The sequence below is a fragment of the Ranitomeya imitator genome, chromosome 4 (genome assembly GCF_032444005.1).
Source record: "Ranitomeya imitator isolate aRanImi1 chromosome 4, aRanImi1.pri, whole genome shotgun sequence".
In the NCBI taxonomy this organism is placed as follows: domain Eukaryota; kingdom Metazoa; phylum Chordata; class Amphibia; order Anura; family Dendrobatidae; genus Ranitomeya; species Ranitomeya imitator.
In genome coordinates, this window is record NC_091285.1 from 582,001,405 (window position 1) to 582,145,583 (window position 144,179).

General features: G+C 44.5%; 3 protein-coding genes across 7 annotated transcripts; 2 read left to right on the forward strand and 1 right to left on the reverse strand.

Annotated features, from left to right (window-relative positions):
* The first annotated feature begins 15,716 nt into the window (after positions 1 to 15,716).
* GLCE (glucuronic acid epimerase) lies at positions 15,717 to 114,059 on the forward strand. Of its 5 annotated transcripts, none has more exons than XM_069766430.1 (4): positions 15,717 to 15,839; positions 98,310 to 98,881; positions 100,412 to 100,654; positions 106,566 to 114,059. In XM_069766430.1, the coding sequence occupies exons 2-4, from the start codon at positions 98,323 to 98,325 to the stop codon at positions 107,588 to 107,590; spliced, it is 1,827 nt and encodes a 608-aa protein (XP_069622531.1). In that variant the 5' UTR covers positions 15,717 to 15,839; positions 98,310 to 98,322; the 3' UTR covers positions 107,591 to 114,059. The 5 variants fall into 5 exon arrangements, with proteins under 5 accessions (XP_069622531.1, XP_069622532.1, XP_069622530.1 ...); XM_069766431.1 differs by lacking the exon at positions 15,717 to 15,839 and adding an exon at positions 63,268 to 63,290; XM_069766429.1 differs by lacking the exon at positions 15,717 to 15,839 and adding an exon at positions 63,382 to 63,561.
* LOC138673811 (claspin-like) lies at positions 87,039 to 90,503 on the forward strand. Its single transcript, XM_069761850.1, has 4 exons — positions 87,039 to 87,095; positions 87,299 to 87,395; positions 87,473 to 87,795; positions 90,472 to 90,503. The coding sequence occupies exons 2-4, from the start codon at positions 87,337 to 87,339 to the stop codon at positions 90,501 to 90,503; spliced, it is 414 nt and encodes a 137-aa protein (XP_069617951.1). The 5' UTR covers positions 87,039 to 87,095; positions 87,299 to 87,336.
* Positions 111,805 to 112,404, reverse strand: LOC138674604 (octapeptide-repeat protein T2-like). The gene has a single exon (XM_069762421.1). The coding sequence runs from the start codon at positions 112,402 to 112,404 to the stop codon at positions 111,805 to 111,807; it is 600 nt and encodes a 199-aa protein (XP_069618522.1).
* Positions 114,060 to 144,179: the final 30,120 nt, after the last annotated feature.

The following is a 144,179-nucleotide window of genomic DNA, read 5'->3' on the forward strand; positions in this document are numbered from 1 at the left end:
TTTTTTCATAAATAAACGCAGGTAATATCAAAGAAATTTTACCACTATCATGAAGTACAATATGTCACGAGAAAACAGTGTCAGAATCAGTGGGATCCGTTGAAGTGTTCCAGAGTTATAACCTCAGTGACAGTGGTCAGAATTGTAAAAATTGGCCTGGTCATTAACGTGCAAACCACCCTTGGGGGTAAGGGAGTTAATGGTTAGTAGGGGGATGAAATACTTATTTCTCACTGCAAAATGCAAATAGATGTATATAATTTGTACAATTTGATTTTCTGGATTTTATTTTTGATATTCTATTTCTCAATGTTAAAATTAACCTACCCTTAAAATTATAGACTGTTCATGTTTTTGTCAGTGGGCAAACTTAGAAAATCAGCAAGGGATCAAATACTTATTTCCTTCACTATATGTATACACAGAGAACACAAACTTGCCTTGCGCAGGTGTGTACTACGGAGGACAGAGAATGAACTTCAATCCAATATTGCGGCCAGCATGCAGCCAGCGGGTAAGGAAAGGGTGAATCAAACACCTGAAAACTCCTTCCATATGACCGAAAACCGGTCCCACCAAATTCAGGTGACAGGTTCCCTTTAACAATACCCCATAGATTATCTATGGGGTTAAGGTCAGGTGAGTTGGCTGACCAATCAAGCACAGTGATACTGTTGTATGCAAACCAGGTACTGGTACTTTTGGCAGTGTGGACAGGTGTCAAGTCCTGCTGGAGAATTAAATTTCCATCTCCAAAAAGCTTGCCGGCAGAGGAAAGCATGAAGTGCTCTAAATTGTCCTGCGCTGACTTTGGTTTTAATAAAACACAGTGGACCTACACCAGCAGATGACATGGCTCCCCAAACCATCACTGTGGAAACTTCACACTAGACCTCAAGCAGCTTGGATTGTGGCATCTCCCCTCTTCATCCAGACTCTGGGACCTTGATTTCCAAATGAAATACAAAATTTACTTTCACCTGGAAACAACACCTTGGACAACTGAGCAGCAGTCCAGTTCTTTTTCTATTTGGCCCAGGTAAGACTCTTCTGGCGTTGTCTATTGGTTATGAAAGGCTTGGACATGCGACACTTGTAGCCCATGTCCTGGATACCTCTGTGTGTGGTGGCTGTTGCAGCAATGACCCCAGCAGCAGTCCACTCCTTGTGAATCTCACCTAAATTTTTGAATGGCCTTTTCTTAACAATCCTTTCAAGGCTGCGGTTATCCCGGTTGCTTGTGCACCTTTTTCTACCACACTTTTTTCTTCCACTCAACTTGCCATTAATATGCTTGGATACAGCACTCTAAACAGCCAGCTTCTTTAGCAATGACCTTTTGTGACTTACCCTCCTTGTGGAGTGTGTCAATGATTGCCTTATGGACATCTGTCAAGTCAGTAGTCTTCCCCATGATTGTGGAGCTTATAAAACAGACTAAGGTACCTTTTTTAAATGTTTAGAAAGTCTTTGCAGGTGTTTTTTGCTAATTATTCTAATTTACTGAGATAATGACTTTTGGGTTTTCATTGTCTGTAAGCCATAATCATCAACATTAACAGAAATAAATAAATAACACTTGAAATAGATCACTCTGTTTGTAATGACTCTATATGAGTTTCACTTTTTGTATTGAAGAACTGAAATAAATTAAATTTTTGATGATATTCTAATTTAGTGAGAAGCATTTCTACATATGTGTGTGCTCTCTATACATGTATGTGTACAGTATCTCTGAAAAGTGAATACACCTCTTACATTTTTGTACATTTTTTATTATATCTTTTGATGGGACAACACTGAAGATATGACACTTTAATACAATGTAAAGTAGTCAGTGTGCAGCTTGTATAACAGTTGTGGCAAAGTCACTGGCAATGTGCTGGAGGGGAGATACATTTCACTGAGGCTATTAGCTTCAGTGATCTGAAACCCAGAAGTTTTCTACAGCTCACTATGTGTTGAGAGTGGTTATTCTGCCATTTTAAGGGCTGGGTTTTTGTGGACAATCATAGAGCGTGTGGGAGGTTGTCCACCTTATTTCCCCTCAGGGTGTAGTTTGTGGTTTATACAGTTAGCCTTCTGAGCCAGTGTTCAGTGTGTCTGGGGATGCTAACTCCAGAGAGGTGTTTGTGCTAACCTGAATTGTATGTTTTGTTTAACCGTGAGCGGGTGGATCACCGCTACCACAAGGACTGTGCTTTGTGCCACCCCTTTGTTTTGTTTTCCTGTTTTCACCCAAAGGGCTGTTTAGTTTTACTTCACCATGATTTATGCCGCATATATATTAAACCAGTGAAGATTTTAAAGAGACGGTGCTCCTGTGTCTACCTCTGTGTAAAGCTGAGTGAGCCAATGTACCACACAATGGAAATTTGGTGTGTCCTCTAAATAACTCAACACACAGCCATTCATGTCTAAACCGCTGGCAACAAAAGTGAGTACACCCCTAAGTGAAAGTGACCAAATTATGCCCAAAGTGCCAATATTTTGAGTGGCCACAATTATTTTAAAGCACTGTCTTAACTCTCCTGAGCATTGAAGTCAATATCGTGTCACAGGTTGCCACTGGAATCCTCTTCCACTCCTCCATGATGACATCCCGGAGCTGGTGGATGTTAGAGATCTTGTGCTCCTCCACCTTCCGTTTGAGGATGCCCTACAGATACTCAATAGGGTTGGAGACATTCTTGGCCAGTTCAGCACCTTAATCCTCAGTTTCTTTAGCAAGGCAATGGTGATCTTGAAGGATGTTAAATATTAATTAATTGAATTATTCTTATTCTGTACTGAGCACATTGCTTCTTGCTGACATTACAAACAGCTACAGTGGGGCAAAAAAGTATTTAGTCAGTCAGCAATAGTGCAAGTTCCACCACTTAAAAAGATGAGAGGCGTCTGTAATTTACATCATAGGTAGACCTCAACTATGGGAGACAAACTGAGAAAAAAAAATCCAGAAAATCACATTGTCTGTTTTTTTAACATTTTATTTGCATATTATGGTGGAAAATAAGTATTTGGTCAGAAGCAAAATTTCATCTTAATACTTTGTAATATATCCTTTGTTGGCAATGACAGAGGTCAAACGTTTTCTGTAAGTCTTCACAAGGTTGCCACACACTGTTGTTGGTATGTTGGCCCATTCCTCCATGCAGATCTCCTCTAGAGCAGTGATGTTTTTGGCTTTTCGCTTGGCAACACGGACTTTCAACTCCCTCCAAAGGTTTTCTATAGGGTTGAGATCTGGAGACTGGCTAGGCCACTCCAGGACCTTGAAATGCTTCTTACGAAGCCACTCCTTCGTTGCCCTGGCGGTGTGCTTTGGATCATTGTCATGTTGAAAGACCCAGCCACGTTTCATCTTCAATGCCCTTGCTGATGGAAGGAGGTTTGCACTCAAAATCTCACGATACATGGCCCCATTCATTCTTTCATGTACCCGGATCAGTCGTCCTGGCCCCTTTGCAGAGAAACAGCCCCAAAGCATGATGTTTCCACCACCATGCTTTACAGTAGGTATGGTGTTTGATGGATTCAACTCAGTATTCTTTTACCTCCAAACACGACAAGTTGTGTTTCTACCAAACAGTTCCAGTTTGGTTTCATCAGACCATAGGACATTCTCCCGAAACTCCTCTGGATCATCCAAATGCTCTCTAGCAAACTTCAGACGGGCCCGGACATGTACTGGCTTAAGCAGTGGGACACGTCTGGCACTGCAGGATCTGAGTCCATGGTGGCGTAGTGTGTTACTTATGGTAGGCCTTGTTACATTGGTCCCAGCTCTCTGCAGTTCATTCACTAGGTCCCCCCGCGTGGTTCTGGGATTTTTGCTCACCGTTCTTGTGATCATTCTGACCCCACGGGGTGGGATTTTGCGTGGAGCCCCAGATCGAGGGAGATTATCAGTGGTCTTGTATGTCTTCTATTTTCTAATTATTGCTCCCACTGTTGATTTCTTCACTCCAAGCTGGTTGGCTATTGCAGATTCAGTCTTCCCAGCCTGGTGCAGGGCTACAATTTTGTTTCTGGTGTCCTTTGACAGCTCTTTGGTCTTCACCATAGTGGAGTTTGGAGTCAGACTGTTTGAGGGTGTGCACAGGTGTCTTTTTATACTGATAACAAGTTTAAACAGGTGCCATTACTACAGGTAATGAGTGTAGGAAAGAGGAGACTCTTAAAGAAGACGTTACAGGTCTGTGAGAGCCAGAAATCTTGATTGTTTGTTTCTGACCAAATACTTATTTTCCACCATAATATGCAAATAAAATGTTAAAAAAACAGACAATGTGATTTTCTGGATTTTTTTTTCTCAGTTTGTCTCCCATAGTTGAGGTCTGCCTATGATGTAAATTACAGACGCCTCTCATCTTTTTAAGTGGTGGAACTTGCACTATTGCTGACTGACTAAATACTTTTTTGCCCCACTGTATTTCTGTGTATGTAGCTCAGAGTATAAGTCAATGCCATATACAGTGAACGCGTGGTCTGTGGGACATATAAATAACGTCTTTTAGGAGGGTGGGGGGCTTTTGTCACGTGGGGGCTGCCACCTCCTGCCTTCACCAACATTCTCCATGGACATCAGACAAGGAAGCAACAGCTGGTAGCCATGATGACTTCAACGTTCACACAGACAGACGGTTTTACCATTCAGGACCTTGGGAAAGATGAGTAACAAGACAAGCACTGATATTTACACATGGACAATCTGTTCGTAACTATTTCATCTATTTTTATGTTTTGCTGCAATTTGGTTTTCTTGTGGACAATTCAATAAACCACTATATTTTTCATGAGAATATCATGACATTTTTCTTTAAGAGTAAGCACCTGGTGAATAGTCCTGATTAAATAAATGTGCGAAATAAGCATATTTAACAAAGGTGTGTTTCGGGATGTTATCATGGGATACTGCCCGGAGGCCAAGTTTCTGAAGGGAGGGGATCGTGCTCTGCTTCAGTATGTCACAGTACATATTGGCATTCATGGTTCCCTCAATGAACTATAGCTCCCCACAGCCAGCAGCACTCATGCAGCCCCAAACCGTGACATCCCACCACCATGCTTAACCCCTTTACCCCAGTGGCGTAGGAAGGGGGATGCGGGGGGGGCGGGCCGCCCCGGGCGGCACAATGCAGGGGGCGGCACAATGCGGGGGGTGGGCCGGCGCTGGCTGAAGAAGAAGATGAGAGAGAGAGCGCTATCTGCGCTATACCATTTGCTGGTGGGGCGGCGGCGGCCATCTTACGGAGGCCGCGCGTGCGCAGATGATGGTAGTGCTTCCAGGGGCTTCAGGAAAATGGCCGCGGGATGCAGCTGGAGATCGCGGCGGCCATTTTCTTGAAGCCGTGTGCCCGTGTGTTCGCATCTTATTATTACCCGCCGGCCCTAACTTTCACTTTAACTTTCACTTTCACATCTCCTGAGGCGGCTGCCACTGCAGCGATTCCAGGAAGGCTAACGCTGGGGATCTCTGACTGGCTGCACAGCAACAGCAGCTACAGTAACAGATCACATCACATCGGATTCGAATCGGATCAGAAGATTCATTCAGTCAGATCATCAGAGGCAGACTCGCTGCGCTGGGGTCCTGGGGATCTCTGCATGCACAGCAGCAGCAGGCAGCTACAGATCACATCAGATTCGGATCAGATTCATTCAGAGCAGCAGACTCTCAGGCATGCTGCGCAGCTGCAGTCCCTAACAGGTATTTTTAAGCACAGTTTTTATGTGGAATTTAATATTGGTTTGTGACTTTAGAGAGGGCCAGGCATCTAGGGTTTATGTACTACTTCCTTATGGTACTGTCTAAATGTATATTGTATGTTGTGACCAGTGCAACACTAAGGCTACTTTCACACTAGCGTCGGATTCGGCCCGTCGCATTGCATCGGGCCGAGATTCCGACGCTAGCGTTTGATGCGCCGCACAACGGGTGCAGCGGATGCATTTCTCCGACGCATCCGCTGCCCCATTGTGAGGTGCGGGGAGGTGGGGGCGGAGAGTTCTGGCCACGCATGAACAGTCTGAAAAAGCGGTCCGTCGGCAGCAAAAAACCTTACATTTAACGTTTTTTGCTCCCGGCGGTCCGCCACAACACGGCACAACCGTCGCACGACGGTTGCGACGTGTGTCAATACCGTACGTCGCAATGCGTCGCTAATGTTACTCTATGGGGCAAAACCGCATCCTGCAAACAACTTTGCAGGATGCGTTTTTTCCCCTAAACGACGCATTGCGACGTATTAAAAAAAACGCCAGTGTGAAAGTAGCCTTAGGCTGGCTACTTTCACACTGGCGTCGGAATCTCCCCGTCGCAATGCGTCGGGGAGAGATTCCGACGCTAGCGTTTAGCGCTTTGCACAACGGAGGCAGCGGATGCATGTCTCCGGCGCATCCGCTGCCCCATTGTAAGGTGCGGGGAGGTGGGGGCGGAGTTCCGTCCGCGCATGGGGGGGGGGGGGGCGCCAAACTCGGGAACAGCCCCGGGCGGCAAAAGCTCTAGCTACGCCACTGCTTTACCCCCAAGGATGGTTTACACCTTAATGACCGGGCCAATTTTTACAATTCTGACCACTGTCCCTTTATGAGGTTATAACTCTGGAACGCTTCAACGGATCCCAGTGATTCTGACATTGTTTTCTCGTGACATATTGTACTTCATGACAATGGTAAAAATTCTTTGATAGTACCTGCGTTTATTTGTGAAAAAAACGGAACTTTGAAGAAAATTTTGCAATTTTCCAACTTTGATTTTATTATGCCCTTAAATCACATAGATATGTCACACAAAATACTTAAGAAGTAACATTTCCCACATGTCTACTTTACATCAGCACAATTTTGGAACCAACAGTTTTTTGTTAGGAAGTTATAAGGGTTAAAAGTTGACCAGCAATTTCTCATTTTTACAACACCATTTTTTTTTTAGGGACCACATCACATTTGAAGTCATTTTGACGGGTCGATATGACTGAAAATACCCAAGTGTGACACCATTCTAACAACTGCACCCCTCAAGGTGCTCAAAACTACATTCAAGAAGTTTATTAACCCTTCAGGTGTTTCACAGGAATTTTTGGAATGTTTAAAAAAAAAATCAATATTTAACTTTTTTTCACAAAAAATTTACTTCAGCTCCAATTTGTATTATTTTACCAAGGGTAACAGGATAACTTGGACCCCAAAAGTTGTACAATTTGTCCTGAGTACGCCGATACCCCATATGTGGGGGTTAACCACAGTTTGGGCGCATGGCAGAGCTCGGAAGGGAAAGAGCGCCGTTTGACTTTTCAATGTAAAATTGTCTGGAATTGAGATCGGATGCCATGTCGCGTTTGGAGAGCCCCTGATGTGCCTAAACATTGAAACCCCCCACAAGTGACACCATTTTGGAAAGATGACCCCCTAAGGAACTTATCTAGATGTGTTGTGAGAACGTTGAACCCCCAAGTGTTTCACTACAGTTTATAATGCAGAGCCGTGAAAATAAAAAATATTTTTTCCCAAAAAATGATTTCTTAGCCCCCAAATTTTTATTTTCCCAAGGGTAACTAGAGAAATTGGACCCCAAAAGTTAGTTGTGCAATTTTTCCTGAGTACGCGGATACCCCATATGTTGGGGTAAACCACTGTTTGGGCACACGGGAGAGCTCGGAAGGGAAGGAGCACTGTATTACTTTTTCAACGCAGAATTGGTTGGAATTGAGATCGGACGCCATGTCACGTTTGGAGAGCCCCTGATGTGCCTAAACAGTGGAAGCCCCCAATTCTAACTGAAACCCTAATCCAAACACACCCCTAACCCCAACCCTAACCACACCCCTAACCCGAACACACCCCTAACCCTAATCCCAACCATACCCCAACCCCAGCACACCCCTGACACACCCTTAACCCTAACCCCAACCGTAAATGTAATCCAAACCCTAACCCTAACTGTAGCCCTAACCCTAATGGGAAAATGGAAATAAATACATTTTTTTTATTTTATTATTTTTCCCTAACTAAAGGGGGTGATGAAATGGGGGTTTAATTTGCTATTTATAGCAGGGTTTTTTTTAGCGGAATTTTATGATTCCCAGCTGTCACACACTAAAACACGCTTTTTATTTCAAAAAATAATTTTTCCGTCTCCACATTTTGAGAGCTATAATTTTTCCATATTTTGGTCCACAGAGTCATGGGAGGTCTTGTTTTTTGTGGGACGAGTTGAAAATTTTTATTGGTATCATTTTCGGGCACGTGACATTTTTTGATCACATTTTATTCCGATTTTTGTGAGGCAAAATGACCAAAAACCAGCTATTAATGAATTTCTTTTGGGGAGCGCGTTTGGTAAAATTGATAAAGTAGTTTTATTCTTCGGGTCAGTACAATTACAGCGGTACCTCATTTATATCATTTTTTTATGTTTTGGCGCTTTTATACGATAAAAACTATTTTTGCATCGTTTTATTCTGAGAACTATAACTTTTTTATTTTTTCACTGATGACGCTGTATAGCAGCTCGTTTTTTGCGGGACAAGATGACGTTTTCAGCGGTACCATTTTTTTTATATCCGTCTTTTTGATCACGTGTTATTCCACTTTTTGTTCGGCGGTATGATAATAAAGCGTTGTATTTTGCCTCTTTTTTTATGGTGTTCACTGAAGGGGTTAACTAGTGGGACAGTTTTATAGGTCGGGTCGATACGGATGCGGTGATACTAAATGTGTACTTTTATTGTTTGTTTTTTTTTTAATTTAGATAAAGAAATGTATTTATTGGAACAATATTTTTTTTTTCTTTTTTACACATGTAAATGTTTTTTTTTTTTTTTTACTTTGTCCCAGGGTGGGACATCATGTTATAGTGTCAGATCGCTGATCTGACACTTTGCACAGCACTGACAGTGCAGGAGGCTTGCCGGCGCCTGCTCTCAGCAGGCACTTGCAAGCCACCTCCCTGGAGGACACGGAAGAAGCCCCGCAGCCATTTTGGATCTGGTGCCTGCAAGGAGAAGATGCTCGGAACGCCGTGATCACATCGCGTTGTTCCGAGGGTCTCAGGGAAGCACGTGGGGAGCCCCTTCCCTACACAATGCTTCCCTATGCCACCGGAACGCTGCGAACATGTTTGATCACAGTGTTCCGGGGGTTAATGTGCCAGGAGCGGTCCGTGACTGCTCCTGGCACATAGTGGCGGATGTCAGCTGTGATAGTCAGCTGACACCCGGCCGTGCGCCCCCGGGTGAGTGTGGCTGATCGGCGATGATGTACTATCCCGTCAGTGGTCATAGGGGCCCAGACCACCTTGACGGGATAGTACGTCGGATGTCAGAAAGGGGTTAACTGTAGGCACCATGGTGGTGGGATGTCATTTTTGGGGCTATGCAGACCAATGTGATGCAGTGTGTGGGGTATGGTCTGGGCACTGACAGGCTGAATCCTCACCCCTTTAACCTCTACAGCAATGCTGGCAGCACTCATACGTCTTTTTTGAAAAGACAACCTCTGGATCTGAGGCGGAGCACGTGCACTCAACATCTTTGGTCGACCATAGTGAGGCCTGTTCTGAATGGAACCTGTCTTGTTAAAACGCTGTATGGTCTTGGTCACCGTGCTGCAGCTCAGTTTCAAGGTGTTGGTAATCTTCTTACAGCCTAGGCCATCTTTACGTGCAGTGTTCCCCAACTCCGGTCCTCAAGAGCCACCAACAGGTCATGTTTTGAGGATTTCCTTAGTATTGCTCAGGCATACCTCCCAACCGTCTCGGATCCAGTGGGACTGTCCTGATTTTGACAGTCAGCCCCGCGATCCCGGGCGGGACATTAATTGTCCCGCACTGGTTGGGAGGTGTGTATATCACCCGGTCAGCTGAGAGCTCCCTGAGTCCCTGCACCCGGCCCGCACAGCAGCACACCACATAATGGCTGCTCTGTGCGCACAGGACCTGTGATGAGGTCACAGGATGGGAGGAGTCAGGGGGTCACATGATCGGGAGGACCTCCGTGTACAGAACTCTGCTGGTTGCCATGGCGCCGGAGGAGGGTAAGTGTATGTGTGAGGTCAGGAGGTGTTTACACAGTGTGGATGCAGCAGAGCCGTGTGTGTACGAGGTGTATGGATCGGAGCAGTGTGTGAAAGGTGTATGGAGCGGAGTCGTGTGTAAGAGGTGTACGGAGCCGTGTGTACGAGGTGTATGGAGCACAGCCGCGTGTGTACGAGGTGTACGGAGCACAGCCGCGTGTGTACGAGGTGTACGGAGCACAGCCGCGTGTGTACGAGGTGTATGGAGCGGAGCAGTGTGTGAAAGGTGTACGGAGCGGAGTCATGTGTAAGAGGTGTACGGAGCCGTGTGTACGAGGTGTACGGAGCACAGCCGCGTGTGTACGAGGTGTACGGAGCAGAGTCGTGTGTAAGAGGTGTACGGAGCCGTGTGTATGAGGTGTACGAAGCACAGCCGCGTGTGTACGAGGTGTACGGAGCACAGCCGCGTTTGTACGAGGTGTATGGAGCGGAGCAGCATGTGAAAGGTGTACGGAGCGGAGTCGTGTGTAAGAGGTGTGCGGAGCCGTGTGTATGAGGTGTATGGAGCACAGCCGCGTGTGTACGAGGTGTACGGAGCGGAGCAGCGTGTGAAAGGTGTATGGAGCGGAGCCATGTGTGTACGAGGTGTATGGAGCGGAAACACATTTGTACGAGGTGTACAGAGCAGAGCCACGTGTGTACGAGGTGTGCGGAGCAGAGCCATGCGTGTACAAGGTATACGGAGCGGAGCAGCGTGTGCAATGTGTATAGAGCGGAGCCGTGTGTGTACGAGGTGTACGGAGTAGTGCCATGTGTGTACGAGATGTATGGAGAGGAGCCGTATGTGTATGAGGTGTACGCAGCGGAGCCGTGTGTGTGCAAGGTATACGGAGCGGAACAGCGTGTACAATGTGTATGGAGCGGAGCGGTGTGTGTATGAGGTGTATGGAGCGGAGCCGTGTGTGCATGAGGTGTAAGGAGCGGAGCCGTGTATGAGGTGTATGGAGCGGAGCTGAATGTGTATGAGGTGTATGGAGCGGAGCTGAATGTGTACGAGGTGTACGGAGCAGAGCCGTGTGTGTATGAGATGTATGGAGTGGAGCCGTGTGTACGGAGCAGAGCCGTGTGTGCAAAGTGTACGGAGCGCAGCCGCGTGTGTAGGAGTAGCTATGTGTGGCCATTATACATCTCCTCCCTGGTCTCAGTCTACCACCCTACCCGTGCCCTCCGCTAATGACCTCAGGCTAGCATCCTCAATAATCAGAACCTCCCACTCCCGTCTCCAAGACTTTACACGTGCTGCGCCGATTTTTTGGAATGCACTACCTAGGTTAATACGATTAATCCCCAATCCCCACAGTTTTAAGCGTACCCTAAAAACTCATTTGTTCAGACTGGCCTACCGCCTCAATGCATTAACCTAATGATCCCTGTGTGGCCTATTTATAATAAATAAAAAAAAAAAAAAAAGGTTCCTCGCATCATGTTCTCATACACTTTATGCAGTATTAGCCCTCTGTGTCTGTACTGCTACATACTGGTTCATGCAGCTTTACATGAACACCCGATCCTTACACTATAGCTGGTCCGAATAACTAAAGCAATTGTTACCATCCACCTTTCGTGTATCCCCTTTTCCCCATAGTTTGTAAGCTTGCGAGCAGGGCCCTCACTCCTCCTGGTATCTGTTTTTAACTGTATTTCTGTTATGCTGTAATGTCTATTGTCTGTACAAGTCCCCTCTATAACTTGTAAAGCGCTGCGGAATATGTTGGCGCTGTATAAATAAAAATTATTATTATTATTATTATTATACGGTACGAAGTATCATGTGTGGCAATTATACAGTATGGAGCATCATGTGCGGTCATTATACAGTATGGAGCATCATGTGCAGTCATTATACAGTATGGAGCATCATGTGTGGCCATTATACAGTATGGAGCATCATATGCGGTCATTATACAGTATAGAGCATCATGTGCAGTCATTATACAGTATGGAGCATCATGTGCGGCTATTATACAGTATGGAGCATCATATGCGGTCATTATACAGTATTGAGCATCATGTGTGGCCATTATACAGTATTGAGCATCATGTTAGGTCGTTATACAGTATGGAGCATCATGTGGGGCCATTATACAGTATGGAGCATCATGTGGGGTCGTTATACAGTATGGAGCACTGTGTGGCCATTATACAGTATGGATCACTGTTTGGCCATATTTTTTTGTTTAGAATTATTCTTTATGAACAGTGTGATCAGCAGTGCTAAATGGGTGCGGTTGGGACGTGGATATGGGTGTGACTAGTGAATGGGTGTGGTCAGAGGCGTGGCCTAAAATGTCCCAGCTTCAAAAGTTGGGAGGTATGGCTCAGGTCATTGATTGGTTGCCTGTCCGGGTTCTGCAGGTATCACCTGTGCAATACTAAGGAAATCCTGAAAACATGACCTGTTGGTCGCTCTTGAGGACCGGACTTGGGGGAACAGTGATTGAGCAACAATTCTTTTTTTGAGATTCTCGGAGAGTTTTTTTTCCAACAGGTGCCATACTGAACTTCAGTGACCAGTTATGAGAAAGTGAGAGAGCAATAACACCAAATTTAACACACCCGCTCCCCATTCACACCTAAGACCTTATAAGGCTGTGTGCACATGTTCCGGATGTTTCGCATTCTTTTGCTATAAAAACACGATAAAACCGCGAAAAAACGCTCACATTAAGCATCCTATTAATAGAATACAATCCGCATTTTTTGTGCACACGCTGCGTTTTTTACCGGAGTGGAAACGCATTTCGGAAAAAAATGCAACATGTTCATTAATTTGCAGAATCGCGGGGATTCCGCACACATAGGAATGCATTGATCTGCTTACTTCCCGCATGGGGCTATGCCCACCATGCAGGAAGTAAGTGGATCATGTGTGGATGGTACCCAGGGTGGAGGAGAGGAGCCTCTCCTCCACGGACTGGGGACCATATCACTGTTAAAAAAATAATTAAAATAAAAAATAGTGATATACTCACCTTCTGCTGGCCCCCGGAGTCCTCCCGCCTCTCAGCAGTGCACATGGCGGCTTCTTTTCCCAGGGATGCTTTGTGTGAAGGACCTGGGATGACGTCACGTGACGTCATCCCAGGTCCTTCGCACACAGCATCCCTTGGAACGGAAGCCGCCGCGTTCACTGCTGAGAATAACAATTTTTTTATAATTTTTAACATTAGATCTTTTTACTATTGATGCTGCATAGGCAGAATCAATAGGAACACGTTGGTCACACTTGTCAAACACTATGTTTGACAAGTGTGACCTACCGGTCAATCAGTTTTCCAAGCGATGCTACAGATCGCTTTGAAAACGCTAGCATTCTGCAAGCTAATTACGCTTGCAAAACGCATGCCAATTCCGCATGCGATATACCCACGGCAGGAGTTGTGGAGTTGCTGCGGCAATTCTGCAACGTGTGCACTTAGCCTAACAGTAATGAGCGACATAACAATGAGGCCGTAATGGAAAATAACGTGGGCACAACTCGCTAGGGTTGGGGGTAGGGTTAGGGTTAGGGGTAGGGTTAGGGGTAGGGTTAGGGTTAGGGTATTTTCAGCCATTTTAGCCCTAAAAAGCTTCCTAGGAAACACACAGTCTCTGCATAGAAAACTGCATAAAAAAAGGATAAAAAAACGCATCAAAAAACGCATCAAAAAAGGACAAAAAAAGGACCAAAAAAAAGGACCTGCGTTTTCTGCCAAGAGCTGCAGTTTTTTAAAAAAACTGTCCTGAAAAAAAAAGGATGGAAATCCTGAACGTGTGAACATACCCTTAGGCCATGTTCACACAGTGCGTTTTTTACCGCGGAACCGCGGCGGTTTTGCCGCTGCGGTTCCGCAGCTGTTTTCCATGCAGGGTACAGTACACTGTACCCTATGGAAAACAGGACACACTGTGCACATGGTCCGGAAATTGTAAAAAAAAAGACGCGCTGAATAGCTCCCGGAAAAAAGAAGGAGCATGTCAATTCTTTTTCCGGAGCCGCAGCGGTTCTGCACCCATAGACCTCCATTGTGAGGTCCAAACCGCAGTAAAACCCGCAGATCAAAAATATATCTGCGGGTTTTACTGCGGTTTGATGTGCAGAACCGCTGCAGCAGGAAGTGCGGGGAGCGGGCGGAAGTGCGTGGGCGGAGTGTGGCTGCCCCCCCCCGTGTTCCGATCCCGCCCCCCCGTGCTCCGATGCCCCCCCCCAGTGCTCCGATGCCCCCCCCCAGTGCTCTGATGCCCCCCCCCGTGCCCTAATCTCCCCCCCTTATACTCACCCGGCGTCCCGGTGTCCGTCCGGCCGTCTTCTCCCTGGGCGCCGCCATCTTGCAAAATGGCGGGCGCATGCGCAGTGCGCCCGCCGAATCTGCCGGCCGGCAGATTCGTTCCAAAGTGCATTTTGATCACTGAGATATAACCTATCTCAGTGATCAAAATAAAAAAATAGTAAATGACACCCCCCCCCCTTTGTCACCCCCATAGGTAGGGACAATAAAAAAAATAAAGAATTTTTTTTTTTTTTTTTTCACTAAGGTTAGAATAGGGGTAGGGGTAGGGTTAGGGGTAGGGTTAGGGTTAGGGGTAGGGTTAGGGGTAGGGTTAGGGGTAGGGTTAGGGTTAGGGGTAGGGTTAGGGGTAGGGTTAGGGGTAGGGTTATGGTTAGGGGTAGGGTTAGGGTTAGGGGTAGGGTTAGGGGTAGGGTTAGGGTATTTTCAGCCATTTTAACCCTAAAAAAATTCCTAGAAAACACACAGACTCTGGCTAGAAAACTGCATCAAAAAAACGCATCAAAAACGCATCAAAAAACGCATCAAAAACGGACCAAAAAAGGACCAAAAAAAGGACCTGCGTTTTCTGCCAAGAGCTGCAGTTTTTTAAAAAACAGTCAGGAAAAAAAAAGGATGGAAATCCTGAACGTGTGAACATACCCTTATACTTTTCCTCTATTTGTTCCACTCCTGGTTTTGGCTTACAAATACTGATGTAAAATACTGACCAAATACTGCTAGTGTGACGGCAGCCTGATAATACTGCTAGTGTGACAGCAGCCTTATGAGGTAAAACACTGACTAAACAGCGGCCATTCCTCAGGTGTTCTTGGGCCGGTCCTCTCCGCAGCGCTCAGTATTTGCAGTGGACATTGTCTAGGGCTCCTCTTCACAGACACACAATGCGCCAGCCATGTTTTACAGACGGCCTCACATTCCCTGCCTTTACCAGGTGAGCAGTAACATTCCATAATGTGAGATTTTAATATTAGGGGGTGAAAAAAATCACAATAGAAATGTTAAGTTAGATTATAAAACCCCGCAGGGAATCCCTATAAGTAGATATGTAATTGTGCAGCACATGAACGCTCCCATTACACAGGACAGAACTTTCTCATTTTCCGCGCCTTTGTTTCAAAACCTCCCGGAGGTAACGTAACATTCTAGAATCTCCACCCAGATTTGCGGGTCAAGCCTCGCTCTGGACTGCGCTCGTATCTCTGGGCGGTGACTACCAGCGTCTACCTTCCAGGGAAGGTGTCATTAGCGCCTTCTGATTTGCTGTTCAAGTAGGTGAGAAACCCACGTGAATGACGATTCTTATCGCTTATTGGCTGAGCGGGATTCACGGCTCCGCATCTGATTGGACGCGCTTCTTACTGTTGCAGGGAGGCGATCCTGTGATTGGTGTATTATTTTCCAAGAGATCAGTACCACTCGATCCAGGAGGAGCTGAGGCCCGGGAGACAGACGCGGATCCGGCGTAGTGAGCAGACGGGTCCTGGAGCGGAGGTTTGTGTTCAGCGAGGCGGATTGTTTGTAGAGCTGTTTACGGTCGGTCACTGATCGCATAGACTGCTGTATACTGTCTGCTTGAGTTCACTGGCTGTGTGTGCAGGAGCCATCGCTCTCCGTGTCCTTATGTGCACCGATCTCTGATTGCACCGATCTGGTGGGGTACCTCTATCGGCCTGCACAGTGTGGCCACCACAGGACACTTTGGGCAACCGGTTTTGGCATATGTGACTTTTGGGTTTGGAAATTAAAGCAAAAAACAAAAAAAAAATCTGTCTTCTGACTGTAGCCAGTGACTTATTAGCCCTGTAATGTGTGCTGTCATCGATCATCCAATGTGCAGTGTGTCCTGTGACTTATTAATACATGGTGCAGGGCTCTGACTGCTCCAGTGCTGCTGTATGGTGGGACCTGAATGCACCAGGTGGGCTGGAACTGTAAAGTAGCCGCTGCCTTACTGGTTCCCAGTTACACTGATTCTGTGGCGTCTCGACAGTAATACCAAATATTACTTGTTTATTGGGGGAAAAATATTATCGTACCCGTAAGGGTAAGTTCACACAGGGCGTTTTTGCTGCTTTTTTTTTTCTGCAGCAAAACCTGATCTTCTTGGCAGGAAAGAAGCTGGGTCAAAAACGCAGGTTTAGTTGCGTTTTTTGTTGCATATTTTTTCCCTCTTTGTTTTTTCAGCAGCAAATAATGATACCTGCCTTTTTTTCAACACCCATTCAAGTCAATGGGTGAAAACCGCTGAAAGAAGTGACGTGCCCTATGTCCAAAAAACGCAGCAAAATCCTGATCACACAAAAAACTAATGTGTGTGCATGAGATTTCTGAAATGTCATAGGCTTTGCTGGTTCTGTAAAAAGCAGCTGAAAAGTAGCATAAAAACCGCCCTGTGTGAACTTACCCTAAAGGTACCTTCACACTCAGCGACGCTGCAGCGATACCGACAACGATGTCGATCGCTGTAGCGTCGCTGGAGAGCTGTCACACAGACCGCTTTCCAGCGACCAACGATGCCGGTAACCAGGGTAAACATCGGGTTACTAAGCGCAGTGCCGCGCTTAGTAACCCGATGTTTACCCTGGTTACCATCGTTAAAGTAAAAAAAAACAACCACTACATACTTACCTACCGCTGTCTGTCCCCGTCGCTCTGCTTCTCTGCACTCCTCCTGCACTGGCTGTGAGCACAGCGGCCGGAAAGCAGAGCGGTGACGTCACCGCTCTGCTTTCCGGCTGACCGACGCTCACAGCCAGTGCAGGAGGAGTGCAGAGAAGCACAGCGACGGGGACAGACAGCGGTAGGTAAGTATGTACTGTTTGTTTTTTTTTACTTTTACGCTGTTAACCAGGGTAAACATCGGGTTACTAAGCGCGGCCCTGCGCTTAGTAACCCGATGTTTACCCTGGTTACCAGTGAAGACATCGCTGGATCGGTGTCACACACGCTGATCCAGCGATGTCTGCAGGGAGATCCAGCGACGAAATAAAGTTCTGGACTTTCCTCAGCGACCAACGATCTCCCAGCAGGGGCCTGATCGTTGGTCGCTGTCACACAGAACGATTTCCTTAACGATATCGTTGCTACGTCACAAAAAGCAACGATATCGTTAACGATAACGTTATGTGTGAAGGTACCTTTAGGCTGTATGCACACATTGCTTTTTTTTGCTGCTTTTTTTCCCCCTCAGTGCAGATTTGTCACAAGACCTGAAGAGTTTCGTGATGCCAGCAAAGTGACTGAGAATCCTGAAGTCTCATGATCACGTCGCGTGTTTGTGACTTGCACATTTAATTCTGCGGCTTGTCAATTTTGTCAGCGTTTTTGCTGCTGATTTTAACTGTAGCAATGAGTGGGGGAAATCTGCACCAAAAATACACGTAAAAAAAGTAGTAAAAGCGCTAGTTTTTGCTGCTATGTTTTTCCTGCCAAAAAAAGCAGAAATTTCTGCACCAAATGCTCAATGTGTGCACACAGCCTCAGTATAAATATCGGGCGGGGGGGGGGGGGAGATTTTGCTGTTCAACCTGAACTGACCAGGGATTTTTTTAAAAACCTTTTGATGCTTGATAATGAATAGTACAGAATAAGGAAATAATCGTTGGGCTAAACAATGGGACCAGCAGCTAGTACACATGGCGTGTCCTCTGCACACGTTATTTGGTGGCCGTGGACTACAGTGCTACAAGAGCACTGAGAGAATTGACGTGCTGCGTCTTGCTAAATATGTTGCAGGGATGAAAATAAGCATCAAAGAAAAAAAAGAAAAAAAAGCAGTGTGTGCATAAGAGTTTAGAAATCTCATTGATTGTTCTGTAAAACATTGTGTAGTGTGTGTCTTAGATCCGCTGAAAAACGCCACGACCTCATGCTGACGACCCCCCCCCTTTTTTTTGTGGAAATTATCAAAGCCAAAAAATGCGCTTCAGTTGCATTGTGGGAACATACCCGTAGACTTTGTAACGATGGCGGCTGTGGGATTCGGGCTCTTAGAGGAGACTTGCGATCCTGAGCGGCTTGGAATCTTGTTTCCGCGCATTTGTCAGAAGTCGTTGAATTGAGCTGCAGGCCGCGGCTCCTGTCATGTCACCTGCGATCCTGCCATGTTGGGACACGCGGCCACGGTGGAATTGGATAGTGATGTTAATCATGGCGGGGACGTGTATCCACAAGAAGACGCCAGAAGTTATTTAAGGAACCGAACTGCTGGAATGAATAAAAATGAGAAAATAATTTGGGCTGTTGGAGGAATCCGGACTCTACTGTGCCAACTCTGCGGCCAGAAATGGAGACAGATGGTTCTCTGTAGCAATGGCGTTCCTATAGGTCAGACTGTTCGTTTATCACAGTGTAAGTGGCATGTCATAACTGAGGTGGGGCTGGGGCACAGTTTGCCATGGCATGACCTTTCCAGCTGGTATCACCACTCCCGTTCCAATTTTTATAGCAGCCATGATGGATATGGGGCATTTTTAGGCTTATACTCGGCAATTTTCCCTATTTGCTTTTTTAGACCAAGCGCACAGCAATATTCCTGCCATAAAAACCACAGAAACCTGAACAGGCCACATCACGAGTCAATAAGGTCCATCAGGGACTGTTAGCTCTTGTCTGACAATGTTTCAAAATCCTAGATACAAACATATACCCATTAATGAATGTGGATAAGGCCACCATCTGTGGTCACAGAAAATGTATAGGGCCCAAAGTAGGAATCCACTCAGTCTCATGTTGAGCAATGAGTTTTTTTATACTCCCACCCCCCTTTAATCACAGTGTGCATTACATGAATACCCTTTATTTTAAGAAATTTGGGATCACTATTGTGAAAAATTCAGAAAGGACGAGGAATTGTCTTCAATTTTTAAATGTCGTCTACTGTCCTGGCCAATGTCCCTGACATGCGCACGCACCCTGACTCTCAGTTCCCTTGAGGTCAGACCTACATACTGTACAGACCAAAAGTTTGGACACACCTTCTCATTTAAAGATTTTTCTGTATTTTCATGGCTATGAAAATAGTACATTCACACTGAAGGCATCAAAACTATGAATTAACACATGTGGAATTATAAACTTAATGGGAAGCGGTCACCCCCCAAAATCGATGGTGAGGTAAGCTCACCGTCATCAGGGGCTTATCTACAGCATTCTGTAATGCTGTAGATAAGCTGCCAATGGCACAGGGGGTGGGAGGGGGTTGGGGACAGGCATATTTTTTTTAAACACCAAAGAAAAAAAAAAAAGAAAGATTTTTCATATCTTCTCTCCAGCGAACGCTGCTGGAGAGAAGAAATGAATGGCGGCTTCAGCACCAGATGCAGGGGACAGCGCTTAACTGTAGCGCTGTCTCCTGCACGGTGCGTGTGGTACCCAGTCGGCACACGGATGCCGCACGTGTGCCACACTGATGTGCCACGTGAGCACACGGACACGGATAATTCCGGTACCGGAATTATCTGGACGTGTGAGACTGGCCTAAGACTGTCCCTTAGGTTTTTAGACTCCCCAGAGAAGGCTCTGTTTTACCGTAATTATCGGCCAATGTTTGGCCAAGGTACAGTGCCGGCAAAAAAAATCTTTACACTTGCGCAGCAAAAAGAAACTTTACATATAAAATCCACATCATAATTTCACTTTTTGAAAGTGCACACAATGGGGGAGATAATAAAAAACTGTCTAATATTAAAGCTGGCTTTGTTGCAAATATCAACCAATCAACGCTCAGTTTTCACTTCTCTGGTAAAGCGAAAGCTGCACTCTGGTTGTTATGTGCAGCTCAGCCAGTTTTGCTATTAGGCAGTCTTTTATTATCTCCCTCAGTTTTTTGTTATCTCCCACAATGGGTCGAAAAAAGCTTAAAATGGAAGAGAAATCCCGTGCCTTGACTCTGCTCGAGAAGGGGGATTCAGTGATTGCTGTAGCTAGAGATCTGGGAGTGTCAAGAGAAGCAATTTATCAACTGAAGCGGTCTCTTGGTAGACCCAGGTCCCAGGCGGTGACAAATTGTCCTAGTTGTGATGTTCTGTAGGAGCATAGGGTACTTGTTTTTTAGTTCAACGGCAGTTATAGAAGGATGTGACATCACTTCACGCTTCAGAAGCTTATCAGTCCTTGGTGAAGTCTTCTTAGGTGCGCCAGAGCCTGACTTCCTCTGCGGTACCATCCCAGGAGGCAATGATGCCGCTGACCGCTTCAGTTGATAATAAAAGACTGCCTAATAGCAAAACTGGCTGAGCTGCACATAACAACCAATCAGAGTGCAGCTTTCGCTTTACCAGAGAAGTGAAAACTGAGCGTTGATTGGTTGATATTTGCAACAAAGCCAGCTTTAATATTAAACAGTTTTTTATTATCTCCCCCATTGTGTACACTTTCAAAAAGTGAAATTATGATGTGGATTTTATATGTAAAGTTTTTTTGCCGGCACTGTACTTCTCATATTGGTCCATTCAGGGTTATATGTTGGAATATGTTGCACCATCCTGATTCTTTTTTCCAATTCTGGTGGTACAGCAGTTCGTTTCGGGAAGTAGACTTTGCTCTCATATCCATTTTTGATGCACTTATGACTGTACCCCTCTGTTAAAACCTACTCCTAGGGTCCTCGACCTGCACCTCAAATTTTTCCTCAGACGAGCAGATCTGCCTCATTCTGAGGAAATGGGGTAAAAGCGCTTAAAAAATGACTCGCTGGGTATATGTTGAGGCTTCTGAACGTCTTTTAAACTCTTCAGGAGTTTTCAGCTGGAAGACGCCTTAATGTTCATTTAAACCGCTAAAGAAAAAAAAGAAAAGCTTAAAAAATAAGACTGTTCAGAAATGGCTCATTTTCGCTGGAGTTTAGTCCAACTGAAGTGTTTCCTTCTTTAAAAAGCAGATGTTTTTGTTCTTCAGAAAATGGCACAGTGTGAACATAACCTAAGGCTACATTCACACAGGCTTCTTTACAAGGATTTTTAAAGGGGCTTTTTTTTCCCTAAAAATCAATCATGTATCCACTTCAATTACTTTTTGAGTAAGGGTTTTACCATTAACAATAGTATTTGAAGCTAACCAAGTAGATTTGGAGTGAAAAGGGGTTATCTCACAAGACAACCATAAATGTCTACTAAATGGGGGTCCTATCTCAGGATCTATATATTTCTGGAATCTTGATCCACTGTTCCGACCCACATGCGACTATCAGTGAGTGGACAGGTGGCGGAGCAGGTACCGATTCTTGCGGAGAGTGTTTGGACAGCCCAACTGTATTTCTGCATAATATAGTCACACACACCCTTCAAAGCCGACTAAATGCTCTCGACAAGAGCCGGCATGTGCTCCGCCACCTTTCCAATATATAAAATATACAGGGGCTTCTCACAGAATTAGAATATCATCAAAAAGTTAATTTATTTCAATTCCTCAATACAAAAAAGTGAAACTCATATATTATATAGTCACTACAAACAGAGGGATCTATTTCAAGTGTTTATTTCTGTCATTATCTCAGTAAATTAGAATACTTTATAACACCAGTGTAACAACTCTGCTGGCATCACGGCATGGCCTCTCATTTCTCACACTAACTTACCCACTGCTCCAGGCCATGATGTGGTTTCTGTCATGCCAGCTCCATGTTCTGTGTCTCTGCTCGGTGCATGCCTCATGGCTATGTGTATAGGGGGCCGGCGCCTGAACTCTCTGGTTCTTATAGGAATCAGGTGCATCTGTCTAATCTGTTCCTGACCAATTACCAAGAGGCCTCCAGTATATAGTGCAGCTCCACCCTGTGGTCTGGGCCTGTGCAATGTGTTAGGCTACTTTCACACTAGCGTCGGAATCTCCCCGTCGCAATGCGTTGGGCCGAGATTCCGACGCTAGCATTTGTTGTGCTGCACAACGGAGGCAGCGGATGCATTTCTCCGGCGCATCTGCTGCCCCATTGTGAGATGTAGAGAGGTGGGGGCGGAGTTCCGGCCACGCATGCGCGGTCGGAAAAAGCGGTCCGTCGGCTGCAAAAAACGTTACATTTAATGTTTTTTGCTCCCGGCGGTCCGCCACAACACGGTGCAACCGTCGCTAATGTCAATACATCGCAATGCGTCGCTAATGTTAATCTATGGGGCGAAAACGCATCCTGTTTGCAGGATGCGTTTTTTCCCCTAAACGACGCATTGCGACGTATTAAAAAAAACGCCAGTGTGAAAGTAGCCTTAGCTCAGTTTGTGTTTTGCTTCTGAGTTTGCCAGGTCTTGCTCTGTGTTACTCCCTCTCTGGAGGCTTTTCTCTGTGCTATTGCCTTGATCTTGTTGTCCGCCCGCCAGGAGGCGGAATATCCTGGTCCCTGTGTCTTTGTCCTTGTGTCTTGTTCCATTGCCTTGTCTGTACTTTGTCTTATCTCGGTCTCCTTGTCTGTGGCTTCCTTCCCTGCTGTGTCTTTCCTTGTGTTCTCAGCCTGCTTCTGCTCCGCACTCTTGCGGCTCTGCCTGCTCTGTAGCTTTGTGGCTTGATCTCTACTCCGCACTCCTGCGGTTCTGCTCCATTCTACTCTGCTCCGCTCCGGTTGCTGCAGTAATCTTTTGCTGCAGCTTCTCTCCGCAATCCTTGCGGTTCCACTCTGCTTAGCTTCAGCAGTATCTATTGCTGCAGCTCCTCTCCGCAATCCTTGCGGTTCCACTCTGCTTAGCTTCAGCAGTATCTCTTGCTGCAGCTCCTCTCCACATTCCTTGTGGCTCCGCTCTGCTTAGCTTTTGTTGCTACGCTATCTCTTGCTGCTCTTCCGCTCCTATCTGCAGTCTTGCACTTCTCTTCCTGTGTGAACAGGTCCCAACCTGTTCCTTCTTGCTCCTTTCCTTCTGACTTGTTACCGTACCTGCATCTCCTGTGTGAACAGGTCCCTACCTGTTCCTTCATATTTCATATCCGTTCCTGCACCTCCAGTGTGGACAGGTCCCTACCTGTGCACCTCCAGTGTGAACAGGCCCCTACCTGTTCCTTCATATACCACATCAACCAGTCCTGTGTTTCCTGCCGTCCTAGCCAGTCCTGTGTTTCCTGCCGTCCTAGCCAGTCCTGTGTTTCCTGCCGTCCTAGCCAGTCCTGTGTTTCCTGCCGTCCTAGCCAGTCCTGTGTTTCCTGCCGTCCTAGCCAGTCCTGTGTTTCCTGCCGTCCTAGCCAGTCCTGTGTTTCCTGCCGTCCTAGCCAGTCCTGTGTTTCCTGCCGTCCTAGCCAGTCCTGTGTTTCCTGCCGTCCTAGCCAGTCCTGTGTTTCCTGCCGTCCTAGCCAGTCCTGTGTTTCCTGCCGTCCTAGCCAGTCCTGTGTTTCCTGCCGTCCTAGCCAGTCCTGTGTTTCCTGCCGTCCTAGCCAGTCCTGTGTTTCCTGCCGTCCTAGCCAGTCCTGTGTTTCCTGCCGTCCTTGCCAGTCCTGTGTTTCCTGCCGTCCTTGCCAGTCCTGTGTTTCCTGCCGTCCTAGCCAGTCCTGTGTTTCCTGCCGTCCTAGCCAGTCCTGTGTTTCCTGCCGTCCTTGCCAGTCCTGTGTTTCCTGCCGTCCTTGCCAGTCCTGTGTTTCCTGCCGTCCTAGCCAGTCCTGTGTTTCCTGCCGTCCTTGCCAGTCCTGTGTTTCCTGCCGTCCTTGCCAGTCCTGTGTTTCCTGCCGTCCTTGCCAGTCCTGTGTTTCCTGCCGTCCTAGCCAGTCCTGTGTTTCCTGCCGTCCTTGCCAGTCCTGTGTTTCCTGCCGTCCTTGCCAGTCCTGTGTTTCCTGCCGTCCTTGCCAGTCCTGTGTTTCCTGCCGTCCTTGCCAGTCCTGTGTTTCCTGCCGTCCTAGCCAGTCCTGTGTTTCCTGCCGTCCTTGCCAGTCCTGTGTTTCCTGCCGTGTCTCTGCCAGCCCTGTGTTTTCTGCCATGCCAGCCTACTCGTCTGAGTTCCAGCCGTGCTCTTCTGCCAGTCCTGCCTGATGCCCGCACCAATCCTGGTGTTCCTGTGTCCCAAGTGGGATCAGCAGCCACAGCCAGACACCACCCTGGAGTAGCACCTGGCAGCTGCCTGCTGCACAAGCCTGACCTCACCATCAGAGGCTCCAGTGAAAACCCCAGGCAGCTGTCATAGTCACGCCCCTTCCAGGGTAGTCTGGTTTGTGGCACAGTGGGGCCACAAACCCCCGAGCTCACGCCCACCAGTCAGGGTGTGAGCGTGACAACCAGCTTGAAAAAATGATTTTAAAATCTGAAATGTTGGCCTACTGAAATGTATGTTTAGTAAATGCACTCAATACTTGGTCAGGGCTCCTTTTGCATCAATTCCTGCATCAATGCGGCGTGGCATGGAAGCGATCAGCCTGTGGCACTGCTGAGGTGTTATGGAAGCCCAGGTTGCTTTGACAGCAGCCTTCAGCTCGTCTGCATTGTTGGGTCTGGTGTCTCTCATCTTCCTCTTGACAATACCCCATAGATTCTCTATGGGGTTAAGGTCAGGCGAGTTTGCTGGCCAATCAAGCACAGTAATACTGTTGTTTGTAAACCAGGTATTGGTACTTTTGGCAGTGTGGACAGGTGCCAATTCTGCTGGAGAATGAAATTTCCATCTCCAAAAAGCTTGTTGGCAGAGGGAAGCATGAAGTGGTCTAAAATTTCCTGGTAGACGGCTGCGCTGACTTTAGTTTTAATAAAACACAGTGGACCTACACCAGCAGATGACATGGCTCCCCAAACCATGACTGATTGTGGAAACGTCACACTAGACTTTAAGCAGCTTGGATTGTGGCCTCTCCACTCTTCCTCCAGACTCTGGGACCTTGATTTTCAAATGAAATACAAAATATACTTTCATCTGAAAACAACACCTTGGACCACTGTGTCCAGTTCTTTTTCTCCTTAGCCCAGTTAAGATGCTTCTGGCGTTGTCTATTAGTATAGTATAGTTATTAAGGTTGAAGGAAGACTATATGTCCATCTAGTTCAACCCATAGCCTAACCTAACATGCCCTAACATGTTGATCCAGAGGAAGGCAAAAAAACCCCATGTGCAAAGAGTAAGCTCCACATTGGGGAAAAAAATTCCTTCCCGACTCCACATACGGCAATCAGACTAGTTCCCTGGATCAACGCCCTATCAAGGAATCTAGTGTATATACCCTGTAACATTATACTTTTCCAGAAAGGTATCCAGTCCCCTCTTAAATTTAAGTAATGAATCACTCATTACAACATCACACGGCAGAGAGTTCCATAGTCTCACTGCTCTTACAGTAAAGAATCTGTGTCTGTTATTATGCTTAAACCTTTTTTCCTCCAACCGCAGAGGATGCCCCCTTGTCCCTGTTTCAGGTCTATGATTAAAAAGATCATCAGAAAGGTCTTTGTACTGTCCCCTCATATATTTATACATTAAAATGAGATCACCCCTTAGTCTTCGTTTTTCCAAACTAAATAGCCCCAAGTGTAATAACCTATCTTGGTATTGCAGACCCCCCAGTCCTCTAATAACCTTGGTCGCTCTTCTCTGCACCCGCTCCAGTTCAGCTATGTCTTTCTTATACACCGGAGACCAGAACTGTGCACAGTATTCTAAGTGTGGTCGAACTAGTGACTTGTATAGAGGTAAAATTATGTTCTCCTCATGAGCATCTATGCCTCTTTTAATGCATCCCATTATTTTATTTGCCTTTGTAGCAGCTGCCTGACACTGGCCACTGAATTTAAGTTTGTCATCCACCCATACACCCAGGTCTTTTTCATTGACGGTTTTTCCCAGAGTTTTAGAATTAAGCACATAATTATACATCTTATTACTTCTACCCAAGTGCATGACCTTACATTTATCCCCATTAAAGCTCATTTGCCATTTATCAGCCCAAGCTTCTAGTTTACATAAATCATCCTGTAATATAAAATTGTCCTCCTCTGTATTGATTACCCTGCAGAGTTTAGTGTCATCTGCAAATATTGAAATTCTACTCTGAATGCCCCCTACAAGGTCATTAATAAATATGTTAAAAAGAAGAGGGCCCAATACTGACCCCTGTGGTACCCCACTGCTAACCGCTACCCAGTCCGAGTGTGCTCCATTAATAACCACCCTTTGTTTCCTATCCCTGAGCCAGCTCTCAACCCACTTGCACATATTTTCCCCTATCTCCATTATTCTCATTTTATGTATCAACCTTTTGTGTGGCACCGTATCAAAAGCTTTTGAAAAGTCCATATACACTACATCCACTGGGTTCCCTTGGTCCAATCCGGAACTTACCTCTTCATAGAAACTGATCAAATTAGTCTGACATGAACGGTCCCTAGTAAACCCGTGCTGATACTGGGTCATGAGGTTATTCCTCTTCAGATACTCCAGTATAGCGTCCCTTAGAATGCCTTCCAGGATTTTACCCACAGTAGAGGTTAAGCTTACTGGCCTATAGTTTCCGAGTTCAGTTTTTGTTCCCTTTTTGAATATTGGCACCACATTTGCTATACGCCAGTCCTGTGGCACAGACCCTGTTATTATGGAGTCTTTAAAGATTAAAAATAATGGTCTATCAATGACTGTACTTAATTCCTGCAGTACTCGAGGGTGTATCCCATCCGGGCCCGGAGATTTGTCAATTTTAGTGATTTTTAGACGCCGCCGCACTTCCTGCTGGGTTAAGCAGGTGACATTTAATTGGGAATTTTTATCACTAGACATTTTGTCTGCCATGGGATTTTCTTGTGTAAATACTGATGAAAAAAAGTCATTTAGCATATTGGCTTTTTCCTCATCCACCATCTCACCCAGACTATTTTTAAGGGGGCCAACACTATCATTTTTTAGTTTCTTACTATTTATGTAGTTAAAGAATATTTTAGGATTATTTTTACTCTCTCTGGCAATGAGTCTCTCTGTCTCAATCTTTGCTGCCTTGATTTGCTTTTTACAGAATTTATTTAATTTTCTGTATTTATTTAATGCCTCCTCACTACCTACTTCCTTTAATTCTCTAAATGCTTTCTTTTTGTCCCTTATTGCGCCCCTTACAGCTCTATTTAGCCATATTGGTTTCCTCCTATTTCTAATATGTTTATTCCCATACGGTATATACTGTGCACAGGTCCTATCCAGGATGCTAATAAACGTCTCCCATTTTCTCTGTGTATTTTTGTGTCTCAGGATATCGTCCCAGTTAATTGCACCAAGATCCTCTCTCATCCGTTGGAAATTTGCCCTCCTGAAGTTTAGTGTCCTTGTAACCCCTCTACTACACATCTTTTTAAAGGATACATGAAAACTTATTATTTTGTGATCGCTATTTCCCAAGTAACCCCCAACCCTTATATTTGATATGCGGTCTGGCCTGTTGGTTAATATTAGGTCTAGCAGTGCCCCCCTTCTTGTTGGGTCCTGAACCAGTTGTGAAAGGTAATTGTCTCTCATAATTGTCAAAAACCGATTACCTTTGCTGGAACTGCAGGTTTCTGTTCCCCAATCTATTTCAGGGTAGTTGAAGTCCCCCATAATAATGACTTCTCCTTGAGTCGCAGCTTCATCTATTTGCTTTACGAGGATATTCTCCATTGCTTCCATTATTTTTGGAGATTTATAACAAACCCCTATCAGTAATTTATTATTTTTTCCCCCTCCCCTTATCTCCACCCACAGGGATTCTACATTTTCATTAAATTCACCTATATTATCGCGCAGGATGGGTTTTAAGGATGATTTTACATATAGACACACCCCTCCCCCTCGCTTATCTGTACGGTCATTTCTGAACAGGCTATAGCCCTGCAAGTTAACAGCCCAGTCATGGCTCTCATCCAGCCACGTTTCAGATATCCCCACCATGTCATAATTATGCTCCAACAACATTAGTTCTAATTCGTCCATTTTGTTGGCGAGGCTTCTGGCATTAGTATACATGCACTTTATGTTCCTCTCTGTACTTCTATTTCTTAAATTATTAACTGTTCTGACCCCACCCCCCATGCCACCGCCACCCCCAACTTCCTTATTTGTGCCCAGGACTCTGTCTGCACTATCTTCCCCTCCTATAAAATGAATACCCTCCCCCCCAATTCCTAGTTTAAACACTCCTCCAACCTTCTAGCCATTCTCTCCCCCAGCACAGCTGCACCCTCCCCATTGAGGTGCAGCCCGTCCCTAGCGTAGAGCCTGTAGCCAACTGAGAAGTCGGCCCAGTTCTGCAGGAACCCAAACCCCTCTTTCCTACACCAATTCTTGAGCCACTTATTAACCTCCCTAATCTCCCGTTGCCTCTCTGGCGTGGCACGTGGTACCGGCAGTATTTCGGAAAATACCACGTTGGAGGTCCTTGCTTTCAGCTTGCAGCCTAATTCCCTGAAATCATCTTTAAGGACCTTCCACCTACCTCTAACTTTGTCATTAGTGCCAATGTGCACCATGACCGCTGGGTCCTCACCAGCCCCTCCCAATAATCTGTCCACCCGATCAGCGATGTGTCGGACTCGAGCGCCAGGTAGGCAGCACACCGTTCGACGATCCCTGTCTTTGTGACAGATTGCCCTATCTGTTCCCCTAATAATTGAGTCGCCCACTACCAGCACCTGTCTGGCCTGCCCTGCTCTCCTATTTCCCTCCTTACTGGAGCAGTCACTCCTCCGGCTTTCAGAGGACATGCCTGGCTGCAGCAGTGCTACCCCTGTACTGGCACCCCCCTCATCTGCCAACTTAGCAAACTTATTGGGGTGTTCCAGATCAGGACTAGCCTCCCTGGCACTCTTCCCTCTACCCCGCTTCCTAACTGTCACCCAGCTTGCTACTTCATTGTCCTGCAGCTCCATCCCACCATTCCCCCCCTCATCTGTCCCATTGAGCGTCTGCTCCGTGAGCAGAAGACTCCTCTCCATGTTGTCTATGGATCTCAGTGTTGCCAGCTGCACATTAAGGCCATGTTCACACAGTGCGTTTTTTACCGCGGAACCGCGGCGGTTTTGCCGCTGCGGTTCCGCGGCTGTTTTCCATGCAGGGTACAGTACACTGTACCCTATGGAAAACAGGACACACTGTGCACATGGTCCGGAAATTGTAAAAAAAAAGACGCGCTGAATAGCTCCCGGAAAAAAGAAGGAGCATGTCAATTCTTTTTCCGGAGCCGCAGCGGTTCTGCACCCATAGACCTCCATTGTGAGGTCCAAACCGCAGTAAAACCCGCAGATCAAAAATATATCTGCGGGTTTTACTGCGGTTTGATGTGCAGAACCGCTGCAGCAGGAAGTGCGGGGAGCGGGCGGAAGTGCGTGGGCGGAGTGTGGCTGCCCCCCCCGTGCTCCGATCCCGCCCCCCCGTGCTCCGATGCCCCCCCCCAGTGCTCCGATGCCCCCCCCCAGTGCTCTGATGCCCCCCCCGTGCCCTAATCTCCCCCCCTTATACTCACCCGGCGTCCCGGTGTCCGTCCGGCCGTCTTCTCCCTGGGCGCCGCCATCTTGCAAAATGGCGGGCGCATGCGCAGTGCGCCCGCCGAATCTGCCGGCCGGCAGATATGGCGGGCGCATGCGCAGTGCGCCCGCCGAATCTGCCGGCCGGCAGATTCGTTCCAAAGTGCATTTTGATCACTGAGATATAACCTATCTCAGTGATCAAAATAAAAAAATAGTAAATGACACCCCCCCCCCTTTGTCACCCCCATAGGTAGGGACAATAAAAAAAATAAAGAATTTTTTTTTTTTTTTTTTTTCACTAAGGTTAGAATAGGGGTAGGGGTAGGGTTAGGGGTAGGGTTAGGGGTAGGGTTAGGGGTAGGGTTAGGGGTAGGGTTAGGGTTAGGGGTAGGGTTAGGGGTAGGGTTAGGGGTAGGGTTAGGGTTAGGGGTAGGGTTAGGGGTAGGGTTAGGGTTAGGGGTAGGGTTAGGGTTAGGGGTAGGGTTAGGGTATTTTCAGCCATTTTAACCCTAAAAAAATTCCTAGAAAACACACAGACTCTGGCTAGAAAACTGCATCAAAAAAACGCATCAAAAAACGCATCAAAAAACGCATCAAAAACGGACCAAAAAAGGACCAAAAAAAGGACCTGCGTTTTCTGCCAAGAGCTGCAGTTTTTTAAAAAACAGTCAGGAAAAAAAAAGGATGGAAATCCTGAACGTGTGAACATACCCTTAGAGTTAGAATCTGGGTTTCCAAATGCACAACGTGCTCACATCTCGCACAGCAGTATGCACCCTCGATCGGCTGCTCAAGGACTGCATACATGTGGCAAGATGTGCACTGGATGGCATTAACAATCGTGGAGCACATTTCCTAATGGGGATTGCACCAGACAGAACAGTTCAATAAAAAAAATAAATAAATACAAAGTATTAATAAAAATCAGACAGCAATTCAGTAATTCCTCCCCTGAAAACTCCCTGACTCCAAAGTCACTGAATCACAAGTCACACTTACCGCCGTCCACACTTACGCTCTGGTCACACTCAGCTCGCTCACACTCGCTCTGCTGAAGATTTATAGAGATTTTTTTTTTTTTTTTCCTAGTTCCCCTCAACAGCAATCAACCTTGCTGTTCAAATGCACTTCCAAAAAGGACTTGAGCCCCAAACAGCTGCCCCTTATAAACCCTTAACTATGAGCCCCCACCCTAAGTTAACCCTTATGAATATAGCTACCCCCAATTCAGCAACTCACACCAATTCACACAGGTATTTGTTAAAGGCTTTCCAAATACCTCTTCACTGAATCACAAGTCACACTTACCGCCGTCCACACTTACGCTCTGGTCACACTCAGCTCGCTCACACTCGCTCTGCTGAAGATTTATAGAGATTTTTTTTTTTTTTTCCTAGTTCCCCTCAACAGCAATCAACCTTGCTGTTCAAATGCACTTCCAAAAAGGACTTGAGCCCCAAACAGCTGCCCCTTATAAACCCTTAACTATGAGCCCCCACCCTAAGTTAACCCTTATGAATATAGCTACCCCCAATTCAGCAACTCACACCAATTCACACAGGTATTTGTTAAAGGCTTTCCAAATACCTCTTCACTGAATCACAAGTCACACTTACCGCCGTCCACACTTACGCTCTGGTCACACTCAGCTCTCTCACACTCGCTCTGCTGAAGATTTATAGAGATTTTTTTTTTTTTTTTTCCTAGTTCCCCTCAACAGCAATCAACCTTGCTGTTCAAATGCACTTCCAAAAAAAAATGGTCATGAGTGGCTTGATCCAAGGAACGCGACACTTGTAGCCCATGTCCTGGATACGTCTGTGTGTGGTGGCTCTTGAAGCAATGACTCCAGCAGCAGTCCACTCCTTGTGAATGTCCCCCCAATTTTTGAATGGCCTTTTCGTAACAATCCTTTCAAGGCTGCGGTTATCCCGGTTGCTTTTGCACCTTTTTCTACCACATTTTTTCCTTCCACTCAACTTTCCATTAATATGTTTGGATACAGCACTCTGAGCAGCCGGCTTCTTTAACAATGACTTTTTGTGGCTTACCCTCCTTGTGGAGTGTGTCAGTGATTGCCTTCTGGACATCTGTCAAGTCAGCAGTCTTCCACATGATTGTGGAGCCTACTGAAACAGACTAAGGGACCTTTTTAATCATTTAGGAAGCCTTTGCAGTTTTATTTTGCTTATTATTCTAATTTACGGAGATTCCCCCCCCCCCCCCCCCCCCCCCGGTTGGGTGTCCTTGGCTGTTAGCCATAATCATCAACATTAACAGAAATAAAAACTTGAAATCGATCACTCTGTAATGACTCTCTGTAAATGAGTTTCACTTTTTGTATTGATGAATTGAAATAAATTAACTTTTTGATGATATTCTAATTTTGTGAGAAGCACCTGTATGTGTTATACATACACATTATTATTTTTTCTGGAACACTGAAGAAGTTAAAAGAAGTGTCATGCTCGGTCTTCTGGGGGCTTCTGTTCGAAAACCTCCTCCACTCTATTCTTCACAGTATAGCGTAAGACGCTGGATGCAAGCAAAAAGACTGGAAGTGTCACTTCAGGACAAGGACCGCCAGTGTTTTCTTGAAGGGCCTTCGCCTGGGAAAACTCATCAGCTTCTCTGTGTGCACATCTGTGACCATGATTCACAGAACTGCTGCCAGTCTCTTCACCTGAATTCGACATCCTTATAGGCGCATATGAGGCTGTTGAGTTCCGGTCCGGAAAGCTCACATGTGAACGCGGCCTAGGGGTGAAGTCACTCATTTTTCTGAATGGGTTTGTTTAGACAGCAACTACGTGGATTTCTGCAAGTTCAATTCAGATGAATTAAGGCCACGTTCACATTATCAGTATTTGGTCAGATTTTTACATCAGTATTTGTAAGCCAAAACCAGGAGTGGATCAATCAGATTAAAAGTATAATAGAAACACGTCACCACTTGTGTATTTATCACCCACTCCTGGTTTTGGCTACAAATACTGATGTAAAATACTAACCAAATACTAAATGTGTGAATGTGGCCTTACTGATGTTTCTGTATCTAATCTGCGTCATGTTAATATAACTAAATGAATGTCGTGATTCTGTTACTTGAGGATTTTGATTCCCCAATATTTGTATTATTTTTATTTTTCCGCTAAGCCGGATATTTGGTTAATGCGTGGCCGTTTTTGGAACTGAGACTTTAAATTCATGTCAAGTTTTATTTTGGTTATCTGGACCTTTCAGTACAGTGAAGGAACAGTCTTGTTCGCTGCCAGTCACCCTGCCCACCATGGTGTGAATGATTTCACATGGTAAATAACGCACTTGGCTGAGGGTGAGGAGCTGGCGCTGCCCTGCTCATGTGGGACAGAAATCCTGTTTACAGGATGGCCGCAGGGTCACTGAATGATGGCAGGAAGATACAAGCAGCGACTTCCCTATAAGTAAAGAAATTATTGCATTTTTAAAGTAAATCCTATATAATATGGCTGCCGTTACAGATTCTGGTTATACTTTTCCCCCGGCTTTCTCTGGCTCCTGATTAATACGTTGTGGTAGATTGGCTCACTCTGCTGCACATGGAGGTAGGCACGGAAACACTGACGATTTAAGAACTTCCTTTGGTATATTATGGACAGCCTAAACCAAGGTATAGTAAAACAAATACTGCCCTCAGGACAAAACAGGAAGACAAAACGGTAGCAGAAAGCACAGTCCTTCTGAGAGCGGAGTTCCTGCCGCTCACCGCTGGAAACACACACGCGGTTCAGGTTTTAGCAAAAACACAAACCACTTCTCTGGAGGGTTCCTCTCCAGACACTGACTGAACACTGCTGCCTTTGGAGGCCAGCTACTTAAGCCTCAAACCATGTGACTCCTCCCCCCATGTGACTGATCACATGACTGACACCACACAGGTCCTGTCAGCACATGGCGGTGCTGGCTCTGCAGGTGGAGATAAGGTGGACATCCTCCCACCCACTCTATGTATGTCCGCATAAAAACCAGCCTATATATATCTTTCTCTATTTTGTGACTTAAAGCCGAATCTCACATTTTGCACAATGTTGTAAGACATGCATCAAGATAACATAAAATCCTCTCCGGGGGGTCCACTGGAGTAGAGTTGCACCTAATTTTTAACCCGCATTTGATAAGTCTGTCTAAAACACATCGGGAAAACTACATTGACCTAAAATTCTAAATTACAAAAGAAAGTTTGAAGAAGGGTACAAATGGTTTTCTAAACTTGCCACAAATAAAAAAAAAAATCACTAAGTGATAGAAATTCACATCAAAATACCTGTGGAAAAGCAATGGTGAATTGGGTCCTATGTCCATGTCATGCTTACAGCCCATGTTTGGTGTATACATAGGGAAAAGCTCTTGGTATATTTGACAAATCTATCCTTAAGGCTCTAGTCACCCATCAAAGGACAAAATACAAAAGATCGTCTATATGCCTTCCCTGTATGGCTATATATACTTTTTTTCTGCATAAGGCCATGTCCCCATATAGCATAACTTTATTGGTGCAGAAAATCTGGTGCTTTTTTAAAGAGAATCTTTCTACAGGCTTTTGCTATGTAATCTGAGGGCTGCAGGAGGTAGGGGCTGAGACAGATTTCAAGGATGTGTTGCTTATTGGTCTGTGTGCTGTTGTTTCCATACAATGAATGTTTTATCACTAGGAGATTATCACTGCACAGACTAGCTTCCTTATACAAAGTCAATCGATCACGCCCCCCTCTTCTGATAAGCAGCTCGCTGTCAATAGACGACGTACATAGACTGGTGTGGGCTGGTTTACCTTTCTGAGTTCTGCTGCAACTAACAGCTCTGTGAACACGGCATAAGGGTGTACAGTAGAATAGCTTCTACCCTGTGACATACATTTCCTTAGTAATGTGCACCTGTGATATAATGCCCGCTGTAAGTAAAATCTTCCTGTTGGAAACACAGAAGCGTGAATGTGCCCAGTGATTTCTTCTAATGAATGGAGAATAAAGCTCCTGTTCTACAAGGAGGTGCTGGAGGTCAGGCGCTGCTTTCATGCCAGCGAGATCCCTCTGAACTCCAGTCTTGTGAACGTGAGTTTGGCGGATTTAGGAGAAAAGGTGACGCTGTGATGTTCCTGTTCCTTTTACACTGCTGTATGTGTGTATAGGGGGGTATGTCAGGGCTGTGTCAGGCGATCCCACGGATGGAGACTGTAATCGTGCATTGTGTGTACTTGGATACTGTATAGATTGAGCAGCGCAGCAGTCACTATAGATCTCGGCATCCCTACAGTTTGACGTTTTGCATTTCTTTCCCAGCTGTTTTTGCTTCTCTGCCTCTGTTGGCCGCTTCTCAAGATTAGGGAGATTGTAATGGCCGCTGGTGATATTGCAAATCATTATCATTTTCAACCATTTCTGCAAATTGCCTAATTATCGTTGCTGATTCCTAAAATCATTGAAATACCTCCTAGGGGAAATGTGTAGGTTATGTTCACATGTTGTGTTTTTTTTTTTTCTGCGTTTATTTTTATTGCAAATTAAAAGCTCCTTTTTACAAAACCAGAAATCTCATGCACACACTTTTCCAGTGTCTGAATTGTACAATTGAAGCCCGTCACTTTTCAGCGGTTTTCAGCAATAGAAAGCACTATCAGTCTTTTCAGCATTCTTGGTGGAAATAACGCATGTACAGCAGGATGAAGATGTGAAACCCATTAATTTTTGTGATTTTTTTTTTTTTTTTTCCCCCTCCCCCTTCCTCTCCCCCTGTTTAAAGTTTACAATAATGTCTTAGGAAGATGCCCCTCACATGAGCATGGCTGTTCGTATTCGTGATATGTATTGATGTAAACTATGTCCTACCAGTGTGTTAAGTAAACAATTCCCGACCATCTCCCCACCCTGATATTTTTACATTTGCAATTGTGCATTTTTTTTTCATGAACTCCTATAACCTTAGTTCACCGCTGACCTTCATCCATGAATCCAGCTCTTTTGTTCAGAATTGTTCATGCTCCCAAGCTAGAAGCAAAGCTGATCTTTCGGATTCTGAATAATGCAACCAAAAAAAGCAACATGTGACCATAGCCTAATGTTTAAAGGGGTTATTCAGGGGTAGTCTTCCACCCGATCTGACATCGGTTGTGAAGAGACTCGGGGAGCAACAGTCCACTACCCAAGTAGTATAATACATAGGTCCAGAGCAATAGTCAGACCCGTGCATAATACTCTGGGTGTCAACAGACGGGTACCTGACCATCCAGTGATTATCAATCCGTGTCCTATGTCCCATGAGGCAGGAGATTGTGCTTGGACTGCTTCTTTAAAAATGATGTTTTTTTTTTTTTTGTTTTTTAATAAGCCACAAACTTCACCCCCAGTTAGGACACTCTCTTGGGGTACTTTACAACATATTGACGCTCCTCTGGGGTGGAAGAAGGGGAAATGTGACATTTCCAAAAAAAAAAGTTCTAAGGCTACGTTCACACGGTGCGGTTTTTGCTGCGGATCCGCAGCGGATTTGCCGCTGCGGATCCGCAGCCGTTTTCCATGTGGGGTACAGTACAATGTAACCCTATGGAAAACGAAACCCGCTGTGCTGACGATCCTGAATTTCCACGGAAAAAACGCGCGGAAACGCTGCGGAAAAAAAGAAGTACCATGTCAATTCTTTCTGCGGATTCCGCAGCGGGTTTCCGACTGCACCAATAGGAAAGTGCAGTTGGAAACCCGCAGAGGAATCCGCAGAAGAAAACGCAGGAAAATCCGCAGTGCAAAATGCAATGATTTTGCACTGCGGATTTTCCAAAAAAAGGACCTGAAAAATCCGCAGGAAATTCAGGATCGTGTGAACATACCCTTAAGGGGTTTTTCACTTCTATGTTTGTTTAATTTTTACTTAAAGTTTAACAGTTGTTTTTATTTGATAAATCCATAGTACACATGAAAATAAGCAATGTTGTAATATATCTTATCAGAGAGATCTGCTTCCATCTCATCCTGAACTGATCAGTCTCAATTCATGGGTAAAATCTGTATTCAGTGAAGGCTCAATTTACAGATTTTATCCATAAACTGAAGGTGGGAGAAGCAGATTTCTGTGATGAGATATATTACAATTATTTTTATTTTCAAATCTATTGGTTTATGAAAAAAAAAAAAATCAACCATTACTCCTGTTATATGCATGTATGTATTTCTAAAAATCATTTTTCCAATTTGGTTTCATTAAATATATTACAGGCTTTTTATTTCACTGCTCACAACTTTTCTTTTTAATCAATAAACATTTATTGCATGCCAAATAACATAGATTACAGCAGAATAATTATTTTACATGTCGTCATACAGTACATATACAGGAATAGCACCTATAAACCATGTATTCAATCAATGACATTCACATAACAACCATATAGTTCTCCCCTTCCCAACCCAGGACTAAAATCCACCCTCTCCCACAGTGTGCATTACAATGTAAGCATGCCTATACTCATATAGGTGTTACTCATAGAATCATAGAATGGTAGAGTGGGAAGGGACATCGTATCCACCCCCTGCTCAATGCAGGATTCACTAAATCATCCCAGACAGATGTCTGTCCAACCTCTGCAGCCTTACACTGAAGGAGAACTCGCCACCTCCCGTGGCAGCCTGTTCCACTCATTGATCACCCTCACTGTCAAAAAGTTTTCTAATATCCAATCTGTGTCTCCTCCCATTCAGTTTCATCCCGTTGCTCTTACACAGTTAGTCAAATACATTATCCTAGACAGGTTGTAATCCATAGTTTACAGGATCAGTAAAATGGAATAAGGCATCTCTATCCAGCTCCTCCGATACCTCAGTTATGCACCTAATCCAGTCTCCCCATACTTTTCCAAATTTACCCTCTCTTGATATAAACCCTTTTCTTCCCCCATAAGTCAGTAGACTCACCAATCTTGGGCATGTCCAAAACATGTGCATCAGTTCCGCATTTTTTTCCCTGCAACTCAGACCAGTCATCCGTCTATAGGCTCATTCTATACAATACCCTGTGGGTCCTTTAAACTCTATGAACTAGAAACAGTTGAGACCTTCTTTGTGTTGTGTTTATTGAAAGCAATCCTGGAGATTCCAGCACCTCTTCCTATTACTCTGTAGAAATTCTACCCACATCCTCCGAACATGGGCCATTGGGTCACCCAAAATCTTTAGCAACAAAGAGTTGTAAACCAGAGAGATGATTTTGCCTATATTACGAAGTCTTGCAGCCCATTAGAAGATAGGAAACCATCTCTGATCTTTTTATGTGTTGTGTGTCTTAGTGCTCATACCAACTTTCATCCAGTCCATGTTAATAAATCTTTTGAGAGAAGCTAAAAAAAAGACTGATAAGAGTTGCAAACTTTCCCATTGGACCGTCATAATGATTATCGTTTAACCCACCTCCTCACCAACCTCAGCACCACACTTATCCCATCCTGAACCCATATCTTCAACCTATCACTAACTTCTGGTTCCTTCCCTTCTGCTTTCAGACTTGTCATAATCACAATTATCCGCAGATGCCATCAATCGACCTGGTCACCATGTCCAGCTCTCGCCCCATATCGCTGCTCCCATTCGCTTCTGAACTTTCCTCCCACCTCTATATCTATCTACCTCACTCTTCAGCAACCTAAAATCTGTCTGCCCCCACCACTTCACTGAAACTGCCCTGACCAACATTACTAACGACTAAAGGTACCTTCACACATAACGATTTTGTTAACGATATCGTTGCAACGTCACGCTTTTTGTGACGTAGCAACGATCCCGCTAACGATCTCGTTATGTGTGACAGCGACCAACGATCAGGCCCCTGCTGGGAGATCATTGGTCGCTGGGGAATGATCAGGACCTTTTTTTGGTCGCTGATCACCCGCTGTCATCGCTGGATCGGCGTGTGTGACGCCGATCCAGCGATGTGTTCACTGGTAACCAGGGTAAATATTGGGTTACTAAGCGCAGGGCCGTGCTTAGTAACCCGATATTTACCCTGGTTACCATTGTAAAAGTAAAAAAAAAAAAAAAAAACGGTACATATATATGACGTCACCGCTGTGCTCTGCTTTACAGCCGGCGCTGACAGTCAGTGCAGGGAAGCTGACGCCGGGGGACGTGACAGACATTGGAATGTGAGTATGTACTGTTTTTTTTTTTTTTTTTCTTTTTCTTGTACAATGGTAACCAGGGTAAATATCGGGTTACTAAGCGCGGCCCTGCACTTAGTAACCCGATGGTTACCCAGGGACTTTGGCATTGTTGGTCGCTGGAGAGAGCTGTCTGTGTGACAGCTCCCCAGCGACGAGACAACGACTTACCAACGATCACGGCCAGGTCGTAGCGCTGGTCGTGATCGTTGGTAAGTTGTTTCGTGTAACTGTACCTTTACAGCCAAAGCTAACAGACAATTCTCTGTACTCCTCCTTCTAGACCTGTCCTCTGCCTTTAACACAGTTGACCACTGCCTCCTACTACAGATCCTCTCTCTTTGGTGTCAAAGACCTCACCCTATCCCACACTACCTCCTCATCATGCCCTCTCTCTGTTGGTCTCCCTCAAGGCTCTGTCCTAGAGATGAGTAGGCATCCTATCTATAGGGACAACTCATAATGTCCTATGGCTTCCAGTACCACCTATATGCTTAGTTAAGAGAGAATAAAATTACCGTAACCCAATCCCGCACCACCACCTTTTTAAAGACGACCCCTTTTTCAAACTGTCCAACCAGCCCTGTCTAGTATTATTCACCAACCCTTAAAATGAAGTACCATCCTTGTAATATGTCAACTAGCTGTGTCCACCAGGACAAGAACTGCTTTTTTTTCTCTTAACTCTCCAGTCTGCTAATAAGTCTTGAGAAGAGTACCCCCCTGCCATTACTCCATGTGTCCTCTCTAGTATTGGTTATCTTTGGGACTGGCTGGAATCCAAAGAACATATTGACCTTGTTTCCCAATTTTTCTTGAAGGTGACATTGTGTAATTTCTGATGCTGTGTGTTTTTTGTAGAGTAAAATTCATCACTATTTCTATACCATGTAGATCAGTGGTGGACAATTAATTTTCACGAGGGGCCACATGAGAGACCGTGACTGTTGTGGGACTGGAAGGTTAAACCAATAGGCAGAAATTAATTCTGTTCAATATTAAGATTAATATAATATTTAAAATCAGTATTAATATAAAGTAATTATATTGCTTAACATTGTATGCTGACATCCTATATGCCGTATGAGCCCACACAGTCTCCCTATATAAAGTCATGGCCTCCCATATATACAACGTGAGCCCTCATGCTGATGGGTGAAGGACGGGGCCGGCGGCCTCTCCTCCACTAATGTATTAACCTCTATCTGCATCCCGAGGATGCGGATAGCGGTCACTGCGGGCGAGGGAGGGCACTGTGCTGTCTGTCACCAGGCTTGACTGGAACGGGCCACACTTTGCCCAGGTCTGATGTAGACTATTGTCCCCTACATATCTGGTGTTTGACCATCACGGGATTGTCTTGCATGTGAATTCTCCATATATAATCACTATGTAAGATTATGCAGATTGCCTCTTCAGAGAGAATGAGGACTTGAGCTCTATAGCGCCACCTGTTGGAAGCAGCGATCCTACAAGTCATAATCAACCCTTTATCAGGTATGTAAGATTAGTGAGAATTTTTCTGCTACGGCATAGTACGTAGTACATAGTTACATAGTTATTAAGGTTGAAGGAAGACCATAAGTCCATCTAGTTCAACCCATAGCCTAACCTAACATGCCCTAACATGTTGATCCAGAGGAAGGCAAAAAAAACCCATGTGGCAAAGAGTAAGCTCCACATTGGGGAAAAAAATTCCTTCCCGACTCCACATACGGCAATCAGACTAGTTCCCTGGATCAACGCCCTATCAAGGAATCTAGTGTATATACCCTGTAACATTATACCACTGCTCTATTTACAGAGGATTGATCAGCATGCTGGCGAGCCATCTATTATGTAAATGGCGAGTCCGGGTAATTGATGGCGGTCTGTATGCTGACTGCTAGAATCGCGTGATTGACAGGACCTCCGTTCCACAAATGATAGGAAATTTGACCTTGTCTCTGTAATCTCTTATGATCACTCGCATCTAATCAGCAATATTAAACGTGGTTATTTTAAATATCATTACCATTTAGACAAAGTTTGACAACTGTCAGGAGGAATTTCCACTGTTTATAGAGGACGTCCAGTTCTATAGACGTTAAATATATCACTAGTTCTTAAAATTTGTTGTCAAGGACTCACTAGGTGAGGTGGATATTTGAAGCCCAAGAACCGGGTGGGCACACGGGCCACAGGCAGAAGGCAGGGGTGTTGTACGCTGGAAACAAGTAGCAGAGTTACAGGAATTCTCAGTCTGACCCGAGAGGTCCATGAGACCGTTGACAGGTAGCAGGCTTACTGGACACTGCAGACAGACATCCCGGAGATCGCAGACAGGTAACAGAGACCAACTGAAAAGTCTAATGAGGTCTTGGAAACTGCAAATAGACATCTAGAAGAGGTAAACTAAGTCTTATTAAGGTACTAGAAGCCACAAGCAGACATGTAACATAAGTCCTGGAAGATGCAGGTGGACACGTAGCAGAGAGAACTCCAGAGTGATTAAAAAGTCTGAATATTATGGAATACAGGAGACGTCCTGGAGATCTAAGACAGTTAGCAATGGTGCTGAAAGCTGTAGACTGGAAACCACAGGCAGCAAGGAGACGTCCTGGAAACAAACTGGTCAGGAACTGTGGTCATACAAACTAAAAGTCTTACGAGAGAGTCTTAATACCAAGATCCATGTGTAGGTGGCCTTCTATAGACCCAGGCAGATGCCCAACATGGAGCACATCATCAGCAGACCGTAGTGAAGGGAGCACAATCAAGATGTGGGACACGGGTGTAAAACTTTTCCTCATTTGGAAGGTTTGGTACAAACTCTTTAAGGTTCATGCATACGTCCATACAAATCTGTCCAATCTCGGACCGCAGTGCATGGACTGGTCGTGGCTCTCTGCTCCCAAGCGTGACAGCCTCATAGAAATACATGAAGCTTTCACGCTCTGATCCGGAGATGTGTGGCCTGTCCATGCATTCCAGTCCAAGATTGGACCAATTTGCACGGACGTCTGAATTAGAACTAGGGCTGTGTTGACATATTGCAGCCACAGAAACTGTAATATGTGAAGACAGCATAAAAAAAAAGACTCTAGACTGGTGTCTTCCTATAGTGGTAGTGCGCCTGAGCTGTGCTACTACGGTATGTAAAATGTCCTCAGAAATAGTCATGATGCTTTAGATATGAAGTGAACCTGAATATATTTACTTTTTACTTTGGCATGATATAAAACATACCTGTTCCTGTTAACTATTCAGAAAGAGGTGTGTGTGTGTGTGTGTGTGTGTGTGTGTGCGTGCGTGCGTGCGCACCTGGGGAATAACACTTTCTGACCATTATCTGACTTGTATCCTGCATTTTTCACCTGTTTTCTCCTATGCAGACGCTTCTAATTTTCAGTTGTCTATGAGCTATTGGGTGGAAACTAGCTGTTATGATGTCTCCCATAAGAAGTACACTAAAACGGCAGCATGGAGGACATTATAATGCAGTACTAAACTATCTATCTGTGAATCCAGCGCTGAAACAAAATACATTTGCTAGAAGCTTCAGCATGATTTGCCTGATCTGTGCTGAATTCACCTCACTCCCTTTTCACTTTGCTTGAAGTAACAGCTGTAACCTGACACTACTGCTGCCAGTCAGTCTTGCTTTGATTGATTGACCAAGACAGTATAGCTATTTTTTTTTTCTTTTAAAGGGAAGCTGTCAGCAGGATTGTGCTGAATAACCTACAGACCGTGTCAGGTCGGTGCAGTTATACTGATTACAATGATACCTTAGTTAATGAAATCCGTCTTGTGGTTGTTGTTAAATCTTTATTTTCAGTTTTGAGTTAATGATAAGCTCGTGCTTCGGGGCGGCCTGTGGGGGTCTTCCTGTGGTTCTCTGATTAAGTATTCATTTGTGTGGTTTAATACAGGTCACTGATCTCTGTGAAGTGTCCCTATTTTACATACTATATATCTTATTGTTTTGAAAAAAGAATAAAAATTACTTTCATCATGCAGGTGGTGCCTGTTCTGTACCCTGATTTTATTTAGTCATAAATGTCTTTAGAAAAAAAAATGTTCTTCCCAAAATGGCGCCGGCCGCACCTGCGCAGTAGCATCTATTGCGTTCTGAATTATGCTACTGCGCAGATGCGCCATTTTGAGGAACTTAAAACACATACTCACAAGAGAAATTGACATGTTTCTATTATCTGAACAACAGATGTAATATGAGAATGTAGAGGAGCCATAGACCCTAAATAACCTCTATAAATAAATGTAAAAACTACAAGGTAGATATAAGTTTTATAAATGTATGCAGTCGCAAGACCCACCCAAAAAATTGAAAAATGTTACGTTTTATTATATACCAAATCAGTCCAAAATACATAATAATGGAACTAATCACTAAGACAAAATATTAAAAACAAGGGTTCCAGGGTGGAAGCTCAAACAAATGGCCACGGGAGAATGGGATTGGGGACAAAAAGATGTGTATGGAAGGGTAGCAAAAGATGATATTAAATATTAGCAATTCAATACAAATGTAAGTGGTATACATGCTGCAAAAGTACCCGAATGTTCATAGTAGGCTGTATGTACACTGTGTGCAGAATTATTAGGCAAGTTGTATTTTGATCACATGACACTTTTTATACATGTTGTCCTACTCCAAGCTGTCCAGGCTTGAGAGCCAACTACCAATTAAGTAAATCAGGTGATGTGCATCTCTGTAATGAGGAGGGGTGTTGTCTAATGACATCAAAACCCTATATAAGGTGTGCGTAATTATTAGGCAACTTCCTTTCCTTTGGCAAAATGAGTCAGAAGAGAGATTTGACGGGCTCTGAAAACTCCAAAATTGTCAGATGTCTTACAGAGGGATTCAGCAGTCTTGAAATTGACAAACTTTTGAAGCGTGATCACCGAACAATCAAGCGTTTTATGGCAAATAGCCAACAGGGTCGCAAGAAGCGTGTTGGACAAAAAAGCGCAAAATAACTGCCCATGAATTGAGGAAAATCAAGCGTGAAGCTGCCAAGATGCCATTTGCCACCAGTTTTGCCATATTTCAGACCTGCAACGTTACTGGAGTAACAAAAAGCACAAGGTGTGCGATACTCGGACTTGGCCAAGGTAAGGAAGGCTGAAAAACGACCACCTTTGAACAAGAAACATAAGATAAAATGTCAAGACTGGGCCAAGAAATATGTTAAGACTGACTGTTCGCAGGTTTTATGGACTGATGAAATGAGAGAGACTCTTGATGGGCCAGATGGATGGGCCAGAGGCTGGATCAGTAAAGGGCAGAGAGCTCCACTCCGACACAGACACCAGCAAGGTGGAGGTGGGGTACTGGTATGGGCTGGTATCATCAAAGATGAACTTGTGGGACCTTTTCGGGTTGAGGATGGAGTGAAGCTGAACTCCCAGACCTACTGCCAGTTTCTGGAAGACAACTTCTTCAAGCAGTGGTACAGGAAGAAAAACATGATTTTCATTCAGGACAATGCTCCATCACATGCCTCCAACTACTCCACAGCGTGGCTGGCCAGTAAAGGTCTCAAAGAAGAAAAAATAATGACATGTCTCCCTTGTTCACCTGATCTGAACCCCATAGAGAACCTGTGGTCCCTCATAAAATGTGAGATCTACAGGGAGGGAAAACAGTACACCTCTCGGAACAGTGTCTGGGAGGCTGTGGTGGCTGCTGCACGCAATGTTCATCGTAATCAGATCAAGCAACTGACAGAATCTATGGATGGAGGCTGCTGAGTGTCATCATAAAGAAAGGTGGCTATATTGGTCACTAATTTTTTTTTTTGTTTTGCATGCCAGAAATGTTTATTTCTAAATTTTGTGCAGTTATATTGGTTTACCTGGTGAAAATAAACAAGTGAGATGGGAATAGATTTGGTTTTTATTAAGCTGCCTAATAATTCTGCATAGTAATAGTTACCTGCACAAACAGATATCCTCCTAAGATAGACAAATCTAAAAAAAAAACCACTCCAACTTCCAAAAATATTAAGCTTTGATATTTGAGTCTTTTGGGTTGATGGGGAACATAGTTGTTGATCAATAATAAAAATAATCCTCTGAAATACAACTTGCCTAATAATTCTGCACACAGTATAGACAGAGGTCATAGGGTACATGAAAACAATAAGTGGTAGCGGTAACCTTTTAATTCTATAAACCTTTTAATCCTATAAAGTAATAAGTACCTAAGAGCAATACAGGTCCTTCTCAAAAAATTAGCATATAGTGTTAAATTTCATTATTTACCATAATGTAATGATTACAATTAAACTTTCATATATTATAGATTCATTATCCACCAACTGAAATTTGTCAGGTCTTTTATTGTTTTAATACTGATGATTTTGGCATACAACTCCTGATAACCCAAAAAACCTGTCTCAATAAATTAGCATATCAAGAAAAGGTTCTCTAAACGACCTATTACCCTAATCTTCTGAATCAACTAATTAACTCTAAACACATGCAAAAGATACCTGAGGCTTTTATAAACTCCCTGCCTGGTTCATTACTCAAAACCCCCATCATGGGTAAGACTAGTGACCTGACAGATGTCAAGAAGGCCATCATTGACACCCTCAAGCAAGAGGGTAAGACCCAGAAAGAAATTTCTCAACAAATAGGCTGTTCCCAGAGTGCTGTATCAAGGCACCTCAATGGTAAGTCTGTTGGAAGGAAACAATGTGGCAGAAAATGCTGTACAACGAGAAGAGGAGACCGGACCCTGAGGAAGATTGTGGAGAAGGACCGATTCCAGACCTTGGGGAACCTGAGGAAGCAGTGGACTGAGTCTGGTGTGGAAACATCCAGAGCCACCGTGCACAGGCGTGTGCAGGAAATGGGCTACAGGTGCCGCATTCCCCAGGTAAAGCCTCTTTTGAACCATAAACAGCGGCAGAGGCGCCTGACCTGGGCTACAGAGAAGCAGCACTGGACTGTTGCTAAGTGGTCCCAAGTACTTTTTTCTGATGAAAGCAAATTTTGCATGTCATTCGGAAATCAAGGTGCCAGAGTCTGGAGGAAGACTGGGGAGAAGGAAATGCCAAAATGCCTGAAGTCCAGTGTCAAGTACCCACAGTCAGTGATGGTGTGGGGTGCCATGTCAGCTGCTGGTGTTGGTCCACTGTGTTTCATCAAGGGCAGGGTCAATGCAGCTAGCTATCAGGAGATTTTGGAGCACTTCATGCTTCCATCGGCTGAAATGCTTTATGGAGATGAAGATTTCATTTTTCAGCACGACCTGGCACCTGCTCACAGTGCCAAAACCACTGGTAAATGGTTTACTGACCATGGTATTACTGTGCTCAATTGGCCTGCCAACTCTCCTGACCTGAACCCCATAGAGAATCTGTGGGATATTGTGAAGAGAAAGTTGAGAGACGCAAGACCCAACACTCTGGATGAGCTTAAGGCCGCTATTGAAGCATCCTGGGCCTCCATAACATCTCAGCAGTGTCACAGGCTGATTGCCTCCATGCCACGCCGCATTGAAGCAGTCATTTCTGCCAAAGGATTCCCGACCAAGTATTGAGTGCATAACTGAACATTATTATTTGTTGGGTTTTTTTTGTTTGTTATTAAAAAACACTTTTATTTGATTGGATGGGTGAAATATGCTAATTTTTTGAGACCGGTTTTTTGGGTTATCAGGAGTTGTATGCCAAAATCATCAGTATTAAAACAATAAAAGACCTGACAAATTTCAGTTGGTGGATAATGAATCTATAATATATGAAAGTTTAATTGTAATCATTACATTATGGTAAATAATGAAATTTAACACTATATGCTAATTTTTTGAGAAGGACCTGTATGCTACATATATCACAGAGTGTAAGTATACTAATAAGTTCAACAGCAATAGCGCTAACACGGTTCCAAACATCCTGGTGTGTACCCTCAACCCCAGCGCACGTTTCTCATAGCCTTCTTCCGGGGATGTTTAGAGACTTGACATTTTGGAGACTTCAAAAATGCACCCTAGATCTGTGTACACTTCATAAAAAAATATGAAAAAACAGAGTGGGCATTACATTTCTATCAATCTCATCCATTTTGCTGGCACTGAGTATTTAGGGAAGTGAAAATACTCAGCGTCAAAATGTTATTGTAGGAACTTAACTCAAAGGTATGTGCAAATGGCTCCATGTAGACGCTGGGAAGAATTTTACCAGGCCAATCCGTTTCAGGAAAATACAGGCAGTTGTTCGTTATTAAATGGGCTGTTAGTTACTACTGACGAATGATCTATTTCTATCGTAAAACCTGTTTGACATTAATAAGGCTGTGTTTGCGTTTAATTACTTCAAAGCAGTTGGATACAGTCCTAGAAGACCTCAGTGTTACTTCTATCTTTTCTAAGCAATTGGAAGCTACCCCAGGGTAGCTCTCTGCACTTCATACTAGTGCACATGTTTTGAATGGGTTTTCACAAAGGATTAGGAAGCTTATATGTACATAAAATGGCAAGACAACAGATTTGGACCTATGGTCACTATGGTATTACAATGGCCTTGTATTAATAGGGTGTAATACTAAATGTGAAATTACCAGCAGCAACCAGAGTAGGGACTCAGTATCTGGATGCCACAGACAGGTCGCACAATCCTAGATTCAGAACCACATTAGTACATTTTTCGGATGTATTGGAAAACTTTCTGGAAGTCCTGTCCATGCACAACGATTACGCCCCTGTGTTGCTTATATAGCACCACACACGGTACGCCAGGCTGCCTTAGGGGCAAAGGTTAAACCTTATTCAATGTAGCCAAAATTAATTCACGTTGGTAATCGTTGCTGATCCCAACATTATGATGTGGGGTGGTATAATGTATGGTATCCGGACCCCCTTGTTTTTATACCAAGTACGAAAAAAAATGTGGTGTTACATCGATTTGATTGTGGAACCTGTGGTACGGCCATTTCTCTAATGCAGAGGTCCCCAACTCCAGTCCTCAAGGCCCACCAACATGTCATGTTTTCAGGATTTCCTTAGTCTTGCCCAGGTAATAATTGCATCACCTGTGCAATGCAAAGGAAATCCTGAAAACATGACCTGTTGGTGGGCCTTGAGGACTGGAGTTGGGGACCCCTGCTCTAAAGTGTCCCAGGAGCGGTTTTCCAACACCATAACGCCAGGCCGTATGTAGCTTGTGTTACTGTGAGCAGCCGGCGTGGCCTAAACATGATGCCATAGACTGCAGTTTCTCTGGACTAGACTCCCATCAAGCACATCTGGTATATCATTGTTCCGCAATTGCAAAAGCAGCTGCCAGCAGTGGATCTTGATTATTTGCCAAGTGCATTCAGTGTGGCAGAACATTCCTCAGACAACCATTAATAGCAGACAAGGCATGTCAGTGTGGGGTTTTTTGCACATGGCGCTCATACATGGTGAATAAATCGAAATCTTTTTGAAAATTGTTTCCATTTTTTTATCACTTGCATATCATTCTATAATCTTTATTATTCCATGCCTGTTGCTACTTGGTTTTGCTAGTTTGATATTGTATGTAGTCTTTCACTATACAGTAAGTAGCAATTATTTGCTCAGGTATTTTGCTACCTGGCTTCTTAGACTTGTCCAAACTCGGCAGTAAAGTAAAACTCGGGTGGAAGATTTCTGAAGTGAAATTTAAAAAGCTAAATCAAAATGTCAAAGCTGGAGGAAAGAAAAATATTAAACCCTAATGGAAAGTAATCACAGTCCTTTCAGACAGTGCTGTTTGTCCTGAATGATATGTTCCTACTAATTGCTGATTTCAGACGAACCTCCTCTCGGCTTGTTCTTTGGCAGCGTGTAAGGGCCTGTAATTCATATTGATTTCTCCTGATTGATGCCACATTCTGGGACATGTTGATTCCAAGTGATATTTTATGCTTTTTGCTTGAACGCTAATGTATTTGCTCAATTTATGCATGTGGGTTTTTTCCCCTCCCTTGTTCTTACATCTAATGACCGGTGATTGTATTTGTAACTGCTGCACTCAGCCCCTTAGTTCAGCTGCTAACTCATTTGTTTAGTAGTCATTATATGAAACATTACAGAATATGGTATAAATGGTGATGTGGGTAAAAATGTTTTTTTTTTTTTTTTGTCATTTTACTTAAAGGGCTATTCCCATCTCCAAGATTCTAAGCCCAATATGTAGAAGGTGTAGTAATAATAATATTATCAAATGCCTCCAGTTAGAAATTTAGTATAGTTCTTCTGATAAGCTATGTTGCTTACTCCATTGCAGCAACTTGGATATCCATGGATACGACCACTAACAACAAACTGTCACTGTAAGAGTGATCTTAACCATGGGTGCCTTAAGCTACTGCAATGACCTTCGCTTGGGGTAAGCGACATAGTTTATCAGAAGAACTATACTACATTTGTAATTGGACTTATTTGCTGATATTATTACTACACCTACTACATATCGTGATCGTGTCTTGTAGATGGGAATACCCGTTTTGTTTTGATGTTTGTGCTTTTCTTTGAGCATTCTTAACTTCTACATCTGGGGATTCCACATCATTTATGTCATTGAGGCGCTGGTAAACAGTATTTGGAAAATATTGGACAGCGTGGAAATAATAATTTTTTTCAGAGGTCTGCTTGGAAATGATTAGCCTAACTTGTGCGTGAGACGGATGTCTAAAAATTTTATGTGAGAACTATACAAAGTGTTAGTGGTGTATAAACCACAAGCTACGGTTCAATACTAATCTGTCTAGTTCTGACTCTTGGGTTCATCTCCCCTTTTCACCTGGTGCCCATACGTGGGGTGCCTAGCCCTGTTGGTACATGCAGCCTTTAAAGGTAATCTGTCAGAAGGATCAACCCTCCTAAGCCATCTATATGGGCATGTAAGTTATAAACGGATGAATAAAATTATACGTTCGTGAAAGTGGCAAATTCGCAGATGTTAAAGAGCATCTGTCAATAGAATCAACCCTCCTATACAGTCATGTAGGTCCTAGACAGCTGAATAAAGTGATATCTTGCTATGTGTGATACGATGGTTTTTTCCAGAGATATCCACATTTTTTTTAAAACATGTAAATGAGCTGTTAAGATCTATGGGCCAAACCTAGATCTCCACGAGAATCTGCCTCCAGAGCTTATTTTAACTTAAAAGGGGAATTACCAGTGTGATACAAGTAATGGCAGACAGTCTGCTCTCCTGACTCGCACTAGTAATGCCTTCTTTCATTTAATATAAGCTCTGGAGGCAGATTCTCAAGGAGATCTATGTCCGGCCTATCGATCTTAACAGCTCATTTGCATATTGAGAAAAACATTGAATATTATGGAATAAAATGTCGTGTGCGATTCCACTGATTACCAAATCGTACTTTAGAAAATTCTTAGGCCCCTTTCACACCAGTTTTTTGCCATCAGTCGCAATCCGTTGAATTTTGAAAAAAAAAAATGGATCCAGCTACTGATGCTGCCAGATCCATTTTTATCTCATAGACTTGTATTAGCGACGGATCCAGTGTTCGGAGATGACGGACAAAGTCACTTTTTTTTTTTGTCCGTTTTTCCGACGGATCCTTCGCCGTCCTGCGTTTGCTAGAATGGAAGCCTATGGCGCCGGATCCGTCAAATGACGGATTCCGGCGATGGATTCCATTTTTTTTAAAACTAGGCATGCTCCGAATTATTTTATTTTTTTTTAAGGATCCAATAGCCAGATCAGCTAGTCGGATCCGTCAAAAAAACGGATCCGTCGCATCAGTTTTCACAATCTGCGACAGATCCGTTTTTTTTTTTTTTTTTTTCAAAATTCGATGGATTGCGACTGATGGCAAAAAACTGATGTGTGAAAGCAGCTTTATTCCAACAGTTTTCAATCAATTGCGATAATGATCCCGATTTTATGATCTCAACTTGGGCACAAAATCGACTAACGACCATACATAAGACACCATAAATGTCCTTCTTGGTCAGGAATTAGTACGTCTTGTTGAATCATGTAAAGCTCCTGTAAGATCTTGCATTTTTCTTTGAATATTTGCGTGCGTATTCATTTCCTAGGCAGCGCTTTGATTTCCTATCCTGCACAGTAAACTGATTGTCAGCTTTGACAAGCCTCCATGGATGGAGAATGTATAATCCGCATACCGTCCTACTGAGAAAATGATCATTTGTCCGACTCCTCCTCTGACCAGGAACCAAATCTCGTCGCCGTGAAGGAGCTTAACGGGAAAAGTGGAATATATTAGTAATGCGAGCGTGAAAAATGGCTTTAATATTTAAACCTTTGGAGTGTAGCGTCTGGAGACTTTGTTTTAATCCCTAAATATTTAATGTTCCAGAGCCGTCTGGCAGACGGGGGCGTTTGTGCCCTTATTTTGTGTTTCGGTTACATAATGGGGAGATTCTCCAGAGTCTGAGCGCCACTTGTTTACTTGACAGCCGGGCTGCAATTCTGAAAGCTGTCTAAATATTTGGAGAGGATCAGAGGGGATTTTTCTAACCCCTGTGGCAGTAATGGCAGTGTACACGTAAAGTGCTACGGGATACAGCTCATCATCCTCCTGACCTATTCTTGTCTAGGGTGGAAATGTGGATTTTTTTTTTTTTTTTTTTTTTTTTTTTTTTAGGGATTTTTTTTTTTTTTGCTGGACTGTATAGTTCTGAGAATTGTCGTGCAGGGATAAATGGGATATTTTGAGCAAAGCTTCAGTAATCTGTAAATTTGCACCGTTAGAGCTTTTTCGCCACCGTGAATTTTTTTTCTTCTTCTAAGGATGGGGGATGGGGTGGGATACATTTTTAGACTGTGAAAACTGCGGCTTGTCTTTTTGCAACTAACAGACGGATCGGATGAACTTCAAACGGCATAGCCGTGTAAGAATTCCTTCTCTCCTCCATCCGTCTTGTGCTTGCGGAGGCTTTCTCGGAGCCTATCGTATACATAGGGGGCTTCTGAATAGCGGCACTATAGGAGATGTCGGGTAAATGTGGATATATTCTAATTCTAATCCTCCGCCTTTTCTGTTTAATTGACGTGTATATTAAAAAGAATGATCTGCGGGCAGCTAGCAGATATGGCTGCGTAACAGCTGTGCCTGTAAAGCGGTAATCCGTCCCAGCGACGCACATTCCAGTGAAATGCTGGAGATAGGCAAGCCTTCAAAGGCAAGATGCCTGAGCCTTCACACATGCTCTCCGTATGGAAAAGAAAGTTCTAATTCCAGATACGGCCGAGGGATCTGGCCCCCATACCCCCCCCCCCCCCGCCAGGCCTTTCTTCGAGGGAACATACGTGGCACCTTGCAGAGGGCGACAGATGTGCGCGGCCTGCGGCTGCTCTGTCTCTTGCTGTGAGGAGACTAATATTTTGCGAGCTGCTAAGTAAAGGCCTGGATTATGCTTCACCATAAGTTATTGGTATCGGGTGGGCGAAACGCGTCTATCCAGCTGCGCAGACGGTTATCACTTGTTGACGACAGACGCGGCCTGAGGGCGCTTAGCTCTGACTTTATCCGTACCCGGAGACACAAAATGCAGACTTATGAACATGATGGAAAGGAAAAGTGCAGCAGTTGCCCATAGCAACCAATTGGATTTCAGCTTTTTATGTTTTGGGGTTTTTTTTTGCACAAGGATAGCAATTTGGTTACTATGGACAACTGCTCCATGTTTCGGGCTCTCGTACTATCCTACGTGAGGCCTAGGCCTGCTCTGTGTGTGTTCTGGGATCTCGGACTAACAGATGACAAGTGCTAAATGTGGCAGAGCGTAATTGTAGTGGGTGCAGAGGCTTCAGTCACACTCAAGCTGAGCTAGGCCCAAAAGGTCCCTCTGACCCGCTGTTACCTGAGGGCCCATTTGGAAATATTACATTGAGGTCTACAAGCTTCAGGTTAATGTGGCGTTGAACCTTGAGCTGTGAGATGTTGGTTTGGTCTATGACTTCTTTAAAAAAAAAAATAGATTTAGTTAAGTGGTGTCATGAATTTCTCTAAAATTAAAATTCAGACTAGCGACATGGTTGCTCCACTGGGCCTAACCTACGCATTGTCCTATGCTCCTCGCAGAGGCCCCATAGGTGACGCGCTGGAGACGGAGACTGGTTGAGTCCAGAGATCTGGTCTGCTTTACAGCACATTCTGCTCTACATTTGGGAAAATGTGGCCTTCACATCCACCCCTATGCCTGATAATAAAAAATACTATTTCTCTTCTGAGGATATGGAAGAACTAGTTTCCATAATGAGAAACACCATGGGGGTGGAGAAAGTAGAGGTGAAACATTCAATTCAGGATGAGATGTTTGGGGGGCAGAAACCCAGGGGTAAAAAAGGGTTTCTGGTTCATGAAAATGTCCAGAACCTTATATTTCAGGAATGGTCTTCCCCAGAAAAGGGACTTGGCATACCCTCGGAGTTAAAAAATCACTTTCCCCTTGAAGGTGATAGTTCTATTTGGGAAATACCTAGGGTGGACGTCCAGGTCTCTAAAATAACCAAGAAGATGTCCCTCCCCTAAGGATTCCTCCCAATTAAAAGATCCAATGGATCGGAAAATTGAAAGCCACCTGAAAAAATCCTGGGAAACCTCTACTAACCTGATCAAAACCAACAGAGCTTCTACTTGCGTCCCCAGATCCCTCTTTCTTTGGCTTCGTAAATTGGAGGAACACCTCTCTCAGGGGACCTCTAGAGAGGAGATCCTTCACTCGATGCCTCAGGAGAGTCAGTCCGGGAGACAGCAAAATCCCTAGTCCTCTCTAATTCTACTAGGAGAGAGAAAATTGTGGGGGGGAGACATCACCTCTTAGGGTACCGTCACACAGTGGCATTTTGATCGCTACGACGGCACGATCCGTGACGCTGGAGCGATAATTTTATGACGTATGTGCGATGTAGAAGCCGTTGTTTACTATGCGTACATTGTATACAATATCGTGCACACCTTTGTTACACCATGCGATCATGCCGCCACAGAGGGACACTAGACGACGAAAGAAAGTTTCAAACGATCTGCTATGACGTACGATTCTCAGCGGGGTCCCTGATCGCAGTAGCGTGTCAGACACAGCGAGATCGTAACTATATCGCTGGAACGTCACGAATCGTGCCGTCGTAGCGATCAAAATGCCACTGTGTGACGGTACCCTAAGACTAAACTCTGTGGCATCCCCTTCCAGGGACACCACGTGTTTGGTCCAGTCTTTGATGATATCCTTGAGAAAGCTTCGGATAAGAAGAAATCGCTTCCCGAGCAGAAGTTTACTAGGAAGCGGTTTTTTTCGTCCCCCTCGTAAACAGCCCCAGAAGGAATTCAGGGGAAAAGGTAAAACTGGGCAGTGGAGTGCAATCCCACACTTGTTTTTTGTTTGGCTTTTTTGCCAGGTGCAATAAATGTTAAAACTGTCCTGCCATTATGATTCTCCAGGTCATTACAAGTTCATAGACACCTAACATGACTAGGTTATTTTTTTTATCTAGGTGGTGGGAAAAAAAATCCAAACTTTGCTAAAAAAAAAACAATTGCGCCTTTTTCAGATACCCATAGCGTCTCCATTTTTCATGATCTGGGGCTAATGATTGGGGTCGGTTGAGGACTTATTTTTTGCGTGCTGAGCTGGCGTTTTTAATGATACCATTTCGGTGCAGATACGTTCGTTTGATCGTCGCGGCGCCCAAAAAAACGTAATTCTGGCGTTTCAAATTTTTTTTCTCGCTACGCTGTTTAGCGATCAGGTTAATGCTTTTTTTTTTAATTGATAGACCGGGCGATTCTGAACGCGGCGATACCAAATCTGTGTAGGTTTTTTTTTTTTTTTGTTATTGATTTGTTTTGAATGGGGTGAAAGGGGGGTGATTTAAACTTTATATTTTAGGTTTTTTTCACTTTTTTTTTTTTTTTAACTTTTGCCATGCTTCAATAGCCTCCATAGGAGGCTAGAAGCTGGCACAACTCTATCACATCTGCTACATAGCAGCGATCATTAGATCGCTGCTATGCATCAGAAATGCAGGTGTGCTTTGAGCGCCGACCACAGGGTGGCGCTCACAGCTAGCCGGGATCAGTAAACATAGAGGTCTCAAGGATTTACAAGTCTGCAGTCTCATAAAGTGACTGCAGACTTTAGTGATGAGCGAACGTGCTCTGATAAAGGTGCATGCTCTCGTGCTGGCCAAGTGTCATTGGCGTGCTCGAAACAAACAGGCAATCCCTGCATGTGTAGAGGCTTTCCGACAGCTGCATCACATGCAGCTGTGGGGAGTCAGACATATTTTTTGAGCACGACGAAGTCAGTCAGCACACAGGCGTGCTCGGATAACACCTTAGCGCATTCACTTATCGCTATATATGAACACATGATCAGTGTAAAGAAAAAAAAAATACCATTTACTTGTCAAGCCTGATTTGCAGATGAGACTCTCCCATTAAATTCAATGAATGTAGAAAAAAATCAACCGAGACATCCCCTCCTCAGGAATACACGCAAAAATAAGATTTTTAAATAACTAAGGCTATGTTCACACTAGCGTTGTGCGCCGCTGCGTCGGCGACGCGACGCACAACGCACCGAAAAACGCGCTGCGTTTTTCGACGCGTGCGTCGTTTTTTGACGAAAATCGGACGCAAGAAAAATGCAACTTGTTGCGTTTTCTTGGTCCGACGCTAGCGTCAAAAAAGACGCACGTGTCGGAAAACGCAACAAGCAAAAACGCATGCGTCCCCCATGTTAAACCCCATGTTAAACATAGGGGCGCATGACGCCTGCGTCGCCGCTGCGTCGCCCGACGCTAGCGCGACGCACACTAGCCGAACGCTAGTGTGAACGTAGCCTAAAGTGTTTTTGTGTTTTATATTTTAATCACCTGTTCCTAGGACCTGAGAGCTTTGTTACATGGGACTTTTGAGATCTTGATGATTCTTCTGCCCAGGGCATCGGTAAGCCAAACCTCCAACTCCTCAATTTTCATGACACCGACTCCGACTCTGACTCCACCAAAATGGACTCCGACTCCACAGCCCTGCTTCTGCCCATTCGAGTATAAATCATTTGTACATTTGCTATTTATGCTGAGATATTGGTGGGAGCCATTGTTGCTCAATGAAGGGGATACACATCACCTTCACAGGAAATTCTCACGCATAAGAACAATGGGCCATATTAATTCTTATTGCCTGTAAAGGTACCTTCACACATAACGATATTGTTAACGATATCGTTGCTATTTGTGACGTAGCAACGATATCGTTAATGAAATCGTTATGTGTGACAGCGACCAACGATCAGGCCCCTGCTGGGAGATCGTTGGTCGCTGAATAAAGTCCAGAACTTTATTTCGTCGCTGGACTCCTGCTGACATCGCTGGATCGGCGTGTGTGACACCGATCCAGCGATGTCTTCACTGGTAACCAGGGTAAACATCGGGTAACTAAGCGCAGGGCCGCGCTTAGTAACCCGATGTTTACCCTGGTTACCATGCTAAAAGTAAAAAAAAACAAACACTAGATACTTACCTAACGCTGTCTGTCCCCGGCGCTGTGCTCTGCACTCCTCCTGTACTGGCTGTGAGCCGGAAAGCAGAGCGGTGACGTCACCGCTCTGCTTTCCGGCTCCCAGACAGTACAGGAGGAGTGCAGAGAAGCAGAGCGCAGCGCTGGAGGACAGACGGCTGTAGGTAAGTATGTACTGTTTGTTTTTTTTTACTTTTAGCATGGTAACCAGGGTAAACATCGGGTTACTAAGCGCGGCCCTGCGCTTAGTTACCCGATATTTACCCTGGTTACCGGCATCGTTGGTCGCTGGAGAGCGGTCTGTGTGACAGCTCTCCAGCGACCAAACAGCGACGCTGCAGCGATTCGGATCGTTGTCGGTATCGCTGCAGCGTCGCTAAATGTGAAGGGGCCTTTACTGTATAGGAAACATTTAGACTTTCCAGGACTCTTAGGTTTTCGAAACCAGGCAGCCCCAGTTTATCAGTTTTCAAATACCCTTTATACCTACCCTGTAGAATGTAAGCCCGCAAGGGCAGGGTCCTCGCCCCTCTGTATCAGTCTGTCATTGTTAGTTTGTTTACTGTATGTGATATTTGTAACTTGTATGTAACCCATTCTCATGTACAGCACCATGGAATCAATGGTGCTATATAAATAAATAAATAATAATAATAATAATAATAAAATGGCATGATATAGGGGGCTCTCAGGTTTGGATCCCTATGTATTAAGCAGGGTGGAAATCTGCTATAAATTGCATCTCTTGCTTTGAAGGACCCATCAGATAAATCATTACATGAAAAGACATTGATCTCATTTAACAGTACGTAATTCATCAATTGCCCTGTGGGGGGTGCTGTAGGGAAATCGATCACATGGTGCACTGCTGATCACAGGTCACCCTCAGCAAATATCTTCATACTTGGGAGACTCTTGTAACAACAATGTATTGTCCAAAGCTGCCATCAGCTGTATGCTAGAACAAATTGTAAAACGGGTACAGTCATGGACACTTTAGAACTGTCAATCAACAATGGAAGGAATCTCTTCATCTCCTCATCTCAACATGCTTAGCATGTCAATCTCTGCCAGGAGAAACAATACTTCTTGGATATTCCTTCCCTCCATAAGACTTCCTTCACACTTTGTCCTTTTGAGGCTGGTTTACTTTGTAAATTTGAATTTCATGCATTTTTTTTTCTTGGTCATATGCGAGGCAGCTCTGGTCAGGAGATCTGCAGTCAGGCAAAGCTTAGTGGCCCGAACATGGACCATAAAGTACAGTTGTTTGTGTGCAGTGGTGCGCTCCAGAATAAAATGTTGCTTGTCTTATAGTCCTATAGTGGTTTGGTTTTAGCCTTATTTTTTGCATGAATCACTGGTGACTTTATTTTTATTTTTTTCCTAACAAGCTAGGTACATTTGTCTAGACCGCGAAGCTTGCCCACCCACTGAGATCTTTTTTATGGTCAGCGCTAATTAGAAGTTGGATCGATACCGCTGCATAATTATAATGTAGGTTTTCTGCTTTGGGTTGTTTTGCAGAGCAGCCCAGGGAGCTGCTGCTGAGGTTTTTATGCTCCAGGAATCTTACATTTGTGTGATCTTGCACTGAGTAAGCATTTGTAAGTGGGATGGACTAGCGTACTCCCAGTGATCCACTTTGATCCTTGTATGATCTGCGCCTCTGTGTGTGAAGTCACAGTTCTAGAATAGGGAATGTGTAAGTGAAAGCGCTGTGCTGTTTATTAGCTTTACTTACTGTCAGGCTGCACATTAAACCTTCATATGTACTTTTGCTGAGCGAGAGATAGGGGTGTAGCTTAAATGACTGACTTACTGAATTTAGCGGAGCAAAACTAAATCTTTATGTGGAGAAGAGCAGGGCCGGTGACATCATGTCTACTGGATGCGCGCATGATCAGGTATTATGTAGCTGACTATAGGACAGGAGCACAATACCAGCCATCACATCCATGTCCAGGCACATATCAGTAGAAGTGACGTCACCAGCATGGTTCACTTTCTGATACTTAAAGGGAATCTGTGACCCCAAAAATCATATGAGCTAAGGCCACCGGCATCAGGGGCTTATCTACAGCATTCTGTAATGCTGTAGATAAGCCCCCGATGTAACCTGAAAGGTAAGAAAAACAGGTTATATTTATTGATGAGCTAATATACTCATTACTCGAGATTTCCCGAGCACGCTCGGGTGTCCGCCGAGTATTTTTTAGTGCTCGGAGATTGTTTTCATCACCTCAGCTGAATGATTTACATCTCTTAGCCAGCTTGATTACATGTGGGGATTCCCTAGCAACCAGGCAACCCCCACATGTACTTATGCTGGCTAACAGATGTAAATCATTCAGCTGGGGTGATGAAAACTAAATCTCCGAGCACTAAAAAATACTCGGAGGACACCTGAGCATGCTCAGGAAATCTCGAGTAACGAGTGTATTAGCTCAACACTGGTTATATTATACTCACCCAGGGGAGGTCCTGTCTGATGGGCGTCACGGTCCGGGTCCAGCACCTCCTATCTTCATACGATGACGTCCTCTTCTTTGCTTCGGCGCAGGCGTACTTTGTCTGCCCTGTTGAGGGCAGAGCAACGTACTGCAGTGTGCAGGTGCCGGGCCTCTCTGACCTTTCCTGGCACCTGCGCCAGAGCTGTGGCAGGAAGACAAGAGGACGTCATCGTATGAAGATAGGAGGTGCTGGACCTGGACCGCGACGCCCATCGGACCGGACCTTATCAGGACCGCCCCTGGGTGAGTATAATATAACCTGTTTTTCTTACCTTTCAGGTTACATCGGGGGCTCATCTACAGCATTACAGAATGCCGGTGGGCATAGCTCATATATGATTTTTGGGGTGACAGATTCCCTTTAAGTGAGCAGTGCATGACAAGCCCCTTGCATAGATTTCCCAGGTAAGGAATAACAAACGATCTACATCTACGGGGGATATTTGTATCTAATGTAGTCCTGTAATCACAGCAGCATCCGCACTGGTTTAGACAGGAAGCCTCTCCTCCCCTTTGCAGTATGAGGGGTGTCAAGTGTAATGGAGTTAGTAGGTCACAAGGGGGTATTTTCATCTTGGAATTGTATGGCATATCAAAAGTATGTCATGATTGCTTGATGGGGTGGAGTCCTGGAAGAGAAAACTCAAATTAGGAGAATTTAGCACCTCCTTTTGCGGCAATTTCAGCTGCAAGTCGTTTTGGATAAGTCTCTATGAGCTTTCTACATCTTGCCATTTGGGATTTTTGTCCATTCCTCAAGTCAAAACTGCTCTAGCTCCTTCAGGTTGAATGGTTTCCTCTGGAGAACAGCAAACTTCACGTCTGACCACAGATTCTCAATTTGAGTAAGGTATGGGCTTTCACTAGGCCACTCCAAAACATTTACAAGTTTCCCCTGGAACCACTCGAGTGTTGCTTTAGCAGTATGCTCTGGTTCATTGTCTTGTTGGAAGGTGAACCAGGCTGAAATCACTGACAGACTGAAACAGGTTTTGCTCAAGAACATCCCTTTATTTCGATGGTGTTTGTGGGGTGATGAGCTGTGTTGGTTTGACGCCAGACGTAGAGTTTACCTTGGTGGCCAAAAAGTTAAATTTAAGTCTCATCTGACCACCGTACTTTCCTCCATACATTTGGGGGAGTCTTCCACATGTTTTTTTTTTTTTGCAAACTCAGTATGAGCCTTACAATTTTTTTGTGTGTAATTTAAATGCTTTTTTCCGCCCACTCTTCCATTTAGGCCACCTCTATGGAGTGTACAGCTTGGGAACTCTGCAGCTCCTTCAGGGTTGTGTCTATGGCTAGGGTCACATTGCGTTAGGGCAATCCATTTAGCGCTAGCGGATTGCGCTAACGCAATGTTTTTAAGGGGCCGCATTTCGGGGTCGCGTTAACGTCACCCACTCTCGCAGATCCCCGATCTGCGAGAGCGGGGAACGGACCTCGGGCGCGCTGCGGACGCTGCAAGCAGCGTCCGAGGCGCGCTGCAAAAGACCGGCACATCGCTAGCGCGTGCCGAAAAGGACACGCGCTAGCAATGCGCTGGTTACATTGCGGGCTATGGGAGCGCTAACGGGTGCGTTGAACGGCGTTAATTTCACCGTGCAACGCTGTCCGTTAGCGCTCACACTAAAACACAATGTGACCCTAGCCTAATGCTGCCTCTGATTAGTGCCCTCTTGGGCTGATAGTATTGGTGGATGGCCCTCTCTTGGCAGGTTTGTTGTGGAACCATGTTCTTTCCATTTGATGATAATGGATTTGGTGTTGGATCTGATTTCTCAAGAAGCTGTATTACGACCTGACAGATGCCCTTTGGAGCCATGTACTTGAGTGAAGCCAGCAAAGTTACTCTAGACCAGGGGTTACCAACCTTTAGCTCTAGAGCCACATGTGGCTCGCGGGCCCGTGATGTGTGTCTTGCGGATGTCTGCATGCTTGATGCATTAGCACCAGGTGTAGCAAACTGCTATTAAGAGTAGATCTATAGCCGGTGACTTTTGTGTGTAGCTTTGCACAGAAGAGTGGGGGTAATATCGGAAACCCTTGAGCTTGGCATACTGCCTTGGTGTGATTTCAGTGGAAAAGCTTTGGCGGTCATTATACTGGTAATGGAGGAGCTGGGTGTCACTAGTGTGATTTGGGGCAGGACCTGGATTTGGCTCCCGAGGCTTTCATAGCTGAACGTGGCTGTCAAGGTCAGAAAGGTTGGTGACCTCTACACTAAACACTGCCTGGCTTCCTTCTTGGCAGTATTGGTCAAAAACGTTGCCTGGCAGTGTCCTCAGTGAATTTGTCGGCTTCTGTGTCCCCCTGAATACAGTTTTTTTGGGGATTCCAACAGAAACCTTGCAGTGGTGCTCGTTGGCAGTAGTAAATTAATATGTACCTAACCTTACAATAAAATCTGGCCGTAGACTGACAGTAAATTGGATAGCTGATTTTCCCATGGACATGCATATTCGACTTGGTGACTATAGTGGAGGAGGTTATTAATTCTATATAAAATCTCTGGTTTCAGTACGGTCATTTTCTACAACATTTGGTGTCGGATATGGGACTAGTGATGCTAGCTTTTCAGTAGGGTCACACAGTTGTCAGCCTTCCCAAACACCCAACAAATCTGACATTCAAAAGTAAATCCAAATAAAATCTATGGGTGCGATTCATAATTGTGTGTGTAATTTATTGGTATTTTTCACCTGATTTTTAATTTTTGCTTAATTTTTCTTTTAATTAGCTCCTTTTTAAAGGCTAAAAGTGTGATCAAACTCACCGACGTTGAAGTAGCCAGCGAATCACTGGCTCGGATGAAAAAACACTCCTCCTTGGTGGTAGCATTTGGGGAAAGGTAGGGATATCCAACTGGTTTTGGATGCAAAATTGCAGGAAAAAAAAGTATTTGTAGAATTAAATAAAACAGAACATTCCAAGTACTCATTTTTTTTTCTATAGTACTGTGAATGTTGTTTATTTACTTATACAGAAAAAAAAAAGTTTTCCTAATTTTTTTTCCCCTGAAAAAATAGCTGGATCTCTCTACCTTTTTCGGCTGATTAATCGTTTGTTTTTTTATTTGCAATTTGCAAATGTTGGCACAAAAGCACTAGTGCTCCCCGTGCAGTGACTCTATCTATGTCAAGACATTTGTTGTAATTTTTTTTTTTTTTTGCATCATTTTGTTAAATGCCCAAAGTTCATGAACCGCTTTGCACCATTTTGAAGAACTTGGCTCCAAAAACTGCAACAAATATTATAGGACAAAAAAGGAAGGTGACTTCATGTAAACGGCAAATAATGAATCGAGGCTTATATTTATATTTAAGGCTACTTTCACACTAGCGTTGTGTGACGGACATCGCAATGCGTCGTTTTGGAGAAAAAACGCATCCTGCAAAGTTGCCCGCAGGATGTGCCTTTTTCTCCATAGACTTGCATTAGCGATGCATTGCGACGTATTGCCATACGTTGCATCCGTCGTGCGACGGATGCGTCGTGTTTTTGGCGGCTGCGACGCACAAAAACGTTCTATGTAACTTTTTTTTGTGCGTCGGGTCCGCCATTTTCGACCACGCATGCGCGGCTGAAACGCCGCCCCCTCCTCCCCGGAACTCACAATGGGCAGCGGATGCGTTGTAAAACTGCATCTGCTGCCCACGTTGTGCTAATCAATCACACTGTCCTTTGGGCCGACGGTTTGTGACGGCCCGTACCGACGGACTAGTGTGAAAGTAGCCTTAAGCTCTCGATATAATTTTTATGCAGCTTTAGGAGCATTTACTATGAACTCTAGAAATCACAATTTTGGCTATATTAAGCACCAGGACCCATGGCTTTATGGACGGCCAAATCCAGAATTAGTCATTTCGTAGCCCTGGTCCTCCAAGTTGCCTGACTGATCATCCGTTTAGTAGAGCCGTCTTGGTGTGCCCTAGTTCTATATCTTGGATTTTCTGCCCCTTCTATAGGACTACATAAAGCGAGGCAGCGGTAAGATCCGTATCCATCTGCTGCCGCCCTTATTTGAGTTGACGTTGGATTTCTGATGTGTTCACATAGTCTAAGCCTTCACAGTTTGGTCTTTTCAGAGCTGTGAATCACTGGAAGGGGTGTACAGATTGTTTTCAGAAGCCAGCCAGGTCCTCTCTAAGCCTTTGAGAAGGGAATTTACCGCCTGCTCCACAGAATACTTCTGACAGGCGCGTCGGCTGCTGCGGGTGAGAGCCTGAATTATTAAAGCTGCCTTTGTTTATTAAATTCATCCTGAGGCGTTGAGAGCATGTGTGATTATACAGGGGATGCTGTGCGGTCTTCATTAGCTCCTCCAGTCTGAAGCCTGTCGGCCAACGGGGACGTGGACGGGAACTCCCAAGGTATGGAGCGAGCTTGTGCCACCGAAATGTGTCACCTCTGTATGGTGTTCCTTTCCCTTTAGGTCTCATCGATTGTTGGCCAACAGGTTGTCCTCTACCAACCCTACCTGCTTGATCATCTACCATAGAGTAGGACTTCTTGACATAACTGGCATTATGGCTTCGCTTTCCTGTTACAACATTGCATTTGATATATGGTTTGTTGAGATGAAACTTTTACAAAGAGGAAAATGAAAATGCAGCCATCCTGTGTGAGATGCGCCATTGACAGGTGAGTTTTGAGGAAGTGTATGAGTTAATATCTTTGCTGATATCTAGCAGTCAGGATCCTGTATTCTCCTTGCTCCATGCCATAGCCAATGCTCCCGGTGGACGAGGCTGCCGGTGAGCTGACTGCACGCCTCCGTGATTTTCTTGCATTGCTGATAAGTTTCCAGGAATCTCGTGTGCCTAGAGTATTACATGCTGGATGGGAGAGGTTAGAGTAGGTGTGCGGTAAGTGAAACGAGAGAGATTACACAGGACAGGCGCTTGGTAAGCGGATAGAGAAAAGTGTGTGAAAGAACAGGAAATGGCCTCATATTGTAGAAGTGTGAGGCTGATCAGTAGCTGCAGATGAAATGGTAGTTTACAGTGGGCGCAGGGTTATAATAATTATTATTTTTGTATGAGATGAGGCACGTGATATTAGTGGGTGCACGGTGTATGGGATGAGGCACGTGATATTACAGTGGGTGCATGTTCAATGAGATGAAGAACGTGACATTACAGTGGGTGCACGTTGAATGAGATGAGGCACGTGACATTACAATGGGTGCACGGTGTATGAGATGAGGCACGTGACATTACAATGGGTGCACGGTGTATGAGATGAGGCACGTGACATTACAGTGGGTGCAGGGTGAATGAGATGAGGCACGTGACATTACAGTGGGTGTATGAATGAGGCACGTGATTTTACAGCGGGTGCACGGTGTAAGACATGAGGCACGTGACATTACAGTGGGTGCAGGGTGTATGAGATGAGGCACGTGACATTACAGTGGGTGCACGGTGTATGAGATGAGGCACGTGACATTACAGTGGGTGTATGAATGAGGCACGTGATTTTACAGCGGGTGCACGGTGTAAGACATGAGGCACGTGACATTACAGTGGGTGCAGGGTGTATGAGATGAGGCACGTGACATTACAGTGGGTGCACGGTGTATGAGATGAGGCACGTGACATTACAGTGGGTGCAGGGTGTAGGAGATGAGGCACGTGACATTACAGTGGGTGCACGGTGTAGGAGATGAGGCACGTGACATTACAGTGGGTGTATGAATGAGGCACGTGATTTTACAGCGGGTGCACGGTGTAAGACATGAGGCACGTGACATTACAGTGGGTGCAGGGTGTATGAGATGAGGCACGTGACATTACAGTGGGTGCACGGTGTATGAGATGAGGCACGTGACATTACAGTGGGTGCAGGGTGTAGGAGATGAGGCACGTGACATTACAGTGGGTGCATGGTGTAGGAGATGAGGCACGTGACATTACAGTGGGTGCACGGTGTAGGAGATGGTGCACGGTGTAGGAGATGATGCACGTGACATTACAGTGGGTGCAGGGTGTAGGAGATGAGGCACGTGACATTACAGTGGGTGCACGGTGTATGAGATGGTGCACGGTGTATGAGATGAGGCACGTGACATTACAGTGGGTGCACGGTGTATGAGATGAGGCACGTGACATTACAGTGGGTGCACGGTGTATGAGATGGTGCACGGTGTAGGAGATGAGGCACGTGACATTACAGTGGGTGCACGGTGTATGAGATGGTGCACGGTGTAGGAGATGAGGCACGTGATATTACAGTGGGTGCACGGTGTATGAGATGAGGCACGTGACATTACAGTGGGTGCACGGTGTATGAGATGGTGCAGGAGATGAGGCACGTGATATTACAGTGGGTGCACGGTGTATGAGATGAGGCACGTGACATTACAGTGGGTGCAGGGTGTATGAGATGGTGCAGGAGATGAGGCACGTGATATTACAGTGGGTGCACGGTGTAGGAGATGGTGCACGGTGTAGGAGATGAGGCACGTGACATTACAGTGGGTGCAGGGTGTAGGAGATGAGGCACGTGACATTACAGTGGGTGCACGGTGTATGAGATGGTGCACGGTGTATGAGATGAGGCACGTGACATTACAGTGGGTGCACGGTGTATGAGATGAGGCACGTGACATTACAGTGGGTGCACGGTGTATGAGATGAGGCACGTGACATTACAGTGGGTGCACGGTGTATGAGATGGTGCACGGTGTAGGAGATGAGGCACGTGACATTACAGTGGGTGCACGGTGTATGAGATGGTGCACGGTGTAGGAGATGAGGCACGTGATATTACAGTGGGTGCACGGTGTATGAGATGAGGCACGTGACATTACAGTGGGTGCACGGTGTATGAGATGGTGCAGGAGATGAGGCACGTGATATTACAGTGGGTGCACGGTGTATGAGATGAGGCACGTGACATTACAGTGGGTGCACGGTGTATGAGATGGTGCAGGAGATGAGGCACGTGATATTACAGTGGGTGCACGGTGTATGAGATGAGGCACGTGACATTACAGTGGGTGCACGGTGTATGAGATGGTGCACGGTGTAGGAGATGAGGCACGTGATATTACAGTGGGTGCACGGTGTATGAGATGAGGCACATGACATTACAGTGGGTGCACGGTGTATGAGATGGTGCAGGAGATGAGGCACGTGATATTACAGTGGGTGCACGGTGTATGAGATGAGGCACGTGACATTACAGTGGGTGCACGGTGTATGAGATGGTGCAGGAGATGAGGCACGTGATATTACAGTGGGTGCACGGTGTATGAGATGGTGCACGGTGTAGGAGATGAGGCACGTGATATTACAGTGGGTGCACGGTGTATGAGATGAGGCATGTGACATTACAGTGGGTGCACGGTGTATGAGATGGTGCACGGTGTAGGAGATGAGGCACGTGACATTACAGTGGGTGCACGGTGTATGAGATGGTGCAGGAGATGAGGCACGTGATATTACAGTGGGTGCACGGTGTATGAGATGAGGCACGTGACATTACAGTGGGTGCACGGTGTATGAGACGGTGTAGGAGATGAGGCACGTGATATTACAGTGGGTGCACGGTGTATGAGATGGTGCACGGTGTATGAGATGAGGCACGTGACATTACAGTGGGTGCAGGGTGTATGAGATGAGGCACGTGACATTACAGTGGGTGCACGGTGTATGAGATGGTGCACGGTGTATGAGATGAGGCACGTGACATTACAGTGGGTGCAGGGTGTATGAGATGAGGCACGTGACATTACAGTGGGTGCACGGTGTATGAGATGGTGCACAGTGTAGGAGATGAGGCACGTGACATTACAGTGGGTGCACGGTGTATGAGATGGTGCACGGTGTAGGAGATGAGGCACGTGATATTACAGTGGGTGCACGGTGTATGAGATGAGGCACGTGACATTACAGTGGGTGCACGGTGTATGAGATGGTGTAGGAGATGAGGCACGTGATATTACAGTGGGTGCACGGTGTATGAGATGAGGCACGTGACATTACAGTGGGTGCACGGTGTATGAGATGGTGCACGGTGTAGGAGATGAGGCACGTGACATTACAGTGGGTGCACGGTGTATGAGATGGTGCACGGTGTATGAGATGAGGCACGTGATATTACAGTGGGTGCACGGTGTATGAGATGAGGCACGTGACATTACAGTGGGTGCACGGTGTATGAGATGGTGTAGGAGATGAGGCACGTGATATTACAGTGGGTGCACGGTGTATGAGATGAGGCACGTGACATTACAGTGGGTGCACGGTGTATGAGATGGTGCACGGTGTAGGAGATGAGGCACGTGATATTACAGTGGGTGCACGGTGTATGAGATGAGGCACGTGACATTACAGTGGGTGCACGGTGTATGAGATGGTGCAGGAGATGAGGCACGTGATATTACAGTGGGTGCACGGTGTATGAGATGAGGCACGTGACATTACAGTGGGTGCACGGTGTATGAGATGGTGCACGGTGTAGGAGATGAGGCACGTGATATTACAGTGGGTGCACGGTGTATGAGATGAGGCACGTGACATTACAGTGGGTGCACGGTGTATGAGATGAGGCACGTGACATTACAGTGGGTGCACGGTGTATGAGATGGTGCAGGAGATGAGGCACGTGATATTACAGTGGGTGCACGGTGTATGAGATGAGGCACGTGACATTACAGTGGGTGCACGGTGTATGAGATGGTGCACGGTGTAGGAGATGAGGCACGTGATATTACAGTGGGTGCACGGTGTATGAGATGAGGCACGTGACATTACAGTGGGTGCAGGGTGTAGGAGATGGTGCAGGAGATGAGGCACGTGATATTACAGTGGGTGCAGGGTGTATGAGATGAGGCACGTGATATTACAGTGGATGCACGGTGTATGAGATGAGGCACGTGACATTACAGTGGGTGCACGGTGTATGAGATGGTGCAGGAGATGAGGCACGTGATATTACAGTGGGTGCACGGTGTATGAGATGAGGCACGTGACATTACAGTGGGTGCACGGTGTATGAGATGGTGCAGGAGATGAGGCACGTGATATTACAGTGGGTGCACGGTGTATGAGATGAGGCACGTGATATTACAGTGGGTGCACGGTGTATGAGATGAGGCACGTGACATTACAGTGGGTGCAGGGTGTATGAGATGAAGAACCTTGAAGTAGGTGTTTATTGTATAAAGTCTGTGCACGGTTTTACATGAAGGATTTTATCTCCAGTGACTTCCTAATTTTTCAAGTCTAAAATGTGTTGCCCCTGACAGCAAAGTGTGAACTTTCAGAAAGTTTCATCACCTCAACATGAAACCTGACAATCACTGATGGGGAAAAAATTTAGAACTAGAGTGAGAAAAATGTACGGTAATTCCTGCCGATGTCCACAAAGCCCCTGGGAATAAAGAGGAATGGTTTATATGAACAGGACCCCATCGGTTACCCTAAAATCCGTAGTAAGGGGCTTGTGCGCATTGTGTCATGGGATAATATTTTTTTCTGAATGCATTTGTGTAGCCTGAGACACTGATTACTGCATGGCTTCTGCTTTCCCAGATGTGTTTGCTTCACACCTGCAGGCTCTGGGGTTAGTGGGCTTTCCCTATAAAGCGTTCTGCGTCTCTTCCCAATGCTCAAGCTCATTTCCATCATGCCGACAAGTCTGTTATCTATAACTGTGGCACAAAAGCTACATCAACCCTAGTGCATGGTTTTGTTTTGGGTTTTTTAACCAAGACATTTTGCAAAGTTGCCATTACCTTTGGTGAGTGACGCGCCTCCTGTGGCCATATCACTAGCTTGTATAGGAAAGCTTCCCAGACTCGGTAACTCAACTGTTGGAGTTTTTCCCTATCTGTAGACCTGGAATAATCGATGAATGCTGAAATCTATACCCTACACACTGTTACTTAGCTCTGTGCTTTCCATGGGGAGTTATTGAGCGGTTCTCCAGATTTCCTGCCTCTGACTACCGCTGCGTGGAGATTGCACTGAATGGGGTTGTGTTCTGCCAGAGGAAACGGTTTACTGCAGCCCTGCCAATCCGTATATAAATTAGTCATGTTTGCCCACTCGGAGGTGGCCGGGTGCTGCACTGACCTTCCCCTAATACAGTATAATAGGTGATGTGGTCTCTCGGCATGGTGGTTTGCAGTATTATGCCCTTTTGCCAGCATGCCAGCCAATTATTTAGATGGTCTGATAAAGTTTATATTAGGGATTGCCCTCCTTGCGGAGAGTGACATGCCAAGGTGAGGAGACTTTTTGCATATTTCCCAGAGGGGCATTGCCGCTTAATTGTCTCTTCAGAGAGGAAGAGGACTAGAACTTTCGGGCCACCTATAAGAAGTAGCAATCGTAAAGGTAAATATCGGCTTTTTTGGTTTTACATCCTACATACTGTTCCAGAAATATGAGCATTTTTAATGTGCAAATTTTTTATGGACTTTACAATGGGGCGGTGCTCAGGAGATAATTATGCAAAGAGCCTAAAGACACGCCCCACAGGATCCTGAGCGCCACACCCCCTATAAAAATTGACTCCAAATAAAAACACCCAAATACGTCCAATTAGAAATGTAAATAAAAAAATTTGAGCTTGGAATACATGCAGCACATAAACGCATGTTCACATTGGCCACAAAGCATACAAATCTCACAAGAAACAAAATAGACCTAAACCCTGCTGTAACTAAATGAGTAAAAAGCAAGAGTGCATTTAAATAACTCTGGGTTCTTAGTAACTATTTTTGATCAAAAATAGCATAAAAGCCATCCCACCATCAACAAAGTTTTGGTTGGGGTTTGGAAGGGCGGTGGGAAATTATTGAAGCAAGTTGGTATATATGATCAGGAAACATCTTTATTATTATGGCAGTGGAATTTTTTAAATGGGGCTATCAGTCTGCGCTCCCACAGCAGTGCATGGACTGGACGCAGATCTCCTGACCAGCATCCTCATTCATACATGCTGTGAGGCTGCTGAGTTCAGGTCAGGAGACCCGCGGCCGGTCCAAGTGCAGACCGATATTCGCCAGAAGTAGAACTTTTCCAAGAGAGGGTGGAGGAACTGTGGAAGGTTCGTGGGGTGGAGGCGGCGCTAGGGTTGAGGTGGAACTGAAGGTGGAGCCTGGGTGGAGTTTCAAGGGGGCCCCAAAATTTTGACAGTATGGGGCCCTGAAATTCCTAGTGGCAGCCCTGACTACGGCAGACAGGTGAGTATATGGTGGTTTATTATTTTACATTATTTCTAGGAGACAAGGCATTAGGGATATAATGGGGGTTTTATTTTTGACTATGTAATTATTTAACTTTTTTTTTTTTTTTTTTTTAAACACTGACCACAGACGCCGGCAGATCTCTCGTCAGCGGCACATGCTGTCACTGTTGTCAGTGACAGCAGATGTAGCCTGATGGGAGCAGTAGTCTCATCAGCCCACGTCTGCTGACCTGCAGTAAGCTTTTTAGCACATGTCACAGCTGCAGGGTCAAGCTGACATCCAACAGCATGACCCCCATAGCGCTCTGACCGACGGTCTTACCGATGGTAGCGTTACCGCCAATGAGAACCACCAAGCTGGTGTTTCCCACGCTGTGACACAGATGACAGAGTGGGAAACACCATAGGAAGCACGTGAAAACGGAAGCAAAAACTCAGCAAATCCGCATTTTTAGACCTGCGTTTTTGCTGCGGATTTGACTGACTCAATTGAAGTCCATGTGTGGAAAATGCTGCAGAAAGGCACAAAGAATTGACACGCTGCAGAAAAAAATGCAATGCAAATGCTCAAAGAAAATTTGCTGATCGTGTGCATAACACCTCAAGATTGTCATTGAATTAGCTTGCATAATGTTTCCATAGCGTTTTTGGTCCATTTACGCATAGAAAAAGCACTGCGAAAACACATCAAAAACGCAATAATTGGTAATGGGGTGTTTGGTTTTTTTTTTATTTTTTTTTTAAGTTTTTGCTTTTTTGGCCTGTCTGTTAGTTTTCTGCTTTTCATAGTGCACAGTGGAGGAGTCCCATGTGCTCGTCCCCTTAGCGGGCGCTGGTCGGTGAAGGATTCCTGCCAAGCGGTGCCGACCTGTAGGTTACACGTGCAGTTACTGTATGAGGAGTGAGAGCGGAGGGCTCCTGCTGAGGACGCCGGTGTAGGAGAGGCCATTCTGCTGTATAACCCGGCTCGTACTCTTCACGCTCTGCTGGAAGGGTGATTACACAGTCCACACATGTCATCCAGACATGTTCTCCTTCCCTAATGGTCATGAATAATTCAGAGTCTTGAGCAGTCTGTGCGTTTTGTTCTGCAGTCATGAAGTTACTTGCGTAGGATGCACATATCCAGCTAATGATGATGGTATGGCGGCACTGAGGGGTTAAGGTGCTCAACGACCATTATTTTTATAGTATTTAATTGCGCCTATCTATGTGGTCGAGGTTCTGCCTGTTGGTTGTGCGGTTCTTAATTTTAGTTGAGCTGTGTTAAATGGCTCCTAATGAATGAGTGAGACCCTGTTCTGTTCGGGGGGGATGTATGATTAGTACAGGAGGCTTGCTTTTATTTGCAGTAGCCGGCCCCTCATTAAACCATGGCCCAACAGTGCTATGTTTAGAATGCGGACTAATTAGAGGGTTATTCCACGGTCATTAAGCGATGTACTAGGATATGTGCACGGGAGGTGATTGACCTGTAGGACCCCCCATTCGCCCATCCTAGGAATGAAGGGGCTGACTGTCGATGTGCTGCATGCCTCTGCACAGCCGGTGGGTCCCAGTGCCGCTGTGCAGGAAGGACTGAATGGAGCGCAGCACTACACCCCCTTCATTGTCACCAGAAGTCAGACCCCCACCATATCGTAGCAACATGAATTTACTTTATGGTACAAGAATAGCTGTTTAATCTCAGCCACATGGCGTGCTTCCTGCATAGAAATATTTTGCTGAATGATATGTTGGACATATTAATTATTACTTACTTCAATTGGAAGTGTCTGTAAAACATTTCCCAGGATTTGGAAAAGCAAGCAATCCTAACTGGCTATAAATGAATACTCAAAATGATATAAATAACAAATGAAGGATTTCTTTTTTTGTTTTTGTTTTTAGTATGGGATCAGCCCATATTTCTACAGTTTGAGATGTTATAAAAGTATTTCTAAGGGGGATAGACGGTCTATATTCCAGCTATTACATCTGATACACCGCTAAATTATATATCTGGATCTAGATTTGGGGTATGAAATCCCACAAGTTAGTCTAAATCACATAAGTGTACACCACCAAAACAATGGTAGATTTGGGGAAAGGAAAAGAAAAATACCGTAATAATAATCTTTATTTTCATATAGCACGAACATATTCCACAGCGCTTTACAGTTTGCACACATTATCATCACTGTCCCCATTGGGCTTCACAATCTAAATTCCCTATCAGTATGTCTTTGGAATGTGGGAGGAAACCGGAGAACCCGGAGGAAACCCACGCAAACACAGGGAGAACATACAAACTCCTTGCAGATGTCGTCCTTGGTGGGATTTGAATCCAGGACTCCAGCGCTGCAAGGCTGCTGTGCTAACCAATGCGCCACCGTGCTGCTCTAGAAGGAGAGAGAAGGAATAATAAAAATATTTTATTTCTATAGTGCCAACATATTCCACAGCACTTCACAATTTTCCAGGGGACCGGGAGGTTTGTGATTATTGAGGATTTTAGTTTTAAGTTATTATCAGAACAGAGGGCACAGGTAGGGTGGTAGACAAGGGAGGAGATGTAGGGTGGTACAGAGCGCTTTGTGGGTGAGAGTGATAAGTTTATATTGGACTCTGTATCTGGTGGGTAACCAGTGCAATGACTGGCACAGGGTAGAGGTGTTGGTGCAGCGGTTGGAAAGGAATGTGATCCTGGCTGCTGCATTCAGGACAGATTGGAGAGGAGAGAGTTTAGTAAGAAGGAGACCGATTACTAGAGAATTACAATAGTACAAACTAGAATGAATAATAGCTACAAGAGTTTTTTCCGAGTCAAAGGGAAAAAAAGGTTGAATTGTAGTAGATGACCTGAGCGGGCGAGTTTTTCGGATGTGGGGAGTGAAGGAAAGATGTGAATAAAAAATCAAAATGTTAGTGGACAATGTTGCCATATATCCTGGCAATTCTAAGCACAAGGCATAATAGGAGTTAAACCACACCATTGCTCCATGTTATATATGATTATCAACTCCACTAAGACCTGACAAAACTAAATATATGAAATTTAGGAAGGCACCGGAGGCTTCCATAGATTCTCCCTTCATATCAACCCAACATAGATTAATATCCGCTCAGACCTTGGTTAAAGGCTGATGAAAAATAATAAGAGTAATTAATAATAAAAAAAAGTGTACGAATTCTGAGTTAGCCACTGCTGCAGGGGACGCATGACCATCTGGACCAAGTAGGAAATGCAGGACGGGGAGTAGTAGGGATCTCTAAGATGAGAGGTACCGGTATTTATTTATTTCATTATTTCACAGCATTTAGAAAGAGGAGAGGGGTTGTTTGTTTTTTTATCACTTTTACTTTTCAGTTGCTGGACAACCCCTTTCATTAAACCTTATTACAGGGTGCCAACAAAGTGTGTTGTATTTTCTTGCAAGATTGGTGGTGGCGGGGTAGAAGTGGGTGCATCATATACTGTCCGCAGTCGCTAAAGCTCAGCAGGACTCCTCATTTATTGCTCACTTTGAAATCTAATGATGGAAAGTGACAATGGATATTACAAGGATTTTTTTTTTAATATGATATTTTTGTTACATATTTGTAGAAATAATTCCATGTATAACTAAAATGAACACACAATGAAGCCCCCCATCCCTCACCCACCGCCCTTCAAGAGACTTGTGATTATCAGACTTTTATTATATCGTCTTTGTAAGTACCGTACTCTGTCCTTGGAAGTTAAGGCATTTCCTGTGGTCAGTGTTAGGCCTGTTTCACGTTTCCGTCGGTACGGGCCCGTCGCAGTGCGTCGGGCCGACGTACCGACGGACGTTGTGAATTCTTTGCACGACGTGGGCAGCGGATGCAGTTTTTCGATGCATCCGCAGCTCATTCTGCAGTCCGGGGAGGAGGGGGCGGAGTTTCGGCCGCGCATGAGCTGTCGAAAATGGCGGACGTGACGCACACAAAAAAATGTTACATTGAACTTTTTTTTATGACGACGGTCCGCCAAAACACAACGGATCCGTTGGGCGACGGACGCAACGTGTGGCAATCTGTCGCGATCGATCGCCAATACAAGTTTATGGGCAAAAAAACGCATCCTGCAATCACATTTGCAGGATCCGTTTTTTTTTGCCCTAAACGACGGATTGCGGCGGATTGCAAACAACGGAAGTGTGAAAGAGGCCTTACCAGATTGTCTTTGTCCATGGTAGCAATAAAGGTTTATGAAACAAATGTTATAATATTACCCTATTACAAAATGTGCAAATGTAGAAAACTTATTCCAGGGACCAGAACGCATCAGATTAGTTCAGATGAACTATCCTGGAAATGATAAATGACGTTGGTGTAAGACCTGGAGTGTCCAACCTGGGCACCCACAGATTCTCCTATTTCTGTGTTGTACCTTTTTGTAAACCTATTTTTCCAGTTAGATGTTATTAACTATATATAAAAAAAAAAAAAACGTAATCCGCTATGCTAGATGTCTCTAGATCCTTCCGGCTGTATGTAACATAGTAACATAGTAACATAGTTAGTAAGGCCGAAAAAAGACATTTGTCCATCCAGTTCAGCCTATATTCCATCATAATAAATACCCAGATCTACGTCCTTCTACAGAACCTAATAATTGTATGATACAATATTGTTCTGCTCCAGGAAGACATCCAGGCCTCTCTTGAACCCCTCGACTGAGTTCGCCATCACCACCTCCTCAGGCAAGCAATTCCAGATTCTCACTGCCCTAACAGTAAAGAATCCTCTTCTATGTTGGTGGAAAAACCTTCTCTCCTCCAGACGCAAAGAATGCCCCCTTGTGCCCGTCACCTTCCTTGGTATAAACAGATCCTCAGCGAGATATTTGTATTGTCCCCTTATATACTTATACATGGTTATTAGATCGCCCCTCAGTCGTCTTTTTTCTAGACTAAATAATCCTAATTTCGCTAATCTATCTGGGTATTGTAGTTCTCCCATCCCCTTTATTAATTTTGTTGCCCTCCTTTGTACTCTCTCTAGTTCCATTATATCCTTCCTGAGCACCGGTGCCCAAAACTGGACACAGTACTCCATGTGCGGTCTAACTAGGGATTTGTACAGAGGCAGTATAATGCTCTCATCATGTGTATCCAGACCTCTTTTAATGCACCCCATGATCCTGTTTGCCTTGGCAGCTGCTGCCTGGCACTGGCTGCTCCAGGTAAGTTTATCATTAACTAGGATCCCCAAGTCCTTCTCCCTGTCAGATTTACCCAGTGGTTTCCCGTTCAGTGTGTAATGGTGATATTGATTCCCTCTTCCCATGTGTATAACCTTACATTTATCATTGTTAAACCTCATCTGCCACCTTTCAGCCCAAGTTTCCAACTTATCCAGATCCATCTGTAGCAGAATACTATCTTCTCTTGTATTAACTGCTTTACATAGTTTTGTATCATCTGCAAATATCGATATTTTACTGTGTAAACCTTTTACCAGATCATTAATGAATATGTTGAAGAGAACAGGTCCCAATACTGACCCCTGCGGTACCCCACTGGTCACAGCGACCCAGTTAGAGACTATACCATTTATAACCACCCTCTGCTTTCTATCACTAAGCCAGTTACTAACCCATTTACACACATGTTCCCCCAGACCAAGCATTCTCATTTTGTGTACCAACCTCTTGTGCGGCACGGTATCAAACGCTTTGGAAAAATCGAGATATACCACGTCCAATGACTCACCGTGGTCCAGCCTATAGCTTACCTCTTCATAAAAACTGATTAGATTGGTTTGACAGGAGCGATTTCTCATAAACCCATGCTGATATGGAGTTAAACAGTTATTCTCATTGAGATAATCCAGAATAACATCCCTCCCTTAGAAACCCTTCAAATATTTTACCAACAATAGAGGTTAGACTTACTGGCCTATAATTTCCAGGTTCACTTTTAGAGCCCTTTTTGAATATTGGCACCACATTTGCTATGCGCCAGTCCTGCGGAACAGACCCTGTCGCTATAGAGTCACTAAAAATAAGAAATAATGGTTTATCTATTACATTACTTAGTTCTCTTAGTACTCGTGGGTGTATGCCATCCGGACCCGGAGATTTATCTATTTTAATCTTATTTAGCCGGTTTCGCACCTCTTCTTGGGTTAGATTGGTGACCCTTAATATATGGTTTTCATTGTTTCTTGGGATTTCACCTAGCATTTCATTTTCCACCGTGAATACCGTGGAGAAGAAGGTGTTTAATATGTTAGCTTTTTCCTCGTCATCTACAACCATTCTTTCCTCACTATTTTTTAAGGGGCCTACATTTTCAGTTTTTATTCTTTTACTATTGATATAGTTGAAGAACAGTTTGGGATTAGTTTTACTCTCCTTAGCAATGTGCTTCTCTGTTTCCTTTTTGGCAGCTTTAATTAGTTTTTTAGATAAAGTATTTTTCTCCCTATAGTTTTTTAGAGCTTCAATGGTGCCATCCTGCTTTAATAGTGCAAATGCTTTCTTTTTACTGTTAATTGCCTGTCTTACTTCTTTGTTTAGCCACATTGGGTTTTTCCTATTTCTAGTCCTTTTATTCCCACAAGGTATAAACCGCTTACACTGCCTATTTAGGATGTTCTTAAACATTTCCCATTTATTATCTGTATTCTTATTTCTGAGGATATTGTCCCAGTCTACCAGATTAAGGGCATCTCTAAGCTGTTCAAACTTTGCCTTCCTAAAGTTCAATGTTTTTGTGACTCCCTGACAAGTCCCCCTAGTGAAAGACAGGTGAAACTGCACAATATTGTGGTCGCTATTTCCTAAATGCCCGACCACCTGCAGATTTGTTATTCTGTCAGGTCTATTAGATAGTATTAGGTCTAAAAGTGCTGCTCCTCTGGTTGGATTCTGCACCAATTGTGAAAGATAATTTTTCTTGGTTATTAGCAGAAACCTGTTGCCTTTATGGGTTTCACAGGTTTCTGTTTCCCAGTTAATATCCGGGTAGTTAAAGTCCCCCATAACCAGGACCTCATTATGGGTTGCAGCTTCATCTATCTGCTTTAGAAGTAGACTTTCCATGCTTTCTGTTATATTTGGGGGTTTGTAACAGACCCCAATGAGAATTTTGTTACCATTTTTCCCTCCATGAATTTCAACCCATATGGACTCGACATCCTCATTCCCTTCGCTAATATCCTCCCTTAAAGTGGACTTTAGACAAGACTTTACATAGAGACAAACCCCTCCTCCTCTCCGATTTTTACGATCCTTTCTAAACAGACTGTAACCCTGTAAGTTGACTGCCCAGTCATAGCTTTCATCTAACCATGTCTCGGTTATTCCCACTATGTCAAAGTTACCTGTAGATATTTCTGCTTCTAGTTCTTCCATCTTGTTTGTCAGGCTTCTGGCGTTTGCGAGCATGCAGTTTAGAGGATTTTGTTTTGTTCCAATCTCTTCACTGTGGATTGTTTTAGAAATGTTCTTACCTCCCTTCAGAGTATGTTTTCCTGGGTCGTCTTTGTTCGAGTCTAATGTTTTTCTTCCCGTCCCCTCTTCTTCTAGTTTAACGCCCTCCTGATGAGTGTAGCGAGTCTTCTGGCGAATGTGTGTTTCCCAGGTTTGTTGAGGTGTAGTCCGTCTCTGGCGAGGAGTCCATCATACCAGTAATTCACACCGTGGTCCAGGAATCCGAATCCTTGTAGTCTGCACCATCGTCTTAGCCAGTTGTTTGCATCAAGGATCCTGTTCCATCTCCTGGTGCCATGCCCGTCTACTGGAAGGATAGAAGAAAAAACTACCTGTGCATCCAGTTCCTTTACTTTCTTCCCCAACTCTTCAAAGTCCTTGCAGATTGTCGGTAGGTCCTTCCTTGCCGTGTCATTGGTGCCAACATGTATCAGAAGAAATGGGTATGTAATATGCCTGGTATAAAAGATGCGATATTGCCAGCCTATGGTTCTCTAAATTGACAACAGAAGTATAACCAAGGGATCTAGTGTCAGATGCCAGCCATGTACTATGGTAATCGAATCTACCAGATCACTCCAATATCGCCAGAGCCGGTGACAATACAATGATTCTTAATATTTCTGTACCATTATTATAAAACTTTATACTCGTACAAAGTGAATCCTTCAGGTTATACTATTCAGAAAATATTTGTGTAAGGAATGTCACCTTTTGCTGTTCACCTAGATCTTCCAGATAAACTACTTACTCTAATAATTGGCCCCTGGAGCAGATAACCTACCTGAGGATTGCTTTAAAAGCTACGGCGAGACCCTTTTTTGCCTCTCAAAATAACCGCATAATTAGCCTTGCTGGAGACGTACAGACCTGGAGTGGCGGGAAGGCTAACCTAGAAGAGAAGGAGGCCTAGCTCTTCCCAAGCCATTGTTATACATATTTTGGAATACATTTTAAGGGTCGGGTTAAGTAGTTAATCCCTGAGGGATCATTGGGAATATTACAAATTGCCTTTGGTAAGGAGCCTTTACCTTTTTCTATCTTGGAAGCAAAATAATCTCACTGTACATATTCAAAACTTATGAATACAACATAGAAAAATGAAAAATATATAATTTGTAACTGAAATTTAACTTTTATTTCATGTATATTAAAATAATGTGTTTTCCCCTCAAGCTTTAAACATGCCTCAGTCACACCTATCCTCAAAAAGCCGTCTCTTGACCCATCCTCCGTATCTAGCTATCGCCCTAGATCACTTCTCCCCTATGCCTCAAAACTACTGGAACAAAACGTCCATCTTGAACTGTCCTCCCATCTATCTTCTTGCTCCCTCTTTGACCACTTACATTCAGGCTTCCGGTCACACCACTCCACTGAAACTGCCTTAACTAAGGTCACCCAATGACCTATTAACCGCCAAGAGCAAGCGACACTACTCTATCCTCCTCCTTCTGGACCTGTCCTCTGCCTTTGACACAGTGGACCATTCCCTCTTATTACAGACCCTCTCATCCTTTGGCATCACAGACTTGGCCCTATCCTGGATCTCGTCATACCTAACAGACCGGACATTCAGCGTCTTCCACTCACACACCACCTCCTCACCTCGTCACTATCTGTCGGAGTCCCGCAAGGTTCAGTTCTAGGACCCCTGCTCTTCTCCATTTACACCTTTGGCCTGGGGCAGCTCATAGAATCTCATGGTTTTCAGTATCATCTCTATGCTGATGACACACAGATCTACATCTCTGGACCAGATATCGCCACCCTACTAACCAGAATCCCTCATTGTTTATCCGCTATTTCATCCTTCTCCGCTAGATTTCTAAAACTTAACATGGACAAAACAGAATTCATCATCTGTCCCCCATCTCACACGACCCCCCCCCCCCCAATGAACCTATCCATCACCGTAAACGGCTGCCCACTCTCCCCAGTTCCACAAGCTCGCTGTCTTGGGGTAATCGTTGACACTGATCTCTCCTTCAAATCGCATATCCAAGCCCTTTCCACTTCCTGCCGTCTTCAACTCAAAAATATTTCACGGATCTGTATATTCCTAAACCAAGAATCTGTAAAAACCCTAGTCCATGCCCTCATCATCTCCCGCCTCGACTACTGTAACCTCCTGCTCTGTGGCCTCCCCTCTAACACTCTCGCACCCCTCCAATCTATTCTAAACTCTGCTGCCCAACTAATCCATCTGTCCCCCCGCTATTTCCCAGCCTCTCCCCTCTGTCAATCCCTTCACTGGCTCCCTATTACCCAGAGACTCCAGTACAAAACCCTAACCATGACATACAAAGCCATCCACAACCTGCCTCCTCCATACATCTGTGACCTCGTCTCCCGATACTTTCCTGCACGCAACCTCCGATCCTCACAAGACCTCCTTCTCTACTCCCCTATTATCTCCTCTTCCCACAATCACATACAAGATTTCTTGAACTCTCTACCACAACATATCAGACTCTCACTTACCATCGAAACCTTCAAAAAGAGCCTGAAGACCCACCTCTTCAGACAAGCCTACAACTTGCAGTAACCACCGATTGACCAAACCGCTGCACGACCAGCTCTACCCTCACCTACTGTATCCTCACCCATCCCTTGTAGATTGTGAGCCCTCGCAGGCAGGGTCCGCTCTCCTCCTGTACCAGTTGTGACTTGTATTGTTCAAGATTATTGTACCTGTTTTTATTATGTACTCGCCCCTCACATGGAAAGTGCCATGGAATAAATGGCGCTATAATAATAATGAATAATATTACTGTAGCTACATCCAATACGGATGTACATTGGGTCATGAGAACAATTTGTAGGGTGACCCGCAGATTCCTATGTGGGAGATGCATAGACCATAAAAGGGATTATGACTGTTGTCCTCATAAATTAACAGTTAAACTAATCATGGAAATGATTATTATTCCAAGATCTATTGATTATAATCAACTTTTGTTGGTGGGACGACCCCTTATGTATACTAGAATTCACACTTGGGGATTGAGCTCTGGCTCCTTGGAAGGAAAGCGGAGATCCAATCACATCACCCACTGTAAAGAATCAAATACATATGTTTAAACTATTAACAGTGAACCTATTATCTAATATATAATTGCCTAGAATACTACTTCCTGCAATTTGTGCCAACTTCCTGTCCGGAGCTAATGTGCGGAGATAATGTCCGGAGCTAATGTCCGGAGATAATGTCCGGAGATAAGTGACGTCAACAGTGTCCAGTGTCTGATTGATTGCCGCCTGCTGCGAGCGACCAATCAGAAACGTGCCGTACTGTGACACACTCCGCCCGCCATTTTGGTGTGATTTTTGAATTTTTACCTCACAGCAAGTTTCTACTGCGTGGAGGCGGGCCCAGTGACGTTGCTCTTCAAGCTCCTGCCGAATTTCGTCAAAAAAATGATAATACCATTTACCAAAACTATATATATTTAGTTGTGAAGTGGTTCAGTGACATTTTCACACCAATTTTGAACTTTTGTTTGGTGTTTTCTCCATATACTGCCTATTATTCACTGACTGTTATACTGAGAGACTGCCGTTTATTAACCTCTTCTTTGCCACATTGGGTATATTGCTCTATTATTTGCCACATAAGGACATTGTCCATTATTGCCCAGCAATTTCTCTGCAATGTAAACTGCCTATTTATTAATATCTGCATTCCTGCAAAGAACTATTGCCTATTATTAACTGGGTATTTTCCTACTACCTGACACTGCCTCTTATTAACCTGTTGTTTGCCACCACCACGCTTAAAGCTGTTTAGCTTAGCCAACATGAGCTCTAATAGTAAGGATACTAATGACACAGAGCTAACAAGAATTGTCAAGAGCTGGTGAGTGCAGCCATTTTTGTTCTTTCTTACTATTATTTATTAATTGTATTATTCTTACATTTGAATAAATAAAGTATATATGGATTCTAGACTCCCGATTCTTTAGAATCGGGCTGCCATCTAGTTAAGTATAAGAGTGAAAACATAAACAATTGGCATGAAAAACGGCCACTAATTTTCACCACTTCTCCTTTTTTTAAAGCTGATTTCCACTCAAACAGCAGCTATCTATATGTTTTATTGTAATAAAGAGGACCAGCCCTTATAGGAAGGTTTGCGGACCCCTAAGAACAGCCTCCTTGTGGATTTAGTATTGTATCATTGCACATTCATTTCAATGGGTGAAATGTCACCGATCAGATGTCCACTTCCCCCTCCCCAACAATAGTGGCCAATTACCGGTGGCTAGTTGCCCAAATTAATGATCAGCCATTAAGAACTAGTGTACAAATCTCCGAAGCCAAGTTCAGATCCGTGTTTCTGGATGTTCTTCCCAACAACGTACTTTTTTTTTTTAATAGAGAATTCTTTAGATGTACGTATATGTGTGGCTTATCTATGTGCTGGGCTTTGTCATTGTGAGTTTGCTCTTTTGCGTTGTGCCCAGACACCCTTCCAGAGACAATGCGATTTCGATCACTCTCCTGGAATTTCACCGTCTGCTTGACACGGCTTTGTCGATAGGCTTACTTTAGCCAGGATCAATATCCCCCATTTTGGTGAGTGATTTACAGAGTCCTTCTCCTCCTGTGCTGCGCTAATGTTGTTCGGTGTGAGATTAATGGCTGGATGCACAGCGCTTGTCACTTTGTGCTCTGTATTCTGATGGATGCTCATTAGATTAACAGCAGGGTGTAAATTTGTCTGTCGAGTGATTATTTTGCGCTTAGCTTGGGAATATTATTTATGATGTGTTGGGAAATGTTAATATATAGGCTTTGTTTCATCTGTCCAGACGGTCGTTGCGTTTCCAGACGATCAGTGGTCTGGATTACCGAGATCTTATAATTATTCATGTATAGACCCTGCTCATCTTCAGCCCGGACTGTGGACTATATGCCAGGACGAGCGCCCACTCTATTGGCCGGACATACCCATCGGGCTTTATTTCATCTTTCGGCCTTCGTCTGGCCAGTATACTTTTTGTTTTTTTCTTAGAAGTAAATTAATGTGGTTACGGTTTTCCGACAGTAAAGGGAAAAACAGCCTCTTGTGTGGGATATATTTGCTTATAGTACAGGAGTGTATACGCAGCCTACCAATTTGATGCCCTTATGCTGGCATACAACAGAGCCCTTAGTTGGGGGTATATATTGGGCAATGCTCCTAATGTATGCATTACAGAAGGCTTGTTGTGAACAGGAGCCAAAAATGAATTTTAATCTGAATTTTGCATACCGTATATTGCTCGCTCATGTTATCTGACAGGCTGGTACAGGCGGGGAGAGGACCCTTCCCTGGTAGGTTTCCAGTCTACAAGGTATTAGGAGAGGAGACCATAATAAAAAAAAAAAAGTTTTCTGGATAAAATCCGGATGAGTTCCGTATGTCATCTGCTGCCTGCCTTAGGGCTTATTCACATGTCCGTATTCAGTGTTTTATGCCAGGAGTGGAGCTCACAGAGAAACCCAGTAATTGGAGATTCTCCTGGTTTTCGTATAGAAATACTGGGGAGTGGATAGGCCCAGGAGTATGGTTACATGTGTGGTCGCCTCAATTAATGTTTGGAAAGACCCCTTAATGGGTTTCCAGTTTATTCCCCTATACTTTCAGGTCCTCCTCCTGCCTCACGGCGTTACTTCAGGACCATGGGGTCACTTGTTTTTGTGTTATGAAGTCTGGGATTTCTTCTCACTTGTTTAGTGTGACTAAAGAGATGGAGGATTGGTGACGAGTCTGATCCCTTTCATCTGAGATCGTTCAATCCAAGCTTCAGCCGTGTCCACCATGGCGTCTGCATCCTAAGTGTCTGCTCCAGGCGGAAGTTGGCCATTATTTCTTCCTTTTCTATATGCAATGTGTTTTTGGACTTATTCTGTGCCTTTCCCCATTCGTTTTCGTGTTCTTCTTCGGTTAGTGATCTGCACAAAGCTTTGCTCCGATGTTCAGAAAGCAGAGTGCTGCAGAGCGCTCAGATTGACCCCGCTCTGGTATTGTAGCCCGCTGTGCATGGTAGATCGCGGTGTGGCTCTGGTAGATACAGATGGGGAATCTGAGGCGAATGCTCCCTATTGTTTTTGGATTGTATTTTACCAGCAGAGTAAATTAAATCGCAAGTACACATTGTGGAAATACATAATGTAGTATATGCTGATTCTTTTGAAAAATATTTAAAGGGAATGTGTCAGCAGGTTTTTTTTTTGCTATGTAATCTGACAGCAACCTGATGTAGGGACAAAGACCCTGATTCCAGCTATGTGTCACCTATTTTACTGGGTGCAGCAGTTCTGATTTATCTTCTGCAGTTCTCTGCTGACCCCGCCCACACCACCGATTGGCTGCTTTCTGTGTACACTGTATAGTGACAGCGGTAAACCGTACTGGGGGCGGGGTCATTGTCCTGCTGCAGAATAAATTTGTAGCCAATCAGATTCCTCCCTGCATGGAACGTTCCGCACAGAAGAGCAAATATCACCGATAATGAAGGCGATTACCCAGCACAGCCAGTGTCTCACAGGATCTCTGACACTGTGCTGATAACACAGGGCTGCAAGGGCAAAATAGTTTGAGAAGTAAGAAGTGATCTATTCTCTGTCTATCTGTGAGCTATAAAAATATAGAAACAATTCCATTGTGTATTGTTTTCTCACAAACACTGACTCCATAGGCTTTTACCCTACAACTTTTGCTACACAATGAAGGAACGTTACGGACTTCGTTAGAAAAGTGTATTAGGTGTACTTTGCTGTAAAACTAGGTGATCAGGACAAGTCGTGGCCTCCACATGTAGGGCGTTCTGTTTGTGTAGCAGAGCTAGGACAATGGAAAGAAATAAAGCTTTTGTTTTGGAGTGCCTAGGATCTGAAGGAGCATTGTGGCTTAAAAGTCTCCTCACCCACGGCATGTCAGGTTTGGCATGTCACTCTCCGCAAGGAGAAACGTAACCCCTTGGATCCCGGTCAGACGCCTCTCACACAGCCAAACCAGATCTCACACTTTGCACTGACGAGGGGCAGTACCCCGAAACACAATGTCTGCACATTGACTTTGATCTGGAGGGAACTGTGAAATCAGTGATGACTGCTACCTGTGTACCTGCAGTGAGAAGGGATTCGGCCTTAAAAATAAGAAGGAAATGATATGCCCGGACCTTCCATCAGCGATTCGCTCGGTGCCTCACGGTCCAGGAATACCTCTCCCTTCACCTCCATAGGAACTCTAAGATGCACCTGATTCAGAACAGGACGAGCAGGAATCTGACGAAGACTTTCACGCTACAGCTATGAGAACAGAAAAATGCATGTAGGAGCCTGCATGTATAAAACACGGAGTGGCATATTTCTATTGTGCCAGGTATCTACTTTTAGGCTATGTGCACACGTTCAGGAAATTTCCTGAGCAAAACAGGACATTTTCTGCAAGAAATCTGCATGCATTTTTCTCGCGTTTTTACTGCGTTTTTGGTGCGTTTTTTTTTTTTACGGATTTTTCCGGGGGTTCCCAATGCAATAATATAGTGGGAAATCCGAAAAAAATCTGCTAAATTAATGAGCATGCTGCGTTTTTACCGCGATGCGTTTTTTTGCGGAGAAAAACGCATCATGTGTACAACAATTGCAGAATACATTCTAAATGATAGGATGCATAATGTATGCGTTTTTTTTCGTGTTTTTATAGCGAAAAAACACAAAAAATCTGCAACATGTGCACACAGCCTTACAGCAAATATATGGATATGGGGGTTCAATCATAATATTTTTTTTATTTTGCAACTTAGAATTTATTTCTGCAGTCTAAGGATAAGTTCACACAGGGCGTTTTTGTCGCTTTTTTTTCTGCAGCAAAAACTGATCTTCTTGGCAGGAAAGAAGCTGCGTCAAAAACGTAGGTTTAGGTGCGTTTTTTTTTTTTTTCTTTGTCCATGCTAATGTTCTTGGATTTTCAGCAGCAAAAACGCAGCAAATAATGATACCTGCGTTTTTTCTGCGTTTTTTTTTCAACATCCATTCGAGTCAATGGGTGAAAAAAAACGCAGCAAAAATGCTGAAAGAAGTGACCTGCTCTATGTTCAAAAAACGCAGCGAAGCACAAAATACTGATCAAACAAAAACACAATGTGTGTGCATGAGATTTCTGAAATCTCATAGGCTTTGCTGGTACTGTAAAAAGCAGCTGAAAATTGGCATAAAGCGCCCTGTGTGAACTTACCCTAAAAGTAGAAAAAAAAATCCCCTGGATACCAGAGGCACAAGGCAGTAAGAGTTAATATTGTATAATCTCTGTATTGTCAAATTTAGCAACACTTCATCTTTAAAGGCCCATTACTAAAATCTGAATGCTGATGCTGATTGTCGGAGTGAGGAGCGTCTGCAGATCGGCTCCGTGTTGTTCCCAGCTGCCGCAGTGTCGGAGCTTCATTAATTTGAGTATATCTGTGTTGTAGACGGGCGGGGGTCCTAGATATCATCCACCCACCAATTATAATTGTATGCCATACTGGGAAATAAATTACTAACTTTTTTTTTAACTGTAAAACGCCTGGTCCCACCGTAGTTGTCATTACCGGCTGTGTGAGCTGTGGGTGGGTGCTCGGCTCAGGTGAGAGACGTCTGAGCGCTTCTTCTCATTACACAGGCTGTGTGATCATACACGTGTCATCGCGGCTCATTATGTGTCTCCGCACCGTGAGGAGACTTCTCCCCGGAGGATATGAGGATGCCCGCAGCACATCAGTCTGTGTTTGCCTCCCTCCGCCACCTGAGAGATGCCAGTCACCTTGGCAACATGTCTCCTGGAAGGACTGGAGTACATGTTACCGTCAAAACTTCAAAGAAGAGCTCACATGTGGGTGAGAGAAAATGCAGGAGTAGGACAGACTGACACCTGGGAATAAGGAATCCGTTTCTCATTGTATATGATATATACTGGAAACATGAACGCTGAACGGGCTTTATGGGACGGCTGAAACTGCACCTTGCCAAGCTGAGGGAAGAAAATAAGTGATATATTCACTGTCCCAAAATATCGCACCTTCCTGATCTCCACGCCGGGCATGTGAATGCAGTCTGCTTGTGATTTCCTGACTTTTTTATATTCCACTATTGCTACACACAAAAATGTGACGCTCTTAAAGAGAAACGGTCATTCCCTAAAATGCTACTAACCTGCAGAGATGGGGATAATCTGCAAGTTAACCCTTGTCAGGCTGCATAATTTTACAACCTTAACAGGCTGCATAGGTACAATTGTACCTTCACATATACCTCCACTGTGGGAAGACTTTACTTGGTTTCAGAAACTAAAGTTCATTCAGCTACAAATGTTATGCTGATATCTATTGTTCAGTGTTGTTACTGGTCACTTATGTTGCTGTCAATTAAGTTAATTCAAACTGGGAGTGGCTTCTACTTGTCTTCCTGCCTCCCTCCTCTCATTAGCCATTTTGCTGTTCATCTCATTGCTGTGAGCACACATTTCTAGGCTTGTGAAGTCTTCAATTTCTTGGAAACGAAGGTAGGAAAGTCTCACAGCATCTAACAGCCAGTTATACCTTTATTCTCATTATGTGGGGACAGAACAGTCAAATTGTCTTTCAGCCTGGACTTGGCTTACATATATTTTGTATGAAACTTATCACTATAGGTATAATTTTTATACGAAAAATGGATAATAATTAGTATCTACATATTGTTTTACGATGTTTTATTTATATTCAGCACAAAATACGAAGCCAAAATTCATCTAGCAAGTCATCATGAGTGATAGTAATGCTGGATCTAGTTTCCGCCATAATCCAAGAAAACGTGTTTGCAGGTTAGTATAATTTTGTGAAAAGCCAATAATGTAGTATTTCGGAAAATTATTTATTTTACATTTTTTCATATTTACAGATTTACGTCTGACGAAATAATGCGAATGCTAGAAGAATCTGATTCTGAGCATGAGGATGAACCATATGTTCCATCTGATGATGAAAACTATGTACCACAAGTGGATGTTACTGAAGAAGATTCAGACATTGAACAAGAAATGGTCATAGAGCATGAAAATGAATACGAATCAGACGAAAGTGTTGAGGATGATTCTGTGCCTCAAAGTGCAGGCGACATTTGGACTGCTAAGGATGAAACTCAATGGTGCAGTAATCCACTGCCAAATGCACAAACAAAATCTCGTAATGTCCTACGACAAAGAGGTGGCCCTGCAGCAATCAGCAACCTATATACAGCAAAAGAGCTATTCAAGTCCATCATGACTCCCGAGATGTGTGACATCATATTACGGGAAACGAATCGAAAGGCCAAGAGAGTTTGTGATGCTTACAACAACGAACTGGTACAACGTTTTCCTGATTCTTCCAAACGGCCACCACAAAAAACATTCAAGCAATTTACTGAAACTGAACTTCATGCATTTTTGGGCATACTGATTGCTGCTGGTGTGCACAGAGCCAACAAAGAGAATCTGGAGGAAATGTGGAATGTTGCTGCTCTGCCTCTTATACGTGCAGCCATGTCTCGTGACCGCTTCAAGATGATACTCAGATTTATCAGGTTTGACAACGAAAATACACGTGCAGAACGTGTGCAAACAGATAAAGCTGCACCAATACGGGACATCTGGACAATGCTGAACAGTAATCTGGAGAGAGCCTACAAGCCATATCATTGTATCACCGTCGACGAGCAATTATTTCCATTTAGAGGTCATACTAAATTTACCCAGTATATACCTTCAAAACCAGCTAAATATGGCATAAAGATTTTCTGGGCTTGTGACTCATCAAATGCCTACCCTTTACAAGGTCAGCTCTACACTGGGAAACCAACTGATGGTCCTCGACAAGTAAACATTGGAGAACGAACAGTATTGGACTTAGTGAGCTCGTATAAAGGCTCTGGAAGAAATGTCACCACCGATAACTTCTTTACAACCATGGAACTAGCTAAGGTATTGAACTCCTGGAACATGACACTAGTTGGTACAGTGAGAAAAAACAAAAGGTTCCTACCTAACAACATGCAGCCTGCCAAAGAAAGGCCTGTATACTCGACAAATTTTGCCTACAATCATGATGCAACAGTCTGTTCATATGTACCAAAGAAGAACAAATCAGTCGTGCTTCTATCATCTATGCACATGACGGGAGAAGTTGAAGAGACACTAGCAGCCAAGCCAGAGATAATAAAATACTACAACATAACAAAAGGTGGCGTTGATGTTATGGATAAAATGTTGGGAGAGTACACTGTGAAACGACGAACATCACGTTGGACTTTGGCATTTTTCTACAATATGATTGATGTCAGTGGGTTAGCATCCTACATCATCTACAGAGAACACAATCCAAGCTTCAGGGCAAAGGATCAACGAAGAAAGTTCCTGAAAGATCTCGCAAATCAGCTGTGTATGATTGCAATTGAAGATCGTAGTACAAACAAAATGATAATGAGAAACCATTTTCTTTGAGGTGCAGTAGAAATGGTGCTTGGACGATGCATTGTGGTAGCATCGCAGCCAGCAGCTGGCCCCAAAATACCTCATGGTAGTCGTGGACCCTCCCCTGTTGTTGGTAGTTGCTATGTCTGCAGAGACCTGAGGCGAAAACAACGCAAGACTAGAAAGTCTTGTGTGGTTTGTGTGAAACCCATTTGCGATGAACACTCTGTAGCAAAGCCAACATGCATTACTTGCAAAGAAAATCAATAAAAAAAAGTTTCTTACATTTTCTTTTATAATGTAAATGAACAGTTTTTTACTTGTTTATAATAGTTAAATAGCATTATCATTAAAAAAAAATTTATGCTTTTTCCCTTGCATTATCTTCATTCAAAATATATGAGGTACATTTGTACCTATGCAGCTTGTTATGGATGCAAAAAGATCTCGACCCCTTATCTCGGAAGCGGGTGGAGATATTTTATTGAAATTTGGCCAATATATTCTGGACCAAAAATGTAGAGATGTCACAAAATTTCAGCCCTCTACGTCTTTTCAAAAAAAAGTTATTGCAATTTTAAAACGGAATAGTTACAATTGTACCTATTCAGCCGGATAAGGGTTAATGGCGTTCCAAAGCTGCACTGACCGCCAGGCTACCGGGAGGAAATGAAGCTTGTTCCTTCTGGCTTTCAGTCATGGAGGCCCAGCCGAGACTTGTTCAGTCACCACTCGGTACATAGTGAGCCGTGGCTGTAACTTCACCCCAGTACTGACTGACAGCCGGCTCCGCAGTGCATCAGTACAGAGCCGTCTGTCAGTCACTGCTGCGGTGCAGTTACAGCCTGCGCTCACTGTGTACTGGGCTGTGACTGAAGCCGAGCCTCCATGACTGAAAGCCGGAGGCTACAGGAGAAATAAACTTCATTTCCTCCAGTAGCTGGGCATTTTGTGGGGTAGTTGAGCATCTTTGGAAGCCTATTAATAGCGTTTTGGGATGTGACCAGTTCCTTTTAAGTAGCACTTTTTGATTGATTATATTTTTCTCACCTCATTGCATGGACCTTAACCCTATTGAATCCCATCTCTATGTGCCTAACCAGACCTCAAATAAACTGGGGAAGGGAGAATCCAGCAATTGGTAGTGGTCTAGGAAAGATGGGTGGATGAGGGTGCAGGGGCCAGAAGGCGACCACACGTCACCATGCAGATCTTATAGAACAAGGCCCGCAATACTGTAGTGTTAATGTGCAGCTTCACAATGTCACGATGTCGCTGGGGAGGCCAACAGAGGAGTGGGGAGATGTGTCCAGCAGAGCGGTGTGTGGTGGGTGTTGTAAGCAGAGACAATATAATATATATATATGTGTATATGTATATATGTATATTCATTCAGAATAATGTAATGTACAACTGTCGCTGTATCCGTATTTCAACATCTGTTCCCTAGGTCTCTCGGGGGTACAGCTCCTCTACCTGTAGTATTGGCAGAATGTCTGGGTGTCGCCTCCTCAGTATTTCTGTGTCTTGCATCATCCATGTTTCTCTATAAGTGGGTGATATCTAGCAGGCTGGTATGTACTGGGCACAGCTCTATCCTGGCTGGGGCTTATAGCACTTCAGTGTTTTCCTCATCAGAACCCATCTTGGATAAATAGGAGCCAGGCGGCACGTGGAATTGTTTGTTCGGATCGTCCTCGGTGTTTGTGCTCCAGAGTTTGTAGTAGGTACTGTTCCTCCGCACAATGTGGCTCTGCCAGCCATGCCAGGCGCTCGGCCTCCATGTGGCTCCTGGCAGTGGATCGCTGTTGGCAGGTAATCTAACCACAGTCGTTTTCCCGCTGACTACATGACTGGAGATAATGTAGCCCGGCTTTACAGCTATTGTGCTAGTGTTATTTAATTTCCCAGCAATCTGTGGCTTTGGTCCTCTTCACATTTAAAGGACGTCCATTTGTTCGACCATGGTCCGCACCAGTCTTGCGTGTGCCATGTGTAAAGAGGAAGACTGGTAAGTGACCACTCCCTGATCTACGATGGCGTAAAGGAATATTGCATATATGTATTGTCAGTGGTTGTGCTGATCTCTGAATCCGATTTCTATCAGCCTGATCCCGTGTGTGGACCAGGAGAGACGGTCTGGTTGGCCTCCCTTCTGTCCGTGCCCGCTCCGCTGAACAGCCGCGGGGAGCTTATTTTTGCCTTTTTTATTATTGGATGGCTCCAATCATAAGAGATGCTACTTGTGAAGTCTATTAAGAAATTTAATGTCTACTTATACAGTGGGGCTATCATACAGGCTACATGTACAATACACCAACTAGGTTTGTCATTTTCTACAGACCTTTCTTTTGAGTCTTTTGGTCACTTGGGGATCCCATGATTATCCAAGTAATTGCTTCCCCACAAAAAGATGGAGAGCTTTTAGCTCAGCACAAACAAGCCTTAGGGTAAAGGCAGAGTGCACGCTGGGAAGTGAGGGAAAGAAAGTTCCTGCACCTACAATGCTGGCAGAATGCTGATGAAGAAGATCCCACCTGTTTAATATAAGTAGGCGGCAAGTATCAGAGCATGAGAATTACTGATATGTGCCAAAAGCAGTTTTACCCTCAGAGAAACCAAGTGATGTAGATTAACGGCGCTTAGTTATGCGCTTTTGCGTTGTGCCATTGTAAATCTTGCTGGAGCATGTCAGGTTCTGAGCTGTAACACACAGCCAGGGAGCCCAAGAAGACAGAAAAGGGACCGCTCCTGTCTGCACTGCATAGCGATCATTGAAGGTTCTGAAAATGGCAGAAGAGCATTGTGTATTGGAACCTGTCCACCCATTGTAGCAGAACTGCTGGGTGTTGGCAGACCCAGATCAGCTGTGCCAGTCCCTTATGTCTCTGTGCCTATGAATGTCCCAGTTACAGTGGAGAAAAAATGTACAAAACAGAACCTGTAAGCAGGTGTTTGCCACCTGATCTGAGAGCAGCATAATGTAGGGACAGAGGCCCTGAATCCAGCAATGTGTCACTTGTTGGGCTGCTTGCTTTAGTTTCTATAAAATTCCTATTTATCAGCAGGAGATTATTACATGAGGACTAGTAAACCTGCTGCCAGGTAGTCCAACCACACCCTAACCATTGAATGACAGCTTTCTGCTTATGCACAGTGTACACGGAGGGCTGCCAATCAGTGGTGTGGGCGGGGTTATACAGAGCTCAGCATTCAGAGAACTGCTACATCTGCAGCAGAGAAAACTTAGTGCTGCTGCTGGAATCAGGGTCTCTGCCCTACATCATGCTGCCCTCAGATAGGGCAGGGAAAAAAAACTGGTGACATATTCCCTGTAAAGAGGACCTGTTGTCAGGGTAAGTGTCCTGTGTCTGCTTTTATTTTATTCCCACTGTTCCTCGAAGTATTCTTTGGATATATATATGGTCCTTAGACATGTTTGCAGTGAATCCTGTGAACCACTCCCCCTTAGTTTAAAAAAAATAAAAAATACAAACCAAATAAAAAGGCCACATGTGTCTCTAAGATTGTATGGTAGAAATAGAAAAAAAAATAGTATTCAAGGGTGCAGTGGGAATTAAATGAAGGCAAATATTAGCTACTCTTGGCCTGCGGACATGTCCTCTTTTAATTCAGAGATACCATTAAATCGTTTAAGTCTTTATATTTTTTTCATAAAAGTGGCCAACATGCAAATGTAAAATGTAAAAAGAAAAATGAAAAGCTCCAATATAGGGTACTTATACCATCTGTGTCGCCGGCCAGCCACGGGTCTCGTAGGCCCAGTGACACTCTCCGGTTTGTGTACTCGGGCCGTGACACTGATGCAGCGTCTCGAGAACTTGAGTCTCTTCCCCATCACCTCAGCGCGATGACAAGACGTCGTTGACGTGGCGTAATCTGAAGCCTGTGCGCCCCAATGCAAAATCTCCCACCAGGACCCCAAACTACTATGGGGCTTTATCAGTCTCCTAATGTTGGCCAAAGGGGCCTCCTAGACTCCAGGGCCCGTGGGTGGCTGCAACCCCTGATCACTAATTCATTTGGTCGTGTCCTCTAATAGCTGCCGAGGGGCACGGGGTCACTGCGGATAATCTTAATCTTTTATTATGGCGACATCACTGTGGATGTAACCGGGTCCTGGCATATAGATTCATGAACCAGGAGGTGAAGGATGAACACTAGAGTGCATGAGAGAGCCTGGAGAAGGATGGCTGCATCGGTGTCTACAGTAAGAGTTGACGGTCACCCTTAACCCTACGCGGCGGAGCCTCTTCTTACTTTCTCGGTATGCTGCATTATATTTAGCGCCTTTGGTCTCGCTTCTCCTGGAGTTGCCTGTGCTGTTTAGTACCCCGATCGCGCAGCGATCACACAGAAGCAGGCTGGCGTTCAGCGTGTTGGGGGGCGGAGGGGCTCGCACTGATCTGAATTCTGTTAGGGTTGAAGGCAATTAGCTTACATTTGTATTCACATTAACCAGGGAACGTCGCTTTTTCTCGCACTTTCTGATTAGAAATGCGTGGAGGGAAGTGTCAGCCTACGCTGTGTGGGGGCTCCGGGTTTAGAGACAGACTTGGCTGCGGGGAGGTATTGAGTACGGGGGTCCTATGTGCCCACTGGGCATAGATCTTTGATCTTGGCATAGGAAGGTGTGGTGTTCTGTCCGCTTAGGGGTGTACATGGGTTTGTTAGATCTGATCCTATATGTGTAATGAGGGAGCCAGTGTGTGGCTTGGATAATTAATTAATGCTGATGGATGGCAGGCGATGCATACCGGTACTTTTACACAGAATAATTTTTCTGTTCATTTGATTTCTAAATGCAAAGTTTTTAAAGAGAGTCTGACCGCCCAGACTGACAGTGTGAGTAAGCACATCGCTTGTAGGGGGACAGCCTTTGTGAAAATCGCTCCTTTCAGTGTTGTAATCGCTGCCCCTATTCTGCAAAAGCGGAAGTTTAATAGAATATTCTACTTGGGGTGCGTGGTGCCCCCCTGGGTGTGAACAAGTTTAGTAATGGAAGCATGGAGGTTGAGATGGCTGTACACAGAAAGCAAACCTGCAGTGTGGAGGGGAGAAAGTATCTCCGGGAGGGCAGAGAAGGATTTTGTAGAAAAGTAGGTAAACATATGAAGAGGAAATAGCAGGATAGAAGCTGTGATATGTTGGCTACTGAAACCTGCAGCACCATGAATACACACACACGTAAAGGGATTCTGTAACAGGTTTTTGCTACCTCAACTGAGAAGAGTACAGTGTAAGTAAAGAGACCCTGATTTCAACGAGGTGTCCCTTATATTACTGGATGCAGCAGTTCTGACACGGAGTTTTTAGATTTAGCAATGCAGCAGAGCTGAGAAAGCTGCCCACACCACAGCTAACTACACCCACACCAGGCTCTGTGTACTGCTGCTTATCACAGGAGGGGGCCGAGTTGGACCTGGGCTCTCGCCTTCCTCAGTCACAGCAATGATAATCAACTTGTGTTTCATCCCCTACCTCATGCTGTCATCGGGTTACATGGCAAAACCCTGCTGACCGATTCACATTAACATCCAGCCTTTATTACAGTGAGAGACACTCCTACAAGAGAAAAGGTCTGCAAGCTGCATATTGTGGCTAAAAATGAATGAAGGAATGAAACTGAGTACAATTTTATTAATGAACAGAGAACCTTTTACTATGCCAAGTGTCCATAGCTTTTCTCCAGAAAAGTCACCAGGGTCAGATAGTGGCCTAGATTACAGCGTCACTTGTTTGTGTTGATGTATAATTACATAAACTTTTCAAATTCGTTTCAGCAATTCCAAACCCACCCCTTCCCTCAATTTGTGCAATCTTATACAGTAAAAATTATCATAAAATTAAGTTACTTTGCGTTATGAACGTCGAGAGGCAACTGTGCTGCTGGTGGCGTCTCTTCAGCCCTGGGAACAAATGGGTTGGGAATTGTTAATAGATATAAAGTAGTGCTCTCTGTACCGCCACATGGTGCCACCACAATCCTTAGTGAGAAGAGCTCTGTTATACAGCGTGTGTTTTCTTCCATAGATTCTCACAGGGTCTTTGTGAAGAATCCTTTGGGCCACATCTATGCTTTGCTGTTGCTGTCTGTATAGCCATATGTGAGGATTATATGGCGGTTACTGATGTGCTTCCCTGTACGCAGTAATGATATGCGACGTACGCACAGATTGTTGCTCTTCATAAATTTGCACAGTAAATGAGGATAGGTGTGTGTGTGTGGCAGCATAGGACGGGCGTAGATGTGCAGCATCAGAACACAGGCGTAGATGTGCAGCATCAGAACACAGGCGTAGATGTGCAGCATCAGAACACAGGTGTAGATGTGCAGCGTCAGAAGACGGGCGTAGATGTGCAGCATCAGAACACAGGTGTAGATGTGCAGCGTCAGAACACAGGCGTAGATGTGCAGCATCAGAACACAGGCGTAGATGTGCAGCGTCAGAAGACGGGCGTAGATGTGCAGCGTCAGAAGACGGGCGTAGATGTGCAGCGTCAGAAGACGGGCGTAGATGTGCAGCGTCAGAAGACGGCCGTAGATGTGCAGCGTCAGAAGACGGGCGTAGATGTGCAGCGTCAGAAGACGGGCGTAGATGTGCAGCGTCAGAACACAGGCGTAGATGTGCAGCATCAGAACACAGGTGTAGATGTGCAGCGTCAGAAGACGGGCGTAGATGTGCAGCGTCAGAACACAGGCGTAGATGTGCAGCATCAGAACACAGGTGTAGATGTGCAGCGTCAGAAGACGGGCGTAGATGTGCAGCGTCAGAAGACGGGCGTAGATGTGCAGCGTCAGAAGACGGGCGTAGATGTGCAGCGTCAGAAGACGGGCGTAGATGTGCAGCGTCAGAACACAGGCGTAGATGTGCAGCATCAGAACACAGGTGTAGATGTGCAGCGTCAGAAGACGGGCGTAGATGTGCAGCGTCAGAACACAGGCGTAGATGTGCAGCATCAGAACACAGGTGTAGATGTGCAGCGTCAGAAGACGGGCGTAGATGTGCAGCGTCAGAAGACGGGCGTAGATGTGCAGCGTCAGAAGACGGCCGTAGATGTGCAGCGTCAGAAGACGGCCGTAGATGTGCAGCGTCAGAAGACGGCCGTAGATGTGCAGCGTCAGAAGGCGGGCGCAGATGTGCAGCGTCCGAAGGCGGGGGAGTAGATGTGCAGCGTCCGAAGGCGGGGACGCAGATGTGCAGCGTCAGAAGGCGGGGGCGTAGATGTGCAGCGTCAGAAGGCGGGGGCGTAGATGTGCAGCGTCAGAAGGCGGGGGCGTAGATGTGCAGCATCAGAAGGCGGGGGCGTAGATGTGCAGCGTCAGAACGCGGGCGTAGATGTGCAGCGTCAGAAGGCCGCCGGCGTAGATGTGCAGCATGCGAGCCCTGGGCCGTACACAGCAGGAGCCGGGGTTACAGTGACGGCACAGATTGTGTATGGTGGCGTATAAATGTGGCTGTATGTTGTTGTGATCCAGATGGATGATGCCGGGCTTGTGCTCACAACCCTGCGAGGGGCTGATTTAATAGCCGCGGCTCTCCCCGGCTTATCGCTTCTGTCCAGAAATCCTGCTGCTGACACGGAGCATTTAGTCATCTGTTGCCGCTTTTATTGCCTTAACTTTCTCACATCACGGCTTTTTCCACCCAACCTGTAACTGGCGGCGCTCGGCGGGGAAGGTAGAATATCTCCGGCTATTATGGATATATCTTATGTTCTTGCATGTTCTCGGAATGTAAAACTGTCTGTGGCTGAATGGCCGTCCTGTTATTTGGCTCCGGTTTCTCCACTGCAGATGGTTATTTTGAGATTTTCGTTGTCATTGTGGACATATGCTGCACATCAGGTGCCCACGCTCTGGGGTATTCCTGCCATTGTCTGCCAAGTGGCGTAATATCCTGCAGCTTTTAGGCTCCGTTTTGCTTGATGTTTAAACTCTTCAGGCTGGATTGCGTGTTCTGGATGCTGATTATGAGAATCCTCTGCTGCGTGATATGGCCGGCGTGGTCTCACCTTGCTGATTAGAGGAGGAACAGCCGGATCATGTCCTGCCCGGTCACTTTAGATCAGTGCACCGCTGATCACATACGGTGGCCCTCGCCATGCAGTCTGCTAGGCGGTCACCTGCTGTTACTGTTACTAATGCCGTCACCAACTTGTAAATGGAGGTTTCGGCACTAACTTATGTTTGGATCAACTACTACTGTATGGAGAAGCAAACCTGGAAGATTATTAACATGGACACACACTACAACTCCCAGCATGTCCTAGCTAGACATAGGTTGAGCATCACTGTCGGTCCACTTTTGGAGCCAGTGATCCCCAATCTTTTTGGACAAGTCCTATTTCTAAATGTGTACCATCCCTGATAATATTGGTAGATGGCCATTATTATTCATACACCCACCACCCCCTTTCGCAAGCGTCATTTTATGAGGTACTGACTTTATTTGCACCATTGCAAAAGTTTTTAACTGTTCGATAAGTTCTCCAAGTTTCTTTGGTTCCCCTACCCCCTCCTCAGGTTTGCTTGATTTATAAAAGTAAGAAATTAAGCCTTTACTGTTGTGACGTTACCTCCACCATGTCAAACGGCAGCATTTGACCGCTGCAGCCAATCAGTGGACATGTGCAATCTACCTAAGCATCACCACTAAGCCCATTGATTGTTTGCAGAGGTCACATAAGTAGTTGTGATGTCACCACTACAGCCATGTGAACAAATAGTGGTAGATCCGGAGTGACGGAGGGGGGAGGAAAGCTGTTTTTTCTTTTTGTCTGTATGTAGCGTAAGTCTGGGGAGGAAACCAATTGCTTAGAGAACCATAGGACCTGTTCTGCATTTCCTGGCAGCAGCCCCTACACGGTGTATGGAGCTGGGCAGTGCCCGCCATCAGTGCAAGTAACAGCTGATGTGTGGGGATGCCAGGTGTCGGACCACCACCCATCTGATATTGATGACCCATCTGAAGAATAGGTTATTAATATCATATGACAGGGCAGTCTCTTTAAGGCTGCATGTGTACCGACCATGATTTCTGGCCTGTTTGAGGGTATCTAGACTGAACTCGGCAGTATGCCTAGGAGGCAGTCCGGTTCGGGTGAGGAGGCACACAGCTAGCCCATACATCGCAGTCCTTACTTGGGCCACTAACCACAGATGTGTAAAACCGTCTTTACAGCCATTTTCTTCCTAGTTAGTTTGTTCACAGTTTTACAAAGTTTATTGTAAACTAATGATTCCTTCCATCTTTTTCCGTCTAGGTATGATCTGAACATGCGTTGCCTGGCAGCTCGAGTCAATTATAAGACTCTAATCTTTATCTGCTCGCTCTTTACCCTGGTGACCGTCTTGCTGTGGAACAAATGCTCCTCCAATGACCATTCGTCTACCCTTCCGTGGGGGCCACAATTAGGCTTAAGGGTTGAAAGCCTCGAGAAGAGGGCGGCAGCCTCTGAGAGTAATTCTGCCAATGTCCAGCTCCGATCTGAGGAGGCCTCGCCACAGGAGCAGCAGAAGGCACCGCCACTGGTGGACAGTAAAGGAACAGGACTGAAGTATGAGGAGGTTGACTGCTTGATCAATGAAGATCAGAGCGTGCGGTGCAGGAGAGAGGGCAGTGAAGTCTACATGCCCTTCTCCTGGGTGGAGAAGTACTTTGAGGTTTATGGGAAAATTGCTCAGTATGATGGCTTTGAACGATTTGAGTTTTCCCACAGCTACTCCAAAGTATATGCACAGCGCGGCCCATATTATCCTGATGGAGTATTTATGTCCTTCGAGGGGTATAATGTGGAAGTCCGAGATCGAGTGAAGTGCATCAGTGGTGTAGAAGGTAATCCATCTAGATCTTCCTAATCAGCTTTAAATTAAAGTGCTGTTCCCATGTCAGGATCTGACGCTGATATTTCTGGGAGCGTTTTCTATCTATGGTCTTTGAGCAGGGAGGGGGGAGATCTGTGACCATCAACCATTGTGAATGGTGGATCCTGTGTTATCTACATATAGGGGTCATTGCAATCTTACATGTAATAATACTGAAAAAGAGGTGTCGGCCTAATATTACACCAAAAAGTGAAAACTGCAAGATTTCAGGATTATTCTTTTAATCGACTCTAAAACATTACCAAAAAAATGTTTAAATAGGTGATTTTTTTAATTTTGAACTTCTGGTTCTTTAGCACGGCTGCCATGTTATCGCTTACTGGCGTCTCTGTCAGGACCATGATCTTTCCATCATTTAGTCAGTGTTAGGCTACTTTCACACTAGCGTCGGAATCTCCCCGTCGCAATGCGTCGGGCAGAGATTCCGACGCTAGCGTTTAACACACTGCACAACGGAGGCAGCGGATGCATTTCTCCGGCGCATCCGCTGCCCCATTGTGAGGTGCGGGGAGGTGGGGGCGGAGTTCCGGCCATGCATGCGCGGTCGGAAAAAGCGGTCCGTCAGGAGCAAAAAACGTTACATGTAGCATTTTGTGCTCCCGACGGTCCGCCAAAGCACGACGAATGCGACGTGTGGCAATCCGTCGCAATGCGTCATCAATACAAGTCTATGGGGAAAAAACGCATCCTGCAAGCACTTTTGCAGGATGCGTTTTTTTCTGCAAAACGACGCATTGTGACGGATTGCAGTTAACGCTAGTGTGAAAGTAGCCTATGCTGAGCGTACTTCTGTGTGAGTAATTGATAAATTTCAGAGTGACTTCACTATGAAGAATTGAAACATTACCAATTTAATTTTGTAAGTAAAAGAATGGAGTACTCCGACCCAACGGTGACCCTGGTTGGCTGCAGGGATCTCATGACATACACATGTCACGCGAGCCCCGGGGAGAGCCGGTGGACAACCCCTTTAGATATCTTATAAGCATTTATAAATTAAGCTGCTGAGCGTTTTTACTGTGGATGCAGATCACAGATGAGGGCATAAATATTTTTGGTAAAATGCAGCAAAAGATTTTGCATATGCTTAAAAGAAAACATATTTTTTAAAATGTATGAGAAACTGATCCACAACAATGGACCAGGATGGAACATGCAGTGAGTTTTTCTTGGATCAGGCACAAAAAATAAAATAATAATGGCTCCATTGAATTCTCTGGGTTGGTGTACTGTCCTGAATGGGAACTTGTGAAAGGTCAGATCAAGGCCAGAGAGCACAGAAGCCCTGGACCCAGTGGCTGGTTTTGCCTGGAGCTGAGGCCGGCCATGGGTCAGATACTGGTATGAACAGTCCTTACTGGACCTCCTATATTAAACATGGAATTACCGTACATACGGCAGGTGGCCATTTTTTATCAGGTATTTCTTCTTCCATTTCCTTTTTAATGACCTGCACTACTTGTCTGTTGTCTTTCCTCAGGGGTCCCACTATCGACCCAGTGGGGTCCACAGGGATATTTTTACCCGATCCAGATTGCACAGTATGGGCTCAGTCACTACAGCAAGAACTTGACCGAGAAACCTCCACACATGGAGGTGTATGAGAAGGCGGACGACAAAACCGAAGACTTGATGGGCACATGGACTATTCCTAAGGGAGCGTCTGTCACTACAGTGTATGATAAGGCAAGAAGTAGTCACGTCAGACACTTTGTAGTCCCAGGTGAGTCTGGCGGGCATCGTATGGTCACATTTCCTGTAACATATCGCTGTATGTACATTCTCATTATTATTATTATTGGGATTATCTGGTGAAAATCATGTTTCACCTATGCATAGGATAAGTGATCACTTACTAATGGTGGGAAGTCTGACTGCTGTGACCCGCACCGATCCGCAGAAATGGGAACTTTGACCCCCATTGGAATGGAGTAGCAGTGCTCATGCCTAACCTCCGCTCCATTCATCCCCACCAAGGACAACATCTGCAAAGAGTTTGTATGTTCTCTCCGTGTTTGTGTGGGTTTCCTCCGGGCACTCCGGTTTCCTCCCACATTCCAAAGACCTACAGATAGGGAATTGAGATTGTGAGCCCCATCGGGGACAGTGATGATAATGTGTGCAAAATGTAAAGCGCTGCAGAATATGTTAGCGCTATATAAAAATAAAGATTATTATTATTCCCAGCAGGGATACCGAGGGCTGTACTGGCTTTTTCCAGCAGCTCCATAGAGAATGAATGGAGCATGCACATTACCGCGCCAATCTAATGGGGATCAAAGTTCCCAGTTCTGCTGATCTATGCAGGTCCCTGAGGCCGGACACCAAATCTATAAGATATGTGAATGTTGATAACTTGTTTTCACTGAGAACCCCTATAACTCTGTATTATCTACACTGGGAGTTTAGTCACACACTGAATTGAAATTCTGTTTCCTTGGAGTCCCGCTGCGGCGCACAGCAGACTCACTGCAGGATTATTCAGTGGTGCTAGTGTGCGGAGTTTCAAGCCAATATAAATGGCATGCACCTTAAATCCACTGTGGATTGTGTTCTGCTGTGCAGCTGGAAATCCACACAGATATTTTTATTGTATATGAACCGAAGAGAAAAAAAACAAAATTAGCAAATACTAAATAAATAGTAACAGTACGTGTAAATAACATGGGGTACTTGGTTAACATTGTTTTGATCAAAAAAACGTAAAAGCCATCCCACCGCGACCTAGAACTATTGTAATTCCCCTCACTATGTGTCAGCAGGTGTAAAAATAGATGAGGACCAAGTGGGACCGTGTCCTGAGTGGTCAGACACTCGTGGAAAGCTATAGAAACAAAATTAACTGCCCAATAAACATTGTTTTGATTAAAAAAAAAAAAGTAAAAGCCATCCCACAAGGTGTACAACAATGAGGACGGTACCTGACTCTTGTGGTTCACCTCACTACGCAAACATAAAAATATCTAAGGGCAGAGCTAGACCTAATCTTAGGTTCTGCTTGTTAAATGCCCACAGAATGAATACACACCTACGCATTGCACTTACACCATCATGCAGTGAAGGAAATAAGTATTTGATCCCTTGCTGATTTTGTAAGTTTGCCGATTGACAGACATGAACAGTCTCTCTAAATTTTAAGGGTAGGTTAATTTTAACATTGCGAGAGACAATATCAAAAATAAAATCCAGAAAATCACTTATAAATTATATAAATTTATTTGCATTTGCAGTGAGAAATAAGTATTTGATCTCCTACCAACCATTAAGAGCTCTGGTTCCTACCAATGAGTTAAGGTACCGTCACACATAACGATATTGTTAACGATATCGTTGCTTTTTGTGACGTAGCAACGATATCGTTAAGGAAATCGTTGTGTGACAGCGACCAATGATCAGGCCCCTGCTGGGAGATCGTTGGTCGCTGAGGAAAGTCCAGCACTTTATTTCGTCGCTGGATCTCCCGCTGACATCGCTGGATCGGCGTGTGTGACGCCGATCCAGCGATGTCTTCACTGGTAACCAGGGTAAACATCGGGTTACTAAGCGTAAACGTTAAAAAAACAAACACTACATACTTACCCTTCAGCTGTCTGTCCCCGGCGCTGTGCATCTCTGCAGTCCTCCTGCATCCTGTGTCAGCGCCAGCCAGCCGGAAAGCACAGCGGTGACGTCACCGCTCTGCTTTCCGGCTGATCGGCGCTGACAGTGCAGAGGAAAGCAGAGCGCCGGAGGACAGACAGCTGAAGGTAAGTATGTAGTGTTTGTTTTTTTAACATTTACGCTGGTAACCATGGTAAACATCGGATTACTAAGCGCGGCCCTGCGCTTAGTAACCCGATTTTTACCCTGGTTACCAGGGGACCTTGGGATCGTTGGTCGCTGGAGAGCTGTCTGTGTGACAGCTCTCCAGCGACCAAACAGCGACGCTGCAGCGATCGACATCGTTGTCGGTATCGCTGCAGCGTCACCTAGTGTGACGGTACCCTTAGACATTCCTAATCATCTCATTACCTGCATTAAAGATAGCTGTCTTACATAGTCACCTTTTATAAAAGACTCCTGTCCACAGACTCAGTTAATCAGACTCTAATCTCTACAACATGGGAAAGACCAAAGAGCTTTATATGGATGTCAGGGACGAGATCATAGACCTGCACAAAGCTGGAATGGGCTACAAAACCATAAGTAAGACACTGGGTGAGAAGGAGACAAAACTGTTGGTGTAATAGTAAGAAAATGGAAGAAATACAAAATGACTGTCAATCGAATTCCGATCTGGGGCACCTTGCAAGATCTCACCTCATGGGGTATCCTTGATCATGAGGAAGGTGAGAGATCAGCCTAAAACTACATGGGGGGGGGGGGAGCTTGTTAATGATCTCAAGTCAGCAGGGACCACAGTCCCCAAGAAAACCATTGCAAACACATTACGCCGTAAAGGTTTAAAATCCTGCAGTGCCCGCAAGTCCCCCTGCTCAAGAAGGCACATGTTCAGGCCTGTCTGAAGTTTGCCATTGAACACCTGGATGATTCTGTGAGTGATTGGGAGAAGGTGCTGTGGTCAGATGAGACAAAAATTGAGGTCTTTGGCATTAACTCAACTCTCCGGTTTTGGAGGAAGAGAAATGCTGCCTTTGACCCAAAGAACACCATCCCTACTGTCAAGCATGGAGGTGGAAACATGTTTTGGGGTGTTTCTCTGCTAAGGGCACAGGATTACTTCACCGCATCATTGGGAGAATGGATTGAGCCATGTACCGTAAAATCCTGAGTGACAACATCCTTCCCTCCGCCAGGCCATTAAAAATGGGTCATGGCTGGGTCTTCCACCAAGACAATGACCCAAAACATACAAGCAAGGCAACAAAGGAGTGGCTCAGAAAGAAGCATGTTAAGGTCATGGAGTGGACTAGCCAGTCTCCAGACCTTAATCCCATAGAAAACTTATGGAGGAAGTTGAAGCTCCAAGTTGCCAAGCGACAGCCTCACAATCTTAATGATTTTTAGAGATGATCTGCAAAGAGGAGTGGGCCAAAATTCCACCGGACATGTGCGCAAACATCATCATCAACTACAAAAAACGTCTGACTGCTGTGCATGCCAACAAGGGATTTTCCACTAAGTATTAAGTCTTGTTTGCCAGAGGGATCAAATACTTATTTCTCATTGCAAAATACAAATACATTTATATAATGTGATTTTTCTGGATTTTATTTTTTTTTTCATTCTATCTCTCAATATTAAAATTAACCTACCCTTAAAATTATAGACTGTTCATGTCTTTGTGAGTGGGCAAACTTACAAAATCAGAAAGGGATCAAATACTTATTTCCTTCACTCTATGCTCTGGCTCCACTATGCTCTGGCAGCTTGTGGACATTTAATAGCCTGTTTACACAGGTTGACCGTGCTTCTGCGATTCCTAGAATGACCTGCAGTAGATTGTTCGGAGCACATAGGCTGCAATTGATCTCTGCAGTGCAGGTCTCGTTCACACAGGACAATGTGCTGCCTAGAGTGATTTGATTTTTTTTTTTTTTTTGTGCAAACTAAAAGATCATTGCACTCTGTTTTAAACTGCAAGATTATTGTGAAACGAGCTTCTAGGAACGCTCATTTATGATCTTTCAGTGTGAGTGGACCATACATTTTCCGAGGCCAGTGCCTCCTGTATGTATTGACTTTTCTCTGCTTCTTGTTTGGAGGCAGAGAGGGATAAAGGTCCCTCATAGATAACTGACAGATATGTCTGCTGTGCTCTACCATGCATTCATTACCAGGGGTTGGGGGAACCTGTCCTCCAGCTCCATCCCTTAAGGACTTATCTAGAAGGTGATGACAAAAGTGACTTCATTGTATCTGAAGTGATTGACTCGTTAATCCTAATGGGTATTGATTATAAGGAGCCACAGTACGTTAATAGCTTGTTAAAGAGGCCATAACGAAGACTGAGATGGTGAAAACACTAATCGGCCAGAATGGATGATGATGGAGAAGACGACAGCCATATATATAAATATATATATATATATGTTCCTGCTTCAGGAGCATCTCTCTTGGGTTCACATTTGTTATTTACATGGTACATGATGGGATGCGGCTCATTACTCCTCTCTTCACTTTTCTAGGAGTTGGAACAATTCAGTGAGGCCGTTCCGGGCCCATCATAATGCGATAACGTTCGCTACCACACACTAGTTCCTTGAATAATTGCATCTTCTGTGCAGCTGAAATAATAGGTTGTAAGCAACCAGTCACCTAAAATAAATAGGGAAGTGCTCCCGATAATGTGCAGATGGTATGGAGACCATGCTATATTACCGATCCTTCACCCTCTTATGTTTTATATTGCAGTTGGCATATAAATGTTTTATCTCTAATCTGTGTTTGAGTATTCGGTCAGTTTTTTACCTCAGTATTTGTAAGCCAAAACCAGGAGTGGAACAATCAGATGAAAAGTATAATAGAAACATATGCACCACTTCTGTATTTATCACCACTGCTTGTTTTGTCTTACGAATATTGAGGTAAAAAAATCACCAAATACTTAACATGTGCTCGTGGCCTTAGAATGCCCTTATGTGAAGAACAAGCTCATGGTTTCACCAATTATGACCTGTAACGATGAAGAGCTTCTTGGTAGACAACCATGTCTTAAACAAAGTTGTCATTGTCCTTTTAAAGAGAGATTTCTGTCCTAAGAACTATGTAACTAGGACTTTTGGACATCAGGTTTTCCTTGCACCACATGAATAGAGCTTTTTACAGATCTGAAGTAATTGCAGCGTTTGTTGTGGTGGTCTGTTGGATTCCCACCAGTCAGTAGATAATGGTCACAAAGTGATCAACCCCTTGCAATCAGCAAGACATCTGTGTGGGTTTAGACCTTGTCGCCTTTTCACAAATCTAGTTCGGATTGGTAGGTACTATTGCAGATGTCGATGGGAGGACCAGGCATGTTGGATTTCATCATGCCCGATGCTTTATTATATAAAATATATGCTTCAACATCAGTTTGTGAGTAGAGCCGGTGACTTCACGTATACACATATCTCAAAGCTCGGGTGGATAAGCAGCAGATAATGTGCACTTGTCCTACCCTGATGAATAGGAAAGGTGCACGCTACCGGCCTCTTGGATGTGTTAGCCGGCAAATATCTGTAGATGTGAAGTTGCCAACCCCGCAAAGCAGATTACTGCTTGGCTGTTGATGCTGGACTTGGACATACTTTTGGCCAATAGAGGTTGACAATCCTGTTCCTTGCACCCATGCACAAAAAGGCTGTGCATCAGCTGTTACCTTGGCTGCTGTGCCACCTATCGTGCAGTGACGTCTCTCCACACTTACTATTAGATCAGATTTGATATTTTTTTTTACTATATTCAGGACCCGTATCTCTCTGGTAAATTTTTGACCAAAATGTCTCATTCCAGTAACATATCGTAATCTTTGTCCATTAAGGAACAAACCAGCCAAAGTATCTCTGAAATTGCCTAACGGGGAGACTGGAGCAACAAAAGTTTGTAAATGTGCAAAATGTTATATAAAAGATGGAAATAATTATGTATTTGTACTCCAATGTTTGCTTTTTGTGCCTCATCTTATTCATATTTTCTGTTTGCTTTTTTACCAGAAAACTCGGAGGGAGCGTCGCTAATGCTGGGCAACATGAAGGATTTCATCCTGGCTCTTGACTTGAAGTTCTTGACTAATGGCAGTATCTCTGTGGTGCTGGAGACCACCGAGAAGAACCAGCTGTTTACTATACACTACGTCACCAATTCACAGCTCATTGCTTTTCATAACCATGATGTCTATTATGGGATTGGACCTCGAACCACTTGGAGTACACTAACCCGGGACCTCCTGACTGATTTAAAAAAGGGAGTGGGACTGTCCAACACAAAAGCTGTACGTCAGACTAAGATCATGCCGAAGAAGGTTGTTCGCATTGTAGCAAGGGGCAGTGGATTTTTAGATAATATCACCATCTCGGCTACTGCCCATACAGCGGCCTTCTTTGCTGCCAGTGATTGGCTCGTAAGGAATCAGGACGCTAAAGGTGGCTGGCCAATTATGGTGACCAGAAAACTGGGGGAGGGATTCAAAGCCCTAGAACCAGGGTGGTACTCTGCAATGGCCCAGGGGCAGGCGATCTCAACACTGGTGCGTGCCTATCTGCTGACCAAGGAGCAGGTATATCTAGACTCCGCACTCAAAGCAACTGCTCCTTTCAAGTTGCCCTCAGAAAAACATGGTGTGAAAGCAGTTTTTATGAACAAGTATGACTGGTATGAGGAGTACCCGACTACACCAAGCTCCTTTGTGCTCAATGGGTTCATTTATGCTCTGCTTGGCCTCTATGACCTAAAGGAAACTGCTGGGGGAAAACAGGGCAAAGAAGCAAGGCTGCTGTACGAGCGAGGATTGGAGTCACTCCGTGCCATGTTGCCTCTTTATGACACGGGATCTGGAAGTATTTATGATCTAAGGCACTTCATGCTAGGCACTGCCCCCAATCTTGCCCGTTGGGACTACCACACTACCCACATTAATCAACTTCAGCTTATTGCCAGTATGGACGGGTCTCCAATATTTAGAGACTTTGTTCGGCGTTGGAAGTCCTATTTAAAAGGAGGCAGAGCGAAACATAACTAGAAGGTAGCCAGGAAACCAGCCAGAAACCAAAAGCTGTCAGGGTGTGACCAACGCCCAAGTCCAGCTGTTCCCCATACGCTTTGCTGACGGTGGTCCACCGGTGCAATTGACAGATAAAGGTGCAAACTGCCCACTGCACTTCCTTTCTGTAATGTGTGTTAAACATACTAGTGTTTTCTTTAATATTAGATTTTTTTGGGGGGAAGCTAGAACCAGATATACTATAAATGAGGAATGGTCATAAACTACAATTTTCTTCCCGATTTTTCATTCTGTGCCTTCTGTCCTTATGATGTCATAGAAACGGAGGGAACAATCTTTAAAACCCCATTATCTGTTGAAGGGGCTTGAAGCTTTGGCTGCTGGTGACTTGATCTCCCAGTGTAAATATATATATATATTTTTTGTGTTGACAATCATAACAGGTAACTAGTTATCTTTCAATGACATCACGGACTGAAACGCGCAGTGCTCATATACCTTCCCTTTAAACTTATTTGCCAACTAATATTAACAAAATACTAGCAGTCCTGTCTAATGCACTTTAACTCACCGTACCTTTCCGAATTCTGCCCGTTGTGACGTTTTAGCAACTTTTCTTAAAGTTCCAAAGATTGTGTTCAGCCTCCTCCCTTACGCGGATCTCTGTTCCTGTAAAATAAAATCTAGAATATTTACGTGGCATCCAGATATACATACATAGTTTTATACTTGTCGAAAAGCAGAATAATTTTATAAATGGAATCACTTTAATTTACCATATTATAGAGCGTTACTTATTGTAAAAGAGATTTATAAATGACTGCTTCCATCCCGGATCTAATGCAGAACACTGTGACAATGCCTTTATCGTACAGGTAACTAGCAAGCTGTGTCGTGCGTTTGCTGCTCCTTTTTCTGTCATTTGGTCTATTATTCCCATATGAGCTTATTGCTCTAAAGAACAGTGAAAATATACGTTTTCTCCATGCTAATAGTGTCCTATAGCTTCCAATACTGCATACACCTAAAGGGTAAAGAGGTTATTCACTTTGGACAGTGCTCTCAAGAATAATGAAGACTTGTATATAATCAATATATATTTGGTGTGACCGGCCTTTGCCTTCAAAACGGCATCAATTCTTCTAGGTATACTTGTTTCTGAACACCGTTTTTGAAGGAACTCGGCAGGGAGGTTGCTCCAAACATCCTGGAGAACTAACCACAGATCTTCTTTGAAAAGTGGTAATCTTGTGCTATTCCTTCTGTACCTTTATGTAATCACAGACAGACTCAATAATATTGTGATCTGGGCTTTTTGGGGGCCATGTCATTACTTACATGACTTTTTTTTTTAACACTGAAGATTCTACTACTCTCCAGCCCTTCAGCGAGCAAACTGCCTTCTGTTATAGCCAAAAAATATCAAATGTCCAGAACATTTTTTGCCATTTTTCTGCACCTATGCTTTCATGCATAGTTGAGTTATTTTGCCTTGCTTCCATGTTAAAGGCATGACTTTTTAGCCACAATTCTTCTTTGAAGACCACTTTTGGCCAGACTTGTCCCAAACAGTAGGTAGGTGTAGCTGGGTGTCACTGGTTGCTTCCATTTCTGAGCTGAGGAAACTGCTGGACTTCTTTCAGTTTCGAAGCGATGTCAGCATGATGTTTCTTTCATTTGCTCCACTAAGTTTATTTACCCCTGTGTCTTTGGTCTTCAGCGCTGTCCATTTTTTGTGCTTTATCGAAAGAAGCTTGAACAGCATATTTTGAAACCTCAGTCTGCAAAAATCTTTGCCTTGGAGAGACCTTGCTGATGCAGTATAACTGCCTTCTACTTTGTTGCTGTGCTTGGTTTTGCCATTGTGTTACCATTTAGTTGTTCATCACCCAGTTTTAAGCCTGCTACACGGCTGTTTCTTTTAATGACATTGTTAATCACACGATTACATATGAAAATGATGATTATCCATTTGGTACAATTGGTTATTCATATACGTGGCTATAATCATACAAAATTCCTGACTTTTTATAAGCGTACCTAGAATAATTGATGCTGCTTTTAAAGATAAACGATGATCACACAGTTTGTTTTCATACCTGCTTAAACCTTTTGCACAGTACTATGTAGAATTTACCTCGCAGCTTTACAAATTTATGAATTTTTGTAATTTACTTTATTACCTTATTTTGCTTTCTTTTATCTCAAATACTTTGCTGCAGTGCTGTTTCAACTGCCTTGTTCATGGTCCTTTTAATAATAATAATCTTTATTTATATAGCGCCAACATATTCCGCAGCGCTTTACAGTTTAACAGTTTCAAACACAAAAGTCATAAGTAACAACGTTAACAATACAATAATTAAAGCAAAATAAGACGACCCTGCTCGTGAGAGCTTACAATCTACAATAGAGCTTACAATCTACTTTTAGATGCTGCTTTGAACTGCTGCTCTGGCAAGAAACACTATTTACAAACATTGTCATTGAGCAAGAGGAAGAGTGTTTGTAAATACTGTCTAAGTACTTATTCTTGATAGATCAGCAATTCAAAGCATCTTTATTTTACAGATTCATAACTTTGCAAAGGCTTATCAATATTCTTACAAAAAAAAAAAAATATAGTTACTCTTTAAGTCAGGTAAGTGGGAGATGGTTTTTACAGAGTGTCTCATTGAGGGGGAGTTCTATTGCTGTGATATTTACATGCCCTAATAATGCAGATGAACTAGGTTATCTTCATGAGACAACCAGTTTCTCACATTTTCATAACTCTTCCCTGTATGACTCGTTAGTTATAGATGTGTTATAGCAGTGCCTGGTATCTGTGGGATGGAAATTTAAAGGGAGAAAGAATCCTAGCTAACTTCACCACTGCTGGCCATATAGGTAAGACTTTATGCAAAAGGCAGAAGCTCCTCCAGCCTACGTCCATTATCCCCAACCGTACACATGGACGGTTAGCTTATACAAGCATGTGCCCTTCGTCAAGAGGGAAATTAGCTTTTGCCAGACACTTTTGGTATTGCTTTTTCTCTTATAAGACAGCATGCCAGACTATGTCTTCCCCTGACACCTACCACTGGGGCGAGAGTTGGGATAATACCAAACACATTAGATGGACAGCCAGTCCCGCTAAAATCAGGACAGGCCCACCCGTCAGCCTATCTCCCGAAGAATAATAATAATAATCTTTATTTATATAGCGCCAACATATTCCGCAGCGCTTTACAGTTTAACAGTTTCAAACACAAGTCATAAGTAACAGCGTTAATACAATAATCAAAGGGAAGAACCATGCGTTTGGACATGCAAGATCATCATCTTCCCTGACCATCAGTCGGTGGGCGACCCTATACACATTAGACCGTCACCCCAACCTGTCAATATGGGTGGAATGGGCCGACCTTCACCTAATGTGTGGGAGCCTTTACTCTGTGCTCGCGCTGTTTGCAGTATCGGAGGATTTGATGGGAAGAATAACAAAGCACAAGCCTATTCCTGTTAACTTGGGAGCCTGTTGGGCGATGAGGTCTCGAGGGCACCACTGCTTTCTGTCAGCAGATTTTTTTGTTTGTTTTGTGAACAAATCTTGTTCTGCCTAAAATGATACCTGTCCTGTATGAAAAATATAATTGTGCTTACAACCTAATGGTACAACTGGAGAATGGCCGTCTACACTAGTCTATTGGACACTGCCAAAAGCAAGAAGATATCGGGTACAAAAAAACCCACGACATCCAGGGAAAATCCCCACTCACAAAGCTCACACTATAGAATACATATATTTTTAATAGAAAAATACAGATTGTTTTATATTGAATGTAATATAAGAGCATGTTACTCAGTGACTATTGTATAGAAGTCTCCTCGTTTTAAGGAAATGGTCAAAGTCCAGGAGACTTGTCTTATCTGTTGTTTTTTTTCCTTACATATATTTGAATTTATATTTTTTCCAGATTATTACTTTAGGTTATTACTTTCCTCTCATTTTAACTTCTTCCCCCCTAATGTTCTTACGGAGTTATATTCTCATTGCATGGTCCTCTAATCCGTTATACCTTTCACAATGACCCCAGAGTAGCCCCGTCCCATAGCGCGGACATGTCCTCCCTCCTGACGTCTCTGTTCTTTCTTATATTCTCATATTCTTAGATTTTCTTCTAACTCTGTTTTGCCATGTAATTATAAATTGATAGCAGAGTACAACGTTTCCCCTTGTTACTAGCGTGTCACCTTACACAGCTGGACATTGGGAGAGACAAGTCTGTGGCCTCCGCAACTCTTCTTGCTCCGCCCCCGGCCTCTTTTTGTTCCGCCCCCGGCCTCTTTTTGTTCCGCCCCCGGACTCTTTTTGTTCCGCGGCCGCCCCCGGCCTCTTTTTGTTCCGCCCCCGGCCTCTTTTTGTTCCGCCCCCGGCCTCTTTTTGTTCCGCCCCCGGCCTCTTTTTGTTCCGCCCCCGGCCTCTTTTTGTTCCGCCCCCGGCCTCTTTTTGTTCCGCCCCCGGCCTCTTTTTGTTCCGCCCCCGGCCTCTTTTTGTTCCGCCCCCGGCCTCTTTTTGTTCCGCCCCCGGCCTCTTTTTGTTCCGCCCCCGGCCTCTTCGTGTTCAGCCCCCGGCCTCTTCGTGTTCCGCCCCCCGGCCTCTTCGTGTTCCGCCCCCCGGCCTCTTTTTGTTCCGCCCCTGGCCTCTTCTTGTTCCGCCCTCTCCTTACTCCACCCCCGGCCTCTTCTTGTTCCGCCCCTGGCCTCTTCTTGTTCCGCCCCCGGCCTCTTCTTGCCCCGCACCCTTCCTCTTCTTGCCCCGCACCCTTCCTCTTCTTACTCCGCGTCATTGACAGGTCTTTCCTTAACTACACATTAATAGGATGAGATTTGCCAGTTGAACCAAGCTGGGTGGGAGACACTTGGTGAACATGTCTTCCAATGCCCAGCTGTCTTCTCATCTTCTCAAGCTAAATTTTTTTGACATAGCGTTTCAGAATTTAAAAAAATAAAATAAAAATTGCTTTTTGTAATGAGCAAATCTGTGAAGATTTCATGATGCCTCTAGTTTGGGCAGCATTAAAGGGAATCTGATAGCATCTTTTTGCTATCTAATCTGAGTGCAGGATTATGTAGGGGCTTACACCCTGGTTCCTGTATTGTCACTTACTAAGCTATGTGTTGCTGTTTAATCAGGAGAAGGTTATCACTACAGGACTAGGTGTCTCCTAGTCATCTCCCCTGTATTACCCTAGTCATCTCCCCTGTATTACCCAGACCCACCACTGATTTGGCAGCTTCCTGTGTACACTGTGCATAGGCAGAAAGCTCCCAATCAGTGGTGTGATCGGGGTTATGCATGGCTCAGCATTTATAGAACTGCTAGATCTTCAGAAGATAAAACAGTGATTGTATTGAAATCACAGCAAGCAGCTCATCAAGTGACCCAACACTGGAATCAATGTCTCTGCCCTTACATCATGCTGCTCTCAGATTACATAGCAGAACTCTGGTGACCAATTAAATTGCTGATTCTATTCAAGCTACCTGGACCATGGAAAGGATTTGCGAGTTTTATGTTTGGCTAGCTTTACACCAGCGTTAGGAATTCATGCAGGAAACTGAACAGTCACATTACAGACCCAAGCGGCACCAGACTGACCCTACTGTTTTATATCTGGTGTCTGTTTGGTTTAATTTAGTGTTCATCATTTTGCTGGAAAAAATATAGGGCACTGTGCTGTTATTTCTTTTGGTGAAAATGATGGAATTTACGAACCTGACGTGTGAAGGAAGCTTTATGACTGTAGTGGACTAGTAGCCACATCTGCTATTACTAAGAAAGGAGACACTTGTCTCTGTAAAACACTACTCATTAACAAAACTGACTCCGAGCTGTAGTCTACCCATAATTACATGTCCCATAATTCTCCCCTATTAGAAGGAATCGTTTTAGTGTGTGGATTTGGTGCAATATGAAGGCTGGTGACTCTGGCTCTATTTTTCTAGTTTGAGTCTGGATCTACGTCCTAGGAAGTAATTTTGCCCTATGGAGAAACGTTCTTTCTACCGGTCACTATGCATCGGAATTACAACGCAGGGTATGGGAGCGACACCGTGGGCTAAGCTGGGTTTTTCTTCTTCCCTTGATAATATTTAGGGGTTCAGATATTGTGGTGTTTTGTTGATCTCACTTTCCGACCTTCAACATGTGGGTTTCTGCCATGTGTTTGTGCGTGTGTGTGCACACATATAGAGCACGTGTACACACCTATATATGCAATACTTTGTTTACTGGATCCCTTGTGGTGAGGTGGTCCTTCCGAATGCTGTATAGACTTTGCATTTTAAGCACAATGTGCCCATGATGATTTTATACACAGATTTTTTTTTTTTGCAGAAAATAAGGTGTCTGTTGCTATGTTTCTATATAGAAAGACGGATCAGCACCGTGCTTCAGTAAGCTGCTTTATAAGATTGTACAATAAACATTTTTATCTTCTGAGTGGTTTGTATATTGTCTTTTTTGTTTGGTTGTTGTTGTTTTTTTTTTTTTTTTTTTTCTTCCTGCTTTCCATTATCAAAATGCCCCCCCAAAAAAAGACTGACTTTCATGTGCGTAAAGAATGTAATGTCCTGTCTGGCGACAAGGGCAAATATGTAGGACTGGCACCATGCCCTAGAGACATCTCCTGTTTCTCAGAAATGGCTGCTCTGAAATCAAAGTATTGATTTTCCTCTTTGCCTTTCCAACAAGCCATTGGTCAAACCTGTCAAGTGGGCACTAGACAGAAAGTGAAGCTTCTGCCGAGATGGATGACTACAATCTTAGATTGGGTTGTGGTGAAAATTCCAATAGACTTAGGTCCACAAGAAGACCCAACCCTTATCCATAAAAACAACATACCTATGTTGTCCATATCAAGAGGTGTTTTGTTTTTTTACTTCCAGTCCCTGCTCTAGAAAAAGAAAATCTGGTTGATTTTACATAATCACAAATCTCTTAGGAGTGGATTAGAGGTTGAAAGCAGGGCTGTGGAGTCGGTGTCATGGAAATTAAGGAGTCGGAGGTCTGGCTTACCGACTCCACAGCCATGCTTAAAAGTTGAGTAGATTTAGGGCTCATTGAAACTTTTGTGGATCTTTGTCCTATCACAGACCACAATACACAGACAAGCTGCAGAACGGGTGTTGGATTTTAGGGTACCGTCACACAGTGGCACTTTTGTCGCTACGACGGTACGATTCGTGACGTACCAGCGATATCCATACGATATCGCTGTGTCTGACACGCAGCAGCGATCAGGGATCCTGCTGAGAATCGTACGTCGTATCAGATCGTTTGGAACATTCTTTCGTCGCTGGATCTCCCGCTGTCATCGCTAGATCGGTGTGTGTGACACCGATCTAGCGATGCGTTCGCTTGTAACCAGGGTAAACATCGGGTTACTAAGCGCAGGACCGCGCTTAGTAACCCGATGTTTACCCTGGTTACCAGCGTAAAAAAAACCAAACACTACATACTTACATTCCGGTGTCTGTCCCTTGCCGTCTGCTTCCCGCACTGTGACTGCCGGCCGTAAAGTGAAAGCAGAGCACAGCGGTGACGTCACCGCTGTGCTCTGCTTTCACTTTACGGCCGGCAGTCAGTGAGTGCGGGAAGCAGACGGCAAGGGACAGACACCGGAATGTAAGTATGTAGTGTTTGGTTTTTTTTACGCTGGTAACCAGGGTAAACATCGGGTTACTAAGCGCGGCCCTGCGCTTAGTAACCCGATGTTTACCCTGGTTACCCGGGGACCTCGGCATCGTAGGTCGCTGGAGAGCTGTCTGTGTGACAGCTCTCCAGCGACCATACTACGACTTGCCTACGATCACGGCCAGGTCGTATCGCTGGTCGTGATCGTTGGTAAATCGTATAGTGTGACGGTACCTTTAGTCTAGATACCTGTGGTTATGCTGTAAAAGACTCAAAGTCCCATATTGGACATTAGCATATCTAACAGGAACAATGATGGATGCGGGTCCCACCTCACATGGCTGGGAAGGGAGAGATGGCAGCTCATGCATAAATCTGAGCACGATGTTTTGGTTTTTTTTCCTGAATTCTTAGGCTATGTTCCCTCAATGAGTTTTTTTTATGCTGCATATTTTTGAAAAAATACAAGTAACCTAATCTGCAACACCAAAAACCAAATACTCCTTGTGGGAATGTAGCCCTTAGAAGTTGGTGGAGAAAGCCATACATACAAGGCCTCCTTTTCACTGACCCCAGCAAAAGGCTTGACCCCATTTTCAACATAGATGTGAGTCCCACCTCTAGAATTGCAACTATCAAACATTTGTCATAACGTAGATCTGTCACAAATGTCAAAGATGAGAAGACTTTTCTAAGTGGTTGTCCACTATGGATCGCCTCTTTATTATTGGGAGGTGATAAATTTGATACCCTTCTACCAAGCAGAAGAAATATTGACTCCTCCACTTGGAGAAAATGTGAACCCCGCGGCACTTGCGGGACGCTCTTGCTGCATGTTGATCCCAGCTGACTGGTGGGGAGGACAGCACTGGGTGAGTATGGAGCAGTAGTACTGGTCTGTATGACGTGTCAGTCTTATTCTTTTATCCACTACCTCCTTCTGTCCAATAATGAGATCTCCAGCAGTGGACAAACCTATTAGGGTCCATTTGCACTGTAATATTAACATAGGAACACTTGTTTCACCATGATCTTAAAGTCTAAACAGGTTGCCAATCTCCTTCGTCGGGCGAAAAAATCGTGTTTGCTACACAAATTTTCTCTCTGCAGCTCATCATGTGTAAACAAGATGTGCTGTCGAGAACAACGGCAGCTTATACGCACTGAACGATCTATTACAGATGGTTCATTGCACATTTGAAGTGGGGTCTGTGCCTAAACAACCTAATAGGCTACGTTCCCACCATGAGCTTTTGGTGTGTTTTTGTTTCTGCATATTTTTGTTGTGTCAAAAACACAGTGTCTGACAGTTCCAGCAAAGTGGATGGGATGTAGAAAAATATCCTGCCCAGTTTTTTTTTTGTGTGTTTTTTTTTAATGCAGCGTAAACTGACCTGCGGTGGGTGTTTCAAATTCGCAGCATGTCCATTTCTCTTGCGGGTACGCTGAGTTCTCTGTGCGTAATTTTCCCATATACTTGCATGAGATGCAAAAATTCCACAGGTAAAACGCTCATGTTGTTAATGCATTTCCGTAACGGAAACTCCTGAAAGACGCATATAATCCGCACCAAAGTGCGTCAAAGCCAAATACCAGGAAGTGTCAAAAACAAAGCGGCTTTATTTAAAGCATGACACTAACAAGAGACAAAAAACCACATCAAAAACGCGATGATGCATGTTAAACGAGACCGCTTGCCAAAATAATAGTAACCTAATTTAAATGAGTGTAGAAATTCTGCAACCTCAAAAGCTCATTGTGGGAACATAGCCTTAAACAGCTGCCAAACAGAAAACAAGTACTTGGTCATTTAGCGCCACCAGTTCCTTTGTGTAAACAGACCATTAGGACTGACTACTAATGATGAGTACAAGTGCTTGTTACTTGTGCTTGGCTTGGGTGTTCGGATGACATGTTCGAGTCCCCACGCCCACATGTTCTGCGGCTGTTAGCCGCAAAACATGCAGGGATTGACTGACAAATAAGGGGTATCCCCACATGCTTTCTGACTGTCTTAACAGCCGCAAAACATGTGGCCGCAGGGACTCGAACATGTCACTTGAGTACCCACGATACTCTGTGCATACCTGAGCACCCTAGGCAAACTCGAGCAACCAGCACTTGCACTCATCACTAGTGACTACATTTATACTAGTATCTGATCATCCTCAATTATACAATGATTCGGTAAGCCAAGGAGGGCAGACTGGTCATTTGCATTCTATGTACTCTGAACTTGGAAGATCTGTAAAGCTATAGACAGAAAAAAATGAATCACAGAATGTTGGAAGGGACCTCTGGGGTCATCGTGTCCAACCACCTGCTCAATGCAGTATTCACTAAACCGTCTCAGACAGATGTCGATCCAGCCTCTGCAGACTTACACTGAAGGAGAACTCGCCACCTCTTGTGGCAGCCTGTTCCACTCATTGATCACCCTCACTGTCAAAAAGTTTTTTCTAACATCTAATCTGTATCTTCTCCCTTTCAGTTTCATCCCATTGCTTCTAGTCTTTCCTTCTGCAAATGAGAATAAGGATGATCACTCTATACTGTGACATACCGTCAGATATTTGTAGACAGCTATTACATCTCCTCTTGGCCTTCTTTTTTGCAAACTAATTCCAAGATCCTTTAACCGTTGCTTGTAGGTTATACACAGTATTCCAGATGAGGCCTGACCAAGGAGGAGTAGAGGTGGATAATTACTTTGTGATCCAGACTCTATGCTTTTCTTAATGCATCCCAGAACGGTGTTTGCCTTTTTTGCTGCTGCATCACACTGTTGACTCATGAGCTGTCTGAGATCTATTAGTATACTCAAATCTTTTTCACACATGCTGTTGATTAGTTCTATTCCTCCCATTCTGCAGATGTAATTTACAGTTTTTCTCAGGTGTAGAATCTTGCATATTTTCCTGTTAAATACCATTATATTCTCCTGTAGTGCTAGTAATCCCTACTAGCAATGCATTGAATGCAAATTTGATTAGTTTACCTTAAGTTCCCTTATCTAGATCATTTTATAAAAATGTTCAATGCTAGGCCCAGGACAGAGCCTTGTGGTACCCCACTTGAAACACTTCCAATTGGATGTGCAACCATTTATTACCACTGTTTGCGTATGATCACTGAGCCAGTTATGAATCCGCTTGGACATTTTTTCAATCAAGATAGTATGAGATACTTTATCAAATGCTCTGCTGAGGTCGAGATATACTATATTTACCGCATTACCCTCATCCACCCAGTCAGGGATTCCATCATAGAGGGAAGTTAGATTAGTCTGGCATGACTTGTTTGCTGCAAACCCATGATGGCTCTGGTGAATTACCAAGTAGTTACATACATCCAAGTAGCTACATACATGCTGTTTAATAATTTGTTCAAAGATCGTTCCTGGTATAGAAGTGAGGCTCACTGGCCTGAAATTTCCTGGCTCCATCTTATTTCCTTTTTTTGAAAACGGGGACAACATTTGCACTTATCCATTTTTCTGGGACTTCTGTTCTCCAGGATTTTTCAAAGATTCTGGCTACTGGTTATGCAATTTCTTCTAACTCTTTCAGTACCCTAGGATGCCCCCCTCTTTGTTTAATATACATTTTGTTTTTCTTTTTTAATAAATGTTTAAGTTTTTTTTTGTTCATCCATCCTGAACTCTTTAAATGCTTCCAATTTCTCCTTTTCTGGACTGTTACTGATTGTGCAGTGAGAATTTCATTTAGCAAAATCTCTCATCCTTATTGGTCATTTCTATCCTTTAGAACATCCAGCCATTGGACTTTTCCTACACTCTTTCGGAGTCAATTAAAATCTGCCTGTCTGAGTTGTCGCTTGTAATCCAAAATTTGAGAATGGCATGATCGCTGCCTCCTAAACTCCCTTTACTTCCTAAACCATTTCTTCCTGTTAGAGTTAGGAGCAAGATGGCCGATTCTCTTGTTCTCTCTTCTACCTTTTTGAAAGATAAAGTTGTCAGCAAGAGAAGATAAGAATTTTCTGGACCCATTTCTTATGCCGGAGAAATATTTCCAACAAATATCTGTATAGTTAAAATCTCCCATTATCACTGTGTATGGTTTTTTTTTTTTTTGAACAGAGACATCTGATGTGAAAAGAGTTCATCCATATCTTCAGTCTGTCCAGGTGGCCTATAGTAGACACCTACAAGTGTCCTTTCTGTTCTTCTATCCTTGTATTCTCACCCAAACCGTTTCTACAGAGCTACCATTCTCTGATGCTTGGATCTTAGTGTAGATGTTTCCTAACATACAATTCAACATCTCCCCTCTTGTTAAGCTTGTTTCTAATAAATAAGTTAAAGCCTTCAAGGCTTGTATTCCAATTATGTGTATAATCCCACCACGTTTCAGTGTTGCCTATGACATCATATCTCTTCCTTGGTTAGCAGCTCTAATTATCCTTGTTTGTTTCCCATGCTCTGTGAAATTGTATAGACACATTTTAGTTTGTAGTTGGTTTCTCTTGCTCCTCTATTTTTATACAGAAATTGTTGTCTTTGTTCTTCCCACTTCTAATAGCTGGGTTCTCAAAAGAATTCATTAGCAGCATACTTTTTCCTGGCCGTATATTTGCCATGCCATATAGCTCTAGTTTAACCCCTTCCCGACCTGTGACACAGCGTATGCGTCATGAAAGTCGGTGCCAATCCGACCTGTGACGCATATGCTGTGTCACAGAATGATCACGTTCCTGCAGGCCGGGTAAAAGGGTTAACTCCAATTTCACCCGACCTACCGGAACAAGGGGAGTGGTACTTCAGCCCAGGGGGTGTGGCTTCGCCCCCCGTGGCTACGATCGCTCTGATTGGCTGTTAAAAGTGAAACAGCCAATCGGAGCAATCTCTAATATTTCAGCAATGAAAATTGATGAAATATTACAATCCAGCCATGGCCGATGCTGCAATATCTTCGGCCATGGCTGGAGACCCCAATCTGCCCCCACCGACTGACAGCGGCGATCTGGCTCCGCTGTCAGCCTTTCCTACCCCTCCCTTCTGTCCCCGCTGCACTCCTCCGCCCCCCCCCCCCCTTCCCGTCCTGTCTGGCACCCCCCGCTGTCCCGTCCCACCCCCCCATACTTATCAAGTCCTGGGGTCCCTCCCGGTGTCCGTCTGGCTTCCAGGATGGGCACCGCCATCTTGCAAAATGGCGGGCGCAGTGCGCCCACCGACTCGGCCTGCAGATTCGTTCATTCATTTTGATCACTGTGATACATCGTATCACAGTGATCAAAATAAAAAAAATAGTAAATAGCCCCCCCTTTATCGCCCCCATAGGTAGGGAACATTATAAAATAAAAAAATTATATTTATTTTTATTTTTCCACTAGGGTTAGAACTAGGGTTAGGGTTAGAACTAGGGCTAGGGTTAGGCTTCTTTCACACTTGCGCCGGTACGGCTCCATCGCTAAGCATTGGCGCGACGTACCGACACACGTTGTGAAATTTGTGCACAAGTTGGGCAGCGGATGCAGTTTTTCAACGCATCTGCTGCCCATTCTGAAGTCTGGGGAGGAGTGAGCGGAGTTCCGGCCGCGCATGTGCAGTAGAAAATGGTGGACGCTACGTATAAAAAAAAAAAAAAAAAGGTTCCCTTGAACGTTTTTTCGTGACGACAGTCCGCCAAAACACAACGGATCCATTGCACGACGGACGCGACGTGTGACCATACGTCGCGATCCGTCGTCAATACAAGTCTATGGGAAGAAACGCATCCTGCGGGCACATTTGCAGGATCCGTTTTTTCCCCAAAATGACGGATTGCGACTTACGTCACACAACGCAAGTGTGAAAGAAGCCTTAGGGTTAGAACTAGGGTTAGGGCTAGGGTTGTAATTAGGGTTAGAATTAGAGTTGGGGTTGGAATTAAGGTATGTGCACACGGTGCGGATTTGGCTGCGGATTTGCAGCAGTTTTCCGTGCGGTGTACAGAACCATGTAAACCTATGGAAAAGCAAATCTGCTGTGCTCATGGTGCGGAAAATACCATGCGGAAACGCTGAGTTGTATTTTCCGCAGCGTTTTACACCTGCTCCTCAGTAGGAATCCGCAGGTGTAAAACCGCAGGTGAAATCCGTACAAAAAACACAGGAAATCCGCAGGTAAAACACAGGGTATGTGCACACGATGCAGATTTAGTGCAGAACTGCAGCAGATTTTTCTGCAGCAGAAACACTGCAGAACTGCACTGTGATCACAGTACAATGTAAATCAATGTGAAAAAAAAAAGGCTGTGCACATGGTGCAGAAAAATCTGCGCAGAAACGCTGCAGATTTCAAAGAAGTGCATGTCACTTCTTTTTTTGTGCAGTTCTGCAGCGTTTCTACACCCCCTCCATTACATAAATCCACAGTGGTAAAATTTGCACTAAAAAACGCACCTGCGGATTCTGCCAGGAGATGCAGATTTAGTGCAGAAAATTCTGCACCACATTTCCTACGTCTGCACATAGCCTTAGGGTATGTGCACACGATGCAGATTTAGTACAGAAACGCTGCAGAACTGCACTGTGATTTACAGTACAATGTAAATCAATGTGAAATAAAAAAAAGCTGTGCACATGGTGCAGAAAAATCTGCGCAGAAACGCTGCAGATTTCAAAGTGCACGTCACTTCTTTTGTGCAGTTCTGCAACGTTTCTGCAGCAGATTTTTCTGCACCATGTGCACAGCTTTGTTTTTCACATTGATTTACATTGTACTGCATAGAAACTGCATAAAACTGCACAGAAACTGCACAGAAACTACATCAAATCTGCAGATGCAGATTTAGTGCAGAAAATTCTGCACCACATTTCCTACGTGTGCACATAGCCTTAGTGAGTTTAACCTGCGAATTTTGGAAAAACGGTGCGGAAAAATCCGCACACTAATCCGCAACGTGGGCACATAGCCTTAGGGTTAGGCCGGGGTCACACTAGACCGTAATACGGACGAGTGCAATGCGATAAAAAATCGCATAGCACTCGCCCCAATGTTAATCTATGGGGCAGCTCCCATCATCCGATATTTTCTCGGCCGTATTCAGGATCCGAGTGAAATCGCAGCATGCTGCGATTGTCAGCGTTTCTCGGCCGAGACTCGCCAATGAAAGTCTATGGGTGCGAGAAAACATCGGATTACATACGGACCATGCGTGTGCATTGCGAGAAATACGGAAGACTTCTCCAGGTGACAGGAAATTGAATCATCCATTATCAGGAAGCTTTGGAATGCTAATTTCAGGCCCACGCTGGATTGCAAACCAGGAAGCACGCCTCCACGGAGTGTTCTGTAGTAGCAGCATGGCCAGGCATATTAATGTGGAGATGCTCATTGCTCTGGTCCATGATAGGCCCGAATTATGGGACCAACGCGACGCACATTATGCAGACCGTGCACGTAAAGACGCAGCATGGAGGGCAATATGTCGCCACATGTTCCCCGATTTTGATGAGCGACCTCAAGAGGTTCAGCAAGAAATATGTAAGTACCATTCTTCAAAATTTTTTTTTTTTTCATGTAAGCCTGAAAGCATCATATGTGTTTTGCTTATGATGTTAGTAAATCATCCATGCTCTTGGTTGAAGATGCCAAAACATTCCCAAGAGACACAAATATGGCTTTAAATTAATTTAGCTATAGTCCGTTAATATACGGCCAAAGGAATTTTATGTCCCCCTAGCCCATGTGTTTTTGCAAAGCCTGTAACTGTTTGTGTGTGATATTTATCTCAAATGTTTTGTATATTTGCAGTCAATGATGTAAATAGACGCTGGCGGAGTTGCCGGGACCAATACCGGCGTGAGCGTCAAGTTCATGGGCGGAGTGGTGATGCAGCCCCCAAAAAAAGGAAATACCTTTATTATGACCGCCTAAATTTTCTTGCCCCGGTGATGGAGCTACGACCGTAAGTGCATGCATGTGTACAAATATTTAACACATTTTATGATGTGAATATGTATGTATTTTATAATATAAATAATGTTTTGTGAAATACAGAACAGAGTCAAATCTGACTGAAAGAGAGACTGGATCTGACTCTGAGTTGCTGATTGACCCTGTTGCTGAAGATGCAGAATTGGCTGGACCATCTGGGCAAGCAACAGGCAGCAACCACCCTCCCCCACCACCACAACCAGCAGCAGCGTCTACCGCTCCACAGGAGGCAAATCCTGAGGTTGATGAAGGAGGCCAGAGCAGCAGTCCAACATTGGCTCTGGATACATCACCACAGCCTACTACCAGACCAAACCGTGGTCGTCGCAGAAGGGTGGCTTTGAACATTGGCACCAGGAGGCAAGTTGATACCGGGGTGTTGGACTATTTGTCCCGAGCTGCCAATGATGATGGGGAGGAAGCTTACTTCCGCAGTCTTGCCCGCTATTTACGTCCCATTCCCCGCTCGCTCAGGCTGCGGACCAGAGGTTGCATCCAAATTTTGCTAGATGCGGCAACACCCCCAAACAACCCGACTAATATCTTTAATTATCTTGAACGGTGGCAAATGTCATCTACCAACCTTCTGGCGGTGCAAGACCTTCCACAGGATCAATCACAAACTGTGTCAGCACCACCCCCGCAACCTATAGCTCCACAGCCTGCACAAACCACACAACAAGGCCAAAACAGGGGTATTTATGATTTTGCAGCACATCCCCAATCTGACCACTTGAACAGACACATGTTTGGAGGCTGGTCCCAACATGTGTCTGCTCGACATGGTCATATTGGGGGTTTGGAACAAATGGGTCAAGCCAGTAGCCAGGACTTGATGCCCTTCTACCCTCCACATCAAGTGTTAGGTCATACACATGATCGCAGCTTGCAGCAACACCCGCAATTTCTATCTGCAATAACACAGGTAGACAGAGTGGTTGGTCAACCACCCAGGCCAAGTTCCGCACATGCTGGACACCCGCCATCACCATCACCACCCCCAACCTACCATAACCTGTAATGTTTTGGATGTTAGATTTTGCCTGTCATTTTGGCCTTTTGTTGGCCTTAGTTTTTTGTGACCATGGCATGTAAAGCTGTGTTGTTTGTTTTGTTTAAATTACATATGAAAATTGAAATATGTTTTGGGAATGCATATACAGGTCCTTCTCAAAAAATTAGCATATAGTGTTAAATTTCATTATTTACCATAATGTAATGATTACAATTAAACTTTCATATATTATAGAATCATTATCCACCAACTGAAATTTGTCAGGTCTTTTATTGTTTTAATACTGATGATTTTGGCATACAACTCCTGAAAACCCAAAAAACCTGTCTCAAAAAATTAGCATATTTCACCCATCCAATCAAATAAAAGTGTTTTTTAATAACAAACAAAAAAAGCATCAAATAATAATGTTCAGTTATGCACTCAATACTTGGTCGGGAATCCTTTGGCAGAAATGACTGCTTCAATGCGGCGTGGCATGGAGGCAATCAGCCTGTGACACTGCTGAGATGTTATGGAGGCCCAGGATGCTTCAATAGCGGCCTTAAGCTCATTCAGAGTGTTGGGTCTTGCGTCTCTCAACTTTCTCTTCACAATATCCCACAGATTCTCTATGGGGTTCAGGTCAGGAGAGTTGGCAGGCCAATTGAGCACAGTAATACCATGGTCAGTAAACCATTTACCAGTGGTTTTGGCACTGTGAGCAGGTGCCAGGTCGTGCTGAAAAATGAAATCTTCATCTCCATAAAGCATTTCAGCCGATGGAAGCATGAAGTGCTCCAAAATCTCCTGATAGCTAGCTGCATTGACCCTGCCCTTGATGAAACACAGTGGACCAACACCAGCAGCTGACTGTGGGTACTTGACACTGGACTTCAGGCATTTTGGCATTTCCTTCTCCCCAGTCTTCCTCCAGACTCTGGCACCTTGATTTCCGAATGACATGCAAAATTTGCTTTCATCAGAAAAAAGTACTTGGGACAACTTAGCAACAGTCCAGTGCTGCTTCTCAGTAGCCCAGGTCAGGCGCCTCTGCCGCTGTTTATGGTTCAAAAGTGGCTTTACCTGGGGAATGCGGCACCTGTAGCCCATTTCCTGCACACGCCTGTGCACGGTGGCTCTGGATGTTTCCACACCAGACTCAGTCCACTGCTTCCTTAGGTTCCCCAAGGTCTGGAATCGGTCCTTCTCCACAATCTTCCTCAGGGTCCGGTTTCCTCTTCTCGTTGTACAGCGTTTTCTGCCACATTGTTTCCTTCCAACAGACTTACCATTGAGGTGCCTTGATACAGCACTCTGAGAACAGCCTATTTGTTGAGATATTTCTTTCTGGGTCTTACCCTCTTGCTTGAGGGTGTCAATGATGGCCTTCTTGACATCTGTCAGGTCGCTAGTCTTAGGGTACCGTCACACAGTGCAATTTTCATCGCTACGACGGCACGATCCGTGACGCTCCAGCATCGTAACAATATCGCTCCAGCGTCGTAGACTGCTGTCACACTTTGCAATCTACGACGCTGGAGCGATAATTTCATGACGTATGTGCGATGTAGAAGCCGTTGGTTACTATGCGCACATCGTATACGATATATGTTACACCATGCGATCATGCCGCCACAGCGGGACACTAGACGACGAAAGAAAGTTTCAAACGATCTGCTACGACGTACGATTCTCAGCGGGGTCCCTGATCGCAGGAGCGTGTCAGACACTGCGATATCGTAACTATATCGCTCGAACGTCACGAATCGTGCCGTCGTAGCGATGAAAATTGCACTGTGTGACGGTACCCTTACCCATGATGGTGGTTTTGAGTAATGAACCAGGCAGGGAGTTTATAAAAGCCTCAGGTATCTTTTGCATGTGTTTAGAGTTAATTAGTTGATTCAGAAGATTAGGGTAATAGGTCGTTTAGAGAACCTTTTCTTGATATGCTAATTTATTGAGACAGGTTTTTTGGGTTATCAGGAGTTGTATGCCAAAATCATCAGTATTTAAACAATAAAAGACCTGACAAATTTCAGTTGGTGGATAATGATTCTATAATATATGAAAGTTTAATTGTAATCATTACATTATGGTAAATAATGAAATTTAACACTATATGCTAATTTTTTGAGAAGGACCTGTATATATGCGCAGAGCAGTAAAAATTTGTTCTGAAAACAGAGTCTTATGTCTTGGTCCAGCTACATACATGATTTGTCAGCTTTACACACTTACATCTTTTCATCATCAGATACATATTACACCAATTTCTGAAGGAAATTATGTGATTTATTAACTTAGAATCTAAACAAAAATTAAGGCAAAACAGCATTGTCTTGCCAAACCGTAGATCCCTCTGGTGACACAAAAAAATTGGTTAAAACATCACGAACTTTTAGGCCAGAGGGCTGACGACGTGAAGGACGAACACGTGTAGTTGTCAAGACAGTATTTGCATAATCAATGTCATCTGCAGCAGATGATGGGCAATCATGGTCTCTTGTAAAGTTGTGAAGAACAACACATGCTTTTATCACACCATTTACATTGCCTTCACTCAGTTGGATTGCAGACTGAAGGACCCGCCACTTTGCACTGAGAATGCCAAATGAACACTCGACCAGACGGCGGGCACGGGAAAGACGCAAATTAAAGATTCTGCGCCGGTAGTCCAGGCCTCTCCGTGGATAGGGTCTCATGACGTTCCTTGATAATTGAAAGGCCTCATCTGCTACCATCATGTAAGGCACCGCATCCAAATTAGCACCTGGTATGTGACTTGGGGGTGGGAGATCCAATTCATTGTTGCGCAGCCGCCGACCCATAATGGAAGAACTGAAGACTCTAGAGTCTCCAGTTCTCCCATAGGCCCCAATATCTACAATTATAAACCTGTAGTTGCTGTCGACTAGGGCCAACAGCACTACAGAGAAAAACTGTTTATAATTATAGAATTGGGTCCCTGAACCTGGCGGCTTACGCACACGGATGTGCTTTCCGTCAAGAGCCCCAATACAGTGCGGAAACTGGCATGTGTCCTGAAATCCTTGAGCAATACGTAACCAGTCTGCAATTTTTGGTTCAGGCATCACCTCTTGATGGAGTCTTCTCCAGATTTCCGTGCATGTATCCCGCACAATCCCAGAAATTGTAGATTTGCCCAATAAAAACTCTAAATGCAGGGCCGCATATGATAGGCCAGTGGCAAGGAAGCTAAAAGACAAAATAATATTTTTATCAAAGATAAAATTAACACAATACAGGGTGATATGGGGCAATCAAACACTTTTTTTAAATTTAAAAAAAAAAAAAAAGCTATGGCTTTGATCTTTTAAAAAAATTACATTAAGAAAATAAGTAAAAATTATGTTGAAGTTACTTAACCATTTAAGTATATAATTTGAAGAAGGGGTATCGACAAAAAAATGAGTAACATATTGGGTCAATTAGTATTAAGGCATACCGCAAGGTAAGGATAAGGCGCTCCTCAGCTGAAATAGATTTGCGCATCCTGGTGTCCTTCTTCGTGATCCCTGGACGCAAAATCTCCAACAAAATGTCAAAGGTTTGAATCCTCATCCGACAATAGTTGAAGAACTTGTCCGGATTAGTCCTCAGAGCAGCATACAGACGGCTGAAATGGCCTTTATTGATACGTTGTTTGATAAGTGGATGTACCCACATCCGTCTCCGCCTCCTCGGATCTACAATAACTGGGTATGGCTGGCCAAAACGTTGGGAAAGTACCCAGTTGAAAAGCACACGCTCTGTGGTGTTGAAAGTCAGTCGATCAGACATGTTGCTCATCAATCCGAAGTGCATCAACACAAGCAGGGACTCTACTGCATAGATTGGTGGGTGGCACCTGTGTTTTGGGCCATTAAATAATGTTCTTGGTGATGATTTAAATTATTTCAGGTGGAAAAACCGTTATATGTCCATTTTGCAAGCCTGCGAGAAATTCTCGCCATACGGAAGCCATACGGATGTCACACGGATGTCAAACGGATCATTTGATGCGAGAAAATCGCATCCTCGCACTGCACTCGGATCACTGTTTTGTAAAAATTTGTGCGATTCTCGTCCGTCAAAAACGGACCGTTTTTTTATACGTTGTGTGTGTCCCCGGCCTTAGGGTTGGAATTAGTTATGGTTGGTATTAGGGTTGGGTTTGGAATAAGAGATAAGATTAGGGTTAGCGGTGTGTTGGGGTTAAGTTTGGGGTTAGTGTTTGAGGTAGAATTGAGGGGTTTCCACTATTTAGGTACATCAGTGGGTCCCAAACACGACATGGTGCCACCACTGATTCCAGCCAATCTTGCGTTCAAAAAGTCAAATGGTGCTCCTTCCCTTCCGAGCCCCGACGTGCGCCTAAACAGTGGATTGCCCCCACATATGGGGTATCAGCATACTCAGGACAAACTGGACAACAACAATTGGGGTCTAATTTCTCCTGTTACCCTTGTAAAAAAAAAAAAAAACGCGGACTAAAAAATAATTTTTGAGGGAAAAAATTATTTATTTTTACAGCTCTACTTTATAAACTTCTGTGAAGCACTTGGGGGGTTCGAAGTGCTCACCACACATCTAGATAAGTTCCTTGGGGGGTCTAGTTTCCAAAATGGGGTCACTTGTGGGGGAGCTCCAATGTTTAGGCACACAGGGGCTCTCCAAACGTGATGTCATATGGTGTCCGCTAACGATTGGAGCTAATTTTTCTTTCAAAATACAAATGGTGCGCCTTCCCTTCCGAGCCCTGACATGCAAACAGTGGTTTACCCCAACATATGAGGTATCGGTGTATTCAGGAGAAATTGCCCAACAAATTTTAGGATCCATTTTACCCTGTTGCCCAAGTGAAAACGAAAAAATTGAGGCTAAAAGAATTTTTTGGTGGGGGAAAAAAAAAAGTACTTTTTCATTTTTACAGATCAATTTGTGAAGCACCTGAGGGTTCAAAGTGCTCACTATGCATCTAGATAAGCTCCTTAGTGGGTCTAAACGTTTTCGGTCGAATCACAAGACCTTCATCAGAAATATCTTTAACAAAACTGGAAGCATAGGACAATGGGGTATATGAGCCTAGGCAACCCGGGATGGAAAGCGCACCTGGAACGTCTCACGGATCCTGAAGGGAGAAGGAGGGCGTGTATCCACCGCTGCATATGGCGCTCATAGACATCCAATCCGTCGCGCTGTGTGTAGTCCCGGGGGTCGCTCCCGCCCCCGGGACTACTCCACACAGCGCGACGGACCAGACGTCTATGAGCGCCATATGCAGCGGCGGATACGCGCCCTCCTCCCTTCAGGATCCGTGAGACGTTCCAGGTGCGCTTTCCATCCCGGGTTGCCTAGGCTCATATACCCCATTGTCCTATGCTTCCAGTTTTGTTAAAGATATTTCTGATGAAGGTCTTGTGATTCGACCGAAAACGTTTAAATATGCTGACGACACCCAATTATACACTTCTGCTCCCGATATCACACCGACCTTTTTAGAAAACACCAGTGATTGTCTTACCGCTGTCTCTAACATCATGTCCTCCCTCTATCTGAAACTAAACCTGTCAAAAACTGAACTCCTCGTGTTCTCTCCCTCTACTAACCTACCTTTGCCTGACATTGCCATCTCCGTGTGCGGTTCCACCATTACTCCAAAGCAACATGCCCGCTGCCTTGGGGTCATCCTTGATTCTGACCTTTCATTCACCCCCTACATCCGATCACTGGCTCGCTCTTCTTACCTGCATCTCAAAAACATTTCTAGAATTCGCCCTTTTCTTAATTTCGACTCTGCAAAAACTCTGACTGTTTCACTTATTCATTCTCGTCTGGACTATTGTAACTCTCTACTAATCGGTCTCCCTCTTGCAAAACTCTCCCCGCTCCAGTCTGTCCTGAATGCTGCAGCCAGGATCATATTCCTCACCAACCGTTACACCGATGCCTCTACCCTGTGCCAGTCATTACACTGGCTGCCCATCCACTCCAGAATCCAGTACAAAACTACTACCCTCATCCACAAAGCACTCCATGGCTCAGCACCACCCTACATCTCCTCCCTGGTATCAGTCTACCACCCTACCCGTGCCCTCTGCTCCGCTAATGACCTCAGGTTAGCATCCTCAATAATCAGAACCTCCCACTCCCGTCTCCAAGACTTTACACGTGCTGCGCCGATTCTTTGGAATGCACTACCTAGGTTAATACGATTAATCCCCAATCCCCACAGTTTTAAGCGTGCCCTAAAAACTCATTTGTTCAGACTGGCCTACCGCCTCAATGCATTAACCTAACGATCCCTGTGTGGCCTATTTATAATAAAAAAAAAAAGGTTCCTCGCATCATGTTCTCATACACTTTATGCAGTATTAGCCCTCTGTGTCTGTACTGCTACATACTTAGGCAGGTAACTGGTTCATGCAGCTTTACATGAACACCTGAGCCTTACACTATAGCTGGTCCGAATAACTAAAGCAATTGTTACCATCCACCTCTCGTGTCTCCCCTTTTCCCCATAGTTTGTAAGCTTGCGAGCAGGGCCCTCACTCCTCCTGGTATCTGTTTTGAACTGTATTTCTGTTATGCTGTAATGTCTATTGTCTGTACAAGTCCCCTCTATAATTTGTAAAGCGCTGCGGAATATGTTGGCGCTATATAAATAAAATTATTATTATTATTATTATTATTATAAATAATCTTTGAACTGAATGCACAAATAAATGGGGGATGTTCACTTTTTCATCTGAAAGAAACCATTTGAGTGCCAAGTGATTTATTACTATTGGATTGACAGGCTGGAAACATGACTTGGGCACCACACAGGATCTAGTGGGTCTAGTTTCCACAATGGGGTCACTTGTGGGGGAGCTCCAATCTTTAGGCACACAGGGGCTCTCCAAACGCGGCATGGTGTCCGCTAAAGATTGGAGCCAATTTTTCAGTCAAATGGCGCTCCTTCCCTTCCGAGCCCTGTCGTGCGCCCAAACAGTGGTTCCCCCCACATATGGGGTATCAGCGTACTCAGGACAAATTGGACAACAACTTTCGGGGTCCAGATTCTCCTTTTACCCTTAGTAAAATAAAAAATTGTTGCTAAAAGTTAATTTTTGTGACTAAAAAGTTAAATGTTCATTTTTTCCTTCCATGTTGCTTTTGCTGTGAAGCACCTGAAGGGTTAATAAACTTCTTGAATGTGGTTTTGAGCACCTTGAGGGGTGCAGTTTTTAGAATGGTGTCACTTTTGGGTATTTTCAGCCATATAGACCCCTCAAACTGACTTCAAATGTGAGGTGGTCCCTAAAAAAAATGGTTTTGTAGATTTTGTTGTAAAATTGAGAAATCGCTGGTCAAATTTCAACCCTTATAACTTCCTAGCAAAAAAAAATTTGTTTCCAAAATTGTGCTGATGTAAAGTAGACATGTGGGAAATATTATTTATTAACTATTGTGTTGCATAACTCTCTGGTTTAACAGAATAAAGATTCAAAACTTGAAAATTGCAAAATTTTCTAAATTTTTGCCAAATTTCTGTTTTTTTTCACAAGTAAACGCAAAAATTATCAACCTAAATTTACTACTATCATGAAGCCCAATATGTCATGAAAAAACAATCTCAGAATCGCTAGGATCCGTTGAAGCATTCTTGAGTTATTACCTCATAAAGGGACACTGGTCAGAATTGCAAAAAATGGCCAGGTCAAAATAGGCTGGGTCATGAAGTGGTTAAGGCTCTTGAGATGAGTATAGCAAGACCTCAAAAAAAAAAAAAAAAAAGTGTATTCCTGTCCTGGTTTCATAAGATACGTCTCCTCTCTAGCAAGCAGTCCATCATACAAGTAATTCACTCCGTGGTCAAGAAACCCAAAATGTTGCTGACAGTACCAGCGACATAGCTTGTTGTTTTCCTGTAGAATCCTGTTCCATCTTCTTATTCCATGTTCATCAACTGGGAGCAGGTACAGACGGGGACTGAAATTCAGCCCTGGCATTTGAAATCAGACAGGCCCATGCTGTCCCTGTCCCCAAGAACCAGATGGTGTAGATTACTAATATTACCCTGCATGGAGGAAAGCAAGATTTACTACAAGACCTATATTTCTAATGATACCTCCGTCACAACTTTTAACAGTATGGGTGTCTTGAGAACATAGATTCTGTTAACAGCGAAGCAGACAAGGTGGCCCACAACCAGAGAGGCCCTTCTGGCATTTGCCAGAATTGTCAAATGACCAGTCCGGCCCTGACTGGGAGGATGGATAAGAAGGCGACCTGTGCTCCCAGTTCCTTTTACTTTGTCATTTGTTCCTACATGTATTGGTAGACATGGGTCTAGAAGACTTGGCTTTAGATGTTGCCTAAGAATCCATAATAATTTCTGACTATATTCTGAATTTGTTTTACTTTGCAATGCATGAAATTTTGCTAAACTCCAGTGCAAGGTTCTCATGTTCTACATTACTAATAACCATTATTTCTGCTTCTATCAATCGGTCTTTAACAAGATGCCCTATGTCAAGAAAGCAGTCATTCAGATGATTGACCCAGCTGTCCGCTCTTACTGGCACCCTGACAACAGCTATAAAATCAGCAGTGGTCTAAATTATGTATGTAGTGTTTTGACCAGAAGTGCCTGGTTGTCAGAACAGTAATCCCTGTGGACAGATATATGTAATACTATGTGATTGTAAAATATATAGCAGGTTACTTTCTGTTTATATCAATATCCCTGCACAGTATTTTACTGCACAGAGCGGCCATTCTCATGTTAGATCTTATGTATATGGGGTTATGTGGTTTCTCTATGGCACTGTCCTATGGAACTCTCCATGTGGTAACGTATGATGCTCCATTCAGTGCCACATTATGACGATATAAATCTGGACCACTAAGGGTATGTGCATACGTTGCAGATTTGCCTGTGCAATTTTCTGTGCAGATTCTTCCTCTCTTGTTGGAAAACGCAGGGGCGGATTTGATGCATTTTTAATGCGGATTTTCATGCGGATTTGTATGGGTTTTTTGAAAGCTAAATAAAGATCTATTGAACAAAAATAAAAAAGAATTGTGATATTTCTTGTCCAACCTCTTCATTTACATACACCGTTGAAGAATAATGTTTACACACATAGATAGATCTATAGATAGACTAGCTGTTTCCAGCCAGCTAACGCTCGGCACGCTCATTGCTATCTAATATAAACCTTGTGATATCTCTCTGTCCTTATCAATCTGCTCAGGTGTTCGTTGTTGATGACAAAATCGTAGGATTGGTTGATATTGTTGTTGTCGATCAGCTACTGCATCGTTGTCCGGTTTTTGCTGCAGCCTGTGAGATGGACCTGGTGACTTTTCTTGGCTCATTTTGTTTGGGAGAATGCGGATGCAATTAAATGTATGTTTACCTTGGCTGAAGTGGTTGAATTACATAGAAAGGAAGTGCTGCTTGTTGTAATGTGTGGGGGCGGAGCCTCGTATGGTAATGTGTGGGGACAGAGACTCGTGTGGTAATGTGTGAGGACGAAGCCTCGTGTGGTAATGTGGGGGGACAGAGCCTTGTGTGGTAATGTGTGGTGACAGAGCCTCGTGTGGTAATGTGTGCGGACAGAGTCTCGTGTGGTAATGTGTGAGGACGAAGCCTCGTGTGGTAATGTGGGGGGACAAAGCCTCGTGTGGTAATGTGTGGGGATGCAGCCTCGTATAGTAATGTGGGGGGACAGAGCCTCGTGTGGTAATGTGTGGGGACACAGCCTCCTGTGGTAATGTGTGGGGACAGAGCCTCGTGTGGTAACATGTGGGGACAGAGCCTCGTGAGGTAATGTGTGGGGACGCAGCCTCGTGTGGTAATGTGTGGGGACGCAGCCTCGTGTGGTAATGCGTGAGGACGGAGCCTCGTGGTAATGTGGGGGGCGGAACCTCATGTGGTAATGTGGGGGGCAGGATTATGTGAAGGGTGGGATTATGTGTGGTAATGTGGTGGGGGGTGGGATTATGTGTGGTAATGTGGTGGGGGCGGGATTATGGGTGGTAATGTGGTTGGGGGGCAGGATGATGGGTGGTGAAGGGGTGGGATTGTGGGTGGTGATGGTGTGGGGGGTGGGATTGTGGGTGGTGATGGGGTGGGGGGTGGCATTGTGGGTGGTGATGGGGTGGGGGCGGGTTTTGTGGGTGATGTTGTGGTGGGGGGGTGGTATTGTGGGTGGTGATGGGGTGGGGGGCGGTATTGTGGGTGGTGATGGGGTGGGATTGTGGGTGGTGATGGGTTGGGGGGGCCTGATTGTGTGTGGTGATGGGGTGGGGGGGCGGGATTGTGTGTGGTGATGTGTTGGGTGGCGGGATTGTATGTGGTGATGGGGTGGGATTGTGGGTGGTGGGGGGGCGGGATTGTGGGTGGTGCGGGGCGGGGTTGTGGGTGGTGATGGGGTGGGGGGCGTTATTGTGGGTGGTGAAGGGGTGGGATTATGGGTGGTGATGGGTTGGGGGGGCCTGATTGTGTGTGGTGATGGGTTGGGGGGCAAGATTGTGTGTGGTGATGTGGTGGAAGGCGGAGTTACTGTGTAGGGGGCGGGATTAGCGAGTAATCACGATGCATATATATATATATATATATATATATATATATATATTCAAACAGAAAATAGGCAGCACTCCATAATCTTGGATATCTTGTGCAGTTTATTCAGACCCACATGTCTTAATCGCAACGTTTCGGCTCAGACTGAGCCTTTCTCAAGCAGTGAGTGAACCATTTGTGTGCGTATAAATACATTCCAAACCATAACCAGCCTTAATTAGCCATTAATGAACAGTACATGTGCTTTTAAATTTCTTATACAAATTTCAATTAGTATCATAAAGTGCTACAGTGCATACCTTCTGTGCAAGTGTTGCTGTGTAAATTATATATTACTAAACTTGTGGAGCTGCTTACCGGCAATGGAGGATATCTACACACATCTCGGCGTTCTCTATGTGCAACTGCGCATGTCCGCTACGTCACCGCTCTGTGTTAGACCGCGGACCAATCAGCGCCTACGGCGCCTGCGCATTAGCGCTATGTATCGCCATATTGGTAGTGGCATCTCATACAGGAAGGTCAATTCCTCAGTCAGATGACAGCGCCTGCGCATAAAGCGCTACTCAGCACTAAAGCCACCCTTCACTTGCCAGCAAAGATTCCAGCCACTGCGGGACCATACTAAATATAAGGCTGTGGTCCTCACAAACTTCACCACGCATAACAATGCTTTTATTAGTTCGTGCCCTATGGACATTCTAGCACTAAGCATCGCCCTGACACTACGGGCTCAACCATATCTTAGCTGATGTCCGTAGGTCATACACTCAAACGCCTAGCATCAGGTCAACCCTCTCAGGTCAACCCACCCCAGGCTTTGACTGTATTAGCGATAGCGTTGACGTCCCGGCATACACACTATACTGAAGTTAGAGGTAGTAGACCACTCCTGTGTAATATTTTGACTGCTTTATTTATTAATCCATGGTCCAACACAGTATGGGACAAAATAACAACAATATTCCAATTCAAATATATAATTATATGTCCTCCATGCCCGCAAGCATTACTCCACTGGTCTTCCGCTATACTAGAAGCATCAGACGAAATCTAAAATTAGAGAGATACAATTACGTGAGTTACATAATATTCTCTAAAATTAAAAACAAAAAGTCACATTACTGACTCATAGGGACTCTATATAATATACAACTGAGTTCATACACATTATTAGATTATTGTATGCATTTTAAAATCGGCGTTAAGTCCTCCCGGTCTCAAGGTTTTAAGTTCATAAATCCACATAAGTTCCTTTTTCTTTAATATCAGCTCCCTATCACCACCTCTTCTCTGTATCGGAACAGCATCTATGATTTTACATCTAAGGTCCTTTTCTGTATGTTTGCAGTCAGAAAAATGTTTTGCAACAGGAAGATCCAATCTGTTCTTTCTTTTACTGAACCTGTGCTGGTTCATTCTTGTTTTAAACTCACATGTTGTTTCACCAACGTACCAGAGATTACATGGGCACATGAGCACATATATAACGTAGTCTGAGCTACATGTGAGGAATTGATTGATATTATATGTCTTTCCCGTTTTCGGATGTACAAATGTCGGTCCCTTAACCATATATATACAATTAACACAGTTCAAACAAGGGAAACATCCTTTTCTTTTACTCCCTGTAAGGTATCTCTGTGTATCTTTCTTTTTGGGGCCGATATCCGATTGTATGACCATGTCTTTGATATTTTTGTTCCTCTTATATGAATATAGCGGTGGCATTTTGAATTCAGGTATTTTTGGCAAGCATCTCCCCAGCATGGTCCAGTGTTTATTTATAATCTTAGACACTTCCCTACTTTTCTCAGTATAGGTAGACACAAAGGGAACTCTATTCTGGGTATTTTTACGTCTACCACTTGGTTCTCCACGTATTAGTTGCAATCTCTCTTTTTCCATAACCCTATTTTTTGTTTGTTCTAGTAGTCTCTTGGGGTAGCCTCTATTCAAGAATTTCTTAATTAACTGATCTATTGTTTTATCAGCTACATCCTCTTCCTTCACTATACGTCTAACCCTGAGTAGTTGGCTAACGGGGATTGATCTTTTCATTGAGCAAGGGTGTTGACTATCATATAGGAGCAGGTTGTTCCTATCTGTGTTTTTCACATATAGTGTTGTGACAAGTTGGTCATTTTTTTGCTCAACCAATACGTCAAGAAATTGGATTTCAGTCCAAGATTTAACTACTGTGAATTTGATTGTATGGTCAATAGTGTTGAGATAAACGTGAAATTCATCCAACTCCTCCTCAGTACCTGTCCACAGGAGGAAGACATCATCTATGTATCTCCACCACTCCAGCACATGCCGGAAGTGGTGGGACACATAGATAAGGCCCTCCTCCAGGGTTTCCATAACCAGGTTGGCGTATGAGGGGGCCATATTGGCCCCCATAGCCGTTCCCTGTTTTTGCGCGTAAAACGCGTCTCCAAACATTAAGTAATTGCGTCTCAGTATTATCTCCAACATCCCCAGTAAGAAGATCTTACCTTCAGGTGTGTATTGCCCAACCTCCAACATTTTGTCAATAGCTTCAAGGCCTCTCTCATGATTTATGGAGGTATAGAGTGATACTACATCGAATGATGCCAGTAACACTCTATTACTCAGCTGTATGGATTCTATTTTCTTGAGGAAGTCTGTTGATAGGGAGCTGATATTAAAGAAAAAGGAACTTATGTGGATTTATGAACTTAAAACCTTGAGACCGGGAGGACTTAACGCCGATTTTAAAATGCATACAATAATCTAATAATGTGTATGAACTCCGCTGTATATTATATAGAGTCCCTATGAGTCAGTAATGTGACTTTTTGTTTTTAATTTTAGAGAATATTATGTAACTCACGTAATTGTATCTCTCTAATTTTAGATTTCGTCTGATGCTTCTAGTATAGCGGAAGACCAGTGGAGTAATGCTTGCGGGCATGGAGGACATATAATTATATATTTGAATTGGAATATTATTGTTATTTCGTCCCATACTGTGTTGGACCATGGATTAATAAATAAAGCAGTCAAAATATTACACAGCAGTGGTCTACTACCTCTAACTTCAGTATAGTGTGTATGCCGGGACGTCAACGCTATCGCTAATACAGTCTAAGCCTGGGGTGGGTTGACCTGAGAGGGTTGACCTGATGCTAGGCGTTTGAGTGTATGACCTACGGACATCAGCTAAGATATGGTTGAGCCCGTAGTGTCAGGGCGATGCTTAGCGCTAGAATGTCCATAGGGCACGAACTAATAAAAGCATTGTTATGCGTGGTGAAGTTTGTGAGGACCACAGCCTTATATTTAGTATGGTCCCGCAGTGGCTGGAATCTTTGCTGGCAAGTGAAGGGTGGCTTTAGTGCTGAGTAGCGCTTTATGCGCAGGCGCTGTCATCTGACTGAGGAATTGACCTTCCTGTATGAGATGCCACTACCAATATGGCGATACATAGTGCTAATGCGCAGGCGCCGTAGACGCTGATTGGTCCGCGGTCTAACACAGAGCGGTGACGTAGCGGACATGCGCAGTTGCACATAGAGAACGCCGAGATGTGTGTAGATATCCTCCATTGCCGGTAAGCAGCTCCACAAGTTTAGTAATATATAATTTACACAGCAACACTTGCACAGAAGGTATGCACTGTAGCACTTTATGATACTAATTGAAATTTGTATAAGAAATGTAAAAGCACATGTACTGTTCATTAATGGCTAATTAAGGCTGGTTATGGTTTGGAATGTATTTATACGCACACAAATGGTTCACTCACTGCTTGAGAAAGGCTCAGTCTGAGCCGAAACGTTGCGATTAAGACATGTGGGTCTGAATAAACTGCACAAGATATCCAAGATTATGGAGTGCTGCCTATTTTCTGTTTGAATCTATGGACTGAGGATAGCCGGTGGACGGGCTCCCTAAAGGCTTTGCACCCGCAGATAAGTTTAAAAGCTGTGCTGTTCCCCTTTTTTTACATATATATATATATATATATATATATATATATATATATATATAGATATAGATATAGATATAGATAAGGCTATGTGCAGATTTTGATGCATTTCCGCTGCGTTTTTGGACGCTCGGAATTGCATCAAATCTGCAGTGTAGTGCACAAGCAATGTTAGTCAATGTGAAATTGAGAATTGTTTTGCACATGCTGCAGAAAAAATGGGCATAATCACAGCTTTTTTTTCCGCAGCATGTCAATTATTTTTGCGGCCCTGCAGCGTTTCTGCACCTATTGACTTCCATTATGTCAGGCCAATCTGCAGCAAAACCACAGGTTTAAAAAAGATCTGCGGATTTGCTGCGGATGTGCCTGCGAGAAACGCTGCAGATCAGGAGGGGGAAGAGTGTGTGGGCATATACTGTGTGTGGGCGGAGACTCTGTGTGTGCGGGAAAAATGTGCGGGACTGTGTGCGTTAATCTGTGTCTGCGGGGGTGTGCGGGGCTGTGTGTATCTGTGTGTGTGTGGGGGCGCTGTGTGTATCTGTGTGTGTGCGGTGGTGTCAAGGGCTGTGCATGCTGTTCTGTGTGTAGGCAGGCATTGTCCGATAGGACTTCTAGTCCCATACGGCTATGCCTGCTACAGTGACAGGTAGCCGGATGATGGGACAGCAGTAGTCCCATCATCCGGCTACTGTGTTCAAGTGTAAAAAAAAAAACATACACATAGACATACAGTACATATAACATACAGTGTATATACTCACCACACAGCTAATCCCCGAAGCCATCGATCACCTGTAAAAAAAATAAATAATAAACCAACAGTATACTCCCTGAGCTGATGTAATCCATGTAATAATGAGTGTCCCACGACGATCTCCCATGGAGAGCTGTCACATCGGCAGATACGACCACTCTCCAGGGGCTCCGGCGATACAATGAAGGAAGGTATCCTTCCGCACTGTATCCCTCCACCACTGTGTGTGAGTGCAGAGTTCATACTGTCACTTGTAGCACTGCTGCGTGGGAAAATTCTCAGGCAGCAGTGCCGTAAGGTGAGAGGCCATTGAAAACTCAGTGATAACCCTGCAGGAGCCATTGTCTCCTGTCAGTGTGTCACTGGATGCTTATTAGAGCTGTCACATCTCCTGATGTGACAGCTCTATTAAGGTACCGTTACACTAAACGACTTACCAACGATCACGACCAGTGATACGACCTGGCCGTGATCATTGGTAAGTCGTTGTGTGGTCGCTGGGGAGCTGTCACACAGACAGCTCTCTCCAGCGACCAACGATCAGGGGAATGACTTCGGCATCATTGACACTGTCTTCAACGATGCCAAAGTCCCCGGGTAACCAGGGTAAACTTCGGGTTACTAAGTGCAGGGCCGCGCTTAGTAACCCAATATTTATCCTGGTTACCATTGTAAAAGTAAAAAAAAAAAAAAAACACTACATACTCACATTCCGATGTCTGTCACGTCCCCCGCCGTCAGCTTCCCGCACTGACTGTGTCAGCGCCGGCCGTAAAGCAGAGCACAGCGGTGATGTCACCGCTGTGCTCTGCTTTACGGCCGGCGCTGACAGTCAGTGCGGGAAGCTGACGGCAGGGGACGTCCTCTCTGTCCACGTTCTCCCTATTGCAACCTGCACATGTTCTAAATAAAGGATCGGTGTTACTCAGGACCTGTGAGTGCACTTTAGTTTTTTCTTACTTGGACTATTTCATATTGCTGGATTTAGTGCACCCGAGTGCCTGTTCCTTTGGCATATATGGCATAGCAGCAGCACACAGCTGTGGGGACATTGGCTTTGTGGTATAGCGGTGCCGTGTCACTTTTTCTTCACATTTGAATACTGTTTATTATTTTTTATTTTTTTCCAGGAGAACGAGGGCGTCGCAGGAATAAGCGTACAATAGAGATGTCAAAACCGTGTGGTGTTTTATTTCATTAAAATACTTTATTATAATACTTTATTCTGCATGTTTGTGTTTATTTAAGCCATTAACCCCTTTCTGACATTAGACGTACTATCCCGTCGAGGTGGTATGGGCCCGTATGACCACCGACGGGATAGTACGTCATCACCGATCAGCCATGCTCATGGGGGGAGCGGGGCCGGGTGTCAGCTGACTATCGCAGCTGACATCCGGCACTATGTGCCAGGAGCGGGACCGCAAACAGGGGTTTACCCCAACATATGAGGTATCAGCGTACTCAGGACAAATTGGACAACAACTTTAGGGGGACAGTTTTATAGGTTGGATCGTTACGGACGTGGCGATAATAAATATGTGTACTTTTGTTTTATTTTTATTTAGATAAAGAAATGTATTTATTGGAACAATATATAAATTTTTTTCTGTATTTAGGATTTCTTTTAACTTCTTTTTTTACTTTGTCCCGGGGGGACATGACTATATAGGGTCAGATCGCTGATCTGACACTTTGCTGTGCACGGTGTCAGATCAGCGATCTGACAGGCACAGCAGAAAGTCTTCCCAGCGCCTGCTCTGAGCAGGCGCTTTGAAGCCACCTCCCTGCAGTACCCGGAAGGCCCCCCCGTGGCCATTTTGGATCCGAGCTTGCAGGGAGGACAAGGTAAGAGACCCTCGGAGCAACGCGATCACATCGCATTGCTCCGAGGATCTCTGTGAAGCAAGCAGGGAGCCCCCTCCCTGCGCGATGCTTCCCTATGCCGCCGGAACGCTGCGATCATATTTGATCACAGTGTGCCGGGGGTTAATGTGCCAGTAGCGGTCCCGCTCCTGGCACATAGTGCCGGATATCAGCTGCGATAGTCAGCTGACACCCGGCCCCGCTCCCCCCATGAGCATGGCTGATCGGTGATGACGTACTATCCCGTCGGTGGTCATACGGGCCCATACCACCTCGACGGGATAGTACGTCTAATGTCAGAAAGGGGTTAATGGCTTAAATAAACACAAACATGCAGAATAAAGTATTATAATAAAGTATTTTAATGTAATAAAACACCACACAGTTTTGACATCTCTATTGTACGCTCATTCCTGCGACGCCCTCGTTCTCCTGGAAAAAAATAAAAAATAATAAACAGTATTCAAATGTGAAGAAAAAGTGACACGGCACCGCTATACCACAAAGCCAATGTCCCCACAGCTGTGTGCTGCTGCTATGCCATATATGCCAAAGGAACAGGCACTCTGGTGCACTAAATCCAGCAATATGAAATAGTCCAAGTAAGAAAAAACTAAAGTGCACTCACAGGTCCTGAGTAACACCGATCCTTTATTTAGAACATGTGCAGGTTGCAATAGGGAGAACGTGGACAGAGGACGTCCCCTGCCGTCAGCTTCCCGCACTGACTGTCAGCGCCGGCCGTAAAGCAGAGCACAGCGGTGACATCACCGCTGTGCTCTGCTTTACGGCCGGCGCTGACACAGTCAGTGCGGGAAGCTGACGGCGGGGGACGTGACAGACATCGGAATGTGAGTATGTAGTGTTTTTTTTTTTTTTTACTTTTACAATTGTAACCAGGATAAATATTGGGTTACTAAGCGCGGCCCTGCACTTAGTAACCCGAAGTTTACCCTGGTTACCCGGGGACTTTGGCATCGTTGAAGACAGTGTCAATGATGCCGAAGTCATTCCCTGACTTCGGGGACCTGAAATAACAAGCACTTTTCATCTACTGTGTCCCCCCCCCATTTCCTTGTAGATTGTAAGCTTGTGAGCAGGGACCTCACCCCTAATGTCACTGTTTAAATTGTCTTAACTTGTACTGAATTTATTGTCTGTACATGTCCCAGCTTAATTGTAAAGTGCTGCGGAATATGTTGGCGCTATATAAATAAAAATTATTATTATATTACCAGCTATTGAACCCGTTCTATGCCCGGGTGGCGAGCATTTATATTAGTATATGGTCTCCATCCTGGTATGTGCTGCTCCATCCTGCGTCCCCATCCTGTCATGTGCTGCTCCATCCTGCGCCCCCATTCTGTCATGTGCTGCTCCATCCTGCGCCCCCGTTCTGTCTTGTGCTGCTCCCATCCTGCGCCCCCGTTCTGTCATGTGCTGCTCCCATCCTGCGCCCCCGTTCTGTCATGTGCTGCTCCCATCCTGCGCCCCCATTCTGTCATGTGCTGCTCCCATCCTGCGCCTCCATTCTGTCATTTGCTGCTCCCATCCTGCGCCCCCGTTCTGTCATGTGCTGCTCCCATCCTGCGCCCTGTTCTGTCATGTGCTGCTCCCATCCTGCTCCCCCGTTCTGTCATGTGCTGCTCCCATCCTGGACCCCCGTTCTGTCATGTGCTGCTTCCATCCTGCACCCCCGTTCTGTCATGTGCTGCCCTATTCTGTCATGTGCTGCTCCCATCCTGCGCCCCCGTTCTGTCATGTGCTGCTCCCATCCTGCGCCACCGTTCTTTAATTTGCTGCTCCCATCCATATGCCCCATACGCTGCTCCATAAGATGCTCCATAGTATATGCCCCGTATCAGGTGGCGTAAGTGACAAATAGCTGTGGCATGAAGTGCCACAGCCTCATGCCACAGCAATTTGTTACTTGCGCCACCTGATTCCTTTCCGCCGCCATTTTCTTGGTCCTCCTGCTGGCGGAATCGGTGCCTGCGCAGTCCGCGCTTTCCGGCGCCATTTTCTTGAAGACATACTGCAAAATGGCGCCGGAAAGCGCGGACTGCGCAGGCGCCGATTTTAGCAGCAGGACCAAGAAAATGGCGGCGTAAGTAACAAATTGCTGTGGCATGAAGTGCCACAGCTTCATGCCACAGCAATTTGTTACTTACGCCATTCCTTTCCGCCCATTTTCTTCGTCCTCCTGCTGCCAGAATCGGCGCCTGCGCAGTCCGCGCTTTCCGGCGCCATTTTCTTGAAGACACACTGCAGTCATGTCGACAAATTTTTTTTTTTATTATTTTTTTATAATGTGCAATAAAAAAAATTATGGCAGAATTGCAGCTTTTTTGCCTTTCAAAAACACTTGGTTTATTTAATCACTTTTCTCTTTTTCATTATACTATGAGAGGTGTCATTCAAAATTGCAATTAAGCCTTTGAAAAACAAGACCAATATTGATGGAAATGTATTAAAAAAGTTATAACTCTTGAAATAAATGGAGGAAAAAGCTAAAGTACAAAAATTAAAATTGACTGCGATGGGAAGGGGGGGACTATGGTAATAAAAATACCGATACGTACTGTAAGTTGTATGACTTGATTCTTACTGCCACCTAATGTTTGTTTGCTGAACTGCATCTTATTTCTGATTTACTTATTAGTAAATACTGTAACTGTATATGAAATCAGCAGAATTCTCTGGGTTCGTTTAAACTGGCAGCCAGTTTTGCACCAATTGATTGTCCGCCTGTTTACACTGCCCAATTATCAGGAAACAAGCTTTGCTAGGAACAGTCGTTCCCCATAATTCTGTATTTTAAGTGCAC

Bases quoted from the DNA above. Each gene is read 5' to 3' on its own strand.
- LOC138673811 (XM_069761850.1), top strand. From the start codon at position 87,337: ATGAGTGATAGTAATGCTGGATCTAGTTTCCGCCATAATCCAAGAAAA. The intron at 87,396-87,472 runs GTTAGTATAATT...TCATATTTACAG, and splicing joins CCAAGAAAACGTGTTTGCAG to ATTTACGTCTGACGAAATAA. The intron at 87,796-90,471 runs GCAACCTATATA...TCTGTTCCCTAG, and splicing joins AGGTGGCCCTGCAGCAATCA to GTCTCTCGGGGGTACAGCTC.
- GLCE (XM_069766427.1), top strand. From the start codon at position 90,784: ATGCCAGGCGCTCGGCCTCCATGTGGCTCCTGGCAGTGGATCGCTGTT. The intron at 98,882-100,411 runs GTAATCCATCTA...GTCTTTCCTCAG, and splicing joins GTGCATCAGTGGTGTAGAAG to GGGTCCCACTATCGACCCAG. The intron at 100,655-106,565 runs GTGAGTCTGGCG...CTTTTTTACCAG, and splicing joins CAGACACTTTGTAGTCCCAG to AAAACTCGGAGGGAGCGTCG.
- LOC138674604 (XM_069762421.1), bottom strand. From the start codon at position 112,404: ATGACGCGGAGTAAGAAGAGGAAGGGTGCGGGGCAAGAAGAGGAAGGG.